At 38.6% G+C, this 144,179-nt stretch overlaps 3 protein-coding genes and 1 pseudogene across 7 annotated transcripts; 3 read left to right on the top strand and 1 right to left on the bottom strand.

The window, feature by feature from the left end:
* Nucleotides 1-40,246: 40,246 nt before the first annotated feature.
* On the top strand, nucleotides 40,247-83,687 carry PPP1CB (protein phosphatase 1 catalytic subunit beta). 2 transcript variants are annotated; one of them, XM_043604236.1, is made up of 9 exons: nucleotides 40,247-40,381; nucleotides 40,602-40,741; nucleotides 64,054-64,185; nucleotides 66,062-66,292; nucleotides 68,393-68,497; nucleotides 70,598-70,669; nucleotides 75,926-76,077; nucleotides 78,928-79,062; nucleotides 81,825-83,687. In XM_043604236.1, exons 2-9 carry the CDS (start codon nucleotides 40,690-40,692, stop codon nucleotides 81,927-81,929), a joined length of 984 nt encoding a protein of 327 aa, XP_043460171.1. In that variant the 5' UTR covers nucleotides 40,247-40,381; nucleotides 40,602-40,689; the 3' UTR covers nucleotides 81,930-83,687. The 2 variants fall into 2 exon arrangements, with proteins under 2 accessions (XP_043460171.1, XP_043460169.1); XM_043604234.1 differs by having other exon boundaries at nucleotides 40,270-40,741.
* Nucleotides 56,681-57,961, top strand: LOC122466893 (annotated as a pseudogene).
* An 8,975-nt stretch (nucleotides 83,688-92,662) lies between the features above and the next one.
* Nucleotides 92,663-129,823, top strand: SPDYA (speedy/RINGO cell cycle regulator family member A). Of its 4 annotated transcripts, none has more exons than XM_043604233.1 (8): nucleotides 92,664-92,775; nucleotides 97,834-98,086; nucleotides 101,044-101,102; nucleotides 103,221-103,306; nucleotides 109,123-109,294; nucleotides 122,728-123,016; nucleotides 125,545-125,609; nucleotides 129,732-129,823. In XM_043604233.1, exons 2-7 carry the CDS (start codon nucleotides 97,852-97,854, stop codon nucleotides 125,562-125,564), a joined length of 861 nt encoding a protein of 286 aa, XP_043460168.1. In that variant the 5' UTR covers nucleotides 92,664-92,775; nucleotides 97,834-97,851; the 3' UTR covers nucleotides 125,565-125,609; nucleotides 129,732-129,823. The 4 variants fall into 4 exon arrangements, with proteins under 4 accessions (XP_043460165.1, XP_043460168.1, XP_043460167.1 ...); XM_043604232.1 differs by lacking the exon at nucleotides 125,545-125,609 and adding an exon at nucleotides 93,512-93,619 and having other exon boundaries at nucleotides 92,686-92,775; XM_043604230.1 differs by lacking the exon at nucleotides 125,545-125,609 and having other exon boundaries at nucleotides 92,663-92,775.
* On the bottom strand, nucleotides 127,554-142,276 carry TRMT61B (tRNA methyltransferase 61B). The gene is made up of 7 exons (XM_043604229.1): nucleotides 141,492-142,276; nucleotides 140,215-140,317; nucleotides 137,129-137,319; nucleotides 131,887-131,978; nucleotides 130,988-131,214; nucleotides 130,207-130,284; nucleotides 127,554-130,120 (listed from the first exon to the last, which is right to left on the bottom strand). The coding sequence occupies exons 1-7, from the start codon at nucleotides 142,203-142,205 to the stop codon at nucleotides 130,077-130,079; spliced, it is 1,449 nt and encodes a 482-aa protein (XP_043460164.1). The 5' UTR covers nucleotides 142,206-142,276; the 3' UTR covers nucleotides 127,554-130,076.
* Between the last annotated feature and the right edge of the window lie 1,903 nt (nucleotides 142,277-144,179).

Raw genomic sequence — 144,179 nt, 5'->3', positions numbered from 1 at the left:
CTACTGAGTCCAGCTGAGCCACACTGACTAGGACACAGTCCCTGTCCTTGATGAGCTTATCCTAGTGCAGGAGGCAGGCATATCTTCATTTTCACAGGGTGTTCCCTCTTTCTTCTTCTGTACCTATCTCTTAAAGGACACTTCTTGAACTCAGAGCCCCCTCAAATAATCCAGGGTGGTCTCATCTCTAGATCCTTGACTTGATTACATTTGCAGGGACTCCTTTTCAAAATGAAGTCAGTCGTATTCACAGGTTCTGGATGTGGCCTACCTTTTGGAGGTCATCTTTCCACCCACTATACCTCCCCTGTCAAAGTTTACCTGCCCTCTGCTTCCTTCCTTCAGGTTCCAGGAAGATGTTAAATATATTGAGCTACAATGTTAATGACTTCATTTGTTACTTCTCTGATGTAGCAGATGATGCCTAGAGATTTAACCCCTTTGTCAAGAGAATGACTTTCTGGGAGCTAGAATATCAGGCTCCACTTGGGCCACTGGAAAAAATGGCTCTGGGAGGAGGCTCTTGTGCACTGCCTTCCCAGAAGATCACAGCTCACTGGATTTGCTGCCCCTCTGCCCCAATCACAGGAAATCATGGGACAACGGGAAGTACTGTTTAACCATCCCGGCTCTTCCTGGGTTTCTTTTTTGATTTTTTGTTTTTCTAAGACTTTATACAGCATAGGTTTACTGATTAATTTGATGTAATAAAAATGGGGTCAAATAAAAATTACAACAAAGTAAATAATATTAATGATGTGATGTCTATTTTTTCAGATGAACAAACTATGTTTTTTTAAATATAATTTATTGTCAAATTGGTTTCCATACAACAACCAGTGCTCATCCCAACAAGTGCCCTCCTCCCTACCCACCACCCACTTTCCCGTCTCCCCCACCCCCCATCTACTCTTAGTTTGGTCTCAGTCCTTAAGGGTCTCTTATGGTTTGCCCCCCTCCCTCTCTGTAACTTTTTTCCCCGCTTCCCCTCCCCCATGGTCTTCTGTTAAGTTTCTCTAGATCCACATGAGTGAAAACATATGGTATCTGTCTTTCTCTGCCTGGCTTATTTCACTTAGCATAATACCCTCCAGTTCCATCCATGTTGCTGCAAATGGCCAGATTTCATTCTTTCTCATTGCCAAGTAGTAGTCCATTGTGTATATAAACCACACCTTCTTCATCCATTCTTCAGTTGCTGGACATTTTAGGCCTGGGTTTCTATACAACTTTTCCTTCTTTCTGTTCCTAACCCTTCCCTTCCAGCCCAGTTAATAGTAGCCCTACACTGTGCTGAGTAATTTACAATATCTTATTTAATCCTTAAGACATTCCTGTCAGTGTTTCTATGAGTATCAGTATCGCACTTTGTGGAAGAAGACACTGAGGCTTCCAGGTTCAAGAGCAGAGCGAAGACTTAAACCCAGACTATCTCTTGCCCCAAATCCCATGCTCTTAGCTACTCTCCTGAGGAAACTCCTACAGACCTTATAACGGTGTTGCTCTTGGAACTGGGCTGTCAGAAGCATGATGGGAGTGGTCAAGGGAGCCATGGTGGAGGGCACTGGGTCTGCTTCCAGAAAGTCAGGATGACAGAGTGTGATAGTTGATCCTTGAGGTCAAGAGTGTATGTGTGTTTTTTTATTAATGCCACTATGACTGAGAGACCCCCTTCTTTTTAGGAGTGAACAGTCTCAGGGCGTCTGGGTGGCTCAGTCAGTTAAGTGTCCAATTTCAGCTCAGGTCACGATCTTGCAGTCCATGGGTTTGAGCCCCAAGTCGAGCTCTGTGCTGACAGCTCAGAGCCTGGAGCCTGCTTCAGATTCTGTCTCCCTCTCTCCTACCCCTCCCCGACTCACACTCTGTCTCTCTCTGTCTCTGAAAAATGAATAAATGTTTAAAAAGAAAACGGAGTGAACAGTCTCAAATCAGCAAAACTGAGAGGGATGAATGTGAAGCAGAATCCCTCCCAGTGTTTTCCTGTGAGCATGGGTAAAGGCAAGAATAAGGGAAAAAAGACCATTGAGAAAATCAGCCTGAGTTTATGGTTAAGGTAGGATGCCTGCGATGCCCATAAAGGTATTAAGTAACCTCATTGTCACAGCCCAACCAGGAAGAACATTTGCCCCAGTGATGATCTGTCAGACTTAACTGCCTTACTTCTCAGGAGGGAAGGAAACTGACATGTACTTGATTTTCAGACTATTTCCCTTACATTATTGTACTTACTACTGAAATGATCCCCTGAGGAGGATATTACCGCCCTCGTTTTATAGAGAGGACGATGGGGCTCAGAGAGTGTTTGTGGTTTGCCCAAGGTCAGTCAACGAGTCAATGGCAAAGCCACGATTTGAGCTCGTGTCTTCTCACTGTAATTTCAGGGCTTTTTTTTTTTATATTTCAGCTCCACAGTGATTATAAAACCCTGGCAATGTTCAATGGCCTGTTTAGATGTAAAGAAGGAGCCACTTGTCTTATAGCAAGGTGAAATCTGGAGACATGCCAAGTCACGACTGGTTTCCACAACTGCCCTGTGCCTCCTTATCACCCTGCTGGACTTTGTCCACCTCTGCCTAGAAGACTCCTTCTTGAACTTTAAGATCCATCTGAAATGTCTCACCTCTTTGAAACTTTCTAGATCCACCACTCTTTGGCCCCAAGTAGAATAGCGTTCTTTTTTTTTTTTTTTTTAATTTTTATTTATTTATTTTGAGAAAGGGAGAGAGAAAGAATCCCAAGCAGGCTCGACACTGTCGGCCCAGAGCCTGATGCGGGGTCAATCATATGAACTGTGAGGTCATGACCTGAGCCCAAACCAAGAGGAGGACGCTTAACCAGCTGAGCCACCCAGATGCCCCAGTGTTCTTTTTATACACATTCCCTCAGATCCATATAGATAGGTATGCTTTACTAATAGAGCACTTTGAATATGCCTGCCTCCTGCACAAGATGTGAGCTCATTAAGGACAGGGACTGTGTCCTAGTCAGTGTAGCCCAGCTGGACTCAGTAGAGGGAGGTTGGGCAAGGGCCCTCAGTCAAGCAGGCCTTGGCCTCCTCCTTCTCCTGGCCGGGTGTCCAAGTGACTCATGCCTTTTCCTGGAGGCCATTAACATGCCCCTGCCCAGATGCTGGTGCGGAGCTCCACTCTGCCCCATGGCTTCGCTGATGTCAGCCTGCCCGTGGCCATGTGATCCCCACCAGCCTCTCCCACACCCCTGCTCTGCCCTGCTTTGTCTTGCCTCTGCCCTGGTGGCAGCGCTCCTCCCCTCCTCATCACACTCCTGTCCCTGCCACCTCACTCCAAAGAAAAGCAAGCTGGGATCTTTGCCCAGCCACTGGTGTGTTAGGCTCCGTGGAGGCAGAATAATCCCTAGAGCTTAAGGTTACCTTCTAAGAAAAAGAAGGGTCTTTGCAGGTGTGCTTAAATTGAGGCTCTAGAGATGGGGGGATGACCCTGGATTCTCCAGGTGGGCCCCAAGTGCCCCCGCAGTGTTCCTGTGAGAGAGAAGCAGAGGGAGATTACACACACACACACACACACACACACACACACACACACAGAAAGAGAGATCGGCCATGTGAAGCCAGAGGCAAAGATTGGAGTGATGCAGCCACAAAGCAAGGAATGTCAAGGGCACAGAAGCTGGAAGAGGCAAGGAAGGATTGTCCCCTAGAGCCTCTGTAGCCTACACCATGCTTTCAGCCCAGGGACACTGATTTCGGACTTCTGGCTTCTAGAACCGTGGAAGAATAAACTTCAACTGTTCGAAGCCACCAACTTCATGGTAATTTGTTACAGCAGCCCAGGAGACTAATATAAGCTCCAAAGAGGTTAATCTTGCTCTCCTAGTTTCTTCGAACTCCTCCCCCACTCTCAGTTTAACAACTCTCTTATCTGCCTCACACCTTCCTGTTTCTTATGGCCCCTTTCTCTCAGAACCTAGAATAATAACTGCCATTTACTGAGCATCTACCATGTGCAAGGCACTAAGGCAGCAGCTTCTCATGGGCTCATCACTAATCCAGGCAGGAATGCCATGAGATGGGTCGTGAGGCCCAAAGAAGTGAGGTAACTTATCCAGGACAACACAGCTGGAAAATTCTGGAGCTGAAGTCTAAACCCAGCTAACTTCAAAGCCTTTAGCCGTAGGCCTGGTGCCTCACTGCCCCAGTGGAGGCCTTCTCTAGTTGACTGTTAGTTGCCCAGAAACCTATTGACACGTCATACAAATAAATGTTTCTTATGTGCCAGGCGTTGGGCTCAGCATTTTGCAGACACTATTATATTTTTATTGTCAAAGGAACTTCATGAGGTGAGAACTATTATTATCCCTTTTCATAGACCAGGAAACTAGTGCTAGTGGTAGAACCAGCACCTGGCTCTGTGGGGGAGGGGGTGGGGTCCCGGACCAGTGTCATTTCCTCTGATCTGCTCTGCCTCCCATTTGCCCAAGTACACTGGGCTGTAATTTGACTTGGACTTGGGTCAGACTTCTGAAAGGCTCCTGTGTTATCCGAAGCCTGGAGGACTTCCATCAAGTGTATGTGTGGAGCTAGCTTGTTAGTTTCCAGAGAGTTCAAAACACCCACCAGGCCGCAAAAATATTCCACTGCCCAGACATTCACAAACACCCTGCCCACATTTTCAAAGTCTCTCTACCTAGTCCTATCTGCACCCTCCTCCTCATCAGAAAAGTTAAGAGTTATACTGCAAATTAATATACTAAGAAATTCTACAAAATATAAATCATTATAACATTGGTCATTATTAACGATGGTAATATAAAGATTGGGATAGAAGAAAGCTGTTAAAATATGTATCCCAAGTAAAGCCTTAAAAAAAGAAAGCATCTTAACGGAGGCGAGTGTAGGGAATAAATCCAGGGAAAAGAGAAATAAGAGGAAAGCGAGATTGTCCATATTTATAAACCCTGAATAAACTCTGATTTATTTAAAGTCAGTGGTAATTTGCATAATTTCATGTGAAATGTTGAAAAACTTAATTGAAACAGCAAGCTGCACAGCATGGCCAAGAGACAACAAAGTGTCTTTGGAAGTGAGTTAGGATTTCCTGGATCATCTTGGTTTTTTTGGGGGGCTTAGGAAGGAAGAACAGTCTGACAAAAGGAGAAAAGAACTCTCCCTGGTTGTCAACAGAAGGAAAATAATGAAAAGAGAAGAGAACCATCGGCTGAGAACCTGGGTTTCAGGCTTTGCTCTTGACTCCTTTGCTGTGTGACCTTGAAGAAGACACTTCCCTTCTCTGGGCTTTGGCTTTTCCCATCTACAGATGACTTCTGTGATGCCTTCAAATTCTATAAGGATATTTTTAACTACTATAGAGTCATGACCATGGTGGTTGGTTTTTGTTTTTGTTTTTTTTTTTGAGACAGAGAGAGAGAGGAAGAACATGAGCAGGGGAGGGGCAGAGAGAGAGAGGGAGAGAGAGAATCCCAGGCAGGCTCCACACTATCAGCTCAGAGCCCAACCTTGGACTCAAACCCACGAACCATGAGATCATGACCTGAACTAAAACCAAGAGTCAGACACCTAACCGCCTGAGCCATCCAGACACCCCACAACCATGTTTCCTCTCATAGTCTCATAAACAACTAAGAGAATGAATCCAGGAGATATGGTTGCTGCTGAACACACCCATTTCTCCGGGAGGCAAAATCATGCAGGTATTTGGCTAAAAATCTTCAGAAAAGAGTTCTGTCTCACAACCAAATCCTAAACTCAGTGGAACTACCTTTGCGGTGCTGGTTGGAGCAGATTTACTAACAAGGAGGTCCATGGACGCCTCTGTCTGAGTCTCGTTGTTTCAACACTCCCAGGAAGCCAGCCCTGTCCTTAAGCCTGCAAAGTAAACATTATCCTCTGCAAAGACTGGAGTTAGCAGTCACGAAAGTCAACGGTACTCCTTGAAAGGGAGTGTTCACCATTCATCACTCCACCAGTCCCTGCTTTCAAAGTGTAAACATACACTCGGGTCCCCTAGCAGATCACTGTGGCCTTTTATCCCAAATCACCAAAAACCGTGGGCAAGATTCAGAATTATATTTCACGGCTGGTCCAGACCATAGTTTGGGGGCAGAAACAGACACAGGGAACAAAGAGGCAAGATTCTGGGGGTGGAGGGCAGGAAGAAAAGGGTGTCTCTGCTGTGCTTTCCACAGAGCTTTGGGTGATATTAACATGCTCAGAAAATTTTACCTGTAAGTCCAGAATTTAGACTCATCAGCAAGCATTTCTTGACTTAAACATTTATTGTAGGTACCATATCATTTTGCTCTTGTTAATTAAGATGCTGCTTCATTATTGTGTTAAATCTGCATCTTGTATGTATGTCCTAGATCCACACCGGACTGGCAAATTCTTCAAAGGTAGAGGAAGTTCCACCTGTTTGGTTTCCAAGCCCAACAAGACGCCCAGCACAGAACTGAGCCAAGACAGGCAGATCGCCTTCGCCAGGAAGTCAACAACAGCTCCTCACTGTGCCCCCAAGGCCCCTTTCCCACCAGTCCAACCCCATCCATTTCTGTGACCGACAAGGCAGTACCTCCTTTCCCAGGTCTGGGAAGAGTAAGGAGGGCACTGAGGAAAGTGCTATTAGGTTCCTACATTGCTCAGACCAGTCTATACCCCATCTTGGACTTTCTGAATAATGATAACATTTATTGAGTACTTACTATGTGCAGGCATTGCTAAGTGCTTTATCTTGCAACACAACTCTCATGACAATACTATGGGATAACCACTTTTATCATCATTTTGCAGATGAAAAAGCGGAGACCCTAAATACACAGCTATGAAATGGTAGACCTGAGACTCAGATCGGGGCTGGCTGATTTGAATCCTGTGTTTTAAGATCTAGGATATTCTGCTTCCTGAATTAGTTTGTAAGTTTCTTAAGAGCAGAGATCCTGTCTTTTTCTTTTCTGTACTCTCACAGAGAGTAGAGGAATCCTGGGCAATAGTAGACTTTTGGCATCTACCTGTTAACTGACTGATGGTTGAGAGATCCACACCCAGCACGGTCAAACACCAGAGATAAGAGTGACAGGAGGACACAGAATGATCTTACAAGGATTGTTTAGGGAACTGTTTAGAGTCAGGCCAATTTTGGGGGAAGAAGTATAGACATAGAGACACCACCCCACCCCAGGAAATCTCAGAAACTTCCAGAAAGCCTTGGAAAGGAAGGTGGTCCTCTCTGAGGAAGACTCTCGAAAGAATAATGAGTCATCCAGATACAGGAGGGCACAATGGGTGGCTATGAGATCAAACCTAATTCAATGTCCCCATCACTGGTGGTCACTAAGGAGCCACAGTTGTTCTTTGCAAGAAACTGCTCATCTACTGTCCTGTCTAAATTCCAGTTTAGAAAAATGCACAATGTTCAATTGTTCCTACATTTTGGGTGGCCTACAGAATTTTCCTTCCTTTTCCTGTACTAAAGATGTGCAAGATTGCAGCCCCATTTTCCTAACAGTGGATGTTTCTATATTTTATTTGTAAATCAGTTATTTGGAACTGAAAATACATTTGCCATAGGGAAGCATGTTATTTAAAGAGGTTAGAATCTCAGGTAGGTCCTGAAGATCTTTTTTTTTCTTTTACCCATTATTAATAGCATGAGTCTGATAGTACACATCACCTACAAATAATCACGTGTCATAGGAAAATGAATTCCCAATTCTAACTCAGCATGCTAGGACAGGACTCCCTCTCACCCTTGAAACAGGGATTCCTGAGAATGAGAAGTTTGGTGGCAATGTGGTATCTGATGGTTTTCTAAGTGGGTTTGGAGAGGAAATCAAGATTTGAGGGCATAAAGTCATGCCATAGTGTCATCAAGGAGGACACATCTGTTGAAACAGAGTTTACCAACATCCCTGATATCTGTTGGCTCAGGATAGTACATATGAGGATAGAAGTCACACTCTTGATCTCCTTTAGAGTGTCTTCAACTTCAAAAGGATTTCTACCACACTCAACCTATTAAGTCCCTAAAGTAAAAAAATCAATCATCCCCTAGTTCCAGCTCCAACCCAATAACCCAACATATTACTCCATTATTTCATGTTAAGGGACAAGGGGTTGAAGAAGGAATGACTCCAAAAAGTCCTCATATGTAAAAAAAGTAATAATAATAACAGCTATCATATTTTAGTACTCACTTTATGCCAAAAGCCTTATAATTTACTACGTTTTAATTTATCAAATTCTCACAACAACCCTGTGTGTAGATTTAATATTGGCCTCACAGGGAATATGAGGAAACTGAGGGTTAGCATGATCAAGTAACTTGCCTTAGATCACATGGCTAGTTCGTGGAAGAAGAATGAGGACTCAGACCCTAGATTTCAGGCTATTCACTGTTATGCTGTACTTGTTTTTCCAGAAAAAAAAATCCAAAGAAAGATACCACAAAGCAAAACTTGCTGTAAGTATGTTAAAAATACATATTTATATTTAAATGATAATCTTAAAAAGTGATATAAACATATGCCGGATCACTAAGCAACCCAGTTATAACTGAGTCCTGTCACACAATTTAATGACTCCCTTTTCTTTTTGTTTATGATGGATTTCAAGTCAAGGGGAGGCCAAATACTATTCTGGCACACTGAATGAATGGGGGGGGGGGGTTTGCAGTAGATTCAACAAAGACAAATCCTGGGAATACTGTTTCTCCATGCAGTCAAGCAGCATATAGCACAGACACGTCACACTCTCAAGGACCTCCCCTTAGCTACCATCCTCACAGTGGAAGCAGAGACATTACACAAATTCCATCTTTCTGTATCCAGCGTTACACTCTATGCTGACTCATCATTTTGAGAACCAGCTACTTGGCTGTTAAAGTGTTTTAGTCCTCACTGAGAATCGTTAACAAATAAAGTTTGTCTCCAAGTCTTCTCTTAGCTATTCTTCTTTTTTGATAATACAATGAGTAGTCATAAATATCCTTTAGAATTTTCTCATTTACCTAGTTAAAAGAAGTTCTAAGAAACAGGAAGGCAGAAACCTGCTAGTTCAATCCTCCCATACGAGTAGCACATCCAGCCTGTTTACAAAAAGGAAAGAATCACAAAGTTGAAGTTTATTACAACGTCAGAAAAAGTGGGAGAGCAGGAAGCAGAGAAAAAGCAGTACAAATAGAAAGCACAAAATATGAGATTATAGCAATAAATCCAAGTAATCAATTATCAGTAATCACAATAAATGTAAATGGATAAAACTGTCCTATTAAAAATACAGAAAATATTAGATTAAAAATATTATAAATCCTGATATACTTTTCATAAGAGGCTTGCTGAATTCTAAGGATGCAGAAGGACAGAAAATAGAAGTAATGTAAAAAGACAGAGCTGGCAAATACTAACCAAAAATAGCCAATGTGGCTATTAGTAATATCAGACAAATGAGCTTAAGGCAAAAAAGGATTAGAGATAAAGCGAGTCACTAAATTTTGATAAAAGTCTTAATTCATCAGGGATATGTAACAACTCTAAATATATATTTTTAAAATTCACATAGAAGGAAGGGTGCCTGGCTGGCTCAGTCAGTGGAGCAGGTGACTCTTAATCTCGGGGTTGTGAGTTCAAGCCCCACGTTGAATGTAGAGATTACTTTAAAATAAAATAAAATAAAAATAAAAACAAATAAAGAAAATTCACATAGGAGGAGTCACTTGAAATGGTCTTAAAGGTTGAGTAGGAGTTCACTAGATAGACATGCGAGAGGGGCATGCGAGACAGAGGAAACACCAAAATCCAGAGATGTGGGAAAACGTAGCACGTACAGAGGTCTAAAGCATTGGATAATTACATTAAGAAAGAAAAACTAAAACATTTGAAGTGGCAATGATTGCACATCCACAAAGCCTTAGTTTCTGTGACACTTTTAGGTACCAGAAAGAAAACCAGACCAAGTTCCTCTTCAGCATAAAATGAAAGCCACTAGAAAAAGAATACTACATCCATGAGGGGGGATGGGAGGAGTAAAAAGAGCTGATGGTTTCATTTTCCCGGGGCAAATCCTCCATTGCAGATTTGCAAAGCCCCAGAGTAATTCACTCCGGTGATGTCATTTTAGCCTTGGTTGGTTGCACATCCTAAACAATCATGTGACCAACACCCTTTGGCTCTCACCGAGAGTCCTAAACAAGACAGGCAGCATTGCTCAGCTTGTGTGCTAGCAAGCTGCTTGAGTTCCTCACTTTCATAATTACAATCTGACTTGTTACATGTAATACAAAGGCGGTAAGAAAGGAGAAAGACAAACAAGCGTGGAAACTATTTCATATTAATGCCATGACCTAACACATCCATTTGATTTCAGTTGGCAAAGGAAGCAGAAGATCCAGTTTAACAAAAAAAAAGATCAAGAAAAGTTGCACAATGGGGTTCTGAGTTGGGAACATCCTTTATACATTGTCAGTTTCTACAATGACAGGTACTTCGCTCAGTTGTGAACAAAAGTACTTCAGTGAGTGGCCAAAAGTCTTAGGAAGTAATGTCACTTCAGAAGAAACTGCTTTTACAATTTTCAGACAAGTTAGACAATTTGTGTCCTTTGAATCTGGATCCCATTTTTGTTGATATTTTTAACTAGGGAATCACCAAATACGTAGTGGGAATTGACACCCACCTGCCCATTTTTTATTTTGATGGTGAAACCTGGAAACTGAGGAGGAGTGGCTGGAGGGATGGGGGAGAGATTGTCTCCTTTTCTGGTGTTTTCAGAAATGTCCTTTTCTGCAAATGAAACCTGGATTTGGCTTTAATCACAACCGAGATTATTTTCCACATCCACGAGAGTGGAAAACAGGTCCCAAACCCTGTGCCCTATTTTGTCTCTAGCTATCTATATTTGTCCCTTGCCCTGCAAGAGCTCGTATCCCCTCTTCTCTTGTCTGCTCCTCCTTTCTTTGTTCATTCCTCCATTCTTTTCTAGCCCAGAGAATGGCAGAACTTACGCAACCCAGTACTTTTTGTAGAAGCTGCTTTGTTCCAGTAATTGAGCAGGTATGTATCTGCTGCCTGCCACATGCCAGCACTGTTATAGGTGCTAGGAAGACAGCAGTGAACAAAGCAGATAACAAAGAGAACAGAAATCCTCTGCCACTGAGCTGCATTGGAGGGCTGTCAGGGAAGGGGCTCAGAGGAACTGTGCTGTGGGCTGAGATCTGAGTAATGGAAGGAGTGAGCCCAGGAGAAAATAGCTGGAAAGGTGTTCTCCAGCCACAGGGAACAGCCCAATGCAAAGGCTATGAGCAGAGCATTAGCTCTGCGCATTCCAGGAAAAGGAAGGAATTTGCTGAGCCATTCCTAGGGTCTAGTCACCCACACATGAAGGCCACTTGTAGCTGCTAGGTCACTGGGCTGGAACCATGTCAAGGAATGCCCCTGCCAAAAGTAAGGTCAGATTATAAAAAGCCTCTAATTCCGTTCCAAGCTGGAGGGGTGGGGAGGGAGGGTCTGTGATTCCAGAAAATCAGTGTGGCAGCCATGGCATAGAGTAGTAAGAGACTAGAACCTGAAGAGAGGAGAGGAGAGGCCTGCACGGCAGTGCAGACTCCAAAGGTGGTGGCAGAGAGCAAGAGAAAGATGGGGTCTCCCTAAGAGAGAGGGAATGGGGTGGGGAGGGTATGGGACAAGTGTCTTCAGGAGGAGGTGATCAGTGTGGATGAGGATGTGTGGGGGTATGGAAGTATGAGATGGGAGAAATGAAAACATTTTGTCCACAGAGTTCCAGAGTTTGAGGAGAAGGAGGACAGAGAACCCTCACAAGAGGTCTGACAAGGGAGAACATAGAACTGGACAGGAAGTGGAGCGGGAGCTTCAGGTTCATGGAGGGGTGGAGGAGACGGGTGGACCGGTGCTCACATGCACACAGGCACAGGCCCTAGCCCAGCCTGACACACACACACACACACACACACACACACACACGGCAACGGCAGGTGCCTTTTCAAAGTGTGCCAGGTTGAGGGAAATGAGCTAACCGTGTCTTTCTTAGCCTTAGAGGATGGCCGAGCCTCTGTTTTTATAGACTGCGTTCGAATACCTTCTTAACATTTGTTCTCTTTCAGTAAACATAAAATCCACATACCCTCTTTTGAAATAATTTGGAATTTCAAAACCAATACAGCAACTAAAAACAAAGCAAGGTGATTTCTCAGGTCTCTTCAGGTCTCTTATACATCCTCTTCCCATGTGGTCTGTACCCTCTGACCTGTGGGACTTTCCTGGAGAACCCTTGCTGAGTTGCTACAGCCTGGCAGTGTGGCCTAGTCTGCATCCCAGCCTCAGGCTGCATTCATTAACTCAAAAGGCAAAGGAAACAAGGTAACAACTTAGTGGACTGCAGACACTTGTCCTTACAAATACGTAGAGGGATTTAGTCCAGTGAAGGAGAAGGGTGCTGGGATGAAGACAAAAGCTTGCCTTGCTTCAGAGAGCAAAGCTAGACTCAGTGACTAAGTCTCAGTGACTCAGTTTCAGATTTAAGAAAAATAGTTCTCAGTGACTCAGTTTCAGATTTAAAAAAAGCAGTTCTCATTAAAGATCAGGACTTTCTGACAGTGGAAGTAGTAAACATTCAGCACAGCAGGTGAGCTGTGTTGTAAAGCAGGAGCCTGCCCTGGGTCGAAGGTCCCTTCTAACACATTTGTCCTATGAGCTGATTTCTATCTAACTACCATGAGCAAGGCACTGAGTGATGGCGTTCACAAAGACTTCTGTTCTTTCTCATCAGGAAAAGCCACTGAAAAGAACTATCAATGTCATTAGCCATTAGAGAAATATAAATCAAAGTCACATTGAGATACCACTTTCCACCAACTAGGATGGCCAAAATCCTAAAAAAGACAGACAGTAAAAAATGTTAGCAAGGCCATGGAGAACTTGGAACCTTCATGCATGGCCAGTGGGAATGTAAAATGGTGCAGCCTCTTTGGAAAACAGTCTGGCAATTCCTCAAAAGTTAAACATAGAGTCACCATATGACCCAGCAATTCCACTCCTAGGTACACACCAAAGAGAAATGAAAATTTATGTCCACACAAAAAACTTGTATGCAAACGTTCATAGCAGTCTGACCCATCATAGCCAAAAAGTGGAAACAATTCAAATGTCCATCAACTAATGAATGGACAAATAAAATATGGTCTATCCACACAATGGAATATTATTCAACAACAAAAAGGAATGAAATCCTGACTGACAGCTGCTATAACATGGGTGGACCTTGAAAACATTATAAGTGAAAGAAGCTAGTCACAAAGATCATATATGGTAAGATGCCAATTATACGAAATGGCTATAACAGGCAAATCTATAAAGACAAAAGTAGATTAGTGATTGTCTGGGGCCAAGGAGTGAAGGCAAAAGAGGGGGGAAATAAGGAGTGTCTACAAGTGGCAATGGAGTTTTCTTTGGGATAATGAAAATGTCCTAAAGTTGATTGCGATGATGGTTGCACAACTCTGTGAACGTACAGAAATAATTGATGTGTATACTTGAAATGGATAAAGTGTACAGTATGTGAATTATATCTCAATAAGACTGGTAACTAAAAAGAAGAAAGGAAGGAGGGAGGGAGGGAGGGAGGGAGGAAGGAAGGAAGGAAGGAAGGAAGCAATCTGATACAAAGCTCAGAATGCAAATTGACTGGTAGATCCCAGACCTGTTTAGCTTCAGGCTGGCAATGCGTTGTGGAGGGAGGGGGAGGGGAGTTGAGTGGAGAGAGAAAAGAAAAGGAGAGAATGAAAAGGAAAGGGGAAAGGAAGGGAAGAGAAGGTAAAAAAGAAGGAGAAAAGATAAGGAAAAAGAAAAAAAAAAAGAACTACTCTCCCCAAAATGGGAAGTAAAGTTTGAGCACAACTGTTATTTGTAATTTGCTTGTTATAGCAGGATCTCTACCATATAAATTCATCTGCTTCTGAATTCTGATGCTGGAAGTATTTTTAAAGATGATTTCTCCCAACCCTCCAGACAGCACCATCCTGATATCCAGACAACAGAGCCCCCTCACTTGTACCACATGTCTACCCCACACACACCAGATTGATCAGAAGGAATAGGGGAATAGGGGTGCCTCTGGCCCTTGAGATCCAGCACGCCACACTGGCCCAGGGAGCTCCCTGACCCTAAACATTTGTTCTTGAGATAATACCATCCAGGACTCCCAGAAACACTGCTGGACCTCTCTTGCCCTCTGTCTTCAAAACAAAAGAAGGTTCATGGGCTGTGTTGCTCGTGATCTTAGAAATAAAAATTGCTTTGGAAAGATTTGAGCAGTGGAAGCTTCTAGGTAAGAAAAGACAAATTAATTAAGTTGTCAAATCCTTTCTCTCTAGAGTATGAATGCAATAGACTCTTGCATAACGAAGTATCATTACCCAGCAATGCTGAGCATCCCTATTCTTGCTTCCCTTTATCTCACAGTCCTGGTGGTACTTTGAGAATTACATCGTACTCGCAACAGTTGTACACAGGGACTGAGGACATTTTGCAACAGCAAACAGTTCGTATTACTCCTCAAATATAAATATATAAATGTAGCTGTAGCACGCATGAAACAGAATGCTGATTCTTTATATTGACAACTGGGTATTAAACATTAGGATGGCAATAATTTAATATGTATATAAATGTATTTAGTAAGATTTAACAACTCTTCAGAGCTAAATTGAAAAGTTCAACTCTAGGGGCGCCTGGGTGGCGCAGTCGGTTAAGCGTCCGACTTCAGCCAGGTCACGATCTCACGGTCTGTGAGTTCGAGCCCCGCGTCAGGCTCTGGGCTGATGGCTCAGAGCCTGGAGCCTGTTTCCGATTCTGTGTCTCCCTCTCTCTCTGCCCCTCCCCCATTCATGCTCTGTCTCTCTCTGTCTCAAAAATAAATAAACGTTAAAAAAAATTTTTTTTAAAGTTCAACTCTATTTAAACAATTTTTACTTAAAATGTTGTTTTCATGTATTTTTATTTTGCCTTTTAATTTTAATAGATAATATGAATATTTTAAAATAATAACTTTTGAAAATATACAAAGTAATTACAACTTCAAAATTTCCATTCACTTTAATTTACATTTTGGTAAAAGTATACTCAAATTTTTAAACATTTTGAGAACAATTGCACTTTGTTTTTCATCTGTTATGACTGTCAATGGAACACAAATGACATGAAAATCTTTATGTAACAGCACAATTAATGGTTTTGCTGAAATGAAGAAAATAAAGCAGATGTTGTAGAATAAGTGAATGATTTGTGAATTATTTATGTCTTTTGTTACTCATACAAAATGTGGCTAGCTCATCCAAACATGTGCAAAATAACTGAATGTACTCATCTTTGGTATATTGCCAATTTTCATCATACAAAGACCAAAGCTTTGTTTTTTTGTTTGTTTGTTTGTTTGTTTGTTTTAAAGACCAGAGCTTTGTAAACATTTTCGGATTTCATCATTGATTTGTCAAGACAGAAAGCTACGACACATTTTACTTAACGTCTTTTAGCTTTCTTTACAACTTTTAAATGTATGGACATAGGGTATGTGGACCTCTGTCTGTGCCCTGACCTGGCCTGCTTCTTGAGTGGTCCAAGTTACCCAGGCAAATATAAAGGATGCATTGGGGACTTCAAAGGAACGCTTGAATCTATGCCTTTCTCTCCGAAAATAAAAATAAAAATTTCAGGAATTCCATTGGGTGGTCATAATTCTTTGAGCACACTTAAAATTCACCAGAGAGGGAAAATGAAACATGCCCCCACAACCTTGGAGATGGGGAAGGTTTGTGACTCTTCCTTTGGGGTGAAGGAGTGGTGAGAAGGGAGGAAGAGGGAGAGGAAAAGCAGGAACTCACTCACACTTTCCAGTGCTGGTGGCAGGGGCCATTAGGAGCCTCCCACCCCACTTCACAGTGGAGGTGGGGGGGGGGGGGGCGGCTGGCGGAGATCAGGACTAAGAGATAGCCTCCTGCTCAGGACTTGATTCCCAGGGAGATACCCCTCTTTGGTGCTATTTTGGGGGCTCCTCACCCTAGTGGGGGTAATACAATCCCAAGGACACACAGGCCAGAAAGATCAAGACAGGAGTGGGATCAGAAGCTCTTTCTAGAGCATGCTCAGCCTTGGACCTGGGCCTTGCCAGCTCCTAAGACTTTTGTGCTAGGAAGAAAACCGAATCCCCTTCAGGCAAATGAAACATGAAAAGAGCCCTTTCCTCCTTGCAGAAGCAGCCCTGAGCCAGGGAGCTGAATTTGGCAAGGGGAGCCAGGCCTGGATTTTAGCCCTCCGCAGCTCCCTTGTCTGGGCACCAAGCACAGGCACAACTTGTCCCACCACACATGTGGCTCTGGCCTGGGCAGTGGCAGCCACATAGAGCGGGAAGGTGACCTGACTTCTGGTGGCAGCACACTGGAGCAGTGATTCCGAAATTCCATTCCATGCATCCCTTGGTTCCATTGAGCTGTGTCTGACCCTCACTCCCCAAAACACACATCAGCCACAGCAGCTCGTTGTCGCCTGATATCTAGTGTAGGTTGTGTTCTTGGCTTTGGCTTTGTTTTTGTTTGAAAGAAGGGATTGTACAACTTAAAAAAATTTTTTTTTCTTTACTCCAGATCTAGACCAGCCACATCATGGTCTCTGGAGGCAATGTGAGAGGAGGGACAGTGAGAGAGTGCAATGGTGCGTTTCAGGGACATCAACAGCCACTGGTTTTGGGCCCCTATAGCAATAGACGGGCTCCTCTCTTTGACCCCACCAGGCACTGTCCTTTGCAGTGCCTGCAACTTAGAATTTTTTTTTGGACCTTGGATGGGGAGTCTCTCTGTAAATCCAAATTACCACTTTGTTAAACCTTTCTCATGCCAAAATAGGCAAATTTTATACATATATATATATATATATATATATTTAATGTTTCTTTATTTTTGAGAGAGAGAGAAAGAGACAGTGTGTGAGCAGGGGAGGGGTAAAGAGACAGGGAGACACAGAACCCAAGGCAGTCTCTAGGCTCTGAGCTGTCAGCACAGAGTGCATCGTGGGGCTCCAACCCACAAACCATGAGATCATGACCTGAGCTGAAGTGGGACGATCAACCAACTGAGCCACCCAGGCACCCCAACAATATATATTTTTTAAACTTCCACATTTGAAAACCCTTCTAGGTATAATCCACAGTAATATACAGCCAACACAGCAATCATGACAGTCCCTCATTTTCCTGACTAAATTTAGAAACAAACATTTTCGGAGTATGAAATTAAATAACAAAGGTCATAGGACAATGAATAATATGCCATGTGTGGTTAATTACACTTGGTTCTAAAAAAAGTCATCGTAGTCTGTACATAAAAATTGCATGTGTAGTTATTTCAGCTTGAAATGTCATAGGGTTACTTGGTTTCAAAGAGAAAATGGAAAAGCACAAAGATATTTACATAATACTGATAAAAAATACTTCTTAAGAGAATGTAATATTTAATTCTTTATTGCTTCCCTTTGTCCTGTGGCTGACTTATAAATATGCAATGCACAATTCTTTGTGTCATTGAAATTAAGGGTTCATAGTATTTTCAGTCTTTTCAGAGAAAAGAACCAAATAATTTAGATACAGAAAAGATATGATTGTTTCCCAGCAGTTACCAAATCTGATGAACCATTGTAATCATAAAGTAGATAGAATTACATTTAATCTTTTTCCATGAGGAGATAACCTGTACCTTTAACTTCCAACAATGCTGTTTTGATGTTCCCTTAATACCTCAGGTTTCAAAAGTGAAACACGTCTGAGATCCTTGAATGAAAATCACTTGTCTGCCCAATTTTTATCTTTGCCATAATTAAAGCAGGAGACTTAATTGTGAATGAACTCATTCTAATACTCGAATAAGACAAAATAAGCAAGCCACATTGTTAGCAGCAACGATAGAAGTGATAGCTTTGGGCAGTCTAGCAAATGCTAATGTGACTTGGGGTGTTCACCTAAAAAAAGACACACACTGAGGTCAAGATCACCGTTGTTTTTTTGGGTGATTTTGCCCCACCGTTCCCTAAGAGATCAGAGAAGGATTTTCCCTCTCTATTTGTGTTTCCTATCGCCCTAGGATTTACACTTTTGCTCTTTCTGATTGGTTTAGCAAACAGTATTGAATACTTATGAAGTGCTACACACTGTGCTAAGCATTAGGAATTCAAAGATGAAAAAAAAAATATATAGTCCCTGTGGTCAAGGAGCCCAGTTTAGAGGATTCAGTGGGGATACTGGGGATACTCAGTGGGAATACTTTGAGATCAGAGGAGGGATTCAGTTTCTCCATCCGGATAACTTCTCTAGGGTCCATTCAAACTCTAAAATGTACATGATTCTACTTGATGACTCTGGGTTTCATATTATTTCAGATAAGGTGTTTATAGCTATACTGATACAGCCACAGTACTTCTAGAATGCTGATGCCAGGATCAGCCCTAGTGTTTTCCAGGTTCCTGTTAAAGTTTTCCTGGTGTTATTACCCTACCTAAAGCCCCACAGTTACCTTTTGCTCTTGGCAGGAGGGGTGTTGATACGAGCATGTTTTGCAGGTGCAATGCACCTTCAATTCACCCTCATTTGGTGGAGAATAGTTTTGTCATCTTATTCAAGTTACTTACTTGCCACAGATTGAAATTCTAAACGAATTTACTTGTCTTCATTCCTTTCGGAATAAATACAAGTCTGACACACTCCCCTCTCCTATTTTAGAAGAGAGAGGCCTTAAAATGGTTCTATCTTGTGATTTATCGGGCGGCTTCTTGCCAGTGAATGAGACTGATCCCAGCCACAGTCTCTTGGTTTTGCATCATCCAAACTTGTGGGGTTTGCTGATTCAGGAATCATTCTGTTCTTTATAGCTCTTCTGTTGGCTGCTTCTAAATAAGGAGAACCATTCTCCAGCTTGAGTTATAAAACTCATGTTTGTTTTGGTTTGGTTCGGCTTTTTAAATTTTATTTGAAGAGGTGTCAAGAAGATCCAAAGCAACAGAAGATGAATTGTAGATCATTGGATGTCAACTGGGGGTAAGGAGGGGTAAGAGTTTTTTCAAACTACATAGCTTGAAAATCTGCTTCCACTCATCCTATCCATTGCAGCGTTTGAGAATCACGGCAGTAGAGTGACAACAGATTAGAACCTGGAACCCAGGTTCCATTTACGTTTCTGCCACCAACTCCCCAAATGCTCTGTGATCCTGGTTTGCCCTCTGGTCAATTACATTTGTATGTTCATCTGCATATTTTGAATTTGATCAAAATATGATTGAATCACCTACCTACCTCTTCTTACTCAGATTTCATGCTCTAAATGCAGAATTTATTTATAGATTCCAGAGGGGAGGTGGGTAGGGAAATGGGCAAAAGGGTGAAAGGAAGTAGGAGGTACAGGCTTCCAGTTATGGAATGAATAAGTCACAGGGATAAAAAGTACAGCATAGAGAATTAAAAAAAAAAAAAAGTGGTTTAAGTTCCCAAGAATAAAATATACAATGAAAAAGCTATCATGGAAAAAAATACATTTAGACTGTCCCTATACTTAACCCCAAACAGAAAAGTTGGTTAATTAAATCTTGTCCCCCCCCTCCCCATCAAGGAAACAGATATTCTATCGTGTTTGGTTTTTTTTAATGTTTATCTTATGTTTGAGAGAGAGGGAGAAAGTGTGTGCATGAGCAGGGGAGGGGCAGAGAGAGAGGGTGAGAGAGAATCCCAAGCAGGCTCATTGCCACCAGTGCAGAGCTTGACATAGAGTTCGATCTCATGACCCAAGCTGAAATCAAGAGTTGGATGGTTAACTGACTGAAGCCACCCAGGCACGCAGTATAGATATTCAATTGTAGCTGGAGGATTGTGTTTCAACATGATATCCATTCATTCACTGGGGTGCAATTGAGGTGTGTTATCCAAGCTTGGGGGGGGGGGGGCAGATCCCTTTACCCAGATAAATAGTAGAGAACTGACAGAACCCAGCAGAACCAATCAGTTACAGATCCACAAAAGGGTGTGTGTGTAGCTTTGAGACCTTTATAAGATGTCTCAGAAATCCCTTTGATTTGGTATTTTCCACCAATTAATTACCTGAGCTCATCACATTCCTGGCCAAGGGCACTTTCTCCTTAGTTTTCTCTAGAAAACCTCATCTTGCTCTTACCCACCCCCGCCTTTAGTTCTGGTAACCCTAGTTCTCCCAAGTGTTCTAGGAGGCAACAGTTCTTGTCTGGCCCCTCCAGTCCACGTTCCCTTTCTGGGCTCACTTGTCTCCTCAATGAGCAAAGTCTAATGTGTTCATTATCTGGTCCTTTACAGGAAAAGTTTGTCACCCCAGGAACCAGAATGTGGCACTTGTGGCTCCTCTGCTAAAGCCTTGCAGTTCTTGAGGATGTGTCCAGCTGGAATACACTCCTGGCCTCTCATCTTTCTGTCACTCAATATCTCCTCGGAACATGAGTTATAGCACTGGTGAATTTGAGAGAAAGAACCGAGCTTAGGTCAGCCCTTGTCTTCTCAGAGCCAGCCTGTCACGGGCAGTATAAACTCTGGTCCATTCTCTGCCATGCGGTAGGGAGCCAACATAAGTCACTCTGCACTCAAACTTTATCTGAGGGGTAGACTCACACTAATCCAAGTTCACAGAGACTGCTATATAGACAGAATTAAAGTGTATTCCATTTTGGGGGTGCCTGGCAGGCTCAGTCGGTAGAGCGTAGGACCCTTGATCTCAAGGTTGTGAGTTCAAGACCCACATTGGGCCTGGAGCTTACTTTAAAAAATAATGATAAATGCAACCAGCTATCAGATGGACCCTCGTATCAGCAGATCCCTGTGGACAGGGAGCAAACTCATTTAAATTTTGTACTTAGAGCATGAACTCTGAATAAGGAGAGGTAGGTAGATGATTTATCATTTGCCACAGACACCTGAGAGCTCAAGTCCTTGGGCCAAGGCTCCTTTTCCCCTATCCCCTGAACAGAATTTGGGAAGGTACTCTCAACTTCTGGCTTCTTAGGCTTAGATTTTCCATGATTGGCTGATAGCATCTCTGCTCACCATCTCTATTCATCCAGGCTTTCTCCAAACAGGTGATTAGCTATATACTTTTTAAATTAAGAGTTACATTCTGGTGCTTGCCATCCTTGAGATTATTCCCATGTCACCTTGGCTGTAGTTATAGGTGTTTCCAAAGTCTCCAGTTACACACTGGTTATCTATCATTTACTCCTTCAGTCAATTTATAATCTGTGTGTGTGTGTGTGTGTGTGTGTGTGTGTGTTACTGATTTAAATTAAAAAAAATTTTTTAATGTTTATTTTTGAGAAAGAGACAGAGCATGCATGGGGGAGGGGCAGAGAGAGAGGGAGACACAGAATCCGAAGCAGGCTCAAGGCTCTGAGGTGTCAGCACAGAGCCCAACGTAGGGCTCGAACCCACAAATAGAGAGATCATGACCTGAGCCGAAACCAAATGCTTAACCAACTGAGCCACCCCGGCGCCCCATGTGTTTTACTGATTTAACTTTTAGAAGGCACCCTCATTTCCTATTTATATGGGAAGATACTTTACTATTCCCCAATTGATTGCCAACAAGGTATCTTTGAGCTCTTTGGAAAGAAAGCCTTTTAGTATAACTTTTTATTATACTTTGAAACTTAACCTCCTGAATTCAAGCACTGAAGCAGTTTTTTCTGATTTCATATTGTAATAACTACTGAGACTGAGCTAATGATGACAAATATCTAGCAAAGACTCTCAGGGTAATTCATCTGTTTTTTTTAAATCTGTTAAATAGTCTTATACAATAAAGTCAACACATCTTTAAGATCTCTAATTTATTTCCAAAGGAAGTAGATAAAAATATTTCACTCTTAAGCAAAGAAATAGCCAAGTGGACACCCCTGACAATCAGAATCAGCCTCAGATCAGACATGGCTCTCCCCACTGTCTTCCTTTTTTTCCTCCCAAAACATCTCTCCTGTGTTAGGCATAGTTTTGAGCACTGTGGATATAAAAGTGAAAATATGATCTAATAGAAGATTCTTGACCCAATGGGGCTTACATCTAGTTGAGGGAGACAGACTATAAAAGAACAAATAAACAAGAAAAATATCAACAACCGATAACTGCTGTACAGAGAATAAGACCAAGTAATGTAATAGTGACTGCTTTAGAGGGGTTAGCAGTGAAGGCCTCTCCGAAGGGCCATGTTAAAGCTGAGACCTGAGAGACAGAGGAGCCAATCATAGCAAGAAGTGGGTAAAGAACATCACAGGTAAGGGACAAAGGGGGTGGAACAAATTTGGTGAGTGTGGGAGGAGAAAGGTAGTAGAGCTGGAGTCTGGCCAGCAAGGAGGCGGGTGGCAATAAGTCTTATCCAGAGCATAGGATGTAGAAAGCATGCAGGAGCAAATACCTTGATGATTTCCTCATGGAGAGGGACCATGGAAACTATAACTGCTTTACACTGCCTCATGTTTTTGCTCTATTTTAAAAATATATCATAAGGAAAAGTGGGTGTATAATATGGGTTGGTTCAGTCTCCACAGTATTGTTTCTGGCCAAGCTCATTTGTGTGTCTTTTCCAGATTTACCAGGTGATACGTGTTCCAAATCTGAAAAATGACATTTGAGCAGAGCGAAAGGACAAGGATGTAGAAAATTCATCATCATGCCCTTCAGTATCTCAGAGGTCATGCGTGTTTAAAAGCCAAGGATAGAAGAGTATATGAATGATTTCTGAGGAATTGTAAGATGAAAGCCATATGAATGACTTTTTGTGAATTGTTTTGTTAAACTTGATAAACTTACCCTTTTGAAGAGTTGGATGTGTCAACATTCTCAGTCTCAAAATGAATCTTCCAGCTCAGTGATGTGTGTGTGTTAAGGAAAGGATAAATAAGGCTTCAAAAGGTATGTTGGCCCTGAGGTTTACAGATTCATAAACTATTATTCTCAGTTCATTCAGGAGAGAATTGATTCACATTAATTAGAGTTATAATAGGTCGATTAAAAAAGTACAACCAAAGAAAGAGAGAGGGAGAGGGAGAGAGAGAAGCAAACCATGAGATGATAGAGAACAAACAGAAGGTTGATGGAAGGGAGGTGGGTGGGGGATGGGCTAGATGGGTGATGAGTATTAAGGAGGGCACTTGTGATGAGCACTGGATATTATATGTAGGTGATGAACTCTACTCCTGAAACTAATATTACACTGTATGTTAACTAACTGGAATTTAAATAAAAATTTGAAAGTAAAATTAAAAAATAAATTACAACACCATTTATTTATTAACTGTGAGAGTTAGAAATCCATGTCTGTTGGTCAACACATACTCTTCCTGGTAGGAAAATCTGTTAAGAAATCAAATTAAAGTCAGAAAGGTTAAATGTCAAATATGGAAAATGAACGAATCAAGTTGGATGTTTTGAAAGGCTATTTTCATTAAGCAATGGCAGCCTGATACAGTCTTTTTTCACTATAAGGACATATAGTCCCAGCTGGGCAAATGATCTACTATTCAGCTAGACGGGGAAGGCCAGGACTGGAGAAACACTGGAAAAGGCTGACTCCCAGCCTCTCATTTTTCTAAGCCTGGGCCACTATTTCAAAGGATGCTCAAAAGGCCACCTACAGTAAATTTGCGTTGGGAGTTTATTAGAAATGTATTTTTCCAGGCCCTATCCCACACTTCTGAATCAAAATCTCTGGTCTTGGGTTGGGAATATTCATTTTAACTAGCTTTCCAGGGAACTGTAAGCACGCTGATTTTTTGTTTTTGTTTTTGTTTTTTAGCACACTGATGTTTTGGAAACACTGCTAGCTGCAAAGCTATATAACCTTAGGCAAGTTAGTTACTTAACTTTACCAAGCCTCAGTTTATTTGTCTGTAAAATAGAGGTGATAACAGGTCTTATCTTCTAGGACTATTGCCCAGATCAAGTGAGTCAAGACAGGCAAAGCTCTTAGAACAGTGTCTGGCACCTAGTAAGCCCTCAATACATGCTTGCTGTTATTATTACCACCATCAGTTACCATCTTCACTGTCATTATTCAGCCCACTACATTCCTGTTTGATCACAGACTTAAGTTTTTTAATCAAGCAAAGCCAAGTTTACTGGCTATCGTTTTAAGGACGATTGTGCTCTTGACAGAATCTTAGTAGTATCTCCCAGATTGTTTTTCATAGATGAGATTTCAGGGTTTCTGCTTCTTAAGGATGGAAAAGATAGTATCCTAAGCCATTTCAAATCATGCAGCAGGATGGAGTCTTTGGGGGGAAGGTTTCTTATGGCATCCACAGTGTTTGACTTAAAGCTTGTATTTGATCTCAGAGTTTGGCATACCCTAGCCCTGTCTTAAAAGTTCAATTCCATCTTCCTTTGGGGCTAACATTTCTGTCGACTGGTAACAGCAACATCCCAACTTGTTTCAAGTCGTCTCCCTAAATGGGGTCACTTGTTATGAATTACTGTCATAGTTACACTGTCCTTTAACAAATCAACAAAATGTAGAAAGAGATTCCTCCTGAGTCATATGGGCTGAGTGACAGCGATTGCGATCAGGCGAGGTAGAATCTTGGAGACACCAAGCTGGCACCTTGGAAGCCCAGTACCACGTACTACTTTTGCAACTTGTCATAGTTTGTAAATGAAACCTAGCATGGCACCATTCCTATCAACTCTCTCTTCATCTGAATACTTCAGAGCCGGTTATAAACATTAATTAAGCTGCAAAACATCCCTGTGACACGGATAATTACTAGTCGTTCCTGCATTTGAGATGGGCACATTAAAGGAAGAGGTTAAACGAAGTCAATTCTTCAGGTTAAGCTGATTCAGCAGCAAAACCATTCAGGGAGCTTCTCATCATTACAATCTCAATAGCTCTGCAACTGATTTCCTCAAACTTAAGCCTAACATTTAACACAGAGCTGTACACAGGGCGCGTGGGTGGTTCAGTTGGTTAAGCGTCCTACTTCTGCTCAGGTCATAATCTCACGGCTCCGTTCGTGGGTTGGTGGGTTCATGGGTTCGAGCCCTGTGTTGGGTTCTGTGCTGACAGCTCAGAGCCTGGAGCCTGCTTTGGATTGTGTCTCCCTCTTTTTCTGCCCCTCCCTAGCTCTCTCTCTCTCTCTCTCAAAAATAAATAAACATTAAAAAAATTGTTTTAAAAAACTGAGTTGTAGACAGATGAATACATCTTTTCCAAAACAAAAATTAAAAGTCTAACCTGGTGAAGAGCAAAGGAAGGCATACCCTGGCTTAGCTACTCTGACTTCCTTTATGTGCAATCTGCTTACAGCGCTGGACCTCTCCCCCTTCTAATCAGGATGGGTTCTTGTTCCTCCCTTTCATTTCCACTCCGCAGTAAACTGAGCCTACACTCTGCTGTTGGTCTGCAGCAGAAGAAACAGCCAGTTGCTGATGACAAATAAGGCCTAAACAGCCTGCTAGGAGAGCCACGCCTACCACACCCTGGAGGCTCCACTTGACTCCACCCCATTTCACTCGCGTGCTGGGTCTGCTAAACATTGTCCAGCTCCCGGGTCACAGGCTGGCAAGACCCTGAGCTATTTTTAGCTGGGTCCAGGGCTTAAGGCACTAAATCTGGATAGGTAGCTGAGATTCAGCTCTAGCTTTTTAAAAATAACTTCTATTTTTCCTCTCCTTACAATGTATCATGACTTCACTTTAGACTTTTTGGAAAATATAGCTGAGAAAAAGGTGAGAACATTTAGAACACATAGCAAAAAGAAGAAAATTAAAATGTCCTGTAATACTCTTTATTGAAGTGTAATATATACATAAAGAGTAAGGCATACTGATCTTTCATATGCATACTGATACATTTTTCTCTCTTTTTTAAAGTTTATTTATTTTGAGAGAGAGAAAGCACGCAAGCAGGGAAAGGGCAGAGAGAGAGGGAGAGAGAGGATCCCAAGCAGGCTCCAAGCTGCCAGAGCAGAGCCCAACTCGGAGCTCCAACTCACCAACTGAGAGATCATGACCTGAGCAGAAAACAAGAATCGGTTGCTTAACCGCTTAACCGACTGAGCCACCCAGGTGCCCTGGTACGTTTTTACCTAAGTTCATACTTGTTTCACCACCACCTCGGCATCATAAAGGACACTCCAGCACTCCAGAAAATTCTTAACTTGCCACTTACCAGTCAGTGTCCCTGAACCCCATAGGTAAACTATATTGACTTGTATTACTTTTGATTAGCTTTACCTGTTTTTGAATTCCATATAAATGGAATCATACAGTAAATACTTTTTGTCTTCCTTTTTTCATTCATTATAATATCTTTGAGGTGCATCTGTATTACTACATGTAGCAGTGGATTGACTTTTTGTTTGTTTTTACTGTATAAAATTCCACCATGTTAGTATACTATAATTTATCAGTTCCCTTGTTGAAGGATATTTAGCTTGTTTCCAAATTTTTATTATTAAAAATAAAACTGCCGTGGACATTTTGTCCATATATTTTAGAAATCACACATACTCACTTCTGTTGGGTATAATCCAGGAATGGAATTACTAAGTCATTGGATAGTCAGATCTGGCTTTTGTAGATGTGCCAGTTTTCTAAACTGATTGTACCATTTTATGGTCCCATCAGCAACATGTGAGAGTTCTAATATATACCCTCACAAGCACTTGATAGTCTTAGTTTTTTTAATTTTAGCCATCCTGAAGAGTGTGACTTGATACCTTATTATGGTTTTCATTTGCATTTCTCCAATGACTGATGAAGTTGAGCACTTTCTCAGAAAGTTATGTGACATCCTCTTTTGTGAAATGCTTGTTCAAATCTTTTGCCCATTTTTAAATTGGGTTGTTTGCCTTTTTCTTTTCTTTTTTTTCTTTTCAAATCTTTTGCCCACTTTTTAAGTTGGGTTTTTTGCCTTTTTCTTCTTTTCCTCCTCCTCTTCTTCTTCTTCTTCTTCTTCTTCTTCTTCTTCTTCTTTTATTTAGAGAGAGAGAGTGCAAGTGGCAAAGAGAGGCAGCGGGAGAGAGAATCTTAAGCAGTCTCCATGTTCAGTACAGATTCCAACACAGGACCTGATCCGACAACCCTGGGATCATGACCTGAGCTAAAATCAAGAGTCAGATGCTCAACTGACTGAGCCACCAAGGTGCCCCTTGTTTGCCTTTTTCTTATTGGTTTATAGAATTCAAGTTCTTTGTTGGATTTATGTATACTATATATGTTCATATGTATATAAAATTTATCATTTCTCTTTATATATTCTCTCTATATATGTATATTCTCTCTCTATATATATATACACACGTATATATATGTATACATATATACAGATATACACATAAGATATATATATATCTTCTCTCAGTCTATGACTTGCCCTTTCACAAAAATTTTTAATTTTAATGATGTCCTACTTAATCAATCTTTCATTTTATGGTTAATGTTTTCTGTATCCTGTTTAAGAAGTCTTTGACTGCCCCAAGGTCTTGAAGAAAGTCCCCTATGCTTTCTTCAGAAGCTTTGTTGTTTTAGCATTTAGGTCTCTGATCCATCTCCAGTTAACTCTTTGTGTATAGTGTGAAGTAGAAGTCAAAGTTCATTTTTTTCCAATTAAAATATCCAATTGCTCCAGAATCATTTATTGAAAAGACCATTCTCCCCCACCATATACATGTAAGTCTGTTCCTGGGCTCTATACTCTCTTCTACTAGTTTGTCTATTCTCACACCAATACCACATTATCTTAATGACTGTAATTTTATATTGCATCTTTCAATCTGATAGTAAAACCCACCAAATTTGTTCTTTCTCTTCAAGATTTTCTTATCTATTTTGAATTCTTTTCATTTCCATATACATTTTAGGGACAGTTTGTCAACTTTGACCACCACCTCCCCACTCCCAAGAAAAAAGTAGTTGAGATTTTCATTAGGAATCCATTAGATCTATAGGTTAATTTGGAAAAGACTGATATTTTAATACTGAGTTTTCCAATTCATGAGCATGCTATAAAACTCTATTTAGACCTTTTAAAATTATTGTTCACTTTTCAAAATTTTACCAATAGATTATGTATATCTAAGTATGTCATTAAATATTCTTTTACAGTGTGATTTATAATGCTTTGTAGTGTTCCACTCTATGGAAGCACCATAAAACTAACTCCTAATCATTAGGCATTTAAGTTATTTCTAATTTTTCACTGTATGAGAAGCCTTGTGATAATTATCATTGTAGATACATAGCAGAGCAAATGGACTGCTATTTAGAAGGACTTTTGAGGGGCGCCTGGGTGGCTCAGTTGGTTAAGTATCCGACTCTTGGTTTCAGCGCAGGTCATGATCTCATGGTTCATGTGTTGGAGCCCCGCATCTGGCTCTGTGCTGACAGTGTGAGCCTGCTTGGGATTCTGTCTCTCCTTCTCTCTCTCTCTACCCCTCCCCTGCTCATGCTCTCCCTCTCTCTCTTTCTCTCTCAAAATAGATAAATCAACATTTAAAAAAAAAAAAGGACTTTTGAGGAGAGGAGTGAAAGGTTCTCTCTCTTTCTCTGTCTGTCTTTTGCTTTTCTTCTTACCAGTCATCCATCAACACAGACGTACACACACATTCAGAGTATAATACATAGATGACAGAAGGTGTTAAACAAACAGTGCTCATGCTCTGAGCAGTTTAACATTACATATACATGTCTCATGGCCCAAGCAAATCCCATCCTATACAGGAGTATCTGGCATTTAAAAAAAAAACAAAACAGAAAACATTCTATTCACCCCAACTACAGGAGAAAATTCGGTTTCAGCTACTAAAAAATGACAATTTTGTGGCATTAATTAAGTCAGATTCTGGGACCCTCCAAATCGTGATTCATCAAAAGATTCATGACATCAAAAGAATCATGACAGTAAAGTTTCTCCAACCCCTAACATTCTACTGTTTTACTTAATGGATGCCATTGATAGCGACAAAATAGATGAAGTTAAACAAACAAAATACAGCAGAACATAAAATATATAGTTATTTTTAAGGTTATTTATTTACTTTTGAGAGAGAGAAAGAGAGAGTGGGGAAGGACAAAGAAAGAGAGGGAGACACAGAATCCAAAGCAGGCTCCAGGCTTTGAGCTGTCAGCACAGAGCCCAGCGCAGGGCTTGAACTCACAAACCGGAAGATCATGACCTGAAACTGGGAGATCATGACCTGAGCCAAAGTCAGATGTCTAACTGACTGAGCCACCCAGGCGCCCCATAAAATATATATTTAATACCTATGCTAAATATAAACAATAGGATCTTCCCGTCCAAAATATATTGATAGTAATTGATACAAATATATAGATTCAAATATGTATGACCAGTATCTAATTATATTCCATAAGCAATCTAGGGGAATGAATCAAACGTTTGCACATTTTATAATAAATGTAGTAAATCACCATCTGCAAAAGTGGCGAGGCTCATTAAAAATGCAAATTAAAGTGACATTAATGTATCACTACCCACCTATTCAACTAGCAAAACGAAATGGACACGATAAAAGCCCAGCAAGGCTGTTGTGGAGAAATATGGTATTTAGTGACTGCATAATGTCCTGCTACACAAAAATAAAACCATAATCTCACCAGTTGCCTGTTTAAGTTGTTAATGCACAAGTCTTCCTGAAGAACATTCTGTAAATATGTATACAAGCTATGGAATTGTTCCTTTCGTTAACAGATAATTCCACTTTGGGAAATATATTACAAGGAAGTAACTGAAATGAAGATAAAAGGTTTACAAAAATATTAATAACAGCATTTTTTATTAACAAAGGTTTGGACATAGCCCAAATGTTGCAGTCAAAAAAGAGCTCAGTAAAGAGGGGGAACAAAGTCTTTCAAAGAAGATTTGCTTATGTCTTTGTTCAACAAACATCTGAGTGAATATTAGGAGGAGATAGAAGAATTTTTAAGAAGAGAATTACATCTAGTGTCATCCTTCATGGAACTCAAGCTCAGGAAGATAGATGTAATAATTACAGGCAATGTGTCTTAAGGGCTTACAATGTAGGAGGTACTATTTAAGTGCTTTAGCTGTATTAACTCTTACTATTCACAACAACCTGTGAGGTGGGTATTGTTATTATCCTTGAAGCACAATGATGAAATAACTTGCTCGACTATTCCAGTATAGAGAAATATCATCCCTACTCATTAAATTAATCCCTACTCATTAGGCTCAGCTGGTAAGTAACAGGGCTGGGGTTGAAATGGAGAGTGGGTAGCTGCAGAGCAAGAACTCTGAACCCCTGCACAAAATACCATAGCCCTTCTGTACAGAAATAACGGAGAGATAAGTGGCAGTAGGTGCAAAGTACCACAAGAGCACTAAGAATGAAGCTGTGCACTTGGCGGGGGTGGAGGATGGAGGGCAGACCAAAGGTGGTGGTGGGGGAGATCAGGGAGGTCAGAATATGGGAAAGTGGGCAGAGGCAAGTGGACTGTGCAAGGGGCTGCTCGCTGCTTAGATTTTACCCTGCAGATGATGTGCAGGGCCTGAAGGATGAGAGAGTGGGAGTGGGAGGGTGAGACCAGGGAGGTTTCTGCAGCCGCCCAAGGGAAAGGAAAGGCAGATTTGCACAGAGGCAGTATCAGTGAGGATGAAGAAGAGGGACCAAGTGATGACCGGCCGGGCCCTGCCACTACACAGAAATGTGTTTATGGAATAAGTGGGCTGGGGAGAGGGAAGGGAGCAAAGAGCATGCAATGGCATATAGGATACTGATCTCTTCTGAAAGTGTGTAGGCATACATACTGAACTCCAAGGGTGCAACCAGGGGGAGAGGATGAACCCAGACTGAGGGCTCGCCATGTCCTGAACTAGGTTCTTCATGGGTGTGACCTCATTCAGTGCTTCCAACCCTGCCAGCAGGCATCATTATTCCCATTTTACCAGCAGGTACACTGAGGTCCCCAGAACTTCGATGAGCTGCCTTAGATGTGGCTTGTCTGTGGTGGAGCTGGGGTGTGAGCCTTGGTCTGTATGATCCCAAGTTCCTGCTCTTGCTACAGTATCACGGAACCTTCCTCATTCTAGTAGAAAAGAGTATACCACATTCTTTTCCATGTTTAGATCTGGACAACCCAAGGGAGAAATTCAAACCTGGAACACTAGCCTGGGAAAGATTAGGTAGGAATCATCTTTGATTCCTTCAAAGGAATCTCCTTAATCTCCCTTGTAAATCTTGCCCCACCAACTTCTGCCAAGTCCATCTCCAAAACAACTCTAGATGTTTCCTCCTCTTCATACCTGGTGCCATCACTGCAGGGTAGCCTGGGTCAGCCCAATCCTGCCCAGCCCGGTCTGATAGCAGGCTAATTTACTTGAATGGCACTGTATCCTGCTCTTTCTCCGACCAAACATTTTGAGAGGAAACTCTTCAAGACTTCTGAATGAAATTGCTTCCTAAATGCTCCTCCTGCTTCCACTCTTATTCCCCCACCTTCTGACTAATTAGGTCATGCCTCTGTTCTCAACCCTCCAGTGGCTCCCATCACATTCGGAATATGATCCTGGGTCCTCAATGTGGCTCGCTCTATCTGGCCCTTCTCTGCTTCTGTCCCTTCTTCTCAACCTCTCCACCAACTTGCTGTTCCCCATCTATGCCCATCATGTTTCCACCACAGGGCCCTTAGGTGGTGCTTCTATCAGCTAGAAATAGTCACCCCTCTGCAACCCACCATGAGATATGTACACGGTTCTCTCTCTCATTTTATTCAGATTGCTGCAGAGAAATCCTCCCTGACTGCCCTCTCTAAAGTAACATTCTTCTTTATCCCTCTTACCCTGCTTTATTTTTCATCATGACCCTTAGCAACGCCCACCCCCACCCCCCGCCCCAACACACACACACTCCATCTCCTAAGGAACCAACTATCTTGGTTTGCCTAGGGGATTCCTGGGCCGAGGGACTTTCGGTGCTGAAATCCAGAAAGTCCCAGGCAAACTAGGATTGACTGATCACTCTATACTACCCCTACCAGAATCTAAGCTTGATAAGGAAAGGACTTTTTGTTCTCTGCTCTACAGCCAGCACATAACACAGTGCCCGGCACACAGTAGGTGCTCAATAGATATTTATTGAACAGGTGAATACATAAATAGTTTCCTTTTTCAAACAGCTTCAGGTTTAAAGTCTCCAGCCCAGCATTCCAGCTCCTTCTTGATGGCCCATTTTAATTACCCCATGCTGTTTCCGACTGCCACCTTGCTGCAACCCTTGCCACCAGTCTCCCCACACTTTTGCAAACTTCACCAGAAATGAGCCCTCCACTGGCTCTTCTGCCTGAGTCAGTCTCTTGGGTTATGTTTTATTTTTTGACTCCATACCAATGAAAAGTGGATGAGGGATGCATGGGACCCTATCAGAATTCCCCAGGGCATTGTTTCAAAATATGTACCCCTCCACTCCCAATCCTGAGGATTAAATTGGACTTCCTTGGTCGGAGGAGAGGAATCACACAGTGGTGTTTTGAAAAAGCTGCCCAGATGATCCTGACACCAAGAACACACCCACTTTATTGGAAGGGGGCTGAACCAAACCCCATAATGCTTCCCGTCTGTTGACGTCCCTCAATTGCATCGCCTCTGTAAAGGCCTTCCCTGACCTCATTGCCCTCTCCCTCTTTGGAATTCTAAAAGGCTTGGGATCTGGACCACACTCCTGAGCCCTAGCCTGCAGGCCTGGCAGAAGAATATGGACATGTCAGTGTTGCTCATGGGAGCCCTCTCAGGTGTGTGAGGCAGGCGTTCCAACCTTCCCCTGGCTCTGGCTGAGAATGACCCCTCCTTCCTTTTCGTCCCTGAAGACTCCCACCCACAGTGAAACCACCCACCTTCTGCTCACTCCTAGCCTGCTGCGAGCTAATGGGCCCTGCCATCACAGCGGATCTAGGTCACCGACCCAGCCCATCCCTTCATTCACGTCTTCCTACTTCTCCCACAACAGTGTCCCAGAGCTGGTCGGTAACTAGCTCTGACCTTTACATCTCACCAGCTGGGTATTCCAAGCCTCTGAATCTTCATCCCCACATCTGTCACAGAAAATACTTACTTCACAGGATTTTCAGGGGGCTCAAATATAATGCCAGTAAAAATTCCCAGCACTAGGTACACTTAGACACCGCATCCAAAAGCCTTCTTTCTGACAAAGGAGCCATGCCTGTCTCCTGGGCATTGGGACCCTGGCTCTCCCAGCCAGTATGGGTTCTGTCTTAACAGAAGCATCACTATTAGAAGTATCCTAATGTTACCAGAATTTAGGATTTAGGCTTACTCGGTCACATTCTCTGGACTGGAATATAAGGGGTCAGAGCAGCCCTTTTTCTTTTTAGCAACTAGAAAGTCATTCTTTGAGCTGGTGGCGCTGTTTAAAACACATTGGGGCAGAAAACAGAAAACTGCTGTACTTATTCTTGACCAGGCTGCCCTGGAAGATGAGAGAATGAAAACTAAAATGAGAATTGGTGTGGAGGTACAGGGTTCTAGGTGATCCATGCACAGGAAAGCAGGGATGAAAAGAGTAGGTCCCTGCACAATGCAACTGCTTCCAAGTGAAAATAAGAGCGAGAGAGAAAGGAGGGAGGGAAAGAAAGAAAGGAAGGGAGGCAGGGAGAGATAGGTAGCTCACCAGGCTAAGAACCCTAAGTTCCAGATTCAAGTTTTAGTTTTGTTATTAAGACAATGCAATCTAACCTTCCCAGATCTCGGCTTCCTCAACCACAAAGTGAGCGAGCTCAAAAGTAATAGTATCTTTTTTTAAAAGTTCCCCCCACGTATGTTCACTCCCTTTTTCCCTTCTGCCCTTTCATTCCCTATCCTTTTGTTTGGAGCCAACTCCTTCCTGGCAACCAAACCCCCAGACTCCATGAACAGTCCTCAGTGTCCCCCCTGCTTATGGGATCAGAGGTGTCCCAGCCTCCTTCACTCTCCATACTGCCAGTCCCACATTTAGGGCCCAGGTCTGCCTGTGAATTACAACTCAAACTGTCTTCATGCCTATTGCACAGGGGAGTGGAAAACACAGATAGATGTTTTCTGCCATGCCAAATTAGAATCCTCAATGGCTCTTCCCCATAAACTTTGTTATAATTGGTGGTTAGAGTCCGTATTACCATGGATACTTTCCTACGGTTACATTAAGGATTAAATTGATTTTGCAGACTGATCTGGGAATTTAACCACCATTTGTACCACAGTCTCCGTGGGAAAATATATTCTGTGTTCCAAACAATTGACCTTTTGGAGTTGATCCAGTTCCTACATTGGGGACGGCCTGTACAATATTGTGTTACGTTTTGGGTTTCGTTTTTGTGTCCTAGAATCAAAGACTTGTTAGAGCTGGAAGAAAGTTTTGCAGATCATTTATTAATGAACTAATTTTGTAGGTAATAAAGCCACGGTTCAGCGCGAGAGAGATTTGTCCCAGGTTATTCAGCTACTTTGGTCTCCACCTCCAAGCCAACGTCCAAATCATTTGGTGGTCATTCCCCCCACTTGTCAGTAAACCATTTCAAAGTTGGGAAGATCACGTCTTCAGCACAAAATCAAATATACTAAATGTTTCATAAATACTTAACTCGCTCATTATTCACTTTGCTTTCGGGGTCCATTCACTGTAAGATTTCCTTAAATAACGAGTACCATTATGACATTTTAATTAAGTATTTACAGTATTTGTAATAGACCGGATTTGGTTTCAATCAAGATTTGAATAAGAATTCATAAATATTCTATTTAACCAGTGTTTCCTGCATAAAAGGACCTATCAGTGCTGCATCAATAAATACTTTTCACAGCTCAGAGACACATTTGGGTTTAGTTTTAGGAGACACATGCCATTAATTTTAACAGTCTTAGGAGAGAGCTACTCATTTTGTAACTACAGTAGAAAGCTTAATAATGCTTTGTTTTATTTACCAAAACCAACTGACACAGACTTGTGAAATCATTCAGAAGTAAACCTTCTCCAACTGAAAAGGTGACTCATACATAATTTGGATTTGCTGTATGAGGAGAGCAGCCATCATTAGAAATAAAACATTTAAATTGTTTTATTTGGAAACAAATTTTCACATGTTGTATACTCTCCTTCACCGACAGACACATTTAGTTATTTCCTCATATATTGTTTCAATGAGCAGGACTTGAGAGCACCTAAAGAGAAACAATTTCATATATGCAGATGACATGGTTTTATTGTAACAAACTAGGAGTGACCTAAATAGACAGCTGGCCCTGTAATCTAATTACGAGAAAAATAAGGACCACAGGATCAACCCTTAAAAAATTAAATCATCATCCTTTGTGGTATCTGCCCATCCAACTGTCACTGCCTTATAATTAACAGTTCTATATAGCCTTTATTATTATTAATACTACTACTACTAATAATAATAGTAATAAATTACTAGGCATTTATTTTTAATCATTTTACCATGAAGATTCTACCAGAAATTTCTCCTAAAAGACAATGCTCCACTGAGAGTTTGTATGTGTGTGTTAGGTGGTCAGAATTGGGAGGTGGGGCAGTTACTGGCCAAGGGCAGGGGAAGAGGCATTTGGTTATATCTGGCTTTATAATTTGGGGGGCTATGCCTTATGACTTAGCTGGTAACTTTGGCACTTGGTTATTGTCTCATATGTGTATTGAAATGAAACCAAAACTAAATCTCAAAAAACAATCTTGGCTCTGACCTGGTGTACCACCTCAGCCTGGCCGTGGATTGCAAGGGGCAGCTTCTATGTCCTTGTGTGGTTTCTCAATATCCTTGAATTGAGCTGACCACAAAAGCCTATAGCATTTGATATAGAGATGGCTGCCCTCAAGCTGTATCTAGTAAAATTTAGAACTTGCTGCCACTGTAGACTTATTAAAGACTTGATTAAGAGGAATTACATTTATGGAAGGACAGACCAATGAATGCCGATTCATTCATGTAGAAGCTATTTTGGATTAGTCAGGGCACAAAGAGTTGTACATCACTACCATAGCCTCCACATTTTGCCACCTAAACCTACTTAATTTCACATCTTATTGGCTATTGGCCAATATTGAATAGTATATAAAACATCTTTTTTTAAAGTCTATGCTGTGTTTACTAAAAGGAGTAATGAGGCTTCTGTTCACTATGTTCCAAAGTGCCTTGTTTGAGAACAAGCCACAGGGACATCTCAGCATAGTGATGGTTGGGATCCTCTGAGCACTGGTCTGTCTTTATCTAATGGGCACTGATGGACCCCAGGCATTTTCTGTTTGGAAGAAACAGATACTACATGAATCATGATGTTATTAATACCCCAAATTATGATTCCCCACATCCCTTGATATCAGGAAGTCCAAGTCCCCTCCACAGACATTTCTGGAATTACCCAAGGATATTGGCACGTGTAACCCAAACGTTTCCCTAAGCCCAGTGGTGTACTGGTAAAGGTTTAACAACCAGCAATATGGCAGGGGGAAAAAAAAACCCTACAGATTCATAGAATTTGCTAATTTCCTTGCTGTAAATATTTCTGTGATGGCCAGTGTGATGTCACTGAACATGGAGTTGGAAAAGAGATGCATAGTAGCTTATCATTGTATGGTGTTTCCATCATATAGATACAGTAGATGTAAACAACCTCTAGAATATACATAATAGTAAAATGCAGTGAAATAAACAGGACATGATGAGTTTTGAGTAATCGTTACCTTTGTTTCTAGTATAATTTATTCATTTGTAAGTCTATATAATTTAATTTTTAAATCATGGCTCTGTTTAACAACTGGCTTGCAGAATTCCTGAAAGTTTAACAACTGACTCTCATGAGCCAGCATAAGATGGCTACAGCACACCATTATCTAAAGCCCCCACTGGGTTGGGAATCCCAGCTAATAGTTTGCCCTTTGGTTTGTGAGATTAACAATCCTGGTCTAACAAGAAGCAGGACCTCACCATGGTCCTTTTCCTGAGTCTTGCCACATGTTCAGAAAGACTGAGAGGCAATTCCCTATAGGCAGCCAGGACCACCATCGGCCAGTCCTCTGCTCTGAAGTTTTCTGGTCTCCAGGTGTGGGTTCTCTACAGGGCTGCTATCCCCCCACAGTGCCTGGCCCAACAAACGTCTGTTACACCCTTGGCAGCCTCCTCGTGTCTTGCTTCTGAGCTGCTGACTTCCCTAACTGATGACCCCTACTCCACCAACAGGACAGACCTCGAGTCTCCTCAGTGCCCATATCTGCCAAGTGGGGCTTCTCTCTATTTGGTCCTCACCTACCTCTGAACCTCATGGTGGTTCCAACTGCCTCTGCTGTTACTGCCTGTAGGATTGTCTCCAGCAGCCTCCAGGTCTCCCCCTCCTACCTCTTCTTCTGTCCTCAATCTCAAACACATTTTAAAGTTCAAATAAACTTTGCAAGCAGAGTTTCATGTAAATATGAAACTCATTTAACAAAGTAGGATATAATGGAAGTGAAGCATGATCCCAATTTCATAAAATAGGATATATTCAGGTATATGATAGGAAAGATGTTATCTATAGCTGGTGAAATCATAGATGATTTTTATATTTTATCTTTGTTTTCAAAATTTCCTTCAATAAATACATTTTATTCCGGGGACAAAAGAGGGGACTACTTTAATGGCAAATCTAACCTGTACTGATATGAAGCATAATGTCATCTTATTTATCTTATGTGATGTGAATATTCATATGATTTTCTTTTTAAAAAAATACAATGTTTCAGATTATAGTGAGCTGCCTGTGAGTGAGCTTCTGGGGTGCTAAATAATATGTAGTATATGTACCAGTTAAACTTCAAAATCTGAGGAATTCTGAATCTGAATTCTTATGTAATTTTTTTGGAAGGAGATTCCACAGAAAAGTTGACTGGGCCCCTAGTGATATATAGCTCTTTCATTTTTATAATGGCCTTTTCTTTCCCAGGATTCCAAAGCACTAGAAAACCTAGAGAAGGGGATATCTGCAGGCAGTACTCAGGATCACTTTCCAATCCCTTCTGACTCCCACAACTCTGTTGAGACTGGCCTCTCGCTGCCCCACTTGTGGTGATTTCTCTATAGAAGCTTACTTTCTCCCTGTGCAATACAGTTTCCTTTGGGTGTCCCTTGTCTATTAAACATGTCTGCATGTATTTAAACCCTAATTGTGGACAGGGTTCAAAGCTTCATGGGATTCACGGGTCCCATGAAAGTTGGAAGATAAGCAGTCACTTAATTGTTCCCAAGCATTCTGTTATTCTCAAAGAGTTTCATGGGAGAGATGTGGGGAAGTGGCATCCAAAACCACAGCTGGTGTATTTGAGTCCTAGTTCCAGCTCAGCTAGAACACCTACTCCACTTGCAACTGATCTTTTCCCTGGTTGCTAAAAAGCTGAGAATCATATTTGTGGCCTATCCCTAGCAAACCAATAGTATCTAGCACCATGCATTTTGCATACAAAACTGCTGGCTTTATCTTATCTTTCCCACTTTTTTTTTTTTTGGTCCTATTTTTCTCTTTACTTACTTTTAATTTATCCTACTGCATGTATTTTCATAAGCTACCTTAAATCCCTTCTTTTGGAATAAAACAGGGTATAAATAAATGTTCTTTAACAGAACAAGAGTGTGATGAAGAGCCATTTCTTCACCCTAAAAGCCTCAACATGAACTGGCAATGAGCCTGTGAAAACTATTCAGGATCACCATTATTGCTTGTCACCTGTTCTATGCCCACTGTCGATATACAAGCTAAATCCTGAAATGGAGAAAAAGCTGGGGGGGGGGGGGGGAGGCACTAGGAAATCCTGGCTCTGTCAGTCATCTGGGCCATTATAAAGCACTCGATTGGACAATCGAGTTTCTACCCGATTGGTTAATCGAGTTTCTACTCGATTGGTTTCTACTTTCCAAGTTTGTGAGATAGCACATGCATATTTAAGTCTCAGCTTAACATGTACTGTGATAACATTTCACAATTGCTAAGAATGCAGACACTGGCACTAGATTCCTGGGTTTGAATCCCAGATATGCTAGTTACTTGTGTGATTTGGGCCAACATAATTAATCATTCTGTACCTCAGTTAATGCCATCTGCAAAGTAGAGGTAATAATAGTTCTTACCTCATAGGGCTGGTTTAAGGATTAAATAAGATAATGTAGAAATCTTACAACAGTGCCAGAGTACATCCAGAAATCTCAATGTTGGCTAGTATTAGTGATAGGTGAGTGGAAGAAGCACTGCCTTGACCTCAGGACAGCACCTTGCCTGGGTTTCTGGACTAACACCTGAGGAATGAGTAGAGACCTTTGATCTGACCACTTTCTTAGAACAGGCCAAAAACTCTGGCTCGCCAGAGTATCTTTTTCGTGGCTACTCTCCCTCCTGCCTTTCTAGAGGTGAAATTGTGTGGAAAGAACAGCTGGGCAGCAACCTTTCTGAACTTCCGTCTTTCTCTGTCTCTTCTACGTGCCAGACACTTGGTGGGTCTACCCTGTAGAAGCTTACAGTCGAGTGTAGGAGACAAATGCATAAACAATCACAAGGCAGGATGATTAATATAACGGAGGTCTGGACAAAAAAAAGCACTGGGATAAAATAGTATGCACAGAGTGAATAAAGATGTAAGATGTGTGGATGTACTACACAGAAGGCAGAGAGCGGTACCCACGTTGAAATATTATTGCTGACCTTTCCAGAGCCCACTTTAACGTATTTCATCCAGGGACACTTGGGCAACTAGCCTTGTGGAATGATGGGGTAGAAAATCTCTCGTTTGCAATGTCAAACTTTTCCATCAAAGTAACTCAACCCCTTCTTGCTTCCCAAACGCGCAAACCTGGGTTTCAAACGTGGATAATGTCGTCCACGTTTGCCGATTAACGGAAACATGAGGAATTGCTTGCAAAACTAGGGAAGGAAGACAAGGAAAGAAAAAAGAGGCGGGAAGGGCACACCAACGCGGTGTGCACAGGGCCCCTGCCAGGGCAGCTGAACAGCGGGAAGGTCAGCCGCTGCCCACGCTCGTTCTGCCTAATGGGAGCTTCCCCAGCGCGGCGAGCCCCGCGAGCCTCGGGGCGCCTGCGCCGCCGTGGCGATTCGGCGCAGTGGAAGTGGCGAGTGAGGGCGACGCACCTGCGCGAAAGCAGCAGCGGCGGCAGCGGCGGGAGAACGGAGTCCAGTGCGATTGCGCAAAAGCCAGGGCTGTGGTGGGGGCCGCGGAGGCGTGCGCCGTGCGCCTGCGCGGAGGGTTGCGTGGCGCGGTGGCGGGGAAGGGTGGTGTGCTGTAAGTGGAGCTGCGGGTGGGGCCGTCGGCGGCGCTGGTGAGCTTTGCGGAGTTGGGCGGTGCCGAGGAGGAGGAGGTGGCGGCTGGGTCTGACGCGGCCCGGTTCTTGGGGGCTCCACTTGTTTGTTTATTTATTTATTTATCGTGTGGGCCTCCGAGTGTACGCGCGCTCCACTACTTGGTGGGGAGGGGGTGGGGGGAGGGCCCGGGGAAAAGAGGGAGTTGGAACCGGGGTCGAAACGCCGCGTGACTTGTAGGTGAGGGAGCGCCGAGCCGTCGCCGCAGCCTCCGCCGCCGTGAAGCCCTTGTTCCCGCTGGTGGGAAGGAGCGTCTGGTGCCGACAAGATGGCGGACGGGGAGCTGAACGTGGACAGTCTCATCACCCGACTGCTGGAGGGTGAGTGCGGGGCCCGGCCTGCCGCAAGGAGGGGGCGCCCCCTTCAGCCCTCATTCCCCCTCGCTGCCGAACCCGAGGGGACCCCCGTTTCCGCCCCGCGGCGGCTGCGGAGGAGGGAGGCGAAGAGGCTGCTTGGCCGGGGGGGAGCGGCCTCCAGGAACACGGTCGGCAGGAGGCAATTCGAGAGGGGCTGTCCCCGCGGGCGGCCCGGCGGGCAATGTCCCCGCGAACCCTCGGGGACCGTCATGGCATCGCGCTGGCCGGGGGCTACGAGGAGCCCAAGGGTGCTGGGTGACCCTTCCCAAGGAGGGTGCGAGGATGCGAGTTTCTGTGCATTGTATGTCCGTGGAACGTGTATTTCTTCTCTGTTCTCTTTGTGCATTGCCCTTGGCTGCCTCCGATTCTTGTTCCGGGAGTGAATTTTATAAAAATCTTCTCATTGAGACAATTGTTGGACCTCTTCTGCATTTTTGCATGATGCTGTAGGACGAACTCTGTTTAAGGAGGGGATAACATTAGCGGGAGTTGAGTACCTCCTATTTATTATTTAGGTTAAAAAAAATAGTAAAACAGAAGTCTTTGACTCGAGCTGAAGATGCACTCAAGAATATGTAGACACGTTTGCTGACGGGATCGGCTTTCGGGTTTGAGAATTTAACAGGCTTGAGCAGGATTTAATTTCTGCACAAACTTAGAAGGGTCTACTTTATTGTAAAAGCCTCTCGTGTGTGAAAGGTATTTACAAGTCTTCTCTGCTTTTGAAGTTTCCTGCTCCTTCTGTTTTTATTGAACAGTTTTATGTTGGGGTGGGGGATAGAGGGAATGGGAAGAGATGGAGAGACCAAGGTATTATTCACACTTAATCGCAGTCTTGTGCCAGTGAATCCCTTTACCCTAAAATTTGCCTCACCACTAATTGCTTTGTGAGTGTGTAGAAAAGATACTAAGCCTTCAAAAAAAAATTAGCCTTTTCTGTTGGAAATCGTTAGAGTGTATATGCACTAACTTACTTGCTTTCAGGTTACCTGAAGGTAACTTGACAACAGCGAAGCGCAGTATATTCTTATATTTGGAAAATCATCAAAGAAAATTGTATTCTTGGGGGTGAGGGGCCGGCTAGTTCCTTTTTTCAGTCTGTGTGTTGGTTTCTCGTCGGTTCTGTATGTGCCCGTTGTGTAACAAACTACAGTTTATTTGCTCCAGATGTGAAAGCCTTCCAGCAGTCTTAAGACTGGATAGGAAAGTTTTACCAGGAACTCTTACTTACCTTTTCTTTTACTATCGAGTTATTCTTGGGAGGCCCCCTGGTGCCTGTAGTCCGTGTTCGCTGCTTAAGTCTTGGTGGACTTTTAACAGATGTGGACATCTTGCTGGGTCTACGAGATACTTGCTTTGGAAAAAATTTTGTTTTGTGATTGTGCATTGTTCTAAGAGGGAAGTGTAGCTACTTAAACATTTTAATGTCTTGATAACTTTTGGGGGAATCTGGGCCCCGCTTTCTTACACATTTTAAACTTGAGTTTGTACATTTAAGTATTTTAAAAATCTGATGTTTGTATTTCAACTTCTTCACTTTTATTTTTCATGTACTTACATACTTGTATACTTTGTAGGCATAAAACAGTAGATTTTGTGTTTTAAAATGTTTGATCTGGGACCTTTTAAATCAGATGCACTTGTTTAGGATACTTAAGAAACTTCACTAGTGGACTGTTCGAGTTTATTGGAAAAAAGATACGAAGGGAAAAATAGGCTGAGGGATTCCATCAGTTTTGTGAATTCAGATTTAATATTTGGTGCTGGCTTTGAACAACCTCCCCCTCCCCCCGCCTGTGTGTGTGTGTGTGTGTGTGTGAGAGAGAGAGAGAGAGAGAGAGAGAGAGAGAGATAGTGTAGACAGTTTCCCCTTTTAATATTGATCTCCTTAATGCCAATCACCAGGAATCCAAAGATAAAACACAATCTCTTCACCCAGGGAGCTTCCAGGCTAAAGTGATTTCTGGGCTTTTGCGACCTCTGTCTATATTCAACACACTACCATCAGTAAAAGAGTTTCATTACTTGCTTCTCAATCCTGGGAAGTATATTTAGTTTGACAGTCCCTCCTTGGAATTCTTAAATCCTGCAGGCTCCTTCTCTTTTCCTCTTCCAAAATCTATACCTGTTCAAAGACATCCAGAACAGACGTATTTTTTTTTTTTTGTCTGCCTTTGTTTTCAGTGATGTTACTTGCTCATTAAAGTTCATTTAGATTCAAGTGATGGTGTTTTGTAAAGCTGCCTAGCAAAATAGCTGCAGTAGGTGTTTTTGGGTTTTTTTTAGTATTAAAAGAACATATAAATGGGACGCCTGGGTGGCTCAGTCACTTGGGCGTCCAACTTTGGCTCAGGTCATGATCTTGCAGTTGGTGAGTTCGAGCCCCACGTCAGGCTCTGTGCTGACAGCTTGGAGCCTGGAGTCTGTTTAAGATTCTGTGTCTACCTCTCTCTCTGCCCCTCCCCCGCTTGTACTCTGTCTCTCTCTCTCTCAAAAATAAATAAACATTTAAAAAAATTAAAAAAAAATAAATGAATATATAAGATAAAACTTAGAATGTCTCCACATGGGAAAAATCAGCAGAACTTCATCTTATTTTAAAACGTTGATTGTGGGGCGCCTGGGTGGCGCAGTCGGTTAAGTGTCCGACTTCAGCCAGGTCACGATCTCGCAGTCCGGGAGTTCGAGCCCCACGTCGGGCTCTGGGCTGATGGCTCAGAGCCTGGAGCCTGTTTCCGATTCTGTGTCTCCCTCTCTCTCTGCCCCTCCCCTGTTCATGCTCTGTCTCTCTCTGTCCCAAAAATAAATAAACGTTGGAAAAAAAAAAAAAAAAAACGTTGATTGTTGGGGCGCCCGGGTGGCTTGGTCGGTTGGGTGTCCGACTTCAGCTCAGGTCATGATCTCACGGTCTGTGAGTTCAAGCCCCGCGTCGGGCTCTCTGCTGACCGCTCAGAGCCTGGAGCCTGTTTCAGATTCTGTGTCTCCCTCTCTCTCTGCCCCTCCCCTGTTCATGCTCTGTCTGTCTCTGTCTCAAAAATAAATAAACGTTAAAAAAAAAATTAAAAAAAAAATAAAACGTTGATTGTAATTCCAAGGCATGCTCTTGATTTCTTTTTTATTATATCAAATTGCCAGTGAGCTGTAACACGTTTGGTAACCATATTTTATAAGTTGCTTTTGTGTTTTTTTTTTTCTTTTTTGAGTGGGCATATCATTGATGTAATATTTTCAAAGTGCTTTCAGAACAATTTAAAATTTTCTGTTATTTAATGCAAACCATATACTAATTTCTTATTTGAATAGTGCGTATTCCTCCAGTATATTGGGTTAAGTTTTACTTAGAACTAAAAGCCAAGGACGCCTGTGATTCTATCCCCTGTAGTGAACCCTGTTACCACATTCTCGTGGCTTATAATAATGCTCTTGACTGATTGTTTAAATCTAGTTCCTGTGGGTGTCCTGGAAAACCCAGTGAAAGCTTTTTACTTTGATCATTAGTTCCAAAAGGAGTTAGGGTGGCCGTAGGAATATAGCATAATCACCTTGCAAACGTTGTTCAAATTATAAATGTTGAGTTTATTTTGGGAGGAAGTGAAATAGAATGAGTAGATGGATCTGTTTGGAAAGAGGATAGGGTGAAAAACTGCTTCCCACTAGCTGTTCCCAACCAGACTTTATCCAAGTGTCTAAAAACTGGGCTGTACCGGATGATAATTAACACATGCCTATTATGTAGATCCTATATTTTGTTATGTTTATCATATATATGTGTGTATGTATATATCTCTGAATTTGTGAAACTTCTGTGATCATTTCTGTTCTTGTGGGTTATGTATTCTAAAGATTTAGTCAGGCTGAGACAGACTAAGCAAATAGGAAGCTTTGTTTGTGTCCTTTTGAAAGTTAAAAAAATGGAATGGACTTGAAAAATTAAATAGATTAATAAAAGCACATTAAAATCCTCTTTAAATAAAAGTTTTATTGAGATATAATTCACATACTATGTATTTCACTTACTTCAAGTGTATAATTCGATGATTTTTAGTATATTTACAGAGTTGCCCACGCATCACCACAATTTTAGAACATTTTCACCAACACAGCCCTGTTCCCATTAGCCAACACACTCCCTTTTTCCTTTCAACCCTCCCCCAGCATTAGGCAACGACTAATCTGTCTATCTCTATGGATTTTGCCTGTGCTGGACATTTCACGTAAATGGAAACGTAATATATGGCCTCTTGTGATTGGCTTCTTCTAATGTTTAAAAATTCATCTATATTGTGTCATGTCTTAGTATTTCATTCCTTTTATAGGTGAATAATATTCCATTGTATCAGTAGACCACATTTTATTATTCATTACTTGTTGGGCATTAGAGTTGTTTCCCCTTTTTGGCTGTTGAGAGTAATACTGCTATAAACATTGGTGTACAAGTTTTTGTGTGGGCATGTTTTTACTTCTCTTGAGTCTACAGCTAGGAATGGAATTGTTGGGTCATATGGTAAGTCTATATACGTTTGATCTTTTGAGGAACTGCCAGACTGTTTAAAGCCTTTTTTTCTCCGATTTAAATTGTTTAGTTGTGATCCAGAAGTCTAAAGGTTAGGCAGTTTGAAGGAAGTGCTAGTCTGCTTGTTCCTGGCAACCCCAACTTCTGCAGGAAAGTGTTGTTTATATATAGATCCAAGGCCAGGTTTGTTAGAAATGAGCAGGTTGAGGAGTAGGAAAGATCATCTGAGGGATACTTTCGCTCTTCCCTTGCTGCTTCCTAGATGAGAAGCTAGAGGATGCATAAAAGTGGTACATTTTTTTAACTGATTCAGAGATTAGGTTTGTTTTCCTGTTAATTCGTTGTTCCAACAAGTGAGGGAAACATTGAAAGTTTAAAGTAGTGCAGAAGTGTTTTTATTTTGTTATTTAAATGCAAAGCTGAAGCTTTTCTGGTAAATATCTAAATCCAAGATTAAAATTCATTGGGATTTAGATATCTATTTACATTTGAGTCTAGAGACAGGATTATATTTTAAGATTTAGGGTTAACAGGAAGATAACAAATTATATCTAGCCGGCTTTTTTCTCTATTGCTTTCCATATTTACTATTTTAACAGTATTCATTCCAATGGCACGTATTCTCAGTTCTAACAGAGGTAAAATAATATAAGTATATAAGAATGTCAAAATATTTAGAAATAATAATTGAAATCTCATAAGTATTTCTGATTGGGATATGGGGATGCAAAGAGAAGAAATGGTTTGTAAATGAGGTAGGTTTAGGAGTGATGTGGTGGAGGATGGGAATTCCCAGTTGAGTTTTCTAGGATTTAATTTTTAGTGGATACAAATTTATACCCTCAAGCAGCAATCCCTGCCCTTCTAGCAGCTGTATATAGCCATTCCAAGGCTTATTTTTCCTGGAAAGGTAGAGGGTCAGTGAATATAGGAAGGAGAAAGTGATCAGGGACACATCTCTTTCTTGTACACCCTCTATGTCTCCCCTAGATTGAATTGGATTACCTTCGAAGTCTTGGTTACTGGTAGGTGAAATGCAGTTTTTTTACACTCTATTCTCTGAAATACACCATAGGACATCTGTTAGATAAAATTGAAAATGCCTTAATGGAAATAGTCTTCATTGCATAGTTAGAGGTAAAGGACTAAAAATGCAGAAACTCATTCTGAAGTTTAGCAAGTATAAAAAAACCACTGGCCAGTCTTTTCCTAGTGTTGGAGGAATTCAGTCCCTGGTCTAGGTGGGTTCTTGTAACAGTAGAAAAAGTAGTAGAAGGACAGTGGCAGTTGACCTTTATCCTGCTTCTGCTCTACTCATGTAGCAGAGTGATTTATGAGGGTGTATATACATAACTTTCCTGAAAATTCCTGGCCTCTCTCTCCCTTCCCAAATTTACCTGCAAGAACAGGTAAGAGTTACTTATGTAATAGTGGAAACACATGGCCTTTGGGTCCTGGTAATGTGCCCACACTGTGTAATTTGGAGGTGACACAGTTTATTTCACCATAAAAGAATTTTATCCCCAGAATCTTCATCAGAATATCGCTAAGTTCCAGTCTAGTCAATTACAGATTCACAGAAGCATTTTCTTGCTTTGAGTATTTGTTTAATAACACCATTTTAACTTTTCCTCTAATTTTACCTCCTCTATTTTTAAGATTTAGAGAAATCAAAAGTTACTTTTCATAATAAAAGGAGTTTAATAAGGACATCTATTATGTAGCTTTCTTTAATATTATAATTCACGGTTATAATGACTTCTATAAATTGGGAAGGAATCTTCATAGGTGTTTGTTCGTAGGTTATCTCTGTTGTTTGAATATTTGTCAAATAATTGAACCAAAGTAGTGAGAGAAAATGACCAGCCTTCTGAGGAGATCTAAGTTTACACAGTGATAGAAAGGAATGTGTTTTTTGAACTTAACTGCAGTAGTTACGCTAATCAGATGTTTACTCAGTTGTGTATTTACTCAAGATATATCTGTAAGTATTGTTACAGTGGGAGGCCATGTTTATGCTGGTTTAGGATACAGGTTCTGCATGTATTTTAATTTCAGCTCTGCCTCTGTTCTGCATATTGGGGATGATAGTGTCTATTTCATAATGTATCTGTAAAGACTAAACAGATAAAACCCTTTGATACATAATAAAAGCTCAGAAAATGTTAGCTGTTGTTACTCTTTCTGTTTGGTATAAACCTGAACTGAGAAATAGGCAATAGAAGACTTTTTATGCTGCTGAGTCCTGAACCCTTCCTGTAGTAATTATTGAGAAGGCCATTCCTTATGAGGATCTAACATGTATTGTGTCCTCCACATTGTGTTATTGCATGAAACCACTCTTTTCATGTATGTGTATATGTGTGTAAAACATTTTGTTCCTATTTCCATCATCCGGAGTTTGTAATCTGGTTTGAAATAGTGTTGGTGCTGAAGGGCAGAGACAATTTTAGGCAGAATAAGATGGTGAAAAGTAAGTTAAAGAAATTTGTTGTATGCCTTCTTTTGGCTGGGGACTAGAGCAGTGGATTTCAAACTTTTTGACTCTTGGGACCACTTTATATACTCCTAAAAAGAATAGAGGACAAGAGCTTTTATTTATGTGAGTTATTAGTACTGTGTTAGAGATTAAAACAGAATTTTAAAATATCTTTTTTAATTCATTTAAAATAATGGTCCATTGCATGCCAGCATAAATAATGTTTTCTAAAACAAATGTAGTGATAAGTAAACCTCTTTAATGTCTGGTTTTGTAGAAGTTAACCATATAACATATAGTTGGAAAGTGAAGGAGTATTTTATTAGTCTTTTTAGATAATTGTGGATATTCTTTAATGTTGTGTTTATTCTTTAATGATATTCTTTAATGTTGTACTAATCAACAAGTGGTAATTTCTTAAAGGTTAGTTGTAATGTGGAATCAGAAATATCTGAGTTTTTTGTTCCTTTACATTAAAATCCATTGATCCGTCTTACACTTAAAAAAAAATTTTATTTTAACACTTACTCATTTTTGAGAGACAGAGACAGAGTGCAAGCAGGGGAGAACAGAGAGAGAGAGAGAGGGGGGAGAGAGAGAGAGAGAGAGAGAGAGAGAGAGAGAGAGAGAATCTGCAACAGTCTCCCGGCTCTGAGCTGTCAGCACAGAGCCCGATGGGGGGCTTGAACTCACGAGCCGTGAGATCATGACCTGAGCCGAAGTCGGACGCTTAACTGACTGAGCCACCCAGGCGCCCCTGTCTTACACTTAAATGGTTCTTATACGTTCTTTATAACATGCATTGGTCATATGGAAAATATCAGTTACATCGAGTTATGCAGATGTTCTAATGTTGATACATCTTACACAATATTAAAAAAATAATATTTGTTGATATAACAAGGTATCAGAAGAGTCTTTAAGTATGGAAGAAGCTGTCAGATTCGTGGTGCTGGATACAAAGTTTCCAAAATTTTAATTTTCACTTGAAAGGTTGATTTTTATCATTAGCAACAAATGCTGTCAGTTGTTTTCTTTGAAACGACACAGCCTCACTTTGTTCATTTTCAAGAGTATCTGTTAAATCTAAGTGTAGATAGCTATAGTTTGTCAGCTACGCTTTCCAGTAAAAAAGATGTTCTGTGAAAAATGTGGCTAGATCCGCTTGGAGCTAAAACTGTCACACGAGTGCTTTTCTTGAACACAGCCATTGTGCTTTGGTATGTAGCAGAAATGCCTAATGGATACTTTTCATTTCATTATACAGAATATTAAAAAGATGTATATTCAATGGTGGAGATGTAATAAATTTGATAATTTTTACTACTTGAGGGCATTCTTAAGTGAAACTGGACTTCTTTGTGTTTCACTATAAATGCATGGCAGTGAATACCACCAGTACGTTTTGGCACCACTGATTTTGTTTTGTGCTAAGGTGCTAGCAGTTTTGCCCACCATTGGCTTCTGTGTCATGCAGATGTCAACATAGTGAAAAAGGGGATCCCGCTTGGAGAACCATAGAGCTAGGGCACCCTTCCTCTGTTCTGAAACATCTGGCTCTCAGCTATATCTGCTACTTCTTTATTCTTTGCTTATCATTTGTTTACTGGTATATCTGGAATCACTTTTTAATTTATGACTCTTCACAGGCCCCTTTGAGAATTCATGAAAGCCATAGGCCTTTTCAGAAAAATATGTATGTTCATATATATACACAGTATTACAGTTTGAGGTATTATACAGAGCTTCTGAAGGCCACATTAATCATTCCTATCAGGCAGACTTAAGATAAATTGAAATTGTGACAGCTGCCTAATTCTTTCACTTGAAACCAAAATTCCACATTTTAACCACTTGTAAAAATTTTACCGTTTTTACTTTTTGTGGCTTAAAGGGAGACTTACATGCTAAATAGGGAGAAATAGCCACTTCATCCTACAGAAAAAAACCAGGAAATTTAGCAAGTCTGGATTGAAGTTAACTTTGCTATTGATTAATGTGTAACCATGAGTGAATTTTGGGGGGGTGTAGAGTGAATTAAGATATTAAAGGTTGTGGAAGATTCCTAAGATTTCATGGGGGCAGATATGATAGATAGTAATGGGGTTGGTTCTTTTTTCTTGACATCCTTTCTGTTTTAGAGAAGGCAGTTATTGTGAGAACTTGCCGGAAAAAATAGCAGATGGTTATTGAAAGATAAAATTTAATATACACACAATACACATAAAAACACATATATCACACACCATTTGTATTTTTTTTTAAAGTGTATTTATTTTGAGAGAGAGCACAAGCAGAGGAGGGGCAGAGAGAGAGGGAGAGAGACAATCCCAAGCAGGCTCCTCACTGTCAGTGCAGAGCCCAACATGGGGCTTGAACCCACGAACCATGAGATCATGATCCGCGCCAAAGTCAAGAGTTGGCTGCTTCACTGACTGAGGCACCCTGGCGCCCAACACCATTTGTGATTTAAAAGATAAACCTGCATTGAAATGGTTTTTTTACATGAATATGAAATTTGAAATATAATGATTAAGTGCAATTTGTGTATCTTCTTTTGGCATCAGATAACATTTTGTTTAATTGAGGTTCAGAGTTAGTGTTCTGTGTCATCAAAATTGATTGCAAGTGTTCATCTGTTAATGCTGATCTGTAATGAGATCTGTATTTCATCTTGGAAGGTATCTTTTAACGTGGATAAGTATTGCCAAATACTGATATCAGTCCACAAGAATGTGATTTTAGTTAATGATTTTAGTTATCATTTGGAAGGTATTTATAGACTTCTTCTAGTCCTCTCCTAATATTTGCCTTTTATTATGTTATCACAGCACACAAATCAATTCCAATCAAGGGCAAAGTGGAAGCTCTTCACCTACACAGTTAAGTAGATTTTGGTATAGTGTGCACTAGCACTGACGTCTGAAGAGTTCTGTTGGAACTGTGATTTGAGCTTAGAATATATTTAATGCAAATCTGTGAGGAAATGAAGATCTTGTTTTAACTTTGACAGCACTGGGAGTGTATAAAGCAGCTTTGACATTTGCTTGTGAATTCAAGCATCATTAGTTGTCATAATGACTTACCACAGTATACGTTTCACATATAAATGTTTTTTTGCCTTACAATTTTAGATTCAATCATTAAGAAACATTATCAGGTTTGCAACAAAATCTAGTTTATTAAACTACCCATAATAGGGGCGCCTGGGTGGCGCAGTCGGTTAAGCGTCCGACTTCAGCCAGGTCACAATCTCGTGGTCCGTGAGTTCGAGCCCCGCGTCAGGCTCTGGGCTGATGGCTCAGAGCCTGGAGCCTGTTTCCGATTCTGTGTCTCCCTCTCTCTCTGCCCCTCCCCCGTTCGTGCTCTGTCTCTCTCTGTCCCAAAAATAAATAAACGTTGAAAAAAAAAAAAAACTACCCATAATAGTGATAGTGATTGTTGTCATTCAGAAAAATTTCAGTATTGGCCCTGAGCTCAAAAAAATCACAATAAAACTATCACTACTAGGCCATTGAACTGCTGTGTAGTAGAGCAATTTGAGATATTCAGCTTTTATTTCTGACAAATACTCACGGAACTGACAATAGCTCATGAGTGCTAATGATGTGCACTATTGATTACCGCTGAGCCAACAATACATGGTAAAGTATCTTTCTACTGAGTAATTGCACCATACACTATAAACACCTTAAATGTTCACAAGTTTGTAAAATTGTCCAACTACGGTTTTTTTTTTGTGCTCCATGTATATTTTTACCACCATTTTTTCTTTTGTTTTTCTCAGCTTCTTGAAAATATTTTTGATAGCTAATTCAAGGCTCACTCTTCAGTCACTCAATTTAGTATTGGCTCCTTAAATAAGGCAACAGTTAGGTATTGGTAGTATCTGTGAAGTCACGAAGAGCCAAGGAAAACCACTTGAAATCATTTGTTTTTGTTTTTATTTTTTAAAACATTTATTCAGGGGCACCTGGGTGGCTCAGTCGGTTGAGTGTCCGACTTCAGCTCAGGTCACAATCTCACGGTTCGTGAGTTCGAGCCCCGCGTCGGGCTCTGGGCTGATGGCTCAGAGCCTGGATCCTGCTTCTGATCCTGTGTCTCCCTCTCTCTCTGCCCCTCCCCCATTCATGCTCTGTCTCTCTCTGTCTCAAAAATAAATAAACATTAAAAAAAATTTTAAAAAAACCATTTATTCATTTTTGAGAGAGATAGCATGAATGGGGGAGGGCATGAGCGAGAGGGAGACATAGAATCTGAAGCAGACTCCAGGCTGTGAGCTGTCTGCACAGAGCCCTGATACAGGGCTCAAACTCAAAGGCCACTAGATAATGACCTGAGCTGAAGTCGGAAGCTTAACTGACAGAGCCATCCAGATGCCCTGATTTTTTATTGTTTTTTTTTTATTGTTGTTGTTGTTTTAATGTTTATTTATTTATTTTGAGAGAGCAAGAGCACTCGTGCACGAGTGCAAGCTGGGAGGGGCAGAGAGAGAGAGAGGGAGAGAGAGAGAATCTCAGACGGGCTCCACACTGTCAGTTCACAGAGCCCAGTGTGGGGCTCTCACTCGCAAACTGAGTGAGATCATGACCTGAGCAGAAGTTGGATACTTAAACAGCTGAGCCACCTAGGTGTTCCTCATTTGTTTTTTTTAACTGATGATTGGTTAATACTGCTCCCGTTGTCTTCGATGCTTCAAGAACTGTTTTTACAGAAAGGGTAATAGTCTTAAACAAGAATATTGTTTCAGGACCTATTTCTTTGGCTTTTCCAATCAAACATGATTTGAGGAACTCACCATTAGTACATGGCTTTCCTTGCTTGCTAACACAGTAGCCAGTTGGAAATTTAATTTTGGTTGCAGTCTCATTTTTATTTTTGTGAAGAAATTCTGCTGTGATGAGATTCCATTTAAAATGTTTAAATTGTCTTTGCTTTTGAGTGAAATAGGAATGTTGTGATGATAGTGCTTAGCCTGGTAATGTGAACATATATTGTATTTTTTTAAGCATAGCTATAATGTTATAAATACAATGCTTAGCTGTCTAGTTCAGTAACAGAATAATCCACACTCCACTGTGCTTTAAAAGTGCAACATTTGCATTCCATTTTTCCTGCGTGATGAGTATGCACTGTAATAAAAGTAAAAAAAATGTTTTTAAATGTTGCAGAACAGCAACAAGCAGGAACTCAAGACACTGTTAAGTTATAACTGTATTTCTGTAATTCGTAGTACCATGAGAAGCAGTGTGAAATGATAGAGTGCCCTGTGTCTCTGTCACAATGAATCTGCTCTGCCATTGTATGGTGAAAGTACCCATAGATGATACTTAATGGGGGTTGGGGGTGGGAGAAGAAAAGAAAAACATAACAAGTAAGAGTAGTTGTGTTTCCGTAAAACATTTTATTTATGGATGCTGAAAATTTATATAATTTTTATGTGTCTCTTCCTCCCCCCCCCCCCCCATCATTTTTTAAAAAGTAAAAACTCACAAAACCAGGCATTGGGCCAAATTTGATTCATGTTTTCCCCCTTTTCTGATGTGGACATGCTTGCACAGAAAGATTCTCTTATCAGGAGTAGAAGACCTTTACCAGTCAGGACTGGTAAAAAAAATATGGGGTTAGGGCCCATAGTGTTTAGTCCTTGCAATGTATTCCTCTAGTTTCTGTATGTAATCATCCAAATTTCTCCTCTGTGACCAATAATCATATTTTGTGTCCTTTTCTGTATGTACTTGAGCAATGAACACAGGAAATTTTTGAGGGTTTTGATCCTTGAGGAAAAGGAAGCAGCAGTGAGCTCACCAATCACTCTGGCTTTTTTCCTGGAGGTATAGGGAAATAGATCCCAAACAAAAAGTGGCAGTCTTCCTGGACTCAAGAGGAGAGATGGAAGTCTGAGGCCATTAAAGCGTTGAAACTTAAATCCAAAAGAGGAGAGAACCACATAGATTCTAACCCCAAAATCTGCAGTCAGGTCCCCCTTAAGTCATTGACTTCTAAGGTATACATATACAAGAGAAGATTCTAAGAAAATCAGAAGAAAACAGTATCTGGAAAGCTAAAGATCTGAGCAGAGATTCCAGTATCACCCTAGTGCCAGAGAGGCAAAAGTTGAAGTTCAGACTGCCAAATTAGGGGGACTGTATTATAGTCTAAATTTTCCATTGATACTCCATCATGACCACTCCCTAAGATTGAAGGCAAAACTCAAGTAGACCAGCCCTCAAGAAAATGTAAGTCATTATTACTCTTACCACTGAAAGGAAACAATGCTGTCTGGAAGATGTCGTCTAGAGCTCATACAATTTCCATCCATAATCAGATATTTCATTCAGTGAAATGACCACAGGACATGCTAATAGACTTAACTGACCAGAAATCAGAGGAAAAAAGGGAACAAATCCCCAGATTATTCAGATATTAGAGTTATCACTGAGAGACTTTAAAATAACTGATTTAATGTGTGCAGGATAAATAAGAAGTGATGGGAAATTTTATCAGAGTCCTGGAAACTTTACAACTAAAAAAGTACATTCACTAGCAATGAGAATTTGAGAGTTGGGCTTACTAGCACAGTAAAAACAGCGGCGTAGTAAAAGCTAGGAAAAGTGTTGTGTAGAAATTACGCAGTGCTGAGAAAAAAACAGAGGGGAAATAAAGAAAGCAGGAGACAGTGGAAAGGTTTAACATACATAATGGGAGTCCCGGAAAGAGGGGAGATACAGGATAGAGGAAATACTGACCAAGACTTCTCCAAAGGGAGAAAGATACCAAAAGATTAAAGAAGCTCCTTGGATTCCAGGAAGGAAAAATACAAATAAAACTATATTGAAACCCATCGTAGACTTAACTGCTAAAAATGAAGAAAAAGAAAATCTTTATGTTTTAATCTTTTTAATGTTTGTTTATTTTTGAGAGAGAGATAGCACGCGAGTTGGGGAGGGACAGAGAAGGGGGGGGCATGGAATTGAGCTGTCAGCGCAGAGCCCGATGTAGGGCTCAAACTCATGAACCATGAGATGATGACCTGAGTTGAAGTTGGCCTCTTAACTGACTTAGCCAACCAGGCACCCCAAAAGAGAAAATCTTAAAAGCTACCAGAGGAAACGAGTCATTACATGACCTTCAAGAGAACATTGATGGTTGATATATCACCTGAAACTACAGATGCCAGAAAACAATAGACTGTCCTTTTAAGGTGCTGAAAGAAAAGGAAGAATGCTAATCTAGAATTCTAAATCCAGTGAGCATATCCTTCAGAAGAGAAGGCAACGGATGCCTTCATGATCTTGCGGTTCCTGAGTTTGAGCCACATGTCGGGCTCAGTGCTGACAGCTTGGAGCTTGGAGCGTGCCTGAGGCTCCAGGCTCCAATTTAGACTATAATACAGTCCCCCTAACTTGTCTCTGTCTGTCTCTGTCTCTGTCTCTGTCTCTCTCTCTGCCCTCCCCCACTCACGCTCTTGTCTGTGTCTCTCTTTCTCTCTCTCTCTCTCTCTCAAAAATAAACATTAAAAAAAAATTTAAGTGAAACAAAATAAAAACACAAACAAGCTGAGAAAATTTACTGATACAGACTGGTACTGGAATTTTCTAGTAAAGTTCGTATTGAAAGAAAATGATTCCAGATAAAAGCACAGAACTGCAGAAGTAAATGAACAACAATAAGGATAAATGTGTGTAATTATAAATTAATGCTTTTTAAAACAATTATGGTTTGTAGGGTTTAAACTATGTGGAAGCAGTATATGACAACTGTAGAACAAAAGGCTAAAAAGTGCATTTGTTATTTCTAGAGTAACTACCAAAAGAAAAAGAATATATAACTAAAAAGATAACAGAGGAGAAAATGGAGTAATAAAAGATAATTGTTCCAAAGAAACGCAAGGAAAGAGAAATAAAGGAATGAGGAACATGTGATACAAACAAAGCAAATGACAGGATTTGTCCATAATTATAGTAAATGTGAAAGGAGTAAACACTCAAGACAAAGTTCAGGAGACCTAACTATACTGTATACAGGGAACATATTTTAAATTTAAGGGCAAAGATAGAGGAGTAAGCACCAGAATGGGAGAACTGCATCATGCACACATTAACCAGAAGAAACCTGGTTGACTGTATACATCAGAAATAGTATATAAGGCAGGAAGTATCACTAGAGGTAAAGAAGGGCATTGCATAATGTTAAAAGGATGAATGCCACAGGAAGAGACAATAATCTTAAAATTTTTAGGTATCTAATATTATAGGTCTAAAACACAAAAAGGAAAACTTGATAGAACCAAAAGGTTAAAATAGACAAAACCACACTATATACATTAACGTACCTTTCTCAGTAACTAATAGAACAAAGAAAAAATCAAGGATCTAGAAGATTTAAACAACACAGTAAATTTGACCTAAGTGACACACACAACACTTTACTCAACAACTACAGGATATACACACTTTTCAAATATGTATGGAACATTTACTAAAGTATGCAATATGCAGTACCAAAAAGCAATTCTCAGTAAATTTAAAAGAAATGAGGTCTCAGGTTCTCTGATTTCAGTAATGATAAACTAGAAATCAATAGCATGTAACTAGAAAATTCTCAAATACTTAGAAATAAGCAGTGTACTTTTACATATTTTACTGCTACTGAAGAAATAGCAGTGAAAATTATAAAATGTGTTGACCTGAATAATAATAAAAATACATGTCAAACTTGTGCAATTGCAGCAAGAAGCAATGCTTACAGGGATATGTATAGCTTTAAAAATACATATAATAATATATATTGGTGGGGAGGGGAGAAGGCTGAACATTAAATTTTTATTTCAGGACAGTAGAAGAATAAGGAAAGATATAATAAAGATGAGAGCCGAAATCAAATAGAAATCAAATGTATGATTTTTTAAAATGAAAATGTTGTAGCTTCTTCTCTGGGAAGACTCCAAATAACAGATGACACCAGTGCTGTGGGAGGGCCCAGGGGCCCTGGAATGGGAGGCCATGGCGGCTTCCACAGAGGTTTCAGCAGCGGCATCTGGGGCCAGGGCCATAGCCGGGGTCAGGACAGGAGCTGTGGAGCTCACGGAGGCAAAGCCAAGGACAAGGCTGACACTAGGCTGGGCCGCCTGGTGGTCAACGACATGAAGATCAAGTCTAGAGGACACCTGTCTCCTCCCTGCCCATAAAAAGAATCTGAGATCATTGACTTCTTCCTGGGGTCATCCTTCAAGAATGAGGTTTTGAAGATTATATCTGTGCAAGAAGCAGATTCATGCTGGCCAGTGGACCAGGTTCAAAGCATTTGTTGCCATCAGAGATTACAGTGGGCACATCGGTCTGGGTGTTAAGTGCTCCAAGGAGGTAGCCACTGCCATCCGTGGAGCCATCATTCTGGCCAAGTTTCTCGTTGTCCCCAGGCAATGAGGCTACTGGGGAAACGAGATTGGCAAGCCCATACTGTTCCATGCAAGGTGACTGGCTGTTGTGGCTTTGTTCTGGTTCTCCTCATCCCTGCTTCCAGAGGCACTGGCATTGTCTCAGCCCGTGCCCAAGAAGCTACTGGTGATGGCTGGTATTGATGATTGCTACACCTTGGCCAGGGGCTGCACTGCCACCCTGGGCAACTTCGCCAAGGCCACTTCTGATGCCATTTCCAAAATTTAACAGTTATCTCATCCCTGACCTTTGGAAAGAGACTGTGTTCACCAAATCTCCTATCAAGAATTCACTGACCATTTCGTAAAGACCCACACCACAGTTTCCATGCAGAGGGCTCAGGCTCCAGCTACGGCCACAATATAGTTTTATACAAGAAAAATAAAGTGAATTAAAATTGTTTAAAAAAGAAATTGTTGGTAAGATTAATAAAATTGATAATCCCCAGAAAGACTGATAATGTAAGAAATAGCAAATTATCAAAAAAGATACAGGAGATGTGACTAGTAATGGAGACTAACGAGATGGAACAAACAAAAGCAATAATGTAATCCTGGCTGGGATTCTGTACTAGAGGAGAAGAATGTGCTATAAAGGACATGATTGAGACAATTATTAAAATTGTAGTATATTCTTCACATTAAAGATTTATATCTGTTAAATTCCCTGGATCTGATAATTTATACTGTGCTATCTTTTTTTTTTTTAAGTTTATTTATTTTGAGGGTGGGGAAGGGCAGAGAGAGAGAGAGAGAGAGAGAGAGAGAGAGAGAGAGAGAGAGAATCCCAAGCAGGCTCCATGCTGTCAACACAGAACCCGATGCGGAGCTCTGTCTCACAACTACGAAATCGTGACCTGAGCTGAAATGAAGAGTTGAACACTTAACCAACTAAGCCACCCAGAATACAGTCTGTTCTTAAATGAGTCAGAGAAAAGTTATGTATATGTATTTTAAAGGAAGTTAAGATTTTATAAATAACTTAGTGCTAATAACTTTTATAATTTAGATGAAAAACTAATCTTGACAATACTGATAAAAAGGAATAGAAAATCTGAATAGTTTTATATATGTTAAAGAAAATGAATTTGTAGTTGGAATACTTCTCAAAAAAAATTCCAAGCCCATTTGGTTTTGCTGGTGACTTAAATATTTAAAAAAGAAGAAATTAGGCCAATTTTGTTGAAAGCAGAAAAAGAGAGAACACTTCCCAACTTGTTCTTTGAAGCCAGCACAACCCTAATACTTAAATCTGACAACTATCAAAGAAAGGCAATTACCGACCAGTATCGCTCATGAATATAGCCACAGAAATCATGAGCAAATTATTAGCAAATTGAATAAGAAAGATAAATGTCATAATGTGGTGGGGTTTATTCTAGGAATCCAAGGAACATTCAATCGATATAAATCATATTAACAGAATAAGGTGGAAGGGGATTATTATCTCAATGGATGAGATACAGTATTTGATAAATTTTAACATCCTTCATGATAAAAATTCTTAGCAAACTGAGTATGTACAAAACTATAGCTATCATAATGGTGAGAAATATTGAATGCTTTTTTTTCTCTTAGTTCAGGAACAGGACAAGGAAAACCTTTAGCACACTTCAGCATTGTCTTGGAGGTCCTAGTCAATTCAATGAAGAAGAAAAATAAAAGATACAAAGATTGGGAAAGAAGTAGTAAAAGTCTTCACAGATGATATGGTTGTATACTTGGTAAATCCAAAGGGATCTTCAAACTGTTAGACTAGGAAACAAAGTCACTATTCATAAATCAATTACACTTAACATCAAATAATTAGAAAATGAAATAAAACACACTTACAAAGCAGCACCCCTTCAATTCAATTTAATGAAAATGTGCAGGACTGCCCCTTAAACACTACAAAACATTGGTGAGAGAAACACATGACAACTGAAAGAGTTACCATGTTTATGGAACACTCAAAATTACTAAGGTAAATTCTCCCTGGATATATTAATTCCCAGTTAAAACTCCCACAAGCTGAGGGTGAGGAGAAATAGACAAGCCAATTTTAAAACATATTTGAAAATGCAAAAGGACCTAGATTAGCAAAGGCAATCTTAACAAAGTTGGAATGCTTATATTATGAGATAACTTTATAAAAAAAACAACAGTAGGGGCGTCTGGGTGACTCAGTCTGTTAAACATCCAAGTCTTGATATGGGTTCAGGTCAACTCAGGTGATCTCATGGTGGTGAAGTTGAGCCGCCCCCCCCCAATCACCATGCTGAGCGTGGAGCCTGCTTGGGATTCTCTCTCTCTTCACCCTCTCCCAGTTGTTCACATGGACACATATGGTGCGCGCATGCTCTGTCTCTGTCTCTCAAAATAAAGTTTCTTTTAAAAAGCTACAGTAATTAAGACAATGTAGTACTGCTGTAAAAATAAACAGATTAATGGACTATATGGAGTGTCCATAAATGGATCCACTCATGTATGGTCAACCTGATTTTTCTACACATCTCCCCCTGCAGTTCTGTGGAGAAAGGATGGTCTTTACAATAAATAGTGCTAAATCAATGGATTATTGAATGAGATAGGCTAAAATAGTAAAGCGTCTAGAAGGAAACATAAGGAAATATGTTTAGAGGAGATAAACATTGCTGAACACAGTAACATGGATAGATTTCACAGAAGAATGAGCAAAAGAGTATGTATACTGTATATTTCTATTTATCCAGAATTCAGTAACGAGTCAGATTAATCATACTGAAAGAAATAAAAATAGTAACCTTCGGCATTATTATTGAATGGTTAAGGGTATAAGGGAGCCTTCAGGGTTGCTGGAAGTATTCTGTATCTTGATGTGAATGTGATTACTTAGGTATATACATAGTTAAAATTTGGGGCACCTGGGTGGCTCAGTCGGTTAAGCCTCACACTTCGGCTCAGGTCATGATCTCACAGCTGGTGAGTTCAAGCCCTGCATCTGGTCTCTGTGCTGACACCTCAGAGCCTAGAGTCTGCTTTGGATTCTGTGACTCCCTCTCTCTGCCCCTCCCCCCCACCTCAATAAGAAATAAACATTAAAATTTTTAAATTTATTGAGTAAATGCCCATAATGTTAGTGTACTTTACTGTATATGTGTGATACCTCAAAATATTTTCTAAACAGCAACAGCATGGTAGATATTTCCTATAATGGCATATTTACCTGGTTTACAATTATTGGCTGCTAAATTTTTTTCTGGGAAACTTTTGACTAAGAATTTTTTTGTGGTAGTAGAGGGGGGAGTGTGTTGAGTTAGAAGACTGGTTCTAAATTCTTCTCTGCTGCTTTTTACTCATTCTAGTTTTATAAACCTGGGCTCCTGATTTTCAAGTTTTTAAATTTTTCTGTTGTTGTATAGTGTGGATAATAGCTTCCCTTTCTAATTCTTGGGACATCAAAAGGATTAAATGAGATGATTGATGTGAAATTGCTTTGCACCTAATGAGTTATAAATTGTGCAGATTTTTAGTATCTTCATAATCTAGCTAGGTGCTTGTATCTAAGCTCATATACCCCAATTCTGGAACCCCTCATGGATATTGTGGCAGTGAACTAGTTCCTCTTTGTTAACAGGTTGCCTTGTTTTACTCCCTGTTTTCAGATGACTGAGAAGTTTGAAATGCTCTTGGATATTTGGGTGTACATACTGGCGGGAGTACATGAGGGAGCAGGACTTTTGAATTGACAAGACAGCTGGAATTGCCCTGAGCCATCTATCATTTTTTTCCAAATATTTGGATAATTTATTCCTAAGATTTGGTCATTTGTCAAATGCTTAACCTTTAGAAGAACGTTTAGTTTCTCTAACTGCATTTCATCAACTTTTAGAAGTGATTTGATTACGCAATGCTCCATTGTTTTATATGCCAGTAAGAGGCAAAAAGCAACTGCCAATTAAAGTTGTAAGAAATTATTGATTGCAAAGTATTTCTGAACTTAAAAATTAATTGGGGAAAACCATGCACCTTAAAAATCAACGAAATTTCATGTGTGTTTTTGTTTTGGTAAATTTTTAGTTTTATGGATTAGCATGACTTCTAAATTGAAGCGTTTTTAGCTTTGTAAAAATATTAGTCAAAGTACACCGTAGTGTAACCTAAATTACCTGGGAGGTCGAAATTTTTTTTTTTTGTTTTAATTTTTTTTTCTACATTTACTTATTTTTTGGGACAGAGAGAGACAGAGCATGAACGGGGGAGGGGCAGAGAGAGAGGGAGACACAGAATCGGAAACAGGCTCCAGGCTCTGAGCCATCAGCCCAGAGCCCGACGCGGGGCTCGAACTCACGGACCGCGAGATCGTAACCTGGCTGAAGTCGGACGCTTAACCGACTGCGCCACCCAGGCGCCCCATATTTTTTTTTTTTTTCAACATTTATTTATTTTTTGGGACAGAGAGAGGGAGGTCGAAATTAAACAGATAATTTACAGAGAAAATAAAACAAATATGAGATAAAATATTCACCACTGTAATTTAGACGCTTTAAATTGACATGTCAGAGTGACACTAGTTTTAATGATTGTCATCAAGTTACAACCAAGTGTTGGTAACTTAAAGTGTTTTATTACTACAGAATCATAACAAAAATTGTAGGAACTTTTCTGAGAGCCAACTTTTGTTTGTGTTGTCCATTGCTGTTATCTTTAAATAATTATTTTTAGGTGAGTATTTGTCATCTGAAAGCAACAAGAGATCTTTAATCCTTCAAGAAAAATAACTTTTTCCCTTCAAGAAAGTAGACAGGTACTTGATGCACTGATGGTAAAACTGTATTTTGCAAATATCATTTCCCATACAGTTAAGACTTAATGCCAAGATTAAGAATTTTACAGAGAATTGCATCTAAGCTAGTATTGTAGATACTTACTGGAAAGTACAAGTAAGATGCCCTTTTTGGTCTTAGAAAAATCCACATATCCATGGGAAGTAGGTAATTGATGATTATGAGCTAGTACTAATGTAGAAGCTGTGATAAAGTTCCTATAATAAAAGCAGTTTTGATGATGTTTTGAATTTCAGGGGTGATCTTATTAACAGTCATATTTACTAAAGCACATTTCAACAGAGTCTGTCTTTTCTGTTACTTAGATATTACTATATTAATGTTATGTATACATGGATTGACTTTTGCATGTGGGGGCCTTTTTTTTTTTAACCTCTGAACCTGACAAAAGAAACATAGTCTTTAACAAGAAATGTGTGGACTTAATTGTAAATGGGAAATAGTAGGGATATGTAGAGATACAGTCTGCTTTCTTTTTTTAAATACCTTCTTAGCCTTTGCTCTGTTGATGGGAATGCAAACTGGTGCAGCCACTCTGGAAAACAGTGTGGAGATTCCTCAAAAAATTAAAAATAGAACTTCCCTACAACCCAGCAATAACACTACTAGCAATTTATCCGAAGGCCAGAGGAGTGCTGATTCAATAAGGGCACTTGTACCCCAATTTTTATAGCAGCTCTTTCAACAGTAGACAAATCATGGAAAGAGCCCAAATGTACATCAACTGATGAATGGATAAAGAAGATGTGGTTTGTATATACAGAATGAATACTTGGCAAAAAAAAAAAAAAAAAAAAAGGAATGAAATCCTGCCATTTGCAACAACGTGGATGGAATTGGAGGGTATTCTGCTAAGTGAAATAAGTCAGTCAGAGAAAGACACATATGATGTTTTCACTCATAGGTGGAATTTGAGAAACTTAATAGAAGACCATAAGGGGAAGGGAGGGGGAAAATTAGTTTTAAGCAGAGAGGGAGGCAAACCCATAAGAGACTCTTAAATACAGAGAACAAACTGAGGGTTGATAGGGGAGGGGGCAGGAGAGAGGAGAAAATGGGTGACAGGCATTGAGGAGGGCACTTGTTGGGATGAGCACTGGGTGCTGTATGTAAGTGATGAATCACAGGAATCTACCCCTGGAAACCAAGAGTATACTATATACGCTGTATATTAGCTAACTTGACAATAAATAATATTTTTTTAAAAATAAAAAATAAGTGTTTTTTCAGTTAAGATTAAATGGGAGCAAGCAGTATATTTAGAGAGAAAGAGCCAATGGAGAAGGTAATGAGAGGAAATGATTTCAAGTTCAGTTCAATAGGGCAAATAAGAACTCCTCATGTACCATTCCTCCCTACTCTGTTCCAGAAGTTACTTATTAGTTGATAGATTTTATTGTTCATTCATAGGAAAAATGCTTTCCTCCATCTAAATAGCTTTTAGAGTTTTTCATATAGTGCCCTTGTGTGACATAATAATGCATTAAAATTTAATAGCTATCTGGAACCTTTTAAATTTTGTTTTGATTAGAAGTTGGAGGGTGGGGGTTGTTAAAATTCTTAAGACTGTTCATAATTTTCCAAGGACGTGTGTGAAACTAAATCACCTACTGACAGCCACTTTTTGTTTCATTTCCCTTTCTTCATAGCCACTGGTTCTTAATGATGCTATTTTGGCCTTTTCCTAAATGCAAGACTTTACTGAGAGAGTAGGCTATCCTCAAAAGTGCTGTTCCTAAAATCGTTTAGGTCTCTTGGGCTGCAAGGTTGGCCACTGGAAAGCACAAGGGACTGCATTTCTGTGGCAGCAGCCTTGAGGAGCATCATTAGAAACTAGCAACAATAAGATAGAAAGGCAAAGATCACTGGAATAACCTTACTGTTAGCCATAGAACACTACAGGGTATCTGGTAGTTTGCTGTCTGTGTGACTTTCTGGACCTTCAAAATATGGGCATGACTTTTTTTTTTTTTTTAAGGATTATTTATTTTATAGATACATTTTTTAAAACTGACCATTTTATTCATTGTCTAACAGTACGAGGATGTCGTCCAGGAAAGATTGTGCAGATGACTGAAGCAGAAGTTCGAGGCTTATGTATTAAGTCTCGGGAGATCTTTCTCAGCCAGCCTATTCTTTTGGAATTGGAAGCACCGCTGAAAATTTGTGGTATGTAATCGGGTAAATTTGGAAACAGTCTATTTTGAATACCAGTTTTCCTCCCCTAATTAAATTGAAGGTGATCTAGAGAAAACATTTAAAAATTTTTGTATAAGAGAGATTGATAGGTTTGATAACATAAAATATAAAAATTAAAACTTTCATAAAATAGTAAGTTACAGACAATATTTTTAATATACATCAGATAACAAGATTGCTATTCACAGTTTTTAGTTCTTAGAAACAAGACAATACAATAGAAAGATCTTTTTTTTAAGGCAGATTTTAGAAGAAATTCAAAGGGTCAATAAATGTAAGATCCTCAGCCTCACTAGTAATCAGTGAAATACAATTTAAAAACAAATCCTAAACTCTGGACATGTCGGAAAAAAAGTCAAAAACTGATAATCCAGTGTTGTCAAGGATGTAGAGAAATGGGCATTTTGGTGTACCAGTTACAAACTAAAGTTTGGGTGGCAATATGGCAATATCCATGGCGTTATAGTGACTTCTGGCCAAAAACAAAAATTTCAACCTTAGGTTGAGTGATCACATTGTTTTAGCCAGAAAAATTATTGTACAAAAAGCGTTTTTTATAGTTCACGTAACAGTGGGAAGTGGTATAATTATCATTGGCTTTTGGTTTGATAACTGGTAGTGGCTGTTTGTGTCTATGACATAGCTTTACAAGGACTTTGATGATGGACTTAATCATCATCTTTTGCTCAGTCAAGGACTATTTTTATATGTAAAAATTTTCACTGTCCTGCATGTTTCTTCGTGATCCACATTCATACCTTGTAATCTGCAGATGCTTAGTGTGTTCTTTACTTTTTTTTCCTCTTTCTTGTGTTTATTCAGTCGTGTGCTTGGTGCTTCTTGATATAGTATCTAGCAAATAAAAGATATTAGCTAAGTAAATGTTTGTTGAATAAATTAATTTGCTTAGAATATCACCTTTAAGTAAGAGGTAATATGATATTTTGTGGAGTAGAGCCTGGCTGGCTCAGTTGGTAGAGCATGCAACTCTTAATCTCAGAGTTGTGAGTTCGAGTCCCAAGTTGGGTGTAGAGAGGACTTAAAAATAAAATCTGAAAAAGAAGAATTTTGTGGAAATGATCAGTCTCTTCTATGAATTTAAATGAAGCAAATGTAGTTACTTGTAACATTTTAAAATGATTCCAATTCTCTGCAAGATACTCTTTAAAATGCTTTGATACAGAAATAATTGGAGGGTAATAGAAATTAGTTATACTAAATATTTCTAAATTTTGGCTGTCTCACTCTTGGGTATAACAAAGTAATGTTAAACTACCAGATAATAAGAATAACTGTAGTAGTTAACTGTTATATAACAGATTACTCCAAAACTTTATGGCTTAAAACAGCATGAATTTATCACCGCACTGTTTCTATGAGTCAGGAATCCAGGCACAGCTTAGCTGGATCCTCTGGTTTTGGGTCTCTCACAAGGTTGCGATCTAGGTGTGATCTGGGACTACATTCATCTCAAGGCTCAATGATGAAAGGATTCAGTTCCTTAAGGGCCGATGGACTGAGAGCTCGGCTCCTAATAAGTGTTTGGCCAGAGGCCTCCTTCAGTTCTTTGCCATGTGTGCTTCTCCATAAGGCAGCTGGCTTCAGCATCAAGAATGAGAGATGGCAAGAGAGTACAAGCAGATTGGAACTCGTGATCTTTTGTAACCTAATTTCAGAAGTGACAGCCCATCCCACTTTTTCTGTCTCCTGTTTGTTAGAAGCGAGTCACCAGCTCCAGCCCACATTCAAGGGGAGAGGATTACACACGGGTGTAAACATTGGGAATCATTTGAAGCTGCTTCCCACAGTAACCAAATGCTCTAAAATTGTCTTTTTCTATTTTCAGGAGATATTCATGGACAGTATACAGATTTACTGCGATTATTTGAATATGGAGGTTTCCCACCAGAAGCCAACTATCTTTTCTTAGGAGATTATGTGGATAGAGGAAAGCAGTCTTTGGAAACCATTTGTTTGCTATTGGCTTATAAAATAAAATATCCAGAGAACTTCTTTCTCTTAAGAGGAAACCATGAGTGTGCTAGCATCAATCGCATTTATGGATTCTATGATGAATGTAAGTAAAAATAAAAATTTATCTTTTATTAATGGGAAAATTCCCTAATACTCCCTAATACAATTTTCCAGTTCAAAAGATTTCTTTTGATTCATTTTTTTTTTAATATAATTTATCAGGCATAGGACCAAGAATAATCTTTCATGGAAGAAAAACCTGAAACCAGGAAACATGTTACCAATTAAACTAGTTCTTTGGGATCTCTTAAGATCATGGTATTTCAGGTTGACTGCACCTTACTCAGCTGAAAGGGCCTCTTGTAATTAATCAGTTCATTTGGCAAAATATCCACGTGAAACAGAGGTCACTATAGATAATAGCCTCTGTTTTTCTAGTATCTATTAAGATTTTAGCTCTCAGCATTCTTGCGATAAGATGGAAATTTTCATTGGCCCTGTGTCACAAGAAATATTCACAAGTTGTAGGGCGCCTGGGTGGCTCAGTTGGTTAAGCTGCCAACTCAGTGTCTGCTCAGGTTATGATCTCACCTTTCGGGAATTTGAGCCCCACATCCATTCTGTTAGTGCAGAACCCACTTGGGATTCTGTCCCTCCCCGGCACACGTGCAGTGCTCTCTTTCTCCCTCTCTCTCTTCCTCAAAATAAATAAACTTTGAGATAAAGAAGGAAAAATATTGAGAAGTTCTATGAAATTTTTTCAAAGTTTAAGTTTATTATTAGAATTTTAATTTGTGCCTATAAAACAAGAAAGATGAGGATAGCAACTACTCAGGTATATTTTACTGTACTCTTTTTCTTCGGTAAGAAATCACTGATTTCCTGTTTTGTAGTAATGTTTCCAAGTGTAATTACTAAATTACTACATTTGAATTGGTCTTTTGCTTTTGTTAGAGTATGGGAAAGAACACATGTTTGGTTAATTACAATTTAGAACCAAATGCAACGATTTTCAAATTGAATTTATTGTTTTTTGGTGGTGAATTCTCCATTGGAATCTATTTTTGTTTTTTTCCTTCCTTAAATATGGTACACTCCTATTCAAACTCCTATCTTCTTGGTTTGTATAATTTGACAAGAGGAAGTGTGTATACCAGGCACTACTCTACACACTAGGAATGCAGCAGCGCACAAGACAGATCATCTCTAGTCTCGTGGAGCTGCGTTCTACTAGGAATGATTCTACATCTGATTTTACGTGGCATTTTTACTTCTAAGATGTAATGTATGGTTTCAACTGTTCAAATCAGACCAGTAGACAGGAAGCAGATTGTAGTACATCTAACTATAACAAAGCTATATGAGGAATAGAGGTGTGTTTTTAAAGAATAAAATATGGGCTTGAGTATCCTCAAGGTTTATAGAAATGACATCAGTTGAGCTAATGTACATGAGAGCAGCTTGTAAAAACTGCTTTGAGTTACACTTTTTCACAGAGAGGCAGGTTATGGCATAAAAGCATAGGAAATTAGTGCTGTGTCTTTCATCGCTCCCCAGCGTTAGTTGTTGCAACTTCTTGCCAAATTCAGGAAGATCAAGTAACTCTAAAAAGGTGAACATACACTTGAGATTTCTCTTGTTGTAGCTCTTTATGCTAGACTATAGGAAAATTATAGCCTTCGTGTCTCTATTTATACTTTATGTAGTGCCAAGTTGTAATTCACTCAAAAGCGAATACCATTGAAGCATTTGGAAATTGTCCTTTCTTGTCAGTAAATTTATGCTCTGTTACTCAATGCATTAGAGTTAAAATGGACAATCTCCAGAGGTACCCCTTTCACTTTTGCTTACTTATTTGGCTAGGTATTCAACTAATGTACACATTGAATGGAACAGATAAACTAGTAGTCTGTTAGACTATTTCAAAGTGACTATATTATAGTGATCTTAAAAGACAAAAGGATTTGATATATGTGTTCCGTAAAATACCTAGCACAATCTTTCAAGTTTTTTTAACTTTATGGAAGGTGTTGAATGTTCATTAAATTTATTACCTTTTTAAAAATACACAAGAAGCACTCATTACAGAAAAAACAAAGTGCGGTATAAAGAATAAAGTTGAAATTATAATCCTGTGGCTATGAGATAACAAATGAAAACAGTTTTAGATTTATTTCTTCTTATTTGCTTGTTCTTTTTATAGGCAAACGAAGGTTTAATATTAAATTGTGGAAGACCTTCACCGATTGTTTTAACTGTCTGCCTATAGCTGCCATTGTGGATGAGAAGATCTTCTGTTGTCATGGAGGTAGACTAGTAAATTTGCTTTATGGGTTTTTGTCACTGTCATTCCATTGTTTGGAAAAGACCTACAGTAACTAGGATGCACACTGTGGAAAAATATAGCTGTGCTTGTGTAAAAGGTCAAATTATTAAAACTATTCTGAACATGGCTAAAATCTCTTTTAATAACTAGAAATTTATGAAGGTTTATACAAAATGAATGCTTAGTTGAGTACTTATCTTTAAAGAATTTCACATGTGAGGAGGATAACCAGATTTTTATTTGAAATAACGTATTCGCTTTGCTTCATTTTTGATAGAAAGATACCACTACTGTCAGTCAAAATGAGAGGATCATGATTACTTTCCTGCCAATATTAAATACCTTTCATTAGAATCCAAATGAAATTGGGTTTATTAGTCCCACATATCAGGAGTTCTAGGCTGTATGTAACATGTCCATTTTCATCCTAAAGATAATTTTTGAGGGGCACCTGGGTGGCTCAGTCGGTTAAGCGTCCGACTTCAGCTCAGGTCACGATCTCGCGGTCCGTGAGTTCAAGCCCCGCATCGGGCTCTGGGCTGATGGCTCAGAGCCTGGAGCCTGCTTCCGATTCTGTGTCCCTCTCTCTCTGCCCCTCCCCCGTTCATGCTCTCTCTCTCTGTCTCAAAAATAAATAAACATTAAAAAAAAAAAAAGATACTTTTTGATAGAATAATTTATTCTGTATAACTTTTAAAATAAGCAGGAATAGGTGCCATGAAAATATATAGATTGTATATTATGTGGCTGTCTTAAGAAATTAAAAACCTATTGATAAAATACATGTTTCCAAAAAGTTAAGATAAAATAAAGTATATTTCAAAACAGATACTAATGAAAAGGATTTAATTATGTCAAAGCACTTGTAGAAGCAATAGTTTTTTATGCAGTCTGGAAAGGGAGAGAATTGTTGGACACATGTTTATGGAAGCCTGAGTTAGAAGGATGGAGTAGACTTTGAAGACGTGTAAAGAATTTGAGATGGTCTTTTTTATTTGTCTAGTTAAAGGAATGTGTGAGCACTAGCCTAACTAGAATGTCAAGCACATAGGGAATAATGAGTATCAGATTATAGAGATTTGAATACTGAGCAAAGTAGTTTGTTGAATGGTTTAATAACCATATTGGGTTTTTGTACATGGAAATAATATAGTAAAAATACTGTAAGAAAATTAGTGTTTTATATAGTTATATAAATATTATTTATAATTATTATTTATTAATATGCAGGAAGAATTAAAGTGAAAAATGCTGAAAAGATAGATGTACTTGTCTAGGCCTGAGGTAAAAAGCGATTTATTCTTGGAGCGCCTGGGTGGCTCAGTCAGTTAAGCATCCCGATTCTTGATTTCGGCTCAGGTAATGTTCTCATGGTCTGTGAGTTTGAGCCCTGCATCAGGCTCCATGACGACAGTGTGAAGCTTGCTTGGAATTCTCTCTCTCTGTCCCTCCCCAACATGTGGGAACACATGGGCTCCCTCTCTCTCTCTCAAAATAAATAAACATTAAAAAAGGATTTATTCTCTGATAGAACATGTTACTATATTAATTGAAGTATTTTATAGTAGATCCTAAACATTTAGGAAATTGTAGTTCTTGCACCTTAGTATACTTAAAAGTAGAAATCAAGAAGTTATGTGTTGGTACTTGGATTATCCATAAAAGAGAAATAATAGTTTATGTACTAAAGACTGTGAAGTGTTTTCATGTGCTTTTTCTTATCCTTGTGATCAACAATTACACTTTACGAAGATAATGAGCATGTTGCAGAGAGATGTAGGAAGGTCTTACAGGACAGTGAGGCACTTAAACTTGGAAGTAAACATCTTTAAGATTAGGTGGTGAGAAGTGATAAAAGTGGTCGGAAGGATTGGAATTGGGTATATTCCTGGAGAAAGGCAGAGAATGGTTGGAAAGAAAGAAGAATGGTAAGATTTCTAACTCTGTATGTTGAAGATAACATTAAAAGGAACACATTACATATTTTTAATTTCAGATAGTGAATCTACTTTGATTAAATGTTGGCTTTATTTAAGTGAAAATTGTTTAGATGTCATTACTCTGACCATCTTTTATTTATAGGACTGTCACCAGACCTGCAGTCTATGGAGCAGATTCGGAGAATTATGAGACCCACTGATGTCCCTGATACAGGTTGAGTATATAGAGAAGTTTAATTAGTTGTTTTATGTAAAATATTGACATATTTGAACTTAACTATATATTTAGTTGAAGATTGGTTTATGTAATAAATAATAGAGCTTTTTCAATAGTAAGCTAACTACAGATTACTTGCAGTAATGTATTTTATTTCCCACTACTTACTTCCCAAGGTGCAATACTTTTAAGTTTCATATTTAACTGTAGTATGGTTCTTTCAAACTTATTTATCACAGAAGATCTTGTTAACTGATTCCCTTTATCTTCTGTCATTCTAAATTCCTTCATTCATATCAACATTGATTATGTCCTTCAAGGACTTATTAAAAATTAGTCAAACAGAGGTGTCTAGCTGGCTCAGTTGTTAGGGCATGCGACTCTTGATGTTAGAGTCATGAGTTCAAGTCCAATGTTGGGAGTGGAGCCTAGTTAAAAATAAATAAATAAATTGGCAGGGGGGGGGCATTCCTGAGTAGCTCATTCGTTGAGTGTCTGACTTCTGAGGTCATGATCTCATGGTTCGTGAGTTCAAGCTCCACATCATGCACCCTGCTGTCAGCGCAGAGCCCATTTCAGATCCTCTGTCCCCCTCTCTCTCTGCTCCTCCCCCAGTCTTGTTCCCTCTCTCAAGAATAAATAAACATTTATTTTTGTTAAAAAAAATAATAATAAAGTTTTTTTAAGGATTTTTAAAAAACTAATCAAAAGTTTTAAAAAATTTTTTAATATTTATTTTTTGAAAGAAACAACACAAGCTGGGGAGGGGCAGAGAGAGAGGGAGACACAGAATCCAATGCAGGCTCCAGGTTCAGGGCTGTCAGCACAGAGCTTGACGTGGAGCTCGAACTCACAAACTGTGAGATCGTGATCTGAGCTGAAGTCAGAAGCTTAAACTGACTGAGCCACCCAGGTGCCCCAAAAGTTTTTTAATTAAAATAGTTTTTCTTGGGGTGCCTAGCTGGCTCAGTCCATGGAGTATGTGACGCTTGATCTTGGGTTGTGAGTTTGAACCCCACTTTGGGCGTAGAGATTGCTTAAATAAAATCTTTAAAAAATAATAATTTTTCTTAGCTAAGGATACAGTTGCCTTTTAAAAATTACCATTTAGTTTTCTGGTATTTTTTTGCATCTTCTATATTTCACATTTGTAGAGCTCAGAAAGCTGTAGAGATACATGGTGAGTTTGTGAAAAATTTGTGAAAGAATAATGAAAGTTAACTGTTCAGATGTTCAAAATAACTCTTAGGTAAGTGAAGCAAGTCAAAACAAAAGAAAATTAAGTTCCACTTGAGGATAAATTGCTCTGTTGATTAACAAATGAGCCTCACGTAATTTTATAAATAAATTCTGGACACAGTGGCCTAACTTTTCTGTTGGCTTTTAGTGGTAATTATTCATAGTTGAGTGCCAGTGTATGTACTAAGATGTGTACTAATCATGGCATTTATATTCTTAAAATGCTATGATGGGGCACCTGGGTGCCTCACTCAGTTAAGTGTCCGGCTTCAGCTCGGGTCATGATCTTGCAGTTTGTGACTTTGAGCTCCATGTCGGGCTCTGTGCTGACAGCTCAGAGCCTGGAACCTGCTTCAGATTCTGTGTCTCCCCCTGTCTTTGCCACTCCCCCCACTCACACTCTGTCTCTCTCCCTCCCTCTCTGTCAAAAATAAATAAACATTAAAAAAATTTTTTTAACAAAAAAATAAAATGCTGTGATAGCCTGTGAATTGAATGCAGTAAAATTCTCAAAAGGAGAAAATTCTCCTTTTCTGTTCACCGTTTGCTTAAAACATCAATACCTTTTTTGGTGGCATTTTCTGACACAGTGTTTATGGTTTTTCCACATCACAACCCATGCTCCAACACTTACGTGTCTAACATTTAATTACACTAATTCCTGAAGTTAGCCATGACTGCACAGGTTAAGGGCTTCATTTCACAAGACTGCCCCCACACTACTGCCCAGCCACAATTCTGGGATTCCCACAACCACTTCCTCAGATGCTTTACTTGTATTTATCAGCTTATCATAAAGGGATACAACTCAGGAACTAGGAGATATCGGTTGGGGAACAACTTCCACACCCTTTGTCATCAGTGTGTTCAACAACTGTAAGCTTCCCAAGTCCAGTTGTTCAAGAGTTTTTATAGAGCTCAATTTCCAGCCCACCTCTCCAGAGAGAGGGGACAGCTGAAAGTTCCAGTCGTCTAATCATATGTTTAGTCTTGCTGTTGACTTGCCTCATTGTGAAGTGCTTTAGGGGATCTGGATCACTTCATTAGCATACACTCAGGTGTGATGGAAAGGGGCTCCTTATGAATAATAAAAGATACTCCTGTCTGGTCGTCTGGGTGGCTCTGTTGGTTAAGCATCTGACTTTGGCTCAGGTCACGATCTCATGGTTTGTGAGTTCAAGTCCTGCTTCAGGCTGTGCGCTGACAACTCAGAGCCTGCTTCACATTCTGTCTCCCTCTCTCTGCCTCTTCTCCACGCGTGCATGCCTGTGGTCTCTCTCTCTCTCTCAAAAATAACTAAACATTAAAAAATAAAAAGATACCTCTGTCACTCAGGAAATTCCGAAGGTTTTAGGAGCTGTATGCTGGGAATAGGAACAAAAACTAAATGTATTTTTATGATATCACACTGTCTTACCATTAAAAGCATTAACATAAGCAAAACTGTCCTTTCTCGGTTTCTACCAGACTTTTTTTTTTTTTTAATGAATTTATGTTGTTGGATTCGTTGTCCCATCATTTGTGTAATCAGACCCACCCTTTATATGTTGTATTCATCAGTTCTCAACAACTTGAATATTTTCAAAATGAGGATTGCCTAGAGTGCCACAGGGGTCTAGAAAATCTTGATATATTAAGTATGTCATGTAAATAAAAAAAGATGTTTTAGCTTATTGATGAGAGGATTGTTTATTGGTAATTTTTTTCTTCTCAAATTTTTATTTAAATTCCAGTTACAGTACAGTATTGGTTTCAGAATTAGAATTCAGTGATTCCTCACTTACATATAGCATCCAGTGCTCATCACAGCAAGTGCCCTCCTTAATACCCATCACCCATCTAGCCCATCACCTATCCACTTGTCTCTGAATTCCACACATGAGTGGAATCATATGGTATTTGTCTTTCTCTGACTTACTTCACTTAGCATGTATACTCTAACTCAATCCATGTCATTGCAAATGGCAAGGTTCTGGTTTTTTCTGTGGTTGAGTAATATTTGTGTGTGTGTGTGTGTGTGTGTGTGTGTGTGTGTGTGTGTGTGTATACACCACATCTTTATCCATTCATCAATTGCTGGATATTTGGGCTCTTTCCATACTTTGGCTATTATTGATAATGCTGCTTTAAACACTGGGATGCATGTATCCTTTCGAATCTGTATTTTTGTGTCCTTTGGGTAAATCGTAGTGCAAGTGCTGGATCTTAGGGTAGTTCTATTTCTGACTTTCTGAGGAACCTTCATACTGTTTTCCAGAGTGGCTCCACCAGTTTGCATTCCCACCAGCAGTGCAAAAGAGATCCTCTTTCTCCACATCTTCGTCAACACCTGTTGTTTCCAGTATTGTTAATGTTAGCCATTCTGACAGGTGTGAGGTGGTATCTCACTGTGGTTTTAATTTGTATTTCCCTGATGATAAGTGATGTTGAACATCTTTTCATGTGTCAGCCATCTGTATGTCTTTGGAAAAATGTTGATTCATGTCTTCTGCCCATTTCTTAACTGGATTGTTGTTTTGGTGTTTGATAAGTTCTTTATAGGTTTTGGATACTGGCCCTTTATCTGATATGTCATTTTCATGTATCTCCTCCCATTCTGAAGGTTGCCTTTTAGTTTTGTTGATTGTTTATTTGCTGTGCTTTTTATGTTGATGAAGTCCAGTGGTTCATTTTTGCTTTTGTTTCCTTTGCCTCTGGTGACGTGTTTAGTAAGAAGTTGCTGCAGCTGAGGTCAGAGAGGTTGCTTGCCTGTGTTCTCTAGGATTTTGGTGGTTTCCTGTCTCACATTTAGGTCTTTCATCCATTTTGAATTTATTTTTGTGTATGGTAAAAGAAAGTGGTCCAGTTTCATTCTTCTGCATACTGTTTTCCAGTTTTCCGAACACTGTTTGTTGAAGAGACTGTCTTTTTCCATATTGGTAATTTTGTAAAGGGGAGTTGTTTATTCATCAAGTAGGGTTGGACAAGATGGTTACTAAGTACATTTCCTACTCTTAAGATCCAAAGAGTCTATAAAAAGGTAGGCATTTTTTGGTTTTTATCCTGCTCTACTTGTTCATTGTACTTGAATCTTAACCATTTCCTACTTCTAGATTATTCTTACCCCTTTCAGGAGATCTCTACTGTTCTGATCTCTTCCTTTTGTTTTGACTATTCCTTCTCAGTACTTTTTGCTCATTCCCCTTTCTCCTTTCTCTGCCTGCGTATTAAATGTTTGCTTCCTCAGAGTTCATTTACTGGTCTTCTCACTTGACATTCCCAAGGTGGTTTGAATCCCTCCTAAGATTTATACTACTATGAGTATGATGAAGATACTCAAATATTTTTAGCTCTGACTTCTTTTCTTATGCCTGACACTGAAGCCAAGGATCCGTTCTCATTTTGTTCATCCATATTTCATTTAAATCCTCCAGGCTTTTATAGAGAATGTTTTCTTCCCTCAAATTGATCATTAGATCAGATACAATTCCAGTGAAATCTCAGTTGGGTTCATAGAATTATACTAACTGATTCAGAAATATATATGTGAAAGTAGCCAAGTTAATCCTGGAGAAAAGCATTAAGTGGGGATACTACCCCTACCAAATATAAAGATTTTTTTTAAAAGCTTTAGTGTGTTACTGGCTTAGGGATAAATAAAATGGATTAATTTAATAGATTGGCCCCCAGAAATAGTGTAAATAGCCTCTCTATTCAGGAAATGCTGCTGGGTCAATTGCTTGTTCATATGGAGTAACTATGTATAGAAGGAACAGCCTTTTCCATATATTGTGTGCTTAGAGTGTGCCATGCACATATTTCTTGTATGTGGGAAGAGTTGGGAAGTGCTACTTTCAGCCAGGCAAAATTATATGGGTGGGCTAGCAAAGAGTGGCTAAATTCAATAGGCTGGGGTACTAGGAAGCAAGTGATTGTTACTCTTTATTAGAGGGTAAGAGGGCATGAGAAGAAATGTGATACAGATATACTTTATAAACTTTATTTTTTTCATTGTTGTGTTTTTATTCTTTAAAGGTTTGCTCTGTGATTTGCTGTGGTCTGACCCAGATAAGGATGTGCAAGGCTGGGGAGAAAATGATCGTGGTGTTTCCTTCACTTTTGGAGCTGATGTAGTCAGTAAATTTCTGAATCGTCATGATTTAGATTTGATTTGTCGAGCTCATCAGGTATGAAATCTAAAACTTCTGAACATTTTAATATTTATTTACACAGATCTTTTTTTGTTTTTGAGGAAACGAAGATCTAAAACTAATTATATAAGGAAAGTAGTAGGAGAGATGAAGCCTATATACCTTGATCTCACAGTTAACAATCTGATGATTTGTTAACCCTTTCTCACCCTCTAGGAGGGTGTTTCAAACTAATTTATATTTTGCAGTATACTACAATGCTGGCAGAATTTTTGGCACTTGTCTGAAGCTTTCTAGAAATACTTGATCCCATTTTAATCTGTTTATATGTATTTTAGATAACAATCAAATGACCATAGTATTAAAGGATACTTTTGAGACACTTGGAAAAATTCAGTTATAGACTGGGTGTTAGATATCAAGGAGTCATTGTTCATTGTTTAAATCTTAGGATAATAACGTTACTATGTAAGAAGGATGTCCATTTTTTAGAAATACATACCCAAGTATATGGAAGCAAGATGATATGTCTAGGATTGGGTTGAAAATACATCAGCATTGGGGCACCTGGCTGGCTCGGTCAAAGGAGCGTGCACCTCTATCTTGGTTGTGAGTTCAAGCCCCACGTTGGGTGTAGAGATTACTAAAATAAAAGTAAAATACATCAGAGAAAAAAGGGAGAGTAAATGAAACAAATGTAGCAGAATCCTGGTAATTATTGAATCAGGATGGTGAGAATGAGAGTTTATTGAACTCTAGCTCCTTTTGTGTGTCTTTGAGCTTTCATTATAAAAAGACATACTTATTTTTAAAATAAAGTTTATTTAGGTTTACTTTTTTTTTTTTTTTTTTTTTTTTTATGTCCACCACCACTACTATATTCTGTACTCTTCAAGGAGGGGATTGTGATTTGTTGACTTTTAAATATCCATTGCTTTGTTGTTGTTGTTGTTGTTGTTGTTTTAATGTTTGTTTATTTTGAGAGTGAGTGTGCACGCATGCAGGGGAGGCACAGGTGGGGGGTGGGGGAGAGAAAGAATATCCCAAGCACAGAGCCTGACACAGGGCTCAAACTCACGAACCATGAGATCATGACCTGAGCCAAAGTCTGGAGTGAGACCCTTAATTGATTAAGCCACCCAGGAGCCCCAAAGATCCATTGCCTTGTAAACTTACATACTGCAGCGTGCACTTAGTGTTTGAATAAATGAATTAATTAGCAAAAGCTTATTTTGATGATTTGATATGTCAAGTCCTCATGCTCTTTAAAATATGACTGGTAAATACATTCAGTGAAAGACATTTTTATAAATCTTTTCTGTTTACTTTTGAAAGTACTAAAAGTATTTGAAATTTCTAAGTGTAATACTTTTAAAGGTTCCTTGTTTTTTCTTTTGTCTGTTAAAAGAAAGTTTGTTAAGTAGATGCTGTGCCACAGTACTTCCCTTTTTGGGAGGGCTTTGCTCCCTATGACACTTGACTACTTTTCTATGTGATCTATGGATAAACAAAGATGATTGGTTTCTCTTTTCTGCATATGTTGTATATCACAGGTCTTCTTCCTACCAGAATTTCCTAACTCAGTTGAAATGAAGTCAAGTCCCCAAATCCTTTGCTTTTGCAAAGGTTTGGTAAATTTTGTGTTTATGATTTAGCTAATTAATAGAAGTTTTCTACTAGATAACAGTGCAGAGTTGCTAAGTTTCCTAATAAGATACCCACTAATAATCAATTTTTTTAGCAATATATTTCCCTTCATAGATCTTTTCAAAAATAGATGATGGGGGCACCTGGGTGGCTCAGTCAGTTAAGCACCCAACTTCAGCTCAGGTCATGATCTCACGGTTCATGAGTCCGAGCCTCATCAGGCTCTGTGCTTGGTGGTGGAGAGCCTACATGGGATATTCTCTCTCTCTCTCTCTCTCTCTCAATAAATGAATAAAACTTTTAAATGATTTTTTAAAGAAGTCAGATTATTGAACTACCTTGGTTTGGACATCTTTTTCCAGACACTTCCAAAATCCTGTTCTGCTTATTTTCAAACCTATCTCTAAAATTAAGAGACTTCTGATGGGAAACACCACAAACTACACATATGTCCTTTTACAATAAACCTGTTTATTTAGTAAATGTATGAATGAACAAGTGAATAAGACTAGGAACTAAAAGGATACACTGAGTTCCAAACACTGTGGCCGAGCTGGAATAGATAAGGTGACCAAGATCTTAACAGAAAAGGTTAATATCTAAATTCTACCATGAGATAATTACAATAGGAGCATGTACCTGATACTATAGTAGGAATTCTTTTAAAATGTAAGTTGTTTTGGAGGTACTTCTTATGAACAAGTATTGTAGGATAATTTTGCTTAATCAAAGGATGCTTAAAAGACTTCAAAAATTATTCTTGCCTACTGTAAATAAATATAAAATATGTGTTAGTGACTTCTCAGAATTGTAGAGCTGAGAAATATAAATTGTTTAAATCATTCAAATTGACAACAGATTCTAGAAATCATGTTAAATCATTAAAGAATTAAGGATTCTGTAGTTGTGATATAATGTCATCAACAAAGAAGTACTAGGTATGTAAGGTTCCTGTAGACACTATACCTATCAGCATACGGAGAGCCTTAGAAATGGTATGATTTTTAAACATTTTATTTATCATAAGTGTACTATTTCATTTTAGCTAAATCCTTGCCATTATAGAAAAGGCATACTAAATACTTTAATATTCTAAGACAAGTTTAGAAATAAAAATCAAGCTTCCAAAACAAAACAGTGTTTATTTTTAGGTCTTTGTCACATTAATCTCAGTAATATAGACAGTTGAGAATCAGCTATAAATAAATGTGTTTTTTCTTTTGACCTTTCCTTTCACAGGTGGTGGAAGATGGATATGAATTTTTTGCTAAACGACAATTGGTAACCCTATTTTCAGCCCCAAATTACTGTGGCGAGTTTGATAATGCTGGTGGAATGATGAGTGTGGATGAAACTTTGATGTGTTCATTTCAGGTATAGTATAAATACATATAAATCAGTTTTATTCAGAAGTGATTATCACTCATAGACTTGTTAGAGATTTCTGTTTTCATTCGCAAATGCTCCGGACTTTTTGGTGTATATCAAGTATTAGAGTTTTAGAGAGCCTAAGTTATGTCAGTCATTCTTGATGCAAATGTTTAAGTTGTTAAATTCCTGTATGACTTCTTGAATAGGGGCTTAACCTACTAAAAGAATGTGAATTCAATTAATAACTTAGATTTTGTTTCCTTTTGCTAGAAATAGACCAACTCTGGCTTCATAGTGTGCTACTTATAAATCACTCTTGTTCACAGACTAAAACAACTTCAGTGCTTTATTTTTGCAAAGGGTATTTTATGTGCCTCTCCTGCATATACTATATGTCTCTTTCTTTAAATGTGGACGGGCTTTTCTATCCCTCTTTCCCTTTATTTTATTACTATTTCTGTCAGCTAGTACACCTGAATATAAACACGTGACTTCTCATTTATAATTTAAGGATAGGAACTAGACCTTATCTTTCAGCATTTGCCGTAGTGGAATTGGATTTCTTCTTCAGTGAGACACTGTGATGCTCTGAATAGTTCTAAGAAATGCTTCTTAAATCATTTCTACACACTTGTATGTAAATACTGAAATTTCTGTCTATAATGTAAGTTAAAGCTCTGTTTACATCCACCAGAATAAATACAATTAAAAAATCAGATAATAACAAGAATTAATGAGGATGCAGAAAAGTTGGAAACTTCATATAGTGATGGTGGGAATGGAAAATGATGCAGCTGCTTTTGGAAACAGTGTGGCATCTCCCTAAAAAGTGAAACATGAGAGTTTCTTTGTGGCCCAGCAATTCCACTCATAGGTATACCGAAAAGAACTGAAGACAGGTACTCAAATACAGGTATATGCATATTCATAGGAGCATTCTTTATAATTGCCAAAAAATGTCCATCAAGTAAAGAACGAAAACAAAATGTGGACTATCCATAAAATGGCATATTGTTTGACAATTAAAAGTAATGAAGTACTGATACATACTACAGCATAAATGAACCTCAAAAACATGATTTCAGTGAAAGGAGCCAGTCACAGGAGACCACATATTGTATGATTTCATTTATGTGAAATAGCCAGAAAAGACAGATCAATAGAGAAGAATTAGTTTTTCCTCAGAATTGAAGGGAGTTAGAGTAGTGGAGAATGATTGCTTATGGGAGCAAGATTTCTTTTTGGACTGACAAAAACTCTAAAATTAGATTACAGCAATGATTGTACAACTGTAAATACTTTTAAATCATCGACATGTACATTTTACTGATATGATACATAAAATATGTAAATAATTTTTTTAAGATCTACACATAAAAATTAAAGGGTTTGTGACTATCTTGTAAATAGTGGCAGAATTATTATTATTATTTTATTGTTTCAAGTTTTTATTTAAATTCTAGTTAGTTAACATATAATGTATTCTTAGTTTCAGGAGTAGAATTTAGTGATCCATCACTTACATATAACACCCAGTGCTTGTACAAGTGTCCTCCTTAATACCCATCACCCATTTATTTTTTTGCTCCTAATATTTTATAATGTAATAAAATATTAGCATTTATTACTAATAACCAAATGTCAATAGCTTTAAAACATGAAAACCACAAGCAGTTAGAAGATATAATGGAAAATACAATTCTGTTTACAACTGATACTAGATGAGCAAATATACTTTGGAATAAACATTGTGACTGATCCATCACCCGTTTAACTCATCCCCTTGCCCACCTCCTCTCCGGCAACCCTCAGTTCTCTATAGTTAAGAGTCTGTTTTATGGTTTGCCTCCCTTTTTTTTTTCTTTCCCCTGTGTTCATCTGTTTTGTTTCTTAAATTCCACACAAGTGAAATCACGTGGTATTTGTCTTCCTCTGACGTATTTCGCTTAGCATAATACACTATAGCTCCATCCACATCATTGCAAATGGCAGGATTTCATTCTTTGGATTGGCTGAGTCATATTCCATTGCATGTTCCATTCATCAGTCAGTGGACATTTGGGCTCTTTGCATAAATTGGCTATTATTGATAGCACTGCTATAAACATTAGGGTGCACGTGTACTCCATTTGTTCCTTTGGGTAAATACCTAGTAGTGCAATTGCTGGATCATAGGGTAGTTCTATTTTTACCTTTGTGAGGAACCTTCGTACTGTTTTCCAGAGTGACTGCACCAGTTTGCATTCCCATCCACAGTGTAAGAGGGATCCCCTTTCTCCACATCTTCGCCAACACCTGTTGTTTCCTGTGTTGTTAAATTTAGCCATTCTGACAGGTGTGAGGTGGTATCTCATCATAGTTTTGATTTGTATTTCCCCAGTGAGTGACATTGAGTATATTTTCTTGTGTCTGTTAGTCAACCTTGGTATTTTGACTCATAAACTAAATGTTCTTTCCTCACCACAGAGATATATTAATTTAAAAAAAAAATTTTACTTAAATCTAAGGATTGGGTAGTTGATAGGATTTGTGTGTTTAAGGTTTTGAATTACCAGTGGCTTGACAGATGATAAGAATATTCAAATATTTAGTCATCTGCACACTTTAAATGTGAGAGCTGTCCATGGAACTTTCCTGTTTTCCATACTTTTATTGAACCTTTAAAATTTATGTCATTTTTTGAAAAGCCTGCTATTATAACAATAATTTTCTTAAACTTACTGCACTTGAAAGAGTAACACTGTTAATAAATTATTTATTTTAAGATATTGAAACCATCTGAAAAGAAAGCTAAGTACCAGTATGGTGGACTGAATTCAGGACGTCCTGTCACTCCACCTCGAACAGCTAATCCACCGAAGAAAAGGTGAAGAAAGGAACTCTCTAAAGAAACCATCAGATTTGTTAAGGACATACTTCATAATATATAAGTGTGCACTGTAAAACCATCCAGCCATTTGACACCCTTTATGATGTCACACCTTTAACTTAAGGAGACGGGTAAAGGATCTTAAATTTTTTTCTAATAGAAAGATGTGCTACACTGTATTGTAATAAGTATACTCTGTTATAATATTCAGCAAAGTTAAATTCAAATTCAAAATTACCCATTAAAGTTACATCTTCACGTATCACAGTTTTTAAAGTTAAAAAGCATCCCAGTTAAACTAGATGTGATAGTTAAACCAGATGAAAGCATGATGATCCATCTGTGTAATGTGGTTTTAGTGTTGCTTGGTCGTTTAATTATTTTGGGCTTGTTTTGTTTGTTTTGTTTTGTTTTTGCTAGAATAATGGCAAATATTAATTTTTTTTTTTCCCTGAACATTTTTACAAGTGAAATGTGGGAAGAGCTTTAAAGACATTCACCAACTATTATTTTCCCTCGCTTATTTACTTATGTACCTGTTTAATCTTACTAAGAAAACTTATGCCTCATTACAGGAAAAAGGAATTTTAAAGAATGATATTTTAAAAAAAAAATAGACCAACTATCCAATCCAGTGATTGAATCAAACAGTTTGACTGGGCAAACTTCACAGCTGATAGTGAATATTTTGCTTTATACAGAAATTGCCACTGATTTGGATTTGTGCACTCTAATTTTTAACTTATTGATGCTCTATTGTGCAGTAGCATTTCATTTAACTTTAAGATAAGGCTCATATAGTATTACCCAACTAGTTGGTAATGTGATTATGTGGTACCTTGGTTTTAGGTTTTAATTCGCACGAAACACCTTTTGGCATGCTTAACTTTCTGGTAACACACCTGCATTGGTTTTGTTTTTTTTTTTTTTTTTTGGGTTTTTTGTTGTTGCTATTGTTGTTGTTGTTGTTGTTGTTGTTGTTGTTGCTATTTGTTTTTAGATCCACAGAACATGAGAATCCTTTTTTGACAAGCCTTGGAAAGCTGACACTATCTCTTTTTTCCTCCCTCTGTACGAAGGATGTATTTAAATGAATGCTGGTCAGTGGGACATTTTGTCAACGATGGTTATTGGGTGCTTAACTGTCTAATATTGCCATGTGAATGTTGTATACGATTGTAAGGCTTATGTCACTAAAGATTTTTATTCTGATTTTTCATGATCAAAGTTCATCCAATATTGTATAGACATGCTTTGTAGTGAGCTATAGTAGCAATAATTTCTGTACATGATCAAGGGTTTATTGCAGCATTTCTTTTCCTGTTCTCTTTTTTTAAAGGGTTAGTATTAACAAGGAGTAGAAAAGTCAACATAAGGATTTTAGAAGGAGAACTTACAGGACACAGATTTGAGATACTTTGGATGCGACCCTTTTGGATGTGATTCTAAAAGCTTTTATTGAGTATTGTCAAATTTGTAAGCTTCATAGGGATGGACATCATATTTATAATGCCCTTCTTCTATATGTGCTACCATTGATGTGAAATTCTTGACCTTAATATTGTCTTTGAAAATGTTAAATTGAGAATTCTGTTAACTTACATTTTATGAATTGGCGTATTGTATTTCTGCAAGAGATTTGATTTTCAGCACAGTGCAAAGTTCTTTCAAATGCATATGTCTTTTTTTTCTAATTCCATTTTGTTTTAAAGCACATTTTAAATGTAGTTTTCTCATTTAGTAAAAGTTGTCTAATTGATATGAAGCCTGACTGGTCATTTTATTCCTTTTTTTTTTTTTTTTTTTTTTTTTTCCTTTACAATGAGACATTTAAACACACATTCTATTCAAACAGATTTCAGTATCTTTCGCATATACTGATTTGATTTCTTTTCTGAAAGTGTTCTTGTATTGCATGTGTTCTATTAGGTTAGATCACATAGTCTTTTATGTAATGTGATTTAAACATCCTAATTGAAACGTAAGGTGAGGGGCGCCTGGGTGGCGCAGTCGGTTAAGCGTCCGACTTCAGCCAGGTCACGATCTCGCGGTCCGGGAGTTCAAGCCCCACGTCAGGCTCTAGGCTGATGGCTCGGAGCCTGGAGCCTGTTTCCGATTCTGTGTCTCCCTCTCTCTCTGCCCCTCCCCCGTTCATTCTCTGTCTCTCTCTGTCTCCAAAATAAATAAACATTAAAAAAAAAAAAAAAAAAAAAGAAACGTAAGGTGAGCAGTTTCTAATAGAATTTTAAAGTAATCATAGTGAAGGAAGTCTAGAAAAATAAACCTTTGGCAGGAGACAAGGCAGTCTTTTATTAATCTCTGTGTTAGTCAAAACACATAAATTTGAATTTGACTTACTATGTTTTTAAAATAATAGTTCATCCTGGTCAGTATTGAATATGAAAAAATAGTAAATTAAGGAAAGTAATATTGGTCACTGAATGAAAGGATGGAAATTTATCATGTTTTAAAAATTACTCGAGCAGTAGGATGCCTGGCTGGCTCAGTCAGAGGAGCATATGACTCTTGATCTCAGGGTCATGCATTCAAGCCCCACATTGAGTATAGAGATTACTCAAAAAAATAAATTCAGATTATTTGAGGAGTCTTAAAACCACATTACAAGTTTCTGTCATACAATGTGTTACAAAGATTACTTACTTGGTAACAGTGCCACTTCAAATAAATAAAACTTCATTTCTTAGGAGAAAAATACCCGGATTCTAGTGTCACTGATTTATAGCATTCTTTCTCTCTGATTTTTAATGATTTCCATATTCAGATTTATCTTTAATCCAAATGTCATGACATTTAAAATCAAACATGCTAATGTGATGGATCACATGGATTAGGTTAAATTTTTGCTAGTTCTTGAATGGAAAGAATCATTTGCAATGTACTACCCCTTGTGTTTGAAGTTTTAACAAATTCATTGTTTTAATTTTGTTTGTGGACAAATTTTAATCATGATCATCCAAACTGGTTTGGTTTGTACAAAGTGTTGAGTCAAAATGCCAGCAAGAAGAATTTTAAAGCTTAAAAGGTGGTTGGTAATTGGAAGTGTTAACAGTGTTCAGAGGATATATATGTCATTCAAAAAGAAAACTCATATGAGGGAAAGCCAGGAACATCTTGAGATGTGTCCCTAAGGAATATAAAAAGTGCATTATATTGAGCCAAGGAACTGAAGTAACATCTTCATTTATAAGTGCAGTTCTATTCCTTTGTCTCCTTGGCAACCATAACTCTTGAACCAAAAGAACCAATTATTTTCTGTCACATCTTTATGCTGAAAATGTGTTCAGAGAAGGAAATGGTCAAGTTTACTCTGCTCCTGGTTGCCTTAACCTCATTAACCTCATTTCCTTATGAATCCAGCCCTGAATCAGAACTGTGCCTGAGAAGACCCTACCTGACTAGACCAGGGGCATCCACTTAGAAATACTGTATTTCTTTGCTGGTAGTTTTCAGTGTTTCATAATTTCCTTAAACAGCTAAAAAGCAGTTAAAAATATTTTAAAGTGACAGCATACCTTGCAAAATGAACAGTAGTTAAATAAGACATAAACTGATTCCATGCAAGTATACATGTAGAGTTTTATCTATAGTCTCTTTAAAATTTACTTCAACAAAAGTGAAGTTTAGATATAGTGTAACAATTTTGATTTGTTGAGATTGGATTTTACCTGTATATTTGAATTCCAGAATTTTTTTTTTTTTAATGTTTATTTTTGAGAGGGGGAGAGAGACAGAGCGTTGAGTCAGGGAGGGACAGAGCCAAAGAGAGACACAGAATCCAAAGCAGGCTCCAGGCTCTGAGCTGTCAGCACAGAGCCCAATGTGGGGCTTGAACCCACGAACCGTGAGATCATGACCTGAGCTGAAACCAGATGCTCAACTGACTGAGCCACCCAGGGGCCCCGAATTCCAGAATTTCTAAATAAATTCCCTAATTAGGAAATTATAAAAGTCAAAACTTAGTTACTCAGCCACCACCTCCTATATTGGTTGACTTATAAACTTCTTTAATTTCTCACTGTAATTTACTTTCCTGTTCAGGTTGCAAGTTTTATTAAACCGTATTTTTATAAAAGTGGCCATAAATCTTTGCTTTTCTCCTCTTAGGGACTTTGCCAGCTAATGCGGTTATAAAATCTTGTTACCCATGTTTTGAATGTCAGTAGGGTGGAAGATAACAAGTGGAATGGGGGAGGAGAATAAGCTAACTGCCTGAAGCTTACAGATTCAGCATTTCTTTGATACGACATGCAAAAAGTTGGGAGCCTTGGTCTATTTCTGGAGACAGGCCTGGGATCACCAAGTAAGAGGGTGTGCTCAGTTTGCAGCTGCCTAATTTGAGCAATGCAGCAGATTTACAGGCCAAAATTCTTCCTCAGAAAGCAGTGACACCACAACTCAACATGTGAAACTACCATAGATTATTCATATATAAACACTGAATATTGACAGAGTCACAAAGACAAAATACAGTACAACAGGAAAGGAGTAGTCCAGAGGAATCCTGTATGTGTTTACTTTCAACTAACTTCAAAGTAAGTCTTAAGCCTTCTACTATATTTATCGGAAAAAAGAGCTCGGAAACAAAAGCAAAGTGTTGCGACTTTTTATATCCGGCTACCTCACCTATATCATTTTCAAGCTGGTGTTGGCACAGTTTCTGAAAATGCTGCCACTTCCCGACAGGTTGTTGACAGACACACCTGTTCTGTCTACTCTTGTGGGGTAACTGTGAGCTTTGTTGCTTTAGCTCTCTCAAGTGTGGTAAGGATTCCTAAGAAGGCAGGGGTGAGGGGTAGAATCACTTGAGAAATCATTTTCTGGTAGATCTTGTAAAACTACTGAAATTTATGAAATTGAAAATTAATAACCTACTTTCTTACCTTAGAAAAACGTGAGAAGCCCAAGACCCAACTCTTAACATGGAACTGTTATGTAGTGTACAACTAAAGTGAGAAGTTTTAAAAACAGGTCCCTACCTTCCAGGATAATGGCCTCAGGTTTTGTAGCTCATGCCTGGGTGGAGACTGGTAACTCCACTGAAGAGAATTTGTACAGTAACACCTGTTTTGAGTGTGGTACCTTAATCTTTAACCAACTGAGTTCCCTAAACTCCGTATGGTCACTGACAGATTGAAACGAATTGTGGTCTATTCTATTTTTTGAAGAAAATCAATTCTTCTGTAATTGTACAGATCCATTTAGTACAGTGGGCATTCCTTCAAGACTGTTGTATTTGGCCCTTAGAAGCCTTTGGGTTTCAATCAGTTTGATTGTATGTGACTAGAATGTAAGCTCATACAGGCAGAAATTGCTTTCTCTTTTTTTTCTGTGGATGTGTCTCCAGCTTCTAGAGTGGAGCCTGGCACGTAGTAAGCACTCAAATGTTTGTTTTTTTTTTTTAATTTTTTTTTTTCAACGTTTATTTATTTTTGGGACAGAGAGAGACAGAGCATGAATGGGGGAGGGGCAGAGAGAGAAGGAGACACAGAATCGGAAACAGGCTCCAGGCTCTGAGCCATCAGCCCAGAGCCCGACGCGGGGCTCGAACTCCCGGACCGCGAGATCGTGACCTGGCTGAAGTCGGACGCTTAACCGACTGCGCCACCCAGGCGCCCCTCAAATGTTTTTTTTTTAATGAATGCAAGTGAGTTTCAAAACTTACTGTTTAAACACCTTGACCTTTTGGAGAAATTAGCAAAAAAAAAAAAAAAAAAAGTTCCAGTTTTCATTTATCCTCCTCGAACTGCTTTTTGTCTTTCACAAGAATGCTGGAGTAATTTCAGGAGAAAATTGATCTGGGTCTGTGGGACCAAAATAAATAGTTTATGGTCAAAACTAATCTTCATTTGGTAAATATTGGTAAGTGCTAGAAGTTGTGTCTAGTTACTTGAAACGCAGCTAGCACCTGACAGGCACGTAGAGAAAGTTGCCTCTTGTTTGGAATCAAACTTTCCAAGATCTTTATGGTTATTTTCTTGCCCCTCCCCCTCTCTATCCTCTAGGTTCTCTGTGTAATTGACCTTCAAGTCACCTTTGTTGTGAGCCACTTCAAACATTTTTAGAAAAGTGGTGTAGTGTAACATTTTGTCTTGCAAAAGTCACCTAGTATTTGTGAATACTTAAAACTAGGAATCAAAAGTTGAAAGTGGTGAGGCTGTTGCCTCAATTTAACAAATAAGGATTATGTCATAGGCAGAAGCAAGTATGGGGAAAGATCAAGAAAGTTATTTTCAGGGGCGCCTGGGTGGCTCAGTTGGTTAAGCATCCAACTTCAGCTTCAGGTCATGATTTCATGGTTCGTGGGTTCGAGCCCCACATCCAGCTGTATGCTGATGGCTTGGAGCCTGGAGCCTGCTTTGGATTCTGTCTCCCTCTCTCTCCTCCCCTCCCCCGCTCACGCTCTGTCTCACTCTCAAAAATAAACATTAAAAAAAATTTTTTTAGGTTATTTTCAGTAAGGAACAAAAAAGTACAGTGAAGAAAACTAATACAGTGCTTATACCTTGTTAGATTGATTATTGTTCTATCCTCATACTTCTCAGTTTTTATTGCCTCCATATAAAAGAGCCGTCAGCCACACTGAATTCTGGGTCTTAGTGCAACATTCCAGGAAGAGAATATGGCTCCACTTGGGTCAAGTGCCCTTAGGACTCCCAGCAGGTGAAGAAGAGAGATGATAGTGTATGAATATAGTGTATGAATATAGTGTATAGTGTATGAATATCCCTGCACCCAAGTGGTTTGGGAGGTTGAGTAGAAAATTTACCAGAAAAGGGATGCTAAAAAGAAAATCCAAAGGTATTCTCTATGACATACTTTAAAAGATAATCTAGTCACAAAAAGTCCGAAAATACAAACTTGGCAAGATGTAGACTAATGGGACTCTTAACTTAAAATTGGTACAACTAGGGGCACTTTGCTGGCTCAGTCGGAGGAACATTCAACTTTTGACCACAGGGTCATGAGTTTGAGCTCCACTTTGGGCATATAGATAATTAATTTGGTACAAGTACTTGGGAAATAAATTTAGCATTCCTAAAATCCATCATTTTCACTTTAAAGCCTTTGTAAGAAAAGTACATATAAAAAAGTGTGCACCATGGGGCATATACAAGCAGAAGTAGTATTTGAATATTTGAAACATGGGCACTGACCAATCCAACACCAACTAATCAGAACCTATGCTCACTATAACTAACACGGTTTTACAGAAGCACAGCAGCTGATAACCAACCAAGTCTGTATACAAGAAGACTCATGGCATTCATAGTGAAAAATGACCAGTGAGAGGAGCATGGTGATACGTTACAGTATATTCATAGAACAGAATTCCATACAACAATGAAAATGCTTTACAGTGTCCTGCATTTGCATGTTAAAATCTTAAACTATAAAGAATACAAAGTATTAAGTTTACAAACAATCTGTATTTAAGGATACAGTGAATCTTAAGGGAATGGGAAAAACAAAAGTCACCTCTTCAGGAAAGTATGCTCTTCCACTGAAGAGCATACAGGATCTCAACAGTATTGTTTATGTTCTATTTCTTGGATGGTGGGTTCATGCTTTTTTGGTTAGTAGTGGCTTCTTGAAGTTTTTGCTTTATTATGCTCTGCCTGCATATGTGTTACGATATATTCTTTTGTACATATCAAATATTCCATTTTTTAAACCATGTATGCAACCCCATTTATGTAAAATTGTATCTATATGTACACATAATAAAAAATTTTGTATAAAAAAATAGCTGGTTAATCAGATTGCAAAAATCAGAACTTCAGAAAGTGCTGCAGGGGGCACCTGGGTGGCTCAGTCGGTTAAGTGTCCTACTTCGGCTCAGGTCATGATTTCAGGGTTCGTGAGCGAGCCCCGAGTTGGACTCCGTGCTGACAGCTCAGAGCCTGGAGCCTGCTTCACTTCGGATTCTCTCTCTCTCTCTCTCTCTCTCTCTCTCTCTCTCTCTCTCTGCCCCTCCCCTGCTTGCTTGCTCTCTCTCTCTCTCCAAACATTTTTTTTTAAACCTTTAAAAAAGAAAATGCTGCAGGAATTCAAGAATGGCAGAGTCCTGCACTTATTAAGTACTCAGATGATGGACTGATGCCTTGAGCTGGGTCTTAAAGGATGAATATCATGTAGAAAATTTAAATGAAGTTTTAAAAAGAGCACATTATATGCCAGCTCAAAGAAGAAAGTTTTTGTTTTTTTAAAAAGGGTCTTTTATTTATTTTTACTTTTTTAAAATATTTATTTATTTTGAGAGAGTGTGTGTGAGGGACAAAGAGACAGAATCCAAATAGGGCTCCAGGCTCTAAGCTGTCAGCACAGAGCCTGACGTGGGGCTTGAACTCCCGAACCACGAGATCATGACCTGAGCCAAAGTCGACGCTTAACCGACTGAGCCATGCAGGTGCCCCTCAAAAAAGAAAGTTTAAGACATACTCAGAAAAAAGTATGTCACTAAGAATGGAGTAAAGAATCACTGGATAATAGTGGGGAGATACAAGGTAGAATGCGGACAAACTAGAGGCGATGCACGCGGTAGAGGGAATGGTCAAGGCTGTGGGCAATCAGTAATATTTTAGTGAGGACATAGCAAAGCCATGCATTAGGATGGATGAAAAGAGGAAAAGGACTGTAGGCAATAATGCAAAGGCTCTTTAGTTAAATGTGTATTCAGTTCTTATCAGCCAGTTGCCAGATCAAATGAAGGAGGCAAGAAGGTAACACACCTCCTGTGTGCCAGTCCACTGCTGAACAACTTACCACAATATGAAATTTGTCCCATACGCTTACAAAGCAGAGGGTATCATCCCACCTTTACACTTACCTGAGGCATACAGAGTTAAATAATTTGCCCACGTTCATATAGCCAGTAAAGTGAAAGAGCTTCAATTCAAACCAGGCCTGTGACTCTAAAGTACATTTTCTTTCCTCTGTGTCATGGGCCCAACATAGTCAAAAACCCAAGAATGAGAAGGCTCATGAAGACCTTGCTGGTCATAACCCTTAACTTGAAGCCAAAACTTAAGTGGTAAGCTTCTTCCCCAACAGCTTGCTTTGTTAACATCTATGTATATTTGCTGACTTTTGTGTACAAATTTTACTTAAGTGAAAACAAATTCCTGTGTGGAGACTTGGGGATCCTAAGGAGTACCCTCTCCTAACTGTACTTTGCCTTTGCGTTATATATGCATCTCTGGTGCCACAACTCGTTTTAATTATTCGTGTCTGTATCTGTCTAGAAAGTTCTAGAAGGATAGCGCCGCTATTCATTATTGTGCTACTTTCCTTGCTTCACATTTGTAACAGTGATTTCCATATAGTGGACATATGTGGTCTTTGTAAACATTCTTTATGCAAGGCTGGAAACTAGTTATCACAGTAAACTCTGCTATTTTGAGGAAAAAAAGAACAACCAGGGAAACCAGAGGAATGAGGTTTAAAGCAGTCATTTTCCTAGGAGAGTAAATATTACAGGTTTTCACAACTAGTTGATGCTTCTTGGTCCATTCCCCCATTTAAAGGCCAAGGGGGAAAGGTGAAGGCATTTGTAAGGAAAAATGAGTTCCCAGACTGCACCGTCTTCCTACCTGAAGGTGATTTTGCCCTCATCTTGCTGTGGTGGGAGCCCAAGAAAGAAGGAAACTAGCTTACTCATTCTTCAGGGTTGCTGAGTAACTAATTGCTGGGAAGTTCCACAAATAGGCAAGGCCACATTCTTTTTAAGTGTAATAATTGTGGTTGCTGAAAAATCTGGAAGCAACCCAAATATCAGAGTGCCAGGTCAAATGAAGGAGGAAAGAAGGGAACCGTCAGGAAAGAAGGGTCCATCCACCCTGGAGTATTATGCATTCAATAAAAATTTAGAAAGATTGTAGTAACATGAAAAAAAAAAAAAAAGGCCATGAGATGTTAACGGGGGAAGAAAACAGGTTATAAGTAGGTAGAAGGGAAGTGAAGAGGAAAGGATATGAGGGAAAACATTTTAAAGCTATGATGAATCCTTTTATTTACTCAAGTCAACATTTACTAATCACCTACTATATCTCAGGCACATGGCCAAGGGCTAGGAGGAGGCCAAAATCAAAAGGTTCCTGTAGAATTTACAGCTTAAAACAGTAGATTAAACGGAAGAGTGCAATATGACCCCTTGTCACAAAGAGCCACACGGTATTCACACCTTTCTTTTTTAGTTTAAGGGGTGTCCCTCTGTTTAGTTATTTTAGCCTAGCAGTCACTGTATGGGCATAATGACTGCTGCTGCAAAGTTCACCTCTGATTCTTTTTCTTCCTACTATTGACATCTCTCTTTGTCGAGTACCTGCTGGTGTTTGTGTGCAGGCATCGCGCTTGGTGCTGTGAAGTGGAAGTGAGTTAAGGAAGGCCTGTAGTCCCAGCCCCCCAGGGCTTCTCCATCTAACTGGAGACGAGGTACAGGGCTCGGATACAAGCCAGACTTCAATGAGCGTCCAAGGGAAAGGGGATCAGTTCGGAGGCCAGAAGAGACCTGGGAGGGTGGTGGCTTGTGCCAGAGTCCGGCCCCGAGGGTTAGCAAGGCCTGGTAGAAGGCTGGCGGGGCGGCGGGCAGGTGCAGCGGGATCTCGAGCTGGAACGCTCCAGCTAGAGTCGGGGACGCGGCGCGCGCAACCTGGCCCCGCCCCCGGCGGCGGCTCTGTGCGCTGATTGGCCCGCGCCGGCCTCGCTCGCGGTTGGCGGGAGGTCTCTGAGCGGGTAGTGCCGCTGCGGAGCGAGTGGCGAGCAACCGCCTGAGGCCTCGAAGCGTGCCGTGGGAGGCTGTCCGGCGCCCCGGCCCCAGGTTTTGGCAGGTATCTTCCGCTCGCGCTCCGGCTTCGGGCCTCGCCGGCCACCCTCCAGTTGCGGCTGCGCCCGGTCCTTCCATCCCTCTCGCCCCCGGCCCCGCCGCCCACCGGGTGTGAGGATGGGACGGCGTCCCGGCCCCCTTCCCCCACACGCTTCGGCCTGAGAGTCTCCTCAGGTGTCCTCGCCGCGACGGGAGCACACCCTCCCGGCGCCTCGGGCCTGGGCTCGGGCGGGGGGCGTACGAGGTCGGAGTCCGCGAGGCTGCCCCTTCCTCGGTCGCTCTGTGGGGACCGCGGAGCGGCGTCGCGCTCCCCCGTGTCGCCGGCGGGCCCTTCCCTGGCGCGCTCGCGGGGAGGAGAGGCCCCGGGGGACGCCGCGCGCCGCCGGCCGCGATCCTCTGGGGAGGAGCCCGCCCCGGTCCGCTTGGGTCCCCGTCAGCGCGTCCTCTTCCAGGAGCCGTGGGGTCGCAGCCGCTGTCCGTCCGTGCCCTGGCCCCGAGCCACCTCCCACAGTTTCCAGCCGCCGGTTTCTTACCCGTCGGCACGGCTGGGGGCCAGCGGGCTTCGATTTTTTTTTTTTTTTTTTAAAGAACCTTTTGAAGGAATTGAACACTTCGACACGGATAAACCCCATGCTATGTGAAAATCGAGGTCCCGCTTGTTTAACAAATTTTGTTCTCGAACACAAGCACGTTTAAAAATACCTCTGGTCTCTGTTACCAGTACCATCTTAACATTTCAGTTATATCGCCGGAGGTGAAATGTGGCTCTCCGGGCACCGTCTGACTCTTCTTCCCTCGAAAAGACACGCCTCCCTGCAAAAAAGACACAGTAACGCTGCTGCCATGTAGTGAGTTTGGGCCACGGATTCAGCACTACGCTCGGCAGATCCGTATACTTCCTTCGCTCGTGAACCGTCCTAAATATGTATTATGAACAACGTCTAAGAATAGAATACGTAATTTTTACTGAATGCTTCTGTGTACCAGGATCTAAGAGCACCTAGGTGTGTCTCGTGTCTTAACATCCGGAGTGAGGAAATGGGTGCTCCCAGGAGTGGTGCTCCCAGGAGTGCGGTCACAACTCACTCTTACGGTTCTGTCCAGCCCAGCTTCCATTTATTCCGACCACCTCATCATCAGAGTGTCTGCTTTTCTCCACCTAATTGCGTGGATTTCTAATCAGACTTGAACTTCTTTTTTTTAATTTTTTTTTCAACGTTTTTTATTTATTTTTGGGACAGAGAGAGACAGAGCATGAACGGGGGAGGGGCAGAGAGAGAGGGAGGCACAGAATCGGAAACAGGCTCCAGGCTCCGAGCCATCAGCCCCGAGCCTGACGTGGGGCTCGAACTCACGGGCCGCGAGATCGTGACCTGGCTGAAGTCGGACGCTTAACCGACTGCGCCACCCAGGCGCCCCCAGACTTGAACTTCTTATTGAAACAGCTCTGCCGTGCAATTTTACAAGTGCTGTTAGCACCTAGCACTTGGCTGAGGCCAAAAGTATTCAATAGCCATTTAGATGTTAAATTAGAAAAAAAAAAAAACATATTTAAAAATCAAAATTATGGAGTTGTGATAATAGCCCCAGCAAAGCTTCCAACAGTTTTGCCAAGAATATTTTTTCTTAAATTTGCTGTGTGTTTTTGTTTTTTTTTTTTTAACAGTTTACAGTGTGTGGTTATGATGGAGAAAAAATGCTGTGGTCATTTCCATAAGGATTCTGTTTTTTAAGAGTTATTTTATTTTAGCAAAACGGTGGTATGCCCATCTTTCTTCCCTAAAGCAATGGCTAATATTTGACCACGAAGTCACAATTTATTTTGCGTATTGACAATGCAAATGCTTGACTTAAATTTTTATAAAGTGTAAGCTTATAAGCTGGGTTTGTTTTCCTGGCAGGGTGACAGTAAGTAATATCGGGCTGCATACCATGATGTTTTATACATGATTTCATTTAATTTTGAAAACACTTCTTTGGTGGTTAAAGGATATGGGCCTTTGGTGTCAGACATTCCCGGATTCAAATCCTAGGTTTATCACTCGTTAATTATGTGACCATGGGCAAATTTCTTCTTCCCCAAGCCTCAAATTTCTCATCTAGAAAATAAGGATAAAATAATAACCCATTTTATAGAAATGTTCTGAGGATTAAATGAGATAATGCATGTGAAACTTTTCACACAGTGCCTGGCACATATTAAGTGTTCAGTGTAAGGCTGCAATTATAAGGAAGTTAAGGTTTCCCCGCCTGCCCTGAATCGCCATCAGATGTTGCTATTAGATTTTTCATACAGGCAGCTGAGTCTCCCAGTACTGATTCTGTCGTATGATTCTGTGCACCACACCCTAACACTCTTTATATTACCCGCAGAGAAAACAAATTATTTTAGATACCTATAAATTAGCTGTGGTATATTTACCAAAGGGGGGGGAAAAACCCCAGACATCCTATTCAAGTGTGAATTCTGGTACAATTTTTTTTCAGATTGGTGGAGTCCACATAAAAACCCACTACAGGGTTTTGCCATTTGAGTGTAGTTTCTTCTGGTTCCTTCCTTCTTCCCTGTCTCTTACCCTTTCTCATATTTTTAGTTGCTGTGTGTTTTAGTTGCTTGCATTCTTTTCCTCTTGCTTCCATGAGAACTCTATTTTCAGTATATCTAAATGAAGAGCATAATTTAAAACTACCTCAAGGTGGAATACGAGTAAGAATGTAGCATTGATCGCTTCTCTCCTTAGTGTCTCCATAACTTTTCTGCCAGTGTTTGCTGATTAACTTCAATGAATCTCTGTTTGGGGAATTTCACAGTTCTTTCTCTATTTCCTCAAATTTCATATGAAGTATGCCAACACATATATAGAATTTAACGGAATAGTGTAAAGCTATACTATGAACATATTTATCTATTTGATTGACAAAATTTGCGTTCTGGTTTCATGATATGTCCGTGGTTATCTTAGTATAACAACACTTTTAAAGTTACCTAACATTGAGTAAAACTTACCTTCTGGGAGATATGCCATAGTTATTCTATATTCTGGCACATTCCACTCCCAAGCCTAGCTCCCAGTTTGGGAAGCCTGACTTTATTTTTTTCCATCTAGATTGTAAGGCTGCTCTTACTTCGGGGGAAAAAAAAAAAAAAAGATGCAGATGAGACCTCCAGCTGTCTCCCAGACGAGGTGGGTAGGAAAGAGCAGAAAGTTCTGAAGTCTCAAGGTTCAATTTATCACCCATTCCTTTTTCTATGGAGTTTGTAGCACCCATCCCCAACTCCATAATTGCCTTAAATTTGGTTGGACCTTAGATATAAGAAGAAAGATGAGCGGATGGGAGGGAAGTGAAACAGAGGGAGGAGAGTAATTATAGAATCAATTGAATATAATTTCCTCTGCTTAGTTTTTCATAATCTAGCCCTCTGCTGTCTAATATGATAGCTGCTAGCTACATGTGGCTGTTGGGCACCTGAAATGTGGATGGTGCAACTGAAAATTTTTTATTTTAATTTAAAATTAAGTACTGAAGGAGTGTAAAATATTTGTCCCTTACACACTACTTTACTGTATTGGTAGGACTACTTTTCACTCTCACTATTGGAAATTTAGCATCTGAATTGAGACCTACTATAAGTGTAAAATACACACCAGATTTCAAAGACTCAGTATGAAAAATAAAGTATGTAAAATATCTCATTAATTTTTATGTTGATTATACACTAAAATGATATTTTGGGTATACCAGATTACATAAAACATATTACGAAGACTCATTTGCTTGTTAGTACTTCTTTAATGTGGCTTTAAAAATATAAAATTACAAATGTGGCTCACATTACAGTGGACATTGCTGATCTAGCCCTACTATATCCAATCTTATTTTCCATTCCTTCCTTCAGCAGGGAAGTTTCTGAGGGTCAGGAAGGAGAATCTGTACCTAACTCCTTGAACACCAAGGGAGGCATGGCTGCCTGGGTCACTGTGAGTTATGGATTGCCATGCTTGGGTCACTGTGAGTTATGGGTTCAGAAGTTCTCATTAGGATCTCAGAGTAGTTTCCTGCTTTGCCTATGCATATGTCCATTTCCTACCACCGTATAAAAAAGGTATTACAAAAGTAATACAAACTGTAGTAATAATTATGTGAACTAATTACCACCAAACATGGTAGTGATTATGCATATTGTAAAATATTGATGAATTAACTTTGTTTCTAATTTTATTACAACACTGTACATTCATATACACTTAAAATCAGTCACTCAAATTAACAGTTTGTGGTTATGATAGAGAAAAATGCTGTAGTCATTTCAATAAGGATACTGTTTTTTAAGAGTTATTTTATTTTAGCGAAACAGTGATAAGCCCATCTTTCTTCCCTAAAGCAATGGCTCATTTAACCACTAAGTCATACACTCACAAATTTAAAAATTAGAGTGATCAATTTATGAGAATCCCTCACGTATACCCTACATTTCTTTGCTAGAATTGTTTTTAACTTTTCAATAAATACCAGTAAATGCTTGTTGAATAAGTGATTTTTGTGGCATATCAAAGAATTACCAGTAAGAAAATATTTTGTGTGGGGAGGTGGATTACTTTCAATGTAAGATTTGATATGATAATAATTTATTTCTGGAAATAGCTTGCCTTGTTCTATAAAAAGTTTGAAGTGTCATATAACAACTATATGATAAAAGTATGTCAGTGGAAGCAGAATTTAAAACTTTAGGAAAAAAGAATACCACAAATAGATTATAAGTGCAGCATAGTTTCTCTAATTAACTTTCAAATTTGGTTTTGGGTTCCCTAGTAGTCAAAGCAAAATGGTATACAGGATCTTACTGAGAAGAGAAGGTGTTATCAGTTACCCAAAGGAAACATAGCATTTCTTAGCAATGAATGAAAAAACAATTTCTTATGTGAGTTACTATCACAAATAGTATTTTAGTAGCAAGTTCAATAACATTTTATATGACTGCATCTGGTAATGTCATCTGATTAGTTGTTTTTATATAGAAATGAACAAGAGTGTGGTAAATTATTATGTTTTATTTTTACAGGAATCTTGGGAAACCAAAATGAGACATAATCAGCTGTGTTGTGAGACACCGCCTACTGTCACTGTTCATGTAAAATCAGGGTCAAATAGATCACATCAGCCTAAAAAACCCATTAATCTGAAGCGTCCTATTTTTAAAGATAGTTGGCCAGCATCTGAAAAAAATGCACATAATAGCAACAAGTCTAAACGCCCCAAAGGACCCTGTCTAGTTATACAGCGACAGGAAATGACTGCTTTCTTTAAATTATTTGGTACGTTTAAAATGTTGTAATAGCAGTAATTGTAAGGTACTTAAAAATGAGAGAATCTAAATATCTACTTTATTATTTTCATAATAATCAAAGAAGATGTTGTTATTTTCTATGTCAGATTTTCTGTCTCCAATCAATTTGTTTTTGTTTTACTTAGGGTTTGTCTCTTTTTTTTTTTTTTTAATGTTGGATTTTTGTTGTTTTGGATTGCTTTTGGATTTGAAGTTCAGATTCATCTTGCTTCTAGACTACTTAAATCCAAGTGTCAAATGTGAATTCTGAGCAATTCACATTCATAGCATGAGTTTTGTGTGACCTAAGTAAAATACTACATAAAGTCTCAGGTGAGCCAACCATCCCAGTTTGACTGGGCCTGAGGTGTTTCCCAGGATTTTCAGTGCTGAAACTGAGCAAACTGGGAAGGTTGGCCAACCTTGAGAAGTTTCAGTATTATATGTAGGGATTTTTTTTTTCTTTGAGAGAGAGAGAGAGAGAGAAAGAGCACATGTGCACATGGGGAAGTGGCAGAGGGAGAGGGAGAGAGAGAATCTTAAGCAGGCTCCGTGCTCCTTGCTTAGTGGAGCTTGATTCCATGACTCTGAGATCATGACCTGAGGCAAAATCAAGAGTGGATGCTTAACTGACTGAGCTACCCAGGCGCCCCAGGAATTATTTTTTAATATTTTATTTTTATTTAAGTAATCTCTACACCAAGTGTGGGGCTCCAGCTCATGACCCCCAGATCAAGAGTCTCATGCTCTTTCTACTGAGCCAGCCAGGTGCCCCACATATGGGGAATATTGTGGGGTTTTTTGTTTGTTTGCTTGTTTGTTTTTTAAAGCTTATTTATTTATTTTGAGAAAGAGACAGTGTGAGTGGGGAAGGGGCAGAGAGAGGGAGAGAGAGAATCCAAGCAGCTTCTGCACTGTCAGCACAGAGCCTGATGCAGGGCTCAAACTCAGGAACCATGAGATCATGACCTGAGGCAAAATTGAGTTGGACACTTAACCAACTGAGCCACCCAGGGGTCCCAGGGGAATATTTTTAAAAATTATGCTTTATCATCATGCTCATGAAATGAGTTTAAATTTATCTTTTCAGATCATGAGACAATGCTGCTTTGCTGACAAATTTCTTAAAACAAGAAACTTTTTTATATTCTAGTAGCCCAGGAAGGGACGAATTTTTTTTTTTAAGGTAAGGTAGTAAGGTAGACAGATTAGACTAAAGGGTAGGATAGATGGATTCTGGTAAATATCTGTAGGAGTGAATCAAGTCATGTAGGTACCACAGTCTCTTAGATCCAGGTAACACGCAGAAGTCAGTTGGGGACAAGAGTGTTTGCCCTGCTCAGAAGACAAAAATCTTAAAAATATATATGAAAAAAGAAGGAGGAGGAGGAGAAGGAGAAGAAGAAGGAGGAGGAGAAGGAGAAGAAGGAGGCGGAGGAGGAGGAAAGGAAGGAAGGGAGGAGGAGAAGGAGGAGAAAAGGAAGGAAGAGAAAGAGAGGCAGGCAGGTGCCTGGGTGGCTAAGTTGGTAAGGGTCCAACTTCAGCTCAGGTCAAGATCTCATGGTTTGTGAGTTCGAGCCCCGTATCAGGTTCTGCACTGACAGTGTAGAGCCTGCTTAGGATTCTCTCTCTCTCCCTCTCTCTGCTCCTCTCCCACTCGCACTTTCTCTCTCTCACAAAATAAATAAACCTTAAGAAAGAAAGAAAGAAAAAGAAAGAAAAAAAGAAAGGGCAAGCTGGTTAAGATTTAAAGTAAAGTAAAATCAGAAGATGAGCTAAAAAGAAAAAATGTAAGTAGTGTAAGTATAATACTCTTAATATAAGTTCCCCCTTCTCTTTATTAAGACTAGTGCAAAACTATTACCAACAAACTTTTCTATTATTCATAGCTGATCCTGAGAAATAGAAAATACCTGGTTCTACCATAAGTAATTTAAGAAATAGCTGGATGCCTGGATGGCTCAGTAGAGCATGAGACTCTTGATCTTGGGGCTGTGTGTTAGAACCCCATGTTGGGTGTAGAGTTTACTTTTTAAAAAATGGAATTAACAAGGCAGAAATTAATTCTAAGAAAATGTGTACTTATTCTTGGAATTTTCCATGTATTTGACCATATTGATATTTCTAGGATGTAAAAATTAGTGTAAAGAAGTATGTTTTGTTTGTTATTTAACTTAAAATGAAGGGGGGAATAGAAAAAGCAGATTTTCTCAGATTGTATTCAGACAACTACTCATATATTTGGGGATTATATATTTTGGCCTTTTAAAATTGAAGTAAGTACTTTTGACCTACTTTTTGCATATTTTAAAAGTATTTTTGTTAATCTTTTGTCATAATACTCAGTTTTTCCAGAATTAAGTATTAATTGTAAATAGCTAATAAATTATGAATCTTTATATAGACATTTTCATTATTATTTGTATAATAGATAGTTGGACAGAGATAAATAGGTGAAAAGAAGAATTCAAAACTGAAAATACCCTGAGACCTAACAGGGGAAAGTAGTAGAAAGAGTAAAAACAGTTTGAAAATCAGTAATATTCATTTAGTCATTATTTCTTACAGACTGAGTTATCTTTTATCAGACTGCATTTCTACCAGTAAAGATTGATTTTTGAAAGTAATAAAGAGCTAATCTACAGTTACCCAAGACATCTTTCTCAAAGAGCTATTGGGATAGTCAGGAAACCAAACACTTCTACCATACCCTCTCTGGCCTGAGCAAATCTGATGGGAAACCCAAGAGTAAAAGCCGTAACTTTTTGTACAGTGCTTGCAATGGTAAATGCACCAAAGAAGTGAAAATTACATTTTAGACAGTACTTGTCCAGGCATTTTTGTTTGATTTCTAAGCATCATTTATAATCCCCTATCTTGAAATTAATTCTTCAGAAGGAAACATTCTGTTTTTAAAAGACAAGTCATAGCTATCTTTTGTTCTAGATGACGATTTAATTCAAGATTTCTTGTGGATGGACTGCTGCTGTAAAATTGCAGACAAGGTAAATTTGGTAAAGATGTAATTATTATGTTACTAAACCGTCAGAACTTTAACAAAACCTTATAAGAATTTTCTATCCTATTAATTATTGTTAGGAAAAGGACTAGCCTGCATTGCTCCTTCTAAGGGTAATCCTTATGCATTAATTTTTGAAATTAGCATACATCATAGACTCATTTTATACTTGAGGAATTGCAGAATATTATTAGTTATATTTAAGTGACCTTAAGTCTGTTATCTGATTGAAAACAAGAATCAGTATAGACTTAACATGTTTTGATCAGAATTATCACCTCTTATCAGGCTATGGAGTAATTCTGAATTACTGAATATTCTGAGATTAATTTCACTAAGCGGTCTGTTATACAGTTAATATTTTATAGGTAAAACAAATCCCAATAATTTTATAGATAAAATTAGGTCCTTGTGTTTTTTATTTCAGAATCTGTGTTTCTAAAAGATCGTCATGATGCTGACTTACATACTAGCGACCATATTTCTGTACTTTTTAGATTTAGCAGAACAGTTATGATCTCAGCTTTATAAATGGTATCTTAGACCAGGTAGTCATATCAGAAAATTCAGCATGACTTCATTTCACACTTAAATTTAATGTCCCATTTAATGTGGGAAAGGTATGAATGGAAGCCTGGCTTATGATTAAATATACATTAAGTTAATATTGATGTGAACTTTTTTATTTCAAGCTTAAGATAACACAGATAAAATCGAAGTTTGGTCTTTTTAATCTCTAATTTTGGAAACTTAATTTTAGAAAATTTCAAACATGTATACCTTGAGGTAGAGAAAATAGAATTAAAAAAACCTCTATGTGCCTATCATGGAGCTACAGTAATCATCAGCTCATGGCTCTGCTTGTTTCTTCTAATCCTTCTTCCCAAAACTAGACTATTTTATCCATGAATATTTCAAGATGTATTTCTAAAAGATGAGATCTTTTTAAACATAACAATTTTTCTAACACTTAATTTTTCTAAAATTAATATTAATGCCTTCATATAAAATAGCTGTGTAATAATGTGCATGTGGAGTTGTAAGTTTCCTACTTTACAGTTTTAAATGCATTACAGTAATTAAAGTTGCTGGACAGCAGGGGGCAGTGCTTTTAAAGTAACTAACCATGCATACCGTATTTAAGAGTTCTCTACTGAAAGTTATCTTGAAAACTTGGAGTCACCTTTGTAGTGAATCCTGTGAAGGTAGGATAAAAAGGCATTTTATGAGAGAGAATCTAATACATCAGTACTTTGTTTTTAGTTTTAACATATAGAACCTGGACAGTGCCCTAATACCAGGAAAGATATGTCTTTCTAATAACACATTTAAAACACTTTTTTTCTGAAGAAAATAGAGCCATTAGAATAAATTATTCTAATTTCTGATTTGAAGTTATTTTTAAAAGTGAGTATGTGAAATTGCTAAGAGAGTAGACCCTAGGTGTTCTTAACAAAAAGGGAAAAAAGATAATTACGTGAGGTGAAGGATATGTTGATTAACCTGTTTTTGCTATTCACTTCACAATGTATATAACAAATCATCACATTGTAAACTTTAAATATATACATCTGTGTCAATTATACCTCAATTTAAAAATCCCCCCCACAATGAATGAATGAATGAATGAATGAATGAATGAATGAAAAATGAGTATAGGTGTCTGCAATTAACTGGAAGGAGTCAGGAAAAAATTTTTGTATAGGTACATATGTCAAGCCAATGTGGCAACACACTAACAATTGATGAATCTAGGTGAAGGATGTATGGTTATTTGTTTTATTATTATTTCAACTTCTCTATGTATTTGAAATTTAAGATAGAAAAAAATTAGGGTTTTGGTTCAAAAAATATTGGCAATAATAAAATTTAGGAGTTCTTCCTAATCTTAATCATGATAAATGGTTCAGAACTATTTCTTACCATTCACATGGATTACAGGAAGCCAGCAAATAAGGACCAAAATAAATAGGTAATTCTGTAATGAAGATAGATAATGCTTTATTGTTTTTAGCTTATTATTCATCTTAAAGATAACTATCTTAAAGCAGTTTTACGTATGAACGTAAAACATTAATATTAACTTTTACTTTTTTCCCTATAGTATCTTTTGGCTATGACCTTTGTTTATTTCAAGAGAGCTAAATTTACCATAAATGAGCATACCAGGATAAATTTCTTTATTGCTCTGTAAGTATGCTTTCTACTAAGTGATTTTTGTGGTCCTTATTTATAATATATATGATAACTTATTTAACAGTCTGTTTTGGGACACTTGGCTGGCTCATTAGGTAGCACTTGCGACTCTTGATCTCTGTGTTGTATGTTCTGGCCTCACATTGGGTATGAGCTTACTTAAAAAAATAAGTAAATGAAGTTAACATTGCAACCCATAAAAAAATAAAACAGAGGCTTTTAAAAACCTGATGTATATCCTTGAATAGGCTTTATATATAGAAGTTATATATTTTTTTACTTTAATAGAATATTTTTATGTTCTTTTCACTGATCTTATCCTGCCATATGCGTAAGATTTATTTCTCAGTATTCCACTTGGGTTTGTATTGTATCTTTTACATATTTCAGAGTGCTCCATATAAATTATCCCAAATTCTCCTCTTTTGGACTCAGATATGTTTTAAAATCCAGAATATTCGGTTTGAAATTTCCAGTAAATTTATAGCAAAAGTCATCGTCATTGGGGCACCTGTGTGGTTCAGTCAGTTAAGCGTCTGACTCTTGTTTTCAGTTCAGATCATGATCTTGCAGATGATCTTATGGTTTGTGGGATCGAGCGCCCTGTTGGGCTCCACCACACAGTGTGGAGCCTGCTTAGGATTCTCTCTTCCTCTCTCTCTCTGCCCCTACCCCACTCATGCACATGCGCATGCTCTCTCTCTCAAAATAAACTTAAAGTCATCATCATTTTCCTTTTACATGAAACAACTTGTGGAAAATGCTACAGACATACTAATTATAGATTTTTGTCTGTAACCTAGAAGTTATTCATATCTGGGGTGCCTGGGTGCCTCTGTGTTGACAGCTTGGAGCCTGAAGCCTGCTTCGGATTCTTTGTCTCCCTCTCTCTCTGCCCCTCCCCCACTCGTGCTCTGTCTGCCTCTCTCTCTCTTTCAAAAGTAAACATCAAAAAACATTTTTAAAAAAGAAGTTATTCATATCTGACACCTTTCTTTAGTAACCACTGACTCTTTTACTTAACACACTGAACTTTGACCAAGGAATATAGCTGTTTTTTCCAATTCTTCTATTCTTCTATTGACTTTATATTGGATTGTTCATACTAGCTTTGATACTAACCATTTCTGTTAAATGGTTTTAATAACATGGCTTTCCAGCCTATAGGTCAGAATTATACTAGAAGCAATGTTTAAGAAAATGTATCTCAATCTCGAAACTTTTTATACCCAGTACCTGGATATAATACTGCAGTTGGGAATGTATGAATATAATTTTAAGTACTTAACTAGGGAACTACATATAAAAAATACTTAAGTTGAATACCCCAACAACTGTTTGCACTGATGAGTGAGTTTTTACTCAAAGTCTATTTAATTCAGACTCAAAGTGTGATTCAAGAAATAGGACTAGAAGAAACTGATCTCTCCTTGTATTTAGAAGACATATTTCCCCATGCATAAGGGATAATGAACCTTATAAAATTTAGTGATGATTGATAAACTGTGGGAATATAATAGTACTAACTAATACTGAGTGTTATGTGCAGGACACCACAAAAATTGTTTTTTTATAAGCTCCTTGAATCTTCTCTGTGAGATACATTATTAAATTCTCTTCATTCTACATATGGGGAAATTGAGACTTAGGAAGGGAAGTACTTCCAAGTCTCACAAAAGTTAGTAAGTGGCAGGGCTGGGGTGCACAGTCAGGTGTGACTTGCCCGTGGCCAAATTTAGTGATTAACCACTAAGCTACATTGCTGTTAACATTTCTCCTTAGTATTATATTATACCTCTATGTTGATACAATATCTATTTTGTAGTTTTTTCTACCTGCAAATTAAAAACAAACCAAAAGAAGCTTTCTTTTTAATTCTTACAAATGCCTGAAATTGGATTTGTTTGACATTTTGGTAATGTTATTACCAGTAAAGTAAAGCACGAGTTTACCGTGTAGTAGTCTGTATAACATGGATTATAATTTCCATTTTATATCTAATCATACTTTTTTATATATCCTGACTCAATAATTCTCAGTAAATATTTTCTTAGCGACAGTACTTTTTTTTTTTTTAAGTTTATTTATTTATTTTGAGAGGTAGAGGGAGAATCCCAAGCAGGCTCCACACTTACAGCATGAAGTACAGCACAGGGCCTGACGCAGGGCTCGGTCTCACAGTTCCTGAATCTTGACCTGAGCTGAAATCAAGAGTCAGATGTGTAACTGACAGAGTCACCCAAATGTCCCAGTTAGCCACAGTTCTAACTCAAGTTCTTTTCCTTCCTATATGTTCTTACAACATTCAGGACTTTTATTGTCATTATTCCATATTCTCTTGTACAGTTATTTGTTTCATACTTAGTTACTTCTTCTACTTGACTATAGGCTGCTTAAAGGGAAGGAACATGTATCTAAATTGTTTTTTTTTGCATCCTTTAACGTGTGGTTGTTCTTAATTCTTTATTTGGATAAGCATAATTAGCTATTATACAAAAGAAATGAACTCTGCTCCAAGAAAATCTATTTCAAATTAGAAGACAACTTACATGCACACAATACAAATATTTTTATAACATTGAGCCTGAAAAATTGTTAATCTAGAGTAGAATTACAATGTAGTTCTGATAGCATAGTACCACAGTATGTTATAGATTTTGTTTTATTTGGTTAACAAGCGTGAAAGGAGCCAACCTCTGGCTTCTGTCTACCCTTTACTAAGAACTATCAAGGATACTAAAGTAAGAAATTATGTAATTTCACAGAGGACATGATTGGATTCATATAACTGAATGGGTTTCATAATAAGGTGCTTTTATATTATGGTAATTTAAAAATATGTAGTTATTTTAAGGGAAGGTAAAGTAATAGGTAGGTGCTATTTTTATATTAATGTAACTAAATTGAATATGCATGTAGTTTTTCAAAAGGACATAAGTAGGTATACAATTAAAAGTAAGTATTCGTGGGGCGCCTGGGTGGCTCAGTCGGTTAAGCGTCCGACTTCGGCTCAGGTCATGATCTCGCGGTCTGTGAGTTCGAGCCCCGCGTCGGGCTCTGTGCTGACAGCTCAGAGCCTGGAGCCTGTTTCAGATTCTGTGTCTCCCTCTCTATGACCCTCCCCCATTCATGCTCTGTCTCTCTCTGTCTCAAAAATAAATAAACGTTAAAAAAAATTAAAAAAAAAAAAAGTAAGTATTCGTGTCTCAAGACGTTGGCATCCTTCCTCAAGAACAATGACCATTTCATGTGTATCTGTCTAGAAATAATTTTCTATACATGAACCAGTGTATATATTATATGAATAGAAGTATACTATACATTTCTGTGCCTTTTGAATTTTTCTAATGTGACATATCTATAAAAGGAGTATATGGAATGTGTATATGTTTATGTTAAAGAAAAAGCAAAACAAATACTCATATACCCATGACTCAACTTTAGAATAGAACATTGCCAGAATCTTAGAGGCTCACAGTGCACAATTTCCCAGTTAGAGCCCCCTCCCTTCCACAGATAGTAATTTTCTTGATTTTATTTATTCTGTATATAACCCTCTAAATAATATATCGTTTGGTTTTTCCTGTTTTTAAGCTATATGTAAAAGAATAATGTGCACTGTTCTTCTGTAACTTCCTTCTGTTTCTTTATAATATGATTTGAGATTCATTTATATTGATATGTGTAGCTCTAGTTCATTCATTTTCACTGCAGAATAATAATATTCTATATTATTGCTTATATATTTGAATTTTTTACTATCTTGTTGTCTTTACGTCCCACTTTTTCTGTGAGATCTTTTTAATTTTTTTTTTTTTATACCTTTTATTCCTCTGCTTTTTAGGAAATTATGCAGTCTATATCCTTTCAGCAGTTATCCTAGTTACCTATTTTTTTAACTTACTAGATTACTGGTTTCTTATAAAAGGATATAACTCAGGAACAGCCAGATGGAAGATTTGCATAGGGCAAGGTATGAGGAAAAGGCATGGAGCTTCCATAACCCTTCAGCACCCCTTGATCTCTGCATGTTCACCAACCAGGAAGCCCTATCCCAGTTATTTTTCATCAAGAGCCATAAACATTTTAACTCCAGTCACCCCTTTCTCAACTTATATTCTCTTGTTTTGCAATTCTGTGGTTCTACATGAAGCCCTCCAAAAACTTTGAGACATTATTATTGTTGTTTTTACACTGAACATTTGTTTAAGGACTTACTCACATATTTATATCTTTGCTTACTATTCTTTCTTGCATCTCAAACCTTCCACTTGGGATCATTTGCCTTCCTTTCTTATTGCTTTTAGGATTTATTTCTTTCGTGTTGGACTATTAATTTCAGTATCTTCAGACCTCAGGGTCTGTTTATGTTTATGGTACACTGTTCCCTTACATGTTTTACACTTTTTTTTTTATTGGAAGTTGCTTGTTTTTCTTAGAAAATCATCTATGGTGCTTTCATTGTTTCCAGTGGGAAATCTCTGTCATTACCTCTGTTTCTGTGTTATCTAATGTCTCGTTTTTTGTCTGGACTGCCTTTACGATTTTCTCTTTATCACCTGTTCTGAATAATTTGATTATGTTGTGTGTTGATGTAATTTTCTTCATATTTTGTGCTTTGGAGTTCATCCAGCTTCTTTGTATGTTTATAGTTTTCATAAAATTTCAAAAACTTTCAGCGATTATTTCTTCAAATGTTTTTTCTGTCCACCCAACTCTTGTTAGGGACTCCAGTTTCACCTTCATGAGACCACTTGAAGTTGTCTCACAGCTCATTGATGGCTCTATTATTTTTGTTTCTTTTTTTCTATATGTTTCAGTTTAGATAGTTTATATTGCTGTCTTCAGTGCACAAATCTTTTCTTCTGTAGTATTTAGTATATTAATCCTACTCCATGTATTTTTCATGTACAGATAGTTTTCATCTCTAGAACTACACTTTGTGTCTCCTGTTCTTTTTGAACATCTGGAGTAAATATAACAGTTTTAATGTCCTTGTCTGTTTAATGTCTGTTACTTCTAACGTGTCAATTTTGGTTGATGATTCTTTTCATTATGAGTCATGTGTACCTGTTTCTGTGCATGCCTGATCCCCCTCATGTATTTAGGAGGATACTGATTTCCATATGTATATAAGGAAACTACTTGGGTGTGGGGAAAGATTAGAAGGAACAGTGCCTAACATTCACCCAGAGCTGGGAATTTTGCCTGTTCCCACCACCCAGACTGAAAAAACTCATAATTAACAGAATATTGAGTAGAGTACTCAAGAATGTCTTGCTTCAGTAGTGGGGAATAATTACCCCAGACTGAACATTGCTCTAGATCCACCTAACAAATCATTAAAGCAAGGCCTGAAAGGATCAGACTGTTTCTAAGTAACTTAACTGCATCCTGGAACAAAGTTCAAATTTTATAGGAATACAAAAATATCCAGAACTTGGGTCGCCTGGGTGGTTCAGTTGGTTAAGCTCTGACTCTTATTTCAGCTCAGCTCATGATCTCATGGTTGTGGAATCAAGCCCCATGTTGGGCTCCATGCTAAGTGTTGAGCCTGATTGGGATTCTCTCTCTCCCTCTCTCTCTGCCCCTTCTGTCTCTCAAAATAAATAAACATTAAAAAACAAACAAAATATCCAGAACTCAACAAGGTAAAATTCACTGTATTTCTATTTTTGGTCTACATTTTTTAATTATGAGTGAGGTTGAACATCTTTATGTGTTTGTAAGTAATTTATATATGTTTTTGTGAACTGCCTGTTCTTGTCCTTTTCCCATTTCTTTTTTGAGTTGTTGGTCTTTTTTGTTAGGTATCTGGCTAATACAGTTGAAGAAGATGAAGAAGAATCCAAATATGAAATTTTTCCATGGGCTTTAGGGAAAAACTGGAGAAAATTGTTCCCTAATTTCTTAAAATTAAGGGACCAACTCTGGGATAGAATTGACTATAGGGCTATTGTAAGCAGGCGATGCTGTGAGGAGGTAAGGTTTTTAAAAAACTTTATGTATGTAATCTGTTTTCTCTTTATGTAATTTCCGTCTTGTTTTTAAATGTGCTTCTAATACATTTTTTGTATATGTAAGGGTAGGCTATTAACCTTGATGGTTACCATGAATACATCTTGTATATTACAATGTTGATATTTTAATTTTTTACCACAATAATTAAAAATTGTCATTTCTGTTTTTCAGAACAGCCTACTTCTGTAGTAAGTATTTTTGTTTTAGTGTGTTTCTTTAGTCTAAAAGATGACCAGTATATTGGGAAAGGACAGTGTGCAGATTGCAAAATATGTTAATAACATTTGGAGGTGAAAATTTCCATCAAATAAAGTATGTGAAATTTCAAGTTCCCAAGATTAAAATGCAAACTACATGGTATAAAATTTAAATAAATTTAAATATGTTAAAAATCATACCTCTTTTCACATAGAATAATACATAAAGTAAGTTTCCTTGATGCCAGATTCTATTAAGTCAAACAGAAAAACACTAAAAATTAGAAAATGGGTTATTTTACCTAATGTTCTAGGTTTTCAATAAAGAAAAATGTTAATGTTTCAAACTAAAGAAATATTCTAAAATAGAAAATTAATGGTGGGCAGTGATCATTGTAGGCCAGTACTAGTAAAGTTTGGTAAATGTGAATTAGTTAATGCTGTAATGAAATGAAGTTATATCCAGTTAAATGATGATAGGCAAAAGAACCAATTAATGGATTAGTGTCAAACTTCAGGCAAGACTTTGGAGGTGTGTCACAGAACTCTGCCTGGAATTAACCTTGTTAATTATATTTATTAATGAGATGAAAGTATTAGCAAGTATGGATAATTGTGTTTTAAATTAAGAGAATTGTTGAATGTTGAGGGAAATTAAAGGATTCAGAAATAACTTAGAAGATTGAAATAGCAAGGCCAAGTTTTTTCAAGGTTAAATTCAGTGGGGGTGCCTGGGTGGCTCAGTTGGTTAAGCATCCAACTTCAGCTCAGGTGATGATCTCACAGTTTGTGAACTCGAGCCCTACTCTGGGCTCCACACTCTCTCTCCCTCTTTCTCTGCATTTCATGGGATTCTCTCTCTCTCTCCTCTCTCTCTGCCCCTTGCTCACTCACTCACTCTTTCTCAAAAAAAAAAAAAAAGATGAAATTCAACAGAAAAATATGGAAAATTGAGTATATATCTCCCCTCCCCCAAATTAATAGATCCTCATTAAAGGATTTAAACAACTCATTCCAATTAGAGGACATTGAAAGAGTCATGTATTGCTATGTTTTATCTCTATGTCCCCAGGTCAGGAGTGGATAATTGGTGCCCCTGTGCCATCCTTGAACATGATAGTAGATCTTACTTGAACACTCTGATTTTTTTCAAAGTAAACACTTTAAGCCCCATGGTACACTCAGCTAAGAGCATGGAATGGGCACCAGAGGCAAGAGGCTGGGATAGGCAATGCTCACCTCATGGCAGATTGCCCACCCACTCCTAAGATAGAACAACTAGCATTATAACTGCAACAACTTAATTTACACAATTGGAGATGGAATTACTTCAGTTGCTGGCATAAGACTATTAAAGAGCCAGAGTATGATGTACCTTAATGGTGTTTGTGTAAAAGACTAAAAAGTTTTAGATAACTGTAAACTCAGTTGTGTAATGGGATTTACAGAAAAGTTTAGTATCTCAAGGCTTCGACATTGACAATAGATCTCTCCCCTAATTCTAGATGTGCATATTAAATTTCCTATTCATATTTCATTATCTAGTAAATACCTCATACTTAACATGCTGACAATCCAGTTTCTGATTCCCCTACACAGACCTCCAAAACTTCTCCTTCTATATATAGTCTTCCACATCTTAACAAATGGTAACTTCATCATTCTAGTTGTTCAGACCAAAAAACTGTTGCCCTACACTTTTCTCACATCCATACCTTAAAAAAATGTCCAGCATTCTACCATTTATCGTGACCTCTACCACTAAATCCTACTGTGACTGTCTCCTCATGTCTCAGTCATTGCCATAATCTTCCAAGTAGTCTCTCTTATAATCTTTCTCTCCTGTAGTATATTTTCATACACCAGCCAGAGTAAATCTTTTAGAAAGTAAGTCAAATCATTGGTCCTCTACTCAAAAGCCTCCAGAGGCTTCCCATCTTACATAGAGTAAAAGGCAAAACCCTTATCATGGCTCTACCTGGTCTGCCAACTCTCTTCTCATCTCTTCATCTCTCTTCCCTCCAACTACACTGGCCTCCTTGCTCGTCTTCAAACACACCAAGGACATTCCCACCTCAGGATTTTTTTTTTTTTTTTTTTTTGGCCTGGAATGTTTTTCCCCCAGATATCCGTGTGCTTCACTTCCTCACTTCATTTAGAATTCTACTTAAATAGCACCTCAGAGAAACCTTTCCTTAGCACTGCATCAAGTAGTATCTCCCTGAATGGAATAAAATTGAAGAGTCCAGAAATCAACCTTCATATTTATGTTCAATTGAATTTTGACAAAAGTACCAAGAAAATTCAATGGGGAAAGAATAGTCTTTTCAACAAATGATGCTGGGACAAGTGGATATCTACATGCAAATGAATGCATTTGGACCCCAATTTTCATATCAGATATAAAAACTAATTCAAAATGGATCAAAGACTGAAATGTAAGAGCTAAAAACTACAAAATTCTTAAAAGGAAACACAGGTGTAAATCTTCATTACCTTGGATTAGGATTCTCAGAGATCATACGAGCACAAGCTTGAACTCAAAAGCACAAGCAACAAAAGAAAATAGAGATTATCATTGACATTGAAAACTTTTGTCCTTCAAAAGACACCATGAAGAAAGTGAGAAGCCCACAAAGTGGATGAAAATTTTGGCCAATTTTCTGTCCAATAAGGGAGTTGTGTCTAGAATATATAAAGAGTTCTTACAACTCAACAATAAAAAGACAACTTTTAAAAGGGCAAGGATCTGAAAAGGCTTTTCCAAAGAAGATCTACAAATGGGCAAAAACCACATGGAAAGATGCTCGACATCATTAGCCATCAGAGAAATGAAAAATCAAAACCACAAGTAGATATTACTTCACACCCACGAGGATAGCTATTGTAAAAAAGACAAATATAACAAGTGTTGATAAAGATATGGAGAAAATGGAACCCTCATACACTTTGGTTGGGAATGTAAAATAGTGTAGTTGTTTTGGAAAACTGTAGCAGTTCCTCAAAGGACTAAACAGGGTTACCATACAACCCAGCAGTTCCAGTTCTAGTTGTATATACAAAAGAAAGGAAAGATATGTCCACACAATAACTTGTACATGAGTATTCATAGCAGCATTATTTGTAATGGTCAAAAAATGAAAACGCAAATGTCCTTCAGTGAATGGATGGATAAACCATATAGTATATTTATACAGTGATATATTACTTGGCAATTAAGAGGAATCAAGTACTGATACAGGCTGCAACATGGATGAACCCTGAAAACATTATGCTAAGCGAAAGAAGCCAGTCACAAAGGACCACATATTGTATGATTCCATTAAGTGAATTGTCCAAAATAGACAAATCCAAAGAGATAGAAAGTAGCTTAGTCGTTGCCAGAGGCCAAGGGGAAGGAGAAATGGGGTGTGATTACTTTTTTTATGGAGTGATGAAAATGTTCTAAAATTGACTATAATAATGGTTGTGCAACTCTGAACATACTGAAAGCCATTCTACACTTTAAGTGGGTAAATTGTATGGTATTTTGAGATATAGCTCAATAAAGCTGCTAAAATAACAAGTACTACTTCCCACTGTCCCTCTGTATTTCTTTTCGTAGTTTCCTCCATAGCACTTAACCATCATATAACATACTCTGTTTTAATTATCTTACAAATACGATTTCCCCCTACTAGAATATAAATTCCAAGAGGGTATGGTCTTTATTTTCTTATTGTACCTCCAGTGCCTAGAACAGTGCATGTCACATAGTAGGTACTCAGTAAATAGTGCTGGCTGACAGAGTGAATGGGATTTAAAGCTTCTGATTCTTTTTCATACCTTCTTATCCATGTAGTAGAAAAACAATAAACTATAAAACTTGCTGACTTAGCACTGCCTCTTACAACAGGGGCACATAGATAAGCTTTTTTATGGCTGTTCCAACCAGGTACATTTGAATCATTGTAGTACATAGGAAAAGAAATTACGTAGACTTTATCCTGTTCTCTTAACTATTCATTCAATAGCTACCTAATAAGTAAGACACTTAAGTTCAGTATTATGGGGGGTTTGTTGTAAAAAAGTGTTACATCATCTTTGCCCTGAAGTTTGATGCATTAAAGTGCAAAACATGGCGTTAGAAATTTAGCTAAGTATTCTATACGTTTGTTATTGAGAGCCTGGTATTGACATACTGCCAACTCATTTCTTGAGTCTCTCCCTAAAGTAAACCCAAGTTATGATAGTACTTATAAACTGGCTTACAATGAAAATACTTTACATTTGCATTGTGCTTCATAAATTCATAAATATTTTCATATGTAGATTATCTTCTTATCCTCACAAAAATGCCTGTGAGAGTTGCAGCATTCTTATTTTACATCTGATGAAATTGAGGACCAAGGAGTTTGAGGTTTACTCAAGATCATACATCAATTAAATGGTAAACTCAGGATGTGATTTCATATCTAATGACTTCTCAGTGCTCTGTTTTCTCTGACATCTAGCTTCTACTGCTCATACTGGTTAATTTGAAAGGCACACATGTATCTATTATGTTATTTTATCTCAGGAACTAAATAGTATATTCTGTCCATTTTTCTGATGAAGAAACTGGAGCTTAGAAAGGTTGTAACTTGTTCGTGGTCATTTATTTAATAAGTGGTAGGGCCAGCTAGTACTTAAACTTGGCACTCGTTATATATATATATACCACTGTCAACTTAATTCTCTCCTTCCAGATTATATGAATTTTGTAATTTGTCTCTTTTTTTAACCTTAGTTGCTGCAAAGAAGCTAAGAGCCAAGTTTTCTCTCTACCTACCTCAATTCTATTACTCATTACTACTGGCAAATCTATTTTCTTCTTCTTTTTTTTTTTAATTTTTTTAATGTTTATTTATTTTTGAGACAGAGAGAGCGTGAGCGGGGGAGGGGCAGGGAGAGAGGGAGACACAGAATCGGAAGCAGGCTCCAGGCTCTGAGCCATCAGCCCAGAGCCTGACGCAGGGCTCGAACTCACGGACAACGAGATTGTGACCTGAGCTGAAGTCGGACGCCTAACCGACTGAGCCACCCAGGCGCCCCTCTATTTTCTTCCTGTAGCCAAATTTTTCCCTTTTGGGTGCTAATTTAATGAAAAATTTATTTTCTGTTTTTGTCAGCTGCCAATAATCCTTTTTTGGAAAGAGATGAGGTATGATTTAATTGAAAAATATATGTAGGCCTTTCCAGAAAAGAGTAAAGACTATTTCCCTACTCATTCTGATATTATTATCTTCTTAGTTACAGTTAGTTTACTTTTTTGGATAGCAGCTCCTCTGAGGTGGAATTTATTTGGGTTGATGATAGCTTGATTTCTAGATTGGCTCACAAATTATGGAATATGCCAATCTGATGAGAGTTAGACTCCAATTCCAGTCCCTTTATGCATCATGGAGGGTAGCAATTTTATCTAAAGGAATCTTTTCTCTGATCTTGTTATGTACTCTGGCCTAGATGGCACAGTATCATCATAGCTGATTTGTCTATCAGCTACTACTTGATTCCAGATTAGAATTTAGAAATCAGAGATGTGATATAAACAGAGTTTTAAACAAAATAATCCAATGACCATATGCAGCAGAGACCCAATATAGGGAGGGTACTGAAAACTGCTAAACTTGGTATAGGTCAGAAAGGAAGGTATCAACCTAGTGCTGAATATAATGATGCCAAAGAAAAATCAATGTTATGAAATTATAATTGTCATAACTTGCTGACCAGTTGGATATAGATTATATGGGAAAGTCTACTTTCAGGGTTTCAAATCTGTAGAACAGAAGGAGTAATGGGTTCCATAATGAAAATAGGGAATGCTAAAGAAACAAACTGGTTTACTGAGAAAATAAGGAATGTTATATCACACATATGAATTTAAGGTGATACTTGGATAATTAAGTGCATGGTCAACAGGTATGAATAAAGTATGAGTCAACACATATAAGTGATGTTGAAAGCTTGGTAGAGTAGATAAGAGATCCATGGTGAAAGTGATGTTAGTACTTTTTGGGTACTTGTCAGGCACTGTTCTAAGTACTGCATATGTGTTAACTCTCATAACTGTTCTTACAGCTAGCTAGATAATCCCAGAAGAGGAAATTGAGGCACAGAGAGAATAAATGATTTCTCTAAGGTCACACAGTTAGTCAAGCAGCATACCAGTATTCAAACCTAGGCAGTCTGATTCCAGAGTTGGTGTTTGTTTGTTTATTTTGAGAAAGAGCAGAGGAGAGGCAGAAAAGGAGGAGGAGAGAAAGAGAGAGAGAGAGAGAAAGAGAGAGAGAGAGAGAGACAGAATCCCATGTAGGCTCTGTGCTGTCAGCATGGAGCCCAAGGCGGGGCTTGATCCCACGAACCATGAGATCATGACCTGCGCTGAAATCGAGAGCCAGACACTTGACCAATTGAGCCACCCAGGCACACGCAGAGTTGGGTTGTTGTTGTTTTTTTAACACCTATACTATACTATCTCTTGAGATCATAACCAGTAAAATATATAGAGAAAAACAGTCCAGGTATTAAATTTTGTAACACCCACCAAAGGAACAACAACAACAAAATCACTAAAAATGACAGAAGAGTAAGATAAAGTAAAAACTAGGATAACATTCCCAGTAGATCAAGTGCTACCAATGCCTTAAAGAAGTTACTTTCATAAATCATAGAATTTGAGGCCTATAAGTGACCTGTTTGCTCATATACAAAAGTCACCCTGTAGCCCAGAAAATTACGTAATTTGCCTAAGGTCATAGAACTAAATCCTGCTTTCCTGACCCTCTTACAATTTTCTTTTTAATTAACTGTTATCACAATAATATTCTAATTATATTTGTGTGTATAAAATATGTGCAAACATACTTAAAAGCACACAAATGGGGCACCTGGGTGCTCAGTCAGTTAAGCAACTGACTTCGGCTCAGGTCACAATCCCATGGTTGGTGAGTTTGAGCCCCGTGTCGAGCTCCGTGTGGACAGCTCAGAGCCTGCTTCAGATTCTATGTCTCCCTCTCTCTCTCTCTGCCTCTCTCTCTCTCTCTCAAAAATAAAATAGATATTAAAAAATGTGGGGCACCTGGGTGGCTCGGTCAGTTGAGTGACCGATTTCGGCTCAGGTCATGATCTCATGGTTTGTGAGTTCAAGCCCCGTGTCAGGCTCTGTGCTGACGGCTCAGAGCCTGGAGCCTGCTTCTGATTCTGTGTCTCCCTCTCTCTCTGCCCCTCCGCCACTCATGCTCTGTCTCTCTCTGTCTCAGAAATAAATAAACATTAAAAAAATTTTTTAAAAATGTATTTAGAAAAGCACACAAATATGTGTGCATGCATTTTTCTAGCTGGTTTAGCATGTGGAGAGACTGATGCCTAGCTTGCTGTAGAAAGAATGGTTTACCAAACTTACTGTGTGCCCTTTGCTTCCTATGTTTCTCTGCTCTTCTCACTAGAGTTTGTGACAGAATTCTTATAAAAATCATGCTGTTGAAAGTTTATAATGTCAGTGGCCTCTAATTCCTATTTTCATCTATCAATAAAAAATATATGACTAAATAATATTGTGTGGAGGGCCTTTGATAGGTGTATGAGAGACTCTTCCTGCCCAGAGTTCTTCCGTAGATTGGTTACATTCATAAAAAGATAGATAGATAGATAGATAGACAGATAGATATCTGAGTACTAGACACGTTAAAAGTCCTAATGTCAGATTAACAATGAAACAATACAATCTAAAAGCTGGAGTATTTAAAATGTGGGACTTATGCTCAGCATTGAAGGAAAAGCGATACTAAGACAAATAAAGGGAGAGGACATTCCAGAAACAGGAAATAAAGATGTACAAGTGTTAAGGAAGAAATACTAAATATGGAAGGAATAAAAAATTCTGATATTCTACTCCCTCGCTTTAGGTAGCTCTGAACCTAATTTTACATTGTTATGGAAACGTTTATAGTTAGAATCAACATCTTTATTTACTTCTACTTTAAAAAACTTTTTTAATGGTTATTTTCGAGAGAGAGAGAGAGAGAGAGAGAGAGAGAGAGAGAGAGACAAAGCAGGGTAGGGGCATAAAAAGAGGGAGACACAGAATCCAAAGCAGCCTCCAGGCTCTGTGCTGACAGTTCAGAGGTAGGGCTTGACCCCATGAACCATGAGGTCATGATCTATGCTGAAGTCAGATGCTTAAGCGACTAAGCCACCCAGGCAGCCCTATTTACCTCTACTTTTTAAAAGCTAATGTAATGAAAATGAAAACATGACAGTCCAAAACCTTTGAGATGCAGCAAAAACAGTGATAAGAGGGAGGTATGTAGAAATACAGGTCTACATCAAGAAGCAAGAAAAGTCTCAAATACACAACCTAACCTACACCTAAAGGAACTAGAAAAGGAACTGCAAATAAAGCCTAAAGCCATCAGGAGGAGGTAAATAATAAACATTAGAGCAGAAATAAATGATATAGAAACAAAAACCCAGAACAGATCAATAAAACTAGGAGCTGGCTAACTTCCTAGCCAGACTTATCAAAAAGAAAAAAGAAAGGACCCAAATAGATAAAATCATGAATGAAAGAGGAGAGATCACTACCAACACCACAGAAATACACTTATGAAATAATATTATGAAAAATTATATGCCAATAAATTGGGCAATTTGGAAGAAATGGATAAATTCCTAGAAACATATAAACTACCAAAACTTCAACAGGAAGAAATTTGAGCAGACCTACAACCAGCAAAGAAATTGAGTCAGTAAGCAAAAATCTTCTAATAAAAGTCCAGGACCAGATGGCTTCCCAGGGGAATTCTACCAAACATTTAAGAAGAGTTAATACCTATTCTTCTCAAACTATTAAGAAAGAAAGAAAGAAAGAAAGAAAGAAAGAAAGAAAGAAAGAAAGAAAAGCAATACTTCTATAAGGCCAGCATTACTTTGATTCCAAAACCAGACAAAACCAGACAAAGACCCCACCAAAAAGGAGAATTACAGGCCAATATCCCTGATGAACATAATGCAAAAGTTCTCAAGATTCTAGCGAGTTGAATCCAACAGTATATTAAAAGAATTATTCACTGTGATCAAGTGGGATTTATTCTTGGGCTGCAAGGGTGGTTCAATATTCATAAAGCAGTCAATGTGATACACCACATTTATAGAAGAAAAGATAAAAACCATTTGATCTTCTCAATAGATGCAGAAAAGCATTTGATAAAGTATAGCATCCATTCTTGATGAAAACCCTCAACAAATTAGGGATAGAAGGATCATACCTCAACATCATAAAGGCCAAATATTAAAGACCCACAGCTAATATCCTCAATGGGGAAAACGAGAGCTTTTCCTATACGGTCAGGAACAAGATGGGATGTCCACTCTCACCATTGTTATTTAATATAGTACTAGAAGTCTTAGCCTAAGCAATCAGACAACGAAAAGAAATAAAAGGCATCCAAATTGGCAGAAGTCAAACTTTCACTATTTGCAAACAACATGATACTCTATATAGAAAACCTGAAAGACTCCACCAAAAAAAATTGTTAGAGCTGATACACAAATTCAGCAAAATTGCAAGATACAAAAATCAATGTACAGAAATCTGTTGCATTTCTATACACTAATAATGAAGCAGCAGAAAGAGAAATCAAAGAGTCAATCCCATTTACAATTGCACCAAAAACCATAAGATACCTAGGAATAAACCTAACCATAGAGGTAAAATATCTGTACTTTGAAAACTATACAACACTGATGAAAGAAATTGAAGATAACACAACAAAATGGAAAAACATTCCATGCTCATGGATTGGAAGAACAAATATTGTTAAAATGTCTATACTACCCAAAGCAGTCTACACATTTAATGCAATTCCTATCAAAATACTGCCAACAGGAGCACCTGGGTGGCTCAATCGGTTAAGTGTTCGACTTAAGCTCAGGTCATGATTTTGCAGTTCATGAGTTTGAGCCCCACATTACACTCTCTGCTGTTAGCATAGAGCCTGCTTCAGATCCTGTGTCCTGCTCTCTCTGCCTCTCCCTGGCTCATTTTATCTCTCTCCCCCTATCTCTCTCTCTCTGTCTCTCTCTCTCTCTCTCTCTCAAAAAAAAAAAAAAATACTATGAGTATGTTTCACAGAGCTAGAACAAACGATCCCAAAATTTGTATGGAACCACAAAAGACCATGAATAGCCAAAGCAATCTTGAAAAGCAAAACTGGATGCATCATGATTTCCAACTTCAAGTTATGTTACAAAGCTTTAGTCATTAAGACAATATGGTACAGGCACAAAAATAGATATAGATCAGTGGAACAGAATAGAAAACTCAGAAATGGACCCACAACTATATAGTCAACTGATCTTAGACAAAGTAGAAAAGAATATCCATTGAAAAAAGTCTCTTCAACAAATGGTGTTGGAAAAACTGGATGGTGACATGCAGAAGAATGAAACTGGACCACTTTCTTTCACCATACATAAAAATACGAAATGGATGTGAGACAGGAAACTATCAAAATCCTAGAAGAGAACACAGGCAGCGACCTCTGACATCAGTTGTAGCCACTTCTTACTAGACATGTCTCTGGAGGCTAGGGAAACAAAAGCAAAAATGAACTGTTTGGACTTCATAAGATAAAGATCTTCTACAAAGCAAAGGAAACAATCATCAAAACTAAAAGGCAACCTATGGAATGGGAGAAGATATTTGCAAATGACGTAGCAGATAAAGGGTTGGCATTCAAAATCTATACTTATCAAACCCAATGCCCCAAAAACAAATAATCCAGTTAAGAAATGGGCAGAAGACATGAATAGACATTTTTCCAAAGAAGACATCCAGATGGCTAATAGACACATGAAAAGATGTTCAACGTCACTCATAAGGGAAATAAAGTGCGCATGTGCGCACACACACACACAATGAGATACCACCTCACACCTGTCAGAATGGCTAAAATCAACAACACAGGAAACAACAGATGTTGGCGAGGATGCAGAGAAAAAGGAACCCTATTACACTGTTTGTAGGAATGCAAATTGGGGCAGCCACTCTGGAAAACAGTATGAGGTGCTTTAAAAAACTAGAAATAGAACTACCCTAAGATCTAGCAGTTGCACTACGAGGTATTTACCCAGAGGATACAAAAATATTGATTTGAAGGGGCACATGCACCCCAATGTTAATAGTAACATTATCAACAATAGCCAAATTATGGAAAGAGCCCAAATCAGTCCATCAAGTGATGAATGGATAAAGATATACAGTGGAATATTACTCAGCTATTAAAAAGAATGAAATCTTACCATTTGCAATGATATGGATGGAGCTACAGTGTATTATGCTAAGTGAAATAAGTCAGTCAGGAAAAAACAAATACCATATTATTTCACTTATATGTGGAATATAAGAAACAAAACAAATGTAACAGGGGATGGGAAAAAAAAAGAGAGGAAGGCAAACCATAAGAGACTCTTTATAGAGAACAAATTGAGGGTTGATGTAGGGGAAGGGCTAAATGGGTGATGGATATTAAGGAGGGCACTTGTGATGAGCACTGGGTGTTATATGTAAGTGATGAATCACTAAATTCTACTCCTGATACCAATATTACACTATATGTTAGCCAACTAGAATTTAAATAAAAACTTGAGTGGGGGGGGAACCTGGGTGGCTCAGTCAGTTAAGCTTCTGACTTTGGCTCAGGTCATGATCTCATGGTTCATGGGTTCGAGCCCCACATTGGGCTCTGTGCTGATGATGCAGAGCCTCCTTGGGATTCTCTCTCTTTCCCCCTCTCTCTGCCCCTCCCCTTCTCTCACTCTCTCTCTCTCTTTCTCTCAAAATAAACTTAAAAATTTTTTGAACTTGGTAAACATTTTTAAAAATAAAAGATATGTAACTGTTACATGTTTGTTGAAAACTTCTTTGAAGGATTTAAGTAGATTATAAAATAATTCACTAAAGAAATTAGCCTAGCTAGCATTCTTTAGCAATTATTTTGGAGGAGGCCACCGGTACCCTGTTTAATAAGCAGACTGGTTTTAATCAGGGGGTTTTAAGGTTTTCTTTTCATTTCTAAGTTTATTTATTTTGAGAGAGAGAGAGTGCGCAAGTGGGGCAGAGGCAGAGAGAGAGGGAAAAAGAATTCCAAATGCAAAATTATCAGTGCAGAGCCTGACGTGGAGCTCAGTCTCACAAACTACAAGATCATGACCCAAGCCAAGGTCAAGAGTTGGACACTTAACAAACTGACCCACTAAAACAAAACCTAAGGTTTTCATTTTTAACAGCAGAAGCCTTTCTTTCTTTCCAAGCAAAATTTTCAAGAGTCCCCACAATTCCCTTCATATGTTGGGAAAGTACCTATATATGACTATCATTTGCCAGCTTCTTACTATGTGATAAGGATTTTACACATATCTAACCCGCCGAAAAGTCCTGTGAGGCAGATAGTATCCTCATTTTAAATATATAGAAACTGAGCCTCAGAAAGTTTAAGTAACTTGCTCAGTATCATACAGCTAGCAATTGGCAGAGTCAGGATAAGGAAATAGGTCTATCCAGACTCCAAAGGCAGGATTTTATTTAACCTTAGAGAACAATGCCCAACATGTAGTGAAGAATTATAAGAGTTTTATAATTAATTGTTCATCTAATCCTTGCAACAATCCTCTAACGTAGACAATATTATTCTCTCCATATTATGGATAAGGAAACCGAGGAACAGAGAGGTTATGTAAATTACCTGTGTTATTTACCATTTCCCTTGCCACAATTGCAAACATGTTAAGATTAGCCTAACGTATAGTTAGAAACCTCAACAATGTTATTTTTGACCCAGTATATTCCAGTTAAAAATTATGTGTCATTTTGGACTAACTGTATTATCTATCCCAAACTTAGAATACTCAGAATTGAAAAACCTGGAAGGTTGCTTCAGTCTTATTTCATATTTGAAATAAGTACTTTGTCAGTTATTGTCTTTAGGATCTAAGCAGTGAATCACTTTATAGGTAGTGCTGTCTTATCTGGAGATGCCTTTTTTTTTTTTTCTTAACATCAGTAACTTAGATTTTTAGATCTAGTTATAGAGCTAGCTGTGAGTTTTAATTTTTGTATTTAATTTTACCAAATTTTCAAATCTTATTAAAATTCTAAAAGGAAGCTTTCCACCGTAGGTTATGGCTATTGCCCCAACTCATTATATATGGCAGCGGGAACGCTCTGTGCATCACAGTGGAGCTGTTAGAAACTACAACAGAGATGAAGTTCAACTGCCCCGAGGACCTAGTGCCACCCCAGTAGATTGTTCACTCTGTGGTAAAAAAGGAAGATATGTTAGACTGGGATTGTCTTCATCATCTTCATCCAGTGATACAGTAGAGGTGATGGAGAAACATTCTCAGGAATCACACAAGTCAATGGACATAGTAGTCAATCCTTCTCAAGCTTATAGCTATTCTCAAGGTATGATTTAGTAATATGTCAGAATTAGATTTATGCAAGTTATTAACAAACCTCATTTATTGACCTGTAGTCAGTTCTTACAGGCAGGGGTACATAGTAATTTATATATCACAACATTATGAGTGAATTAGTATTGAAAGTTTTCTCCTTTTAAGTTACTATTTGTCTTGTGTCAGTATCTGTTTTTGTGGTAGTGTACCTAAGCTAAAAGATTTTTAATGTGACTTATGTTACACTGAAACCTAACACACCATGGGTCTCAAGTATTTTAAAGTATTAAGTATTTGAAGAGACTGAAGCATTTTCTATGAAATGTTTTATTCAAAGGAAGTTTCAAGAAGAAAATAAATTTACTTGAAATCTCACCAGCTTTATCAGTGATTAACTACTGGTTTTCTTTTATATACTTTTTAAAATTGAGATATAATTGACACAAAATATTGTATTAACTTTAGGTGTACAATATAATGATTTGATATATTGCAAAATGATTACAATAGGTTAACATTCATCACCACATATAGTTTTGTGTGTGTGTGTGTGTGATGGGAACTTTTAAGATACACTCTCTTAGCAACTTTCAAATACACAACACATATTGTGAACTATAGTCACCCTGTTGTTCATTGCATTCCAGGATTTATTTATCTTATAACTGGAAGTTTGTATCTTTTGACCACCTTCACCAATTTTGCCCACCCTGCATCCCTGCTTCTGGCAAACACCAATCTGTTCTCTGTATCTAGTTCATTTTTTGGTTTAGTTTTGTTTTTAGATTCCACATGTGAGATCACATGTTATTTTCTTTTTCTGAAGTATTTCACTTAGCATAATGCCCTCAAAGTCATCCATGTTGTCACAGATGGTAGGATTTCCTTACTTTTTATGGCTGAATGATATTCCATTGTGTATATGTGCATGTGAGTGTGTGTATCCTTGTGATTTTTTTTACATACAGCATAAATGCTTTATTAATAATCACAAATCTCATTGTGGTTTTGATTTGCATTTCCCTGACAATTGGTGATGCTGAACACCTTACGTACCTGTTGGCTATTTGTATGACTTCTTTGGAAAAATGTCTATTCATTTCCTCTGTCCATTTTATTTGGATACTTTTCTATTGAGTTGTAAGAGTTCTTTATATTTTTTTGGATTTGAACCCTTTATCAGAACAGAATGGTTTGCAGATATTTTGCAGATATTTTCTCCCATTCCATAAGGTTGCCTTTTCATTTTCTTGGCTTTCTTTGCTGCGCAGAAACTTTTTAATTTGATGTAAGCCCACTGTTTATTTTTGCTTTGTTACCTTTGCTTTTGGTGTCAAATCCAAAAACCATTGGCAACATGAGTATCCTTCCATTTTGTTCCAGTTTTATGGTTTCAGGTCTTACATTCAAGTCTTTAACCTATTTTGAGTTGATTTTTGTGCATGGCATAAGATAGTGGTCTTCATTTCTTTTGCATGTGACTGTCCAGTTTTTCCAACACCATTTATTGGAGAGACTGTTTCCACTTCTTGGCACGTCTTGTCATAAATTAATTGACCATATATGTGTGGGTTTATTTCTGGGCTCTCTATGCCATTCCATTTCTCTATTTGTCAGTTTTATGTGAAAATCATAGTTTTGATTACTATAGTGTAATATTATACACTTTTCTACTATTTAAAAAAATTAGAAACATACTATATCTAGGCCTGCTTTTTTTCACTTACCATAAAGCATTTCCCCATGTCATTAGTCTTTGAAAACCTGATTTTTAATCATGACATGGTATAAGTATCATAATTTATTTGCACATTTCATTTTTGTTGGTATTTAAATGGCTTTGCACAATGATATATTAATTAGAAAATAATCATATGAACTGGAAATACTTTTAGTCGACCACACCATAATTTTCATTCAAATTATGTTTATAGAGTATTTCTGACATTTGAAACCGAGCCAGAATAATATTCTACCAGCAGTGATCCTTTTTACTTCTTACAAAGCCTTTTTCTAGATTTTCATCCCAGATAGGACTGACAGATTTCTTATAGTTCTGCCTAAATTCTATAATGAACCTCCATTATTTCAGAATATCACGTATTTATTTTTGCTATATCCTTATGAGATTAATAGTGGCTACTGAAGTTTTAGTAAAAGAGAAACCAAACTCTTAAGACTCTTCAGGGTAGGGATCACACCTCAATCATTGTTTCATTCACTGGCCATAGTAAATCACTAAACAAATTTGACAGTATAGTCTCTTCCCTTGCAACACCTCCAAGCATAATTTTCATTTGTTCACTTGTATCTTAAGGTAGGTTGGATCTACCATAGGCTAAAGTACAAAATAAAAATTGCCTTTTAACACCTTTCCCTTCTATACCAGCAACTTTTACCTACACTTTTTGGTTCTTATAATAGGTAAGAGTTACTAGATGTTTAAAATGTTCCAGGCAATATGTTAAACATTGTACATTGATAATTGCAATGTTCACAGCCAACCCTATGATAAATACTATTATCTCTACTTTGCAGATAAGGAAACTGAGACTTAGAGAGGTTAAATCATTTGCCCAAAGTGGAGCGACATTTGAACCCAGGTCTGACTCTAGACTACAGCCTGAATTTGTAACTATTATGCTCTGCTGCCCCCTTTGATGAAATCTTACCTTTGGTGATGAAAATAAGCTGCCACAGAAGTCTTTTAGCAAACTAAGGACTAAGGAAGTGGTGAAAGCGTTAAGAACCAGCCCTAATGAAAGGTTGTATGGAGTGAATTGGGAGAGAATTCCAACCACAATTTGAACAAATATTTATAGAAAGCAGAACACAAGCAGTTATGGTTTACTCAAGCTAATCCCTGTAGATATCAAAGAGTAGTAACACTCTTTGGGGCGCCTGGGTGGCTCAGTTCGTTGGGCGTCCAGCTTCAGCTCAGGTCATGATCTCGCAGTTTGTGGGTCCATGCCACATGTTAGGCTCTGTGCTGATAGCTGAGAGCCCGGAGCCTGCTTCGGATTCAGTGTCTCCCTCTCTCTGCCCCTCCCCTGCTCGCAGTCTGTCTCTCTCAAAAATAAATAAACATTAAACAAACAAAAAAAAAAAAGAGTAGAAACCACAGTGCACCCAGGGAGGAAGGGGCTCTGCCAGTTGGCTTGCTTTGAAGCAAAAGCACAATTTTGACAGATGGTGGGTGAAAAGTGGAGCACTTGACTTAAGGGAGTTGTAAGTGGAACTGTGCTTTCATTCTGTCCCTGGAGGAAAGTCCTGAAGCCCTGGTTTAGGATATATACGGATCCTATACAGGAAAGAACAAGTATTTACTCATTACTGTTTTATTCAGAATATTAAAGTTAAATGTAAAAGCTTTTGTTTCAGGATGGCATTTTCAATGTAAATTTTCGATGTAAAGAAAAATTATTAATCATACACTTGACCAGGAAACATATACATTCATTTTCCCTCAATAGGCTTAACTGGGAGTGAGCTCAGTAGGGGTGTGGGGGCATTCAAGGGTAACACAATGTTATCAGGAGCAGTGGTCAGTGTCTTACTGCCTCAGCAGCTGATTTTTAGTGATGAAAAAACAAACTCAGAAAAGTCACAATTGTAAGGTAAAACAACAAAAGCAGCAAGATGGGACCCAATTCTATCTGAATATGGCCTATTTTAATACTAAATGACACTGTTTACCTTAGGCATTTTTAAGCCTTGTGACACCTAAGTTAATCCCTCTGAAACATGAATATGCAGAGGACTCCTCAGATTTTAGAGTGAAGCCAGAGGAAAAAAGCAATATATCAAACCTTATTCCTGGATCACAGAGGCACGCATGGGACAGTACAACTGTTATATAATCTAAAATCGAGTAATTTTTCCTCAAAAAACAAATCCTTATTTAGTTGAGTCACTACAACTGTTCTAGTCATACTGGTTTAAAATCCTAATACCTAATAAAGGCATAATCAGTGTTTGTAAATTAATGATGTAATAAGGCAATGCTAATTATATAACATTTAAGAGTACAAAAGACTCTAGGGTGAGAGACTTTTTAGAGGCTGTTGAAGGCTTTTTAGAGGAAGTAATATGTGAACTGAACACCGACTAAGTCCTGTTTTGCCCAGCAAAGTAAGGGGAAGGGCTTCTGAATAGCAGATAAAAGTTTAAAGCATATACTCTCACTGTCTCTATAGCCAATGAATAGCTTATCTAGTTATTCCTTCACAATATTTTTTAAATCTACCCCTTTTCCTTACCTCATGGTTATATACTACAACCAATCACCTCATAATGTATACCACGTGGTACTGTGAAATTGCTGATTCAATTGTTTCTTCCTTCCTTCAAATACTCATAGACACTACTAACAGACTAACTTCAAACAGAAAAATCTCCTTTTACATGACCAGAGAACCCTCAGGAGTTCCCTACTGCCTCTGAAGTAGAGTTCAAACTCCCAAGTCCCCCACAGTCCAAGAGCTGCATGCCTAAATTTCCCCCCAGAACAACCAAGTCAACAGATAAAAACAATACATGATCAAATGTAGGTTTACAGCCATCAGCACATTTTTATTGACCATTAGTGGGTGGAAAAGGTGGGATCTCTGGAAGGTACTAGGAAGACAACGGAATCAGTCACAAATCTGTAGGAGTTTACAGTATGAGAGATGACAGCCAGACACGAATTTAAGAAAGGTTAACTTTAAAAGAACACATCTGTAGGCGGTGCATGTGGCTGGGTCAGTCAGTGGAACATGCGACTCTTGATCTCGGAGTTGTGAGTTCAAGCCCCACAATGGGTAAAGAGCTTACTTTAAATATAAAAAAAATAAAATCTGTCCCATAAGCAAGATTGTTAACATGCTTAATGTTCAATGGAGACATGGAGAAAGGGCTTAAGCTGGACTTTAACCATATAAATAAATGCTTATTTGCTTATGTAGTTTGGTTTTCAATTCATCTTAATATTTATTAGAATGGACACCGTTAAAGACATCTTGTTCAATTCAATGTCAATAGTTGAATTGAGCGCAGTGTACTGAACAGAAACTAATTATTCTACGTGAAATAGGAGTAGAGGCACAACTTTTCTTTGCTCTTAAGCCAGCCCCTTCTCCATGTAGTACAATTAGAACTTGCATTTAAAATAATACATGAAGAATTTCACTACTGGTTAAACACAGGACAGAAGAAAAAGGCATGTTCCATGATAGAACTTAAATTGTACTTCAGGGGTGCCTGGGTGGTTCAGTCAGTTAAGTGACTTCGGCTCAGGTCATGATCTCGCGGTTTGTGAGTTCGAGCCCCACGTTGGGCTCTGTGCTGCCAGCTCAGAGCCTGGGACCTGCTTCAGATTCTATGTCTCCCTCTCTCTCTGCCCCTCCCCTGCTCACACTGTGTCTCTCTCTGTCTCTCAATAATAAATAAACTTCCAAAAAAAAAAAAAATACTTCAGAGCTTCTATGTATCTGAAGTGTTATGAAAACTATAAAGCCATTATTACTGTATGAGTGTTTAGATAGTTACCATAAAGAAATATGACATCAGAAGGCTAATCTGCTTATATGATTCAGTCTGTTCCCCAAAAACAACGAGAGTGGTTTTTTTCCAAAACACAGATCTAAGCATGTTACCCCTCACTTCACTAAATCCTTCAATGAGACCCTATTTTTCTTAGGATAGACAAGCTTAAGAGGTCTAGAAGATCCTGCATGACCTGACCCCTACTTATTTTTCGGGTCTCTTTCACTCAACCCCAGCATCACTGGCCTTTTTTGTTCTCATTTTCCCTGCTATAGTTAACTTGTACTTACCATTCAGGTCTCAGCTCACTTGTCACTTGCATAGGTAATTACTTGGCCAGAGCAAAACCTCTATTATAGTACTCTGTACTTCTTTGGAGCATATAACAAATCTCTATTTGTGTGACTATTTAATGCCTAGTTAAACTTTATGGTCTAAAAAAGCAGAGATGTTAAAATTTTCCAAAAAATGAAAAATATGTAAAATGTTATTTAGAATATTTATTATTTTAAATAGCCTAAGGGATAAATCCAGGAATAGCAGCATTTATCCTCCCAGGTACTACCCTTTAAAAACTATAAAACATTGGGGCGCCTGGGTAGCTCAATTGGTTAAGCGTCCGACTTCGGCTCAGGTCATGATCTCACAGTTTGTGAGTCTGAGCCCGCGTCAGGATCGGTGCTGACAGCTCAGAGCCTGGAGTCCGCTTTGGATTCTGTGTCTCCTTCTCTCTCTGCCCCTCCCCAACTTGTGCTCTGTCTCTCAAAAAATAAACAAACATAAAAACTATAAAAACCCATATCTAAACAATAACCTAGCCACTCTACGTTTTTGTTTATCTGTAGAATATAGATAACCTTAAAGATAAGCTACCTCTATTAAATGAAAAAACATCATATAAAGTTTAAAACAATGTAGGGTACTGGTAAATGCTAAATAACTGATGCCTATGAATAATAAACCCCTAATTAATTCTGATGTTCTTTCAAACAAGTTAAAATGATTCTGATAAAAGAGTCAATTGTTACATCTTCTATTACAGTTTTTAAGATGGTTATATGATTCTTAGCAGTTTTCCTATTGTTTACTATAACCCAGATTTCGCTACTTTTTAAGATACAGACAAGCCATTAAAATATGTACTTAAAATACAAAAATACATTAAAATTTATCTTAAAATGCGTATTTTATTTTGGTAGCCAACGACCATCAATCAGACAAAGAAAAGAAAACTAATTTTATGAAGAAAGACAAATCTATGGAGTGGTTTACAGGAAGTGAAGAATGAAATGGCTCAACTAAACCAACTTGGAATCATTAACTACAAAATGTCAAACTACAAGACAAGTGTCAAAATGGGACATTTAAATTGTTTTGAAATGTTACACATCTTCCTTCAGCTTTTGTTATTTTTTGAAATTATATGTAAAAGTTATACAAATCATATAGCAAAAAATTTCAATCTATGAAAGTAGTGTTTTGCAATATAAAGTTCTATTTTGATACCTTTCCTTCTTCACATCAGTTGCTACCTTCTGAGGTACTCAGTTAAGTTGTGGTTTAAACTTCCTCAGCTTGACAAGAAATGCTAATTTAAGGAGAGAGAAAAAAAGTAAGGTCATTACAATAATTAGAAGAAAACACCATTTAATATGACCTGAAAACATCACTCACCTGTATGACCAGTTTGCCAGTGTATAGGTCTAGCAATATAGGGAAATGATCCATATGGAAAATCCAAATGTGATTCTTCTGTTGTAGAACAAAATATATATTATAAGCTACATAAAATATGTTATAATTTGCTCACAAAACTGTTAAAATACAAATTACTGTTTCTTTAAGTTTTTTCTCTCAGACATTTTTTTCAGCATTTGTTTTGGAGCTACTCTGCCAGTTATCTTACAAAACAATTTGAAAAGGATTAAATGATAAACTTGTATATGGTTTTATAACCAAATGGGTAAGCTTATATATCATAAATCAATGGATATTTGAAAACTTGTTCAAGACCTAAATAATGTGTACATACAACAAGGACCTAAATTTAGTTCTGTGACAATTTCCAGCAGTGTCCAGAAGTTGCTTTTTGGAATATTAGCCATTTGCATATTAGGTCCTATTCTTTGCCTTCAGTAATAATCACTGATCTAAATTAAAAACATCCTTTAGTATATTTAAAGTATTTCATAAGCCAACCTCCTTGATACAAGTAAAATACAAATATTATAAGAAGTTCAATTCTTCAAAGGTATCAGTTTTACATAAAAGGCAAAAAAACATTACTCTGTCCCTTAAGAGATTTTAATTTAACAAAGAAATAGTACATTTCATCTTCTCTAGGGGAAAAAAAACCCAAATCCCTGAGAAACAGCTCTGATTATTGGTCAATACACTCAGGAGCCTATTCTCGATTTATTATTGCAAACACATATGAAATAAAATTGAAGCTTACCATGGTCATCCTCTTGAAACATCTCATCTTCAATGCTAACTTTCTTTTGAGAATGTAATTGTAAATCTGTATTGATTTTAGGTTCTACTTTTTGAGGTAAAGTTCCATTTTTCTGTTTTGCAAGGCAAACCAACCAATCTCTGACAATAACTTCACTTATCTTTTCACATGTGAGAGCAAGTTCACAGATGCGAATTCCATCTAAAAGTTCAATAACCTGTGTGATGCTTTTAGAAAAGTGGAAAAAATGTACTTTAAATTTCTACAAAAATAGTAACTTTATACTTAAGTTCACTATATCTCTTGACCCAAATTCAAAGGCTATAGTTAAATGAAGGGGGAAAAACAAATATGCAAATTAGAGCACACAATAAGCACTTTCATAGAAAGTAAAAAAATACAGAGACCATAATTTAACATTATTGTTCACAATACACTTTTAAAAATTTTCTTCTAAATTGTCAGAAGAAATACACATCTTATATTACCATTTAGGTAAAGGATGATTTAAACAGCAATATAAATTAATTGGGACATATGTCATTTCGTAAGTTTTATGAGATGACCTATATACCTAATTCTAATTCAGTTACAAAATGAACACTTTAACCAAATACTTAAGACAAAATAAAAGTGTATTTAAAATCACATTACAGGGGCACCTGGGTGGCTCAGTCGGTTAAGTGTCCGACTTCAGCTCAGGTCATGATCTCGTGGTTCTCAAGTTTGACCCCCATGTTGGGCTCTGTGCTGACAGCATGGAGTCTGCAGCCTGCTTCAGATTCTGTGTCTCCGTCTCTCTGCCCTCCCCTACTCAGGCTCTGTCTCTCTCTCTCTCTCAAACATGAAAAAAAATTTTTTTAAATCACATTACAAAGAAGAATAGCCACACTACTCACTTTGCTAGATATACAGCACATATGCCACCCTGTTTAAGATTTGGGTATAAAACAGGCAAAGCAACTTGAGGATTCAACATATCCAAAGCAACCTGTTGAGAGGAAAGCAAATCAGACTGAGTTTTTTTAAACAAAGCACAAGTTTTCTTTCCTTACTGTGGTATAATGATACACTTTAGAAAGCGATTACCCAGTTACAGTTTTCATTTTTTAAAATATAATACTATTAACTATCATTTTGCTGCTCCCCCCCAAAAAGCATATTTACCGTTACACAATTTGTCATAGTACTTGACTATATGAAAATCATAATGGCATGTCTTACGCTTGGCAATACTGATAATACAGGAATCTTTATTTAGCTGTATTTCATATACACATATGTATACAAATACATACTTTATAAAGTTTCACTCAATACTTTAATTCAGCTTTTGGCAATAGGAATTCACATGATCTCAAATATGTATTTTTATGCTCAACAGGAAAGTTATGAATATTAATTTCAGAGATTCTAAAATGTAAGAATCATGTCCCTTGTTTATTTATTCTTTATTCAACTGCAGACTATAAGGCTATAACTCACAAAAGCTGTTAAATGAATTCAATGAATAAACAAAATTTTTAAAAATCACTTAAAATAAAATAGGGTCAAAATAGAAAATACAGTGGCTTTCATTGATGGATAACTCTGAAAGCTAAGGGTAGTTGGTACAACAACATATTTATTAAATTAGAAATTATTCCATTATTTGTCTTTTTAAAATGGCATTAATGGTTCATCAATCATTATTTTTAAAAAAATTTTTTTTCAACGTTTATTTATTTTTGGGACAGAGAGAGACAGAGCATGAACGGGGGAGGGGCAGAGAGAGAGGGAGACACAGAATCGGAAACAGGCTCCAGGCTCTGAGCCATCAGCCCAGAGCCTGACGCGGGGCTCGAACTCACGGGCCGCGAGATCGTGACCTGGCTGAAGTCGGACGCTTAACCGACTGCGCCACCCAGGCGCCCCGAGTCATCAATCATTATTCATTCACCAAATATTTACTGAGCACCTTCCATGTGCCAAGCATTTTGCTAAGTAGTAATAAGAAACTCTGTTTCAAGAGAACATATATCCTAATAAAGGGATAGACATTAAACAAAAATCCAATAGATATGTAAATCAGAGGAGGATAAGTGACAAGAAGAACTATAGACTTATAAGGCAAAGTAAGAAGGATACAGAGTAACAAGGAAAGGAAATGCCATTTTATATATAGGTTGGTCAGTAAAGAGACCTGAAGAAAATCATTAAGCTTACCCTGTGGAAATTTAGGGGGTAAGTATGCTCCAGATGGAAAGAACAGCAAATACAAATGTTCTGAGGCTGTAGGAAACTTGGTGAATCTGAGAAGGCCACTGTCACTGCAGTGGAGACAAAAGGGGGAAATGGTAAGAGATGAATTCACTCACAATTCAGTGGCATGAAGTACATTCAGACTTATTAAATCCATACATAGAGAAGATTGAGAGGGCAAGGAAGGATGAGGACTTGCAACAAGCAAACAGCATTGTATGCCATGAGTGGTATACATTTTGAAAAGGTAGAGCCAGTTGCAATTAGGATTGGTTGTGGGATGTGAGACAAAGAGGAATCAGGATGAATCCAGTGTTTTCAGCCTAAGCCACAGAAAGAATTGAGATGTCCTTTTCCAATGAGGAAAATGATGAAGACTATGGGAGGAGCAGGCTTGGCAGAAATAATCAAGAATTCAGGTTTGGACATGAGTTTAAAATGCCTATTAGATTCCAAGGAAAGATCCCAGTGACTGAATCAAAGGATCAAGACGATGAACATTAATGGGTTTCTTTGGGTGTAGTTTGTCTATGTTATTGACGGGACCAAAAATCAGACAACCAAGAAAACTGCCAATCCTGTTGAATACTTTTTTCTCAGTGAACATTTCCATCTAGTCACTCAAACCAGAAACTTGTTGGAGTCATCATTTTCTTTACCTTGACCTCTTTCGAGGATCTGTGGAGTTTGACACTTCTGTTTGGATTAAAATTATCCAGCCCCACAAATATACCTCTGAAGTATTGTTCAAAGTCATCCTACTGTTAATGCCTTAGATCAGGACCTCATTGTATCTTGTTGAAACATTACAATAGCTTTCTACATAGACTCACAGCTTCCATCATTGCACCACAATTACTCTAAAATAGAAGAGTACACTTATCTTGATGAGTACTAATACATGGAACTGCTGAACCACTATATTGTACACCTGAAACAGATCACTGTATGTTAACTACACTGGAATCAAAAAAAAAAAAAAAAAAGAATTACTCTAAAATGGGAATTTGGACATTCTGCTTCTCCATTAGGAACTCATCAGTAGTGGGGCGCCTGGGTGGCTCAGTTGATTAAGTGTCTGATTTGATTTCGGTTCAGGTCACGATCTCGTGGCTCGTGAGTTTGAGACCCGCATCAGGCTCTGTGCTGACACCTCAGAGCCTGCTTGAGATTCTCTCTCCTTTTCCCTCTCTTTCTGGCGCTCCCCCCACCCTCTCCAAAATAAATAAATTTAAAAAAGAAAAGAGCTCATCAGTTGTTCCCATTACCTATAAGATAATGTCCATATGCCCTAGCTTGAAATATACATAAGTGTTCTTCATTATCTAGCCCCTGATGACTACATTTGCAGTTTCATCTCATGACACCTAATTTCTACAGTCGTGGTATTCCACACTTGTGAGTCTTTCCAGTAATTGTATGTCTATCTTCTAGAATGAAAGCTCCTTTAAATGCATACTTCATTTCTGTCTTAGCATAGTACATTGCAGTACAAAACAGATCTTTAATAAATGCTTATTGTATCAAGAAACAGTGGTTCAATAATTCAGAGAATGATGATAATCCCCCAGTTAGATGAGTAAGGTATATTCCAGTGAAGAAGGTGACCTTTGATCTAAACTTTGAAGGAAAAGTAGAATTTAAACAGGTGAGGAAAAGGAGAGAAATAATAAGATGAAAATCATAGCTAATATTTCTTTAATGCTTACTATACATGAGGCACTGTTCTATGCACTTTATATGAAGTATCTTATCTAATCCTCAACAACTCTATGAAATAGGAAATATTGTTATCATTCCTGTTAATATGTGAAGGGACTGAGGTACAGAAAGATTGAAGTAACTTACCCAACGTCATCTTGGCTATTATGGGAGCCCAAGAGTGAACCAGGCTGAGTGGACTCTGAAACTTATTTCCCTCTTCCCCGTTCCCTTTCTCTCCTCAGAGATAATCATTGTCCTGAAGTTGGTAATGTTCCCAAATAATTTTCTACTTTTACAACATATGTATATTGCTACAAACGATACATGGTACCGTTTTACGTAGTTTTAAATTTTACATATACACACATTTTTTATAATGCTTTTTTCACTAAACATCATGTCTTTGAGATTTACTGATGTAGATATAATACACTATTTCACTATGTTAAATAATACTATTTTCAGTATCCCATTGTGTGCATTCCCCTTCTGGTGGTTAGGCTTTTTAAAATTTGTCAAAAATATTTTATTAGCCATTTTTTCTCCTTTTGTTCTCTTTGTGGTTTTCCACCTTTTTTTGTTCAGTTTAGCATCATTTCGGATGGCAGGAGTATGACTCCTCCTATATTTCTCATACTGATAAACATCTGGCACTATGCTCAAGAGTCCGCTGAATAAATCTAGTAAGGAATATTCTTTTAGATCAAGGATGGTTCAGCAGGTTTCTAAAAAGCTTCAATGATATCATTAGAATCCTTGTGTGTCATGATCATCAAACAAACTTCTGATGACCAATTAACCTCCCAGGTATCTATGACATTCTTATGGATAGCCTAGGTAGAGAAAAAAAAAATTTGGCGGGGGGGGGGACCCTTACTGAGCTGTAATATGCAAAACAAACAAGGATAAAGAAAAAAAACTGTATGGGGCACCTGGGTGGCTCAGTCGATTAAGTGTCTGACTACGACTCAGGTCGTGATCTCATAGTTCAGAGTTCAAGCCCCGCGTTGGGCTCTGTGCTGATAGCTCAGGGCCTAGAGCCTGCTGCAGATTCTATGTCTCCTTCTCTCTCTGCCCCTCCCCCATTTGCACTCTGTCTCTCTCAAAAAAATTAAGGGGAAGAAAAAAAAAAACGGAATTGTGGTCCTTGTGTCCAGGATCTGTGTCACCAAAACTATAGACTTTAAGAACGCTAGAGATAGGAACCAGTCTTGATAAAAATCTCATTTTTCAACCAGTTTCCCTCATAAATGTCCTAAAGTAATCCAACTTTCCAAAAGCCAATTAAGAAAAGCAAAGAAGACTCCTTACCTAGACCTCAGTCTGTAGTGTCAAACTATGAAATGATAATGGAATCATCAAGGATAAGGTAACATTCGAATTCTGAGGGGCACCTGGGTGGCTCTTTGGCTCAGGTCATGATCTCATAGTTCATGAGTTTGAGCCCCATGTCAGGCTCTTTGCTGACAGTTCAGAGCCTGGAGCCTGCTTTGGATTCTGTGTCCCTCTCTCTCTCTGCTCCCCCCAGAGCTTTCTCTCTCACAAAAACAAACATTAAAAAAAATTTTTTTTAATAAATAAAGAATTCTGAAACTCTGAGGCCACCTAATACCTCCACGTCCCACATCTCCACCATCACTGGTCACAGCCTAAAATATCATCCTGTCATCAACTATCCTTCTCCCCTAACTGAACCTCCCAGTGCTCCTCCTCCTTACAAATCCATCCACTCCACTTTCTGGAGCTGTGTTCATAACAAATGCCTCTGTCCTCAACATCTTTAATGAGCGCTCGTCTACATCCTGACATTAACTGTTCAAAGATTCCTCTTGGCTATTCTCTCACAAATGGAGGCTATTTATTCCCCCAAATCTCACAACGTGAAGTCAGGCACTAGGATCAATATGCTTCCAATGCTGCTTCCAAATTATTATTCCTTTATCCTGGAAATGCTGAAGTTAGTCACTCCTCTTCGTATTTGGTTTGGTTATTACTCCACATTTATTAACAACTTTGACATCTGATTCAGTATGTCTTTCTACTCTAAATCCTATCATGATATTAAAGGAAAATATTCCTCCTACAGATAGAAATGGTGCAAATAATGAAGGAAGAGCCTTCCGTATAAAGTATGATGCCTGTTTTCTTTGTAGTCAGTATTAGATAATATCATAGCACCCACTTTAGAAAACTTACCGCATCAAATGTTAAAGATTTTATATCTTCAGTTGCTCCTGAAATATCCTTATGAATAAAATTCACATTGTCTGGCCACTCTTCTACATGACTTATTTTCCATGAATCACACCAGTTTTTATAATTCTTCTTAGCCAATTCAAGGTGGTCTTTTCGTATTTCAAAACTGAGGACTTGTCCTTGTGATCCCACTTAATTAAAAAAACAACTTATGATATTTCATTGTATTTATTAGTTCATAAAAGATTATAAAAAATTATTTTGCAAAGGTAGTATATGGATGTGAAAAAATAATACAAATAGTGCATGGTGTAATACAAATAATACAAAACTCTCTATCGCATCGCAGAGCCTTAATCAATCTTCTTCAGAGGCAACCATGTTACTTTGGTTACCTACTTTACCATGTGAAGTGTCTCTCCCTGTTTTTAACACACATTAAAACATACATGTATTATATATACTGTCCCATGCTTACCTTCTTACTTACCAGTGATATTTCAGTGATTAATGATTTACTACATTCTTTTTAAGAGCTATTATGTTCCATCATATGGCTATTCCATAGTTTATTTAACCAATCACCTACTGATGAACATTTAGCTTGTTTCTAGTCTTACGCTATAACAAACAATACTGCAATGAAAATTATTTTCCCTAAATCTTTGTATTTATGAAATGACAGTCCTAAAAATGAAATTGCTAGCTCAAGAGGTATGTGAATTTTTTATTTTGAAAATCATTACAAAATTATCCTCCAGAAAAATGATACCAATTTACACTCTACCAACAATGTAGTAGAGTGCTTATTTCTCCATACTTTCTTCAAGAAAGAGTTTTCAAACTTTTTATCTGTGTCAATCTAAAAACTGAATATAGGGGTGTCTGGATGGCTCAGTGCATTAAGTGACTGACTTTGGCTCAGGTCATGATCTCGCAATCTGTAAGGTCAAGTCCTGCACGGGGCTCTGTTCTGACAGGTCAGAGCCTGGAGGCTGCTTTGGATTCTGGTCTCCCTCTCTCTCTGCCCCTTCCCTGCTCATGCTCTGTCTCTTTCTCTCAAAATAAACATTAACAAAATTTTAAAAAAGGAAAACAAGAAAATATAAGTAAAAACTGAATAACTTATCACTGAAGTTATAATTTACATTTCTTTAGTTATGGATGAAGTTAGGCCTTTTATTTTTGTTTTAGTACAAGCTTTTTTTTTTTTAATGTTTATTTTTTAGAGAGTGAGAGTTAAAGAGCAAGCAGGGGAGGGGCAAAGAGAGAGCAAGACAGAATCCCAAGCAGGTACCACGCTGTCAGCACAGAGCCCAACACAGGGCTCGAACTCACAAACCTTGAGATCAAGCCCTGAACCAAAACTAAGAGTTGGATGCTTAACCCACTGAGCCACCCAGGTACCCCAGCCATTCATACATTTAAAAGAGATTTGTATTTTTGTGTGTGTCTGAAAAACTTTTAAACTGTTTACCATGGTAATAGTGGAGTTTCTGCAAAAGACTAATATGTATTTTAATTTACAGCAAAAATGTTCCACCCACCTCTGTTTGAGGTGATATGAATATCATTTGGAAGCTGTCCCACATCAGTCTGTAGTTTACTAATGGAAAGTTTAAATTTATTTATTTATTTATTTGTAATGTTTATTTATTTTTGAGAGAGAGACAGAGCATGAGTGGGGGAGGTGCAGCGAGAGAGGGAGACACAGAATCCGAGGCAGGCTCCAGGCTCTGAGCGTCAGCACAGAGACAATGTGGGGCTCAAACTCACAAGCTGTGAGATCGTGACCTGAGCTGAAGTTGGACGCTTAACCAACTGAGCCACCCAGGCGCAATGAAAACTTTAAATTTAAAAAAGAAAAATTTTTTAATGTTTAGTTATTTTTGAGAGAATGTGAGAGAGAGAGAGAGAGAGCACGTGCATGCGCGAGTGAGTGGGGGAGGGGCAGAGAGAGAGAGGGGCAGACACAGAATCCTAAGCAGGCTCCAGGCTCTGAGCTATCAGCACAGAGCCTGATGCAGGGCTTGAACCCACAAACTGTGAGATCATGACCTGAGCTGAAGCTGTATGTTCAACAGACTGAGCCACCCGGGGGACCTCTCTAATGAAAAGTTTAAATTCAAGGATGTCTTTTGAAATGTAACTCCAGCTGCAATGCATCATGTTCTCAAAAGATAAAAATGAGTGATAACAATAGCATAAGCTAAACAATTAGAAAAGAAAATTATGGAGGAAAAAATCCATCCCAAAAGTAAATAGCAATAATTTGATCACTCATAGTTTGGGATTATTCATGCCATGACACTCCTCTGATACTATAGATGTTAGAAATATGGGCACTCCTCTCACAAATTTTTTTATAAATTCACTCTATCAAATGCCTTTAGGAATCAGTCACTGTGAAGAAATTACTGCCTTTAACTATGTACAGAAAAGAATCAAACAAAAGATTTGAGGAGGCCAGAATGAATTTCCTGACCTTGTATAAACTGGATTATGTTTGTATGTGATGGCATTAGGTCAAAGAACAAAAGGTTTAATTCAGTGTATTTCTATCTGTACTCTTTATAAAATCTACCCATATACACCCTTCAACAGCTGTAACAAAGTTTATTATTTAAAAAAGAATGCAGGAGGATTATGAGCAAGAGGAGACATGAGGAGGTTTCTGTGATGCAGCAACATTCCTTGTCTCGATCTGGGTGATGAGTACTTGATATGGTTACTACATTAAAAATTCTTTGAAGTCTACACACTTATGATCAGTGCACTATGGCTACGTTACATCCCAATAAAAAGTTTAGTTTAAAAAGAAAAAAAAAGGAAGAAGCCCTAAAATACATGGAGGGAGCAAGAGAAAACACAGAAAATGGAGAGAGAGTTACAAAGAGAATGACTAGAATGAACGTACAATATGGAAAGAAAAATAGTTGCCTGCATTTAGTTTCAAGGAGAATGCTCTTGATCACAAAGTTATGTGAATATTTTCTAAAACGTCTTCATTTTACTTTCTGTTATTAGGAAAGATCGAACATTTTCTTTGCCCATCTAAACCCTGCTCATTTATCCCACTCTCTTACCTGCTTTGGATAAAAATAAGCTCATTCCACCAGAGCCTGAGCCAGCTTCCAAAACAGTATCACCTGGGTGGATATCCATCATCGACAGTATCATATTCATATCCTATGATTGAAACACAGTATAGGTGACTCAGTGACCAATAAATATGTACTAAGTACACACTCTTACCAAACACTGTGTTGGACTCAGAGAAGAAAGGTGTGAAAAAAAAGGACTAAACTCTGGTCCAGTCTACCAAGAGCTTATATTTTACTTGATGAAACAAGAGATTCAAGAATTGGTTAGTAAGTAAAGCAGCACTTTAGCATAATACCAAAATTACAGACATTAAGTAACAATAGGAATTCAAAGAACAGAGAAATCAGCAGAAGGCCCTCACTTAAAAGGCGTAGAGAATTTAAGGAAACATGAAGTAGAACCGGTATGACCATGATTAAAAACTGAAATAAACCACTAGCAATGGACGATTATGATAAAACTGTAACAAGGAACATTTTCATTTATTTATGTAAAAAAAATTTATTTATTTATGTTATTTATGTAACAAGTTCATTTATTTATAAAGAATATCTTTTATGTTTAGTGTTCAGTGTCAAATGTTTTAATACAAAAACTTTTTCTCTAAAGAGAAAAAGCATTACCCCTAGTAACATGGCTTATTAAATGATGATTAAAATATCTCCATATGGTACTAAAAGAGTTGAACATTCTCGAGTCCTGAATTTGCAAACTTAATGGTTATGGGAAACAAATGTAAGTACTTATTAGTGCCTCCTTAGTCCACATTACTCTGTATAGTAAGTCAATATTCTTTTCACTTTGCAGATGAGAGAACTGACACTCCGAAATTAAAATTAAAGGTGATGGTTTCCTCCTAAAATTAGCAATCATAAGATATGCAAAGTTCATATGCATTGTTTTATTTTATTATTTTTTAAGTCTGAGAACAATTTAAATGTTCTGAGATGTGCTTTTTTTTTTTTTTTTTAATGTTTATTTTTGAGAGAGAGAGAGAGCATGAGCAGGGAAGGGGCAAAGAGAGGGAGACACAGAATCCAAAGCTGGCTCCAGGCTCTGAGCTATGAGCACAGAGCCCCACGCGGGGCTCAAACCCACTACCCCTAAGATCACGACCTGAGCCAAAGTCGGAGGCTTAAACCGACTGAGCCACCCAGGCGCCCCTGAGATGTGCTTTAAGTACATGAATCAGGACTGCAGTTCCGCATCCGTTTTGTTCTTTCTGGAACCAGTACACACTTAATTCCCACCGCATTACCTTCGGATATGTTATGGCAGGCCCTCTTTTCATCAGTAATACATAGTCTTCCAACGCCGGCCTCCTCAGCATGAAGTGCTTCCCAGAGGAACTCCTCAGTATCTGGCCGGGAAACTTCCCCACGATCTCGCTGAACGGGACTGTCCCCCAGCTACTATTTAAGTGTCCGGCGTTACTCAACCTAAATAATTTTTTAAATTGTGTCTCTCTCTTCCCCGTCTCGGCTAAGATCAACTCCCCAGCGCGAAAGGGCCCCTCTCTGGAAGTCGACCGGGAAGAGGAGCCATGAAGCTCTTCTACCTCGGTCCCGGACTGGGCCAGGGAGGGCGGCAAGGGACCCCCGGCTCCCCGGTGGGCGGGACCGGGCTGGCCCTGGTCTCCGCTCGAGTCCTCGCGCTCTTGAGGGGGTGACTCCTCTCGTGGCGTCGGCAGTCTGAGGCTTTCCAGCGACGAAAGACGTCTGGTCCCACTGCCTCGGACGCGCGGAGGGAGAGACGGGGGCGACTCTGTGCCGGGGGCTTTCCTCCGTGCCGCTTCGCGCCGTCCCTCTCCATCCCGTGCGTCTCTAGGGGAGGATTCACAACACAGTGACCGGGCTGTCTCCAAAGGCTCTGGCCCAAGGCCGCGCAGGAAGGAGAAGGTCGTGAGCCCAGGCCACCCCCGAAGGAGCCGCAGCCGTACGAGGCCCAGACCTCGCCGCGCGGCTGGCAGCATGCTCTCCGGCGCAGGCGCCGTCGCACACAGTGACGTGAGGCCGTTCGAGGCCCTCTCGCGGCCACACGCGCTGACGCAGCCGCCGCTGAATATCCGCAGCTTCTTCGCAGGAAGAGCTCTGCGACTGCGCGTGCGTGCAGAGGGGCCGAGGAGGCCGAACTGGGGGTGTCGGGGCCCCCGGGTGTCGCTGAGTTAACTGTCTCTGGAGCGAGTCGCACTCCCGCGCGGGGGCCCGTTTTCCTCCTCGGAATGTAGGCCGAGTAAACAGTTGACCGCTGACCCATTCCGCCAGCCTCACCCCGGGGACAGGAGGCTTACGAGAGACAAAAGCTGTCAAAGCGCTGTGTAAACTGAAGTCCTGCACCAGCGTAGGCTCACTAGCCTTCAGGAACACTAACGTCACCTGGTCACCCCCAAGATGTCAGAGGAAAAAGCCCAGAGATGCGTTTGGCTGGCGGCGTTTGGACCGGCCATCCGCTGACCGGCGTTCTTTCCCTGACCGCGAAGTCCTTCCCCACCCCCTCACCCCCAAGCCTAGCAAGTCCCTTGGACCGGGCTCTGACCCTCTGCATGCCTGCGCCAGGCCCAGGGAGTCCCGAAGGGCCGATTAAAGTGATAGTTGTCACTGTGTGCTTATTTAGCAGAATTGTTTTTGATAATTAAAATATAACAGTTAATTATGTTACCACCCCTAAAACTAAGTAGAATCATCTTTAAGGGTGGAAAAGGTCATTGCTAAAATAGGGTTGTAGGGTACAGGGGTATTACAGGCTGAATTTAATCCCTTCAGGATTCATATAGCGCGGTCCTAATCCCCAGTACCTCAGAATGTGACTGTATCTGGAGATAAGGTTAAAATGAAGTCACTAGTGTGGGACCTAATTCACTATGAGTGGTGTCCTTACAAGAAAAGGAGATTAGAACACAGGAACTCAGGAAAGACCAGCTAGACAGGCAGCAGAGGTCCATCTACAAGCCCAGGAGAGAGTCCTCAGAAGCGACCAAACCTGCCCACAATTTGACCTATGTGTTCCAGAACTGTGAGAAAATAAATTTCTGTTGTATAAGCAAAAAAAAAAAAAAAAAAAAAGTATCGACTGGATTTTTGGATTCTTTTTTATTGGATCTCTTTAAAAATCATTTATTCAGGTTTTGGCACCCTACCCCAAAAGAATGAAATAAAAATAAACTTATTTAATCCTAAAACCAAAACAAAACCAGGAAAAGGTTATCTTTGGAGTCCAAGGTCTAATTTGACATTAAATGTCACTAACTTGTTTATTAATTTAGTTGGTAAAAGTTTACTGAGGGTTTGACAATACCAAGCATGTTGGATATTTTACTGATTTAACTTTACAACAACACTGTGTTAGAAATAAGTATTCCTCCTTTATGCATAAGAAAACTGACCCAGGGAGGTTAAATTATTTGGGCAAGGTCCCAAAGCTGACAAGCGGCATGACAGGGTTTCTGACCTAGGTCAGTCTGCTTCAGCAGTCCACGCTCTTTGTACTGTAACACCCCTTCCCAAAAACTGGTCAACAGTACAATTGAATTTAGAATTCAAGTCAAAATATGCTCAAAAGGCTATGAATTCAGTTTCAGTTTGATAAAAGAAGTCTTTTTGTTGCTTTTGAAGACAAATTAAAACTTTCTAAACTGTGCTTTCTAAAACATCAGCCACCACAAACCCCATTATCAGGTTTCTCTCTTTCAGTCCTAAAAATGAATAAAGAAATTGCTCTGACCCTCCACCCCAACTGTTCGTCTCACTTCTGTTTTTGATTTGTTTGTTTGTTTTGATTTGGTTTTAAGGAAGTTTTCTTGTTTTGTTTGTTTGTTGAGAGAGAGAGAGAGTACGGGGGTGGGGAGGGAGAAGGGCAGAGGGAGAGAGAGAATCCCAAGCAGGCCCCACACTCAGTGCAGAGCCCCACTTACCGCTCTCCATCCCATGACCCTGGGATCATGACCTGA

The sequence above is a fragment of the Prionailurus bengalensis genome, chromosome A3 (assembly GCF_016509475.1).
Source record: "Prionailurus bengalensis isolate Pbe53 chromosome A3, Fcat_Pben_1.1_paternal_pri, whole genome shotgun sequence".
NCBI lineage: Eukaryota > Metazoa > Chordata > Mammalia > Carnivora > Felidae > Prionailurus > Prionailurus bengalensis.
Note: the sequence above shows the minus strand (reverse complement) of the source record. Positions and strands in the feature narration are given on the sequence as shown.

Excerpts from the sequence above, each read along its gene's own strand:
- SPDYA (XM_043604230.1), top strand. The coding sequence starts at position 97,852 with ATGAGACATAATCAGCTGTGTTGTGAGACACCGCCTACTGTCACTGTT. Across the intron at positions 98,087-101,043 it reads TGCTTTCTTTAAATTATTTG|ATGACGATTTAATTCAAGAT; the intron begins GTACGTTTAAAA and ends CTTTTGTTCTAG. Across the intron at positions 123,017-129,731 it reads AGCTTATAGCTATTCTCAAG|CCAACGACCATCAATCAGAC; the intron begins GTATGATTTAGT and ends TTATTTTGGTAG.
- TRMT61B (XM_043604229.1), bottom strand. The coding sequence starts at position 142,205 with ATGCTGCCAGCCGCGCGGCGAGGTCTGGGCCTCGTACGGCTGCGGCTC. Across the intron at positions 137,320-140,214 it reads CTTATTTTTATCCAAAGCAG|TGGGATCACAAGGACAAGTC; the intron begins GTAAGAGAGTGG and ends TTTTTAATTAAG. Across the intron at positions 130,121-130,206 it reads CTGGCAAACTGGTCATACAG|CATTTCTTGTCAAGCTGAGG; the intron begins GTGAGTGATGTT and ends TCCTTAAATTAG.
- PPP1CB (XM_043604236.1), top strand. The coding sequence starts at position 40,690 with ATGGCGGACGGGGAGCTGAACGTGGACAGTCTCATCACCCGACTGCTG. Across the intron at positions 40,742-64,053 it reads CATCACCCGACTGCTGGAGG|TACGAGGATGTCGTCCAGGA; the intron begins GTGAGTGCGGGG and ends ATTGTCTAACAG. Across the intron at positions 70,670-75,925 it reads CACTGATGTCCCTGATACAG|GTTTGCTCTGTGATTTGCTG; the intron begins GTTGAGTATATA and ends TATTCTTTAAAG.